Source organism: Haematobia irritans, chromosome 3 (genome assembly GCF_050003625.1).
Source record: "Haematobia irritans isolate KBUSLIRL chromosome 3, ASM5000362v1, whole genome shotgun sequence".
Classification (NCBI taxonomy): Eukaryota; Metazoa; Arthropoda; class Insecta; order Diptera; family Muscidae; genus Haematobia; species Haematobia irritans.
Genome location: NC_134399.1, coordinates 211,649,554 through 211,764,954, shown reverse-complemented (window position 1 = coordinate 211,764,954; position 115,401 = coordinate 211,649,554). Strand labels below are relative to the sequence as shown.

Genomic DNA, 115,401 nt, shown 5'->3' with positions numbered 1-115,401 from the left:
AGCAAATTTTGTCAAAATTTCTTTTCTATAGAAAATTCTGTCAAAATTTCATTTCTATAAGAAATTTTGTCAAAATTTCATTTCTATAGCAAAATTTGTCTAAATTTCATTTATGTAGCAAATTTTGTCAAAATTTCATTTATATAGCAAATTTTGTCAAAATTTAAGTTCTATAGGAAATTTTCTCAAATGTTCCTTTCTACAGAAATTTTGTCAAAATTTAATTTCTATAGAAAATTTTGTCAAAATTTCATTTCTATAGAAAATTTTGACAAAATTTCATTTCTATTAGGAAATTTTATCAAAATTTAATTTCTATAGAAAATTTTCTCAAAATTTTGTTATTACGGAAAACTTTATCAAAATTAAATTTCTATAGGGAATTTTGTCAAAATTTCATTTCCATAGGAAATTTTGTCAAAATTTCATTTCTATAGGAAATTTTGTCAAAATTTCATTTCTATAGGAAATTTTGTCAAAATTTCATTTCTATAGGAAATTTTGCAAAATTTCATTTCTATAGGAAATTTTGTCAAAATTTCATTTCCATAGGAAATTTTGTCAGAATTTCATTTCCATAGGAAATTTTGTCAGAATTTCATTTCTAAGGAAATTTTGTCAAAATTTAATTTCTATAGGAAATTTTTTCAAAATTTTTTTTCTTTAGGAAATTTTGTCCAAATATCATTTTATAGAAAATTTTGTCCAAATTTCATTTCTATGGGATACTTTTTTGGAAATGTTGTTAAAAATTGCATTTCTATAGAAAACTTTCACTTCTGTCAAAAAATTTAATTTCTATCGGAAATTTTGTTAAAAATTTAGTTTCTATATATTATTACTGTCAAAAATTTCATTTCTATAAGAAATTTTGTCAAAATTTAATTTCTATAGGAAATTTTGTAAAAATTTCATTTCTATAGGAAATTTTGTCAAAATTTTATTTTTATAGAAAATTTTGTCAAAATTTCATTGCTAAAGGAAATTTTGTCAAAATTTCATTGCTAAAGGAAATTTTGTCAAAATTTTATTGCTAAAGGAAATTTTGTCAAAATTGCATTTCTATAGGAAATTTTGTCAAAATTTCATTTCTATAGGAAATTTTGTCAAAATTTCATTTCTATAGGAAATTTTGTCAAAATTTCATATCTATAGCAAATTTTGTCAAAATTTAAGTTCTATAGGAAATTTTCTCAAATGTTCCTTTCTACAGAAATTTTGTCAAAATGTAATTTCTATAGAAAATTTTGTCAAAATTTAATTTCTATAGAAAATTTTGACAAAATTTCATTTCTATTAGGAAATTTTATCAAAATTTAATTTCTATAGGAAATTTTCTCAAAATTTTGTTACTACAGAAAACTTTATCAAAATTAAATTTCTATAGGAAATTTTGTCAAAATTTCATTTCCATAGGAAATTTTGTCAAAATTTCATTTCTATAGGAAATTTTGTCAAAATTTCACTTCTATAGGAAATTTTGTCAAAATTTCATTTCTATAGGAAATTTTATCAAAATTTCATTTCTATAGGAAATTTTGTCAAAATTTCATTTCTATAGGAAATTTTGTCAAAATTTCATTTCTATAGGAAATTTTGTCAAAATTTCATTTCTATAGGAAATTTTGTCAAAATTTCATTTCTATAGGAAATTTTGTCAAAATTTCATTTCTATAGGAAATTTTGTCAAAATTTCATTTCTATAGGAAATTTTATCAAAATTTCATTTCTATAGGAAATTTTGTCAAAATTTCATTTCTATAGAAAATTTTGTCAAAATTTCATTTCTATAGGAAATGTTTTCAAAATTTCATTTTAATCGTTTTGTTTGTTATTGTTGGCTTCTCTTCAATCGTTATTGTTGTTTTTGATCTCAGCTTAAAGCCATGCATTGACTAAACTACAAGTGTAGCTTAACCAACAGAGGAAAAGTATGCTTGTCAAATTTATTTGGGCAAAGCCCTATAGACTGCAAAATGGTTGGATGTACAGCTGTTTCGGAATTACCACATTCCTCATCAGCATCCTCTACTTGCAGCAAAACTATCAACCAATTATCAGAATAAATTCGGGTAATTCACTCAACCCAAAGTGAACTACACTTGAACCTCCCGAAAAAGGGTTTGATAGTCGGCTACTGCCTAAACAAATTTGCCAGCATATCTCTTTTTCTTTGTCAAACTCAAATCATCGATTTGAATGTATTTGGCTGGGTTTGTTTTTGAACGTGCTTCCTTCAATCGTTGTTTTCTCTTCAATCGTTGGTTTCTCTTCAATCGTTATTGTTGTTTTTGATCTCAGCTTAAAGCCATGCATTGACTAAACTACAAGTGTAGCTTAACCAACATTTCATTTCATTTTATAGGAAATTTTGTCCAAATTTCATTTCTATAGATTTCTTTTTTTTTGTGGAAATTTCATATCTATAGGAAAATTTTTTCAAGTGCAGCTCTAACATCAAGGCTAGTTTGGGCTGTATTGCTATTCGAAATAAAATCCATAGTAAATAAAACTGTAGTAATAAACTTTAATTATTTTATATTCGTTTATTTAAGTATTTTAATTGCTCATTGACTTGTTTTCACTTATTTGTATGAATGTTATTCATATAATCGATTATATAATAGTTGCATATATATCTATAATGTCTGTTTTTGCTATTAGATTTCTCTCAAACATATGCATTTGCATTTTATAACAATTATATCCCAATCAAAAACTAATTTGTAGCTCAATATTAATTAAATCATTTCAAAGTGTATATGTATATTCACTCAAGTGCTGTTTTGGTGAGAATACGATGGTGTTGTAACAAGTATAGATGTAATAATTATTCTTTTTATTTTTAACATTGATTGAGTAATTTAATATATTAACTTTTTTCTGCATTATAATTTTAACAATTTTTCAATTTAACTAAGAGCCTTAGAAATAAAATTTTTCTAATTTTTTTGTTTTGTTATTTTGGATAGGGATTAGTAGTTACATTGATTAGATTTGCATTGAATATTTATATTTTTGTTATGAAATAAAAATAAATAAGAAAATATAATTGAAAGAAAGCCAAAATCAAATTAAACCTTAGAACCTCTGATTACGAAGAATTGAGAGATGAATCTATTAAGGCGAATGCCTTATGAAGCATTTGTAATCGCTAGATTTCCAGTATGTATTTATATAAAAAATGGCGCGAATTCTGTGAAGTTCAAATCCATTAGCCGTTTTTTTTTCTTTCACAATACGTGTATTACATAACAAATATCAGTCTTTTGAAAATAGCTTTTTTAGTAAACTTCTGAAATCGTCAGCAGTATGCATTTGTCATTTGAAAGATATTTGCCCATGTTCGCAAATCCACTTCCAGGTGAATGTGAATCAATTCCACGATTTTGGTGTCCTACATCCACTTTCACCGGAAGTTTCGTGAAATCCATTCACTTGAAATCCATTCACTTGCCTTGGTGAAAGTTGAATTATGTCGAAGATGGATGTTTTCCGGTAAAAAAAGCACTCGCGTAAAAAATTTTAAATATTTTATATTTAATAAAATGTGTCATTTTTAATAAAAAAAAATAGTAAATTAAAATAAGTCTATTCCACTTATTTTGATTTCCGCCTTAGTGAATTTTTGGGTGATTTGTGTAATCCAGCTGGTTACAGTTAAAAAAGAACGTGGAATAAAGACACCAAATTTTCACGTTCGTAGATTTGACGTGAATAGTTGAAGTGGATATCCGAACATGGGTGATTATGCAGTAATACTTTGTGACTGATTGCAAGAATATTTCTGACTAAGGGCGAATTCGTTTGCGAAAAATATGTTTCGGTTTTACACTCACGGTTGCCACAGTTGCTAGAATCGTACCAGAAATGGTAGATTTTTTACTGTGTGATAGATTGGTAGAATTCTTGAAGTTTTGGTAGATTTTGCAAATTACACCTCTCCAACTAAGAGGAACATCAATTTTCTAAAGAAATAAAATTTTGACAAAATTTTTTATAGAAAGAAAATTTTGACAATATTTTCTATAGAAGTAAAATTTTGACAAAATTTTCTATAGAAATTAAATTTTGACAAAATTTTCTATAGAAATAAAGTTTTGACTAAATTTTCTATAGAAATTAAATTTTGATAAAATTTTTTATAGAAATAACATTTTGACAATATTTTCTATAGAAATAACATTTTGACAAAAATTTCTATAGAAATAAAATTTTGACAAAATTGTCTATAGAAATAAAATGTTGACAAAATTTTTTATAAAAATAAAATTTTAAAAAAATTTTCTATAGAAATAAAATTTTGACATTTTCTATATAAATTAAATTTTGACAATATTTTCTATAGAAATAAAATTTTGTCAAAATTTCTAATAGAAATGAAATTTTGAAAAAATGTTCTATAGAAATACAATTTTGACTAAATTTTCCATAGGAATAAAATTTTGACAAAATTTTCCATGGGAATAAAATTTTAACAAAATTTTCCATAGAAATAAAATTTTGACAAAATTTTCTATAGAAATAAAATTTTGTCAAAATTTTCTATAGAAATAAAATTTTGTCAAAATTTTCTATAGAATAAAATTTTGACAAAATTTTCTATAGAAATAAAATTTTGGCAACATTTTCTATAGAAATAAAATTTTGAAAAAAATTTCTATAATTTCTTGGCCAACTCGTAATGCCGCGACCTTCAACAGAAAAGTAGCTATGCGATAGTCCACTTTCGAGTCGTTATTATTCGATTTTTTATTCAAAAGTTACTGACCAAAAAAAAAAAAACTAAATCCAGGAAAGATTCTGTAATTGATTGTATTAGCGATGAATATATAGTCCACATGGGTTCGGTTCGATTAAAAGAATGAATTTCCAACAAATTTTCTTTACAGTATTTTTTCATAAACTTTTTTTAAAAATCACTGAAAATTTGTTAATGTTAATTCGCTAGCTGCGTGACTCAAAATAATTTTCTGTCACTTTCACCCTCTGCCATCAACTTAAAATATTTTGACACTATCGGGTATGTTCTGGGGTTCACATGAAAAACTTGTGAGGAATTTCTCCCATAGGGATTGTTCTGCAAGCCACTTTTGTCCTCACAGACGGGAATTTTTTCACGGATTTTTTTAGTGGAATCTTTCTTGAATTCCAAAAAGAAGGATTTGAAATATTGAATATTGTCGACCAGCGATTCTCATCACAAAAAAAAACAAAGTCTGGATTTTTTTTAATTTAGTGAAAAGTCTAAATATCTACATATTTTATTATACACTTTCGAATTTTTTAAAGGTTTTGTTTTTTTTTTTTTTAAATTGATTTTATTAAATTAGTATTATGTTGAATATAGACTCTTCATGGGCAAAATTACATTTTTTAGTGAGAGATAGTTTCGTAATACAGTGAATCTCTCCGAAGTGGACGGTCGTCCAAAACGTTGCCCACATTTGGGATGTGTTCAGTTATGAGAAGTTCATCCAATGTGGAATAAGCCATTTGAAAACTTTTAGCGTATGAATGTTTATAAAATCAGACAAAGTTTCTACCATTAGATTCTTTAAACATGAACTTTATACGCACGCAACACAAAACATTAATTTTCTTTTTACATATATTGAACGAAAAAAAATATGAGAAAATAATATACATATTTTAAGAAAACAAAAAAAAACTGTATTTAAACCTTTCCATGGAATGTCTTAATATTTTAACAAAAAACAAAAACTAAATACTATTTTCAATCAATTTCTTTATATGTATATAGGACAATTTTAATAAGCTTACATTAGGAATTAGTAATAGTAGCATATCGATGATATAAACTGGACAATTAAAATATAATATAATTTTTTTCTACGTAGAATTCCAACAACCAGAGTTATTCTAATAATTAAGTTAAGTATGTGTGTATGTGTGTTTTTATGTAAAATAGTAGTATGGCATAAATATTGGAAACACATTTTTTTCTCATGTCAAAACTTAGTACTGTTACATTGTCGTTATTAAGTTGATTGATTTTACTATAACTATAGTATAACGAAAACATTTAGAGATCTAATAAAATAATTATAGAATTTATTATTAATGAAATGGTAGTGAGATAACAGAACGCAGACAAACAGACATATATAGATAGGACAATAATAAGTTTAACATCTCCAGCAGCAACATATACAATGCATAAGTTTTGTTCTTAATATTTTAGCAATTACTGTTTTGGCTCAACTCATTCTCCAAGTTTTAGCTTATATATGTGGAGTATGTATCTTTTGGTTTTTAGATTAAATGAAAGTTTTGAATATATTATGTATATACGTTTGTTTTCTTTTGTTATTTTATCATAACCGAATAATTATTAAATAGATTTTTTTCTATCATTAGGGTTTTCCAAGCACTTTTTACCTAATGAATTTGTATTTAAATATAATCATTATACTTTAGAAAACATCGTTGAGCTCCACCAGGGACATATTGAAACTTGTACGTTGTTGTAGTTAGTGTCTCGCCATATCCAAACCACCCTCTTCTTCCATTTTCGATAGGAATTTAATTGCTCTATGTTGAGGTTCAGTTTGCCTTATCATATCAATGAGGGCTAATAGTTTCTTAACGCCAATAAAAACTCTGCAAATAAAACAATTATAAAAATAATTAGATATATTTGTTTTACATAAAACAGAATAAACATTTTTCCACAATAATTTTTTTGGAGTGCATTCCCATACGCATGTAAAGCGGAGGTTACTGTACTGCTCTGATTTCCTAACACGGTTATGCCAAAAAAAAATCTACCAAAATTTGAAGAAAATTTTACCAAAAATCTACCAACCCGTGTAAAAATTGGAGGATCCAATCCTATCTAATAATATCAAATTGGATCTAATTGGATCTGTTCAGATATTGGTTCAGACATAATTAGATATGCACAGATATGCTATATATGGTGCTAGATCTGGTTAGATATAATTGCAGATCTCATCATATATAGTATAATATCTAATTATATCTGGCATATCTAATAATATATGCTTGGATAGGACCATATATAGCACTATATCTAATAATATATGGTAGATATAACATCATATCTGACTATATATGGGGTTAAATACGATCCAAAATATAATATAAAAGAATCATGCACAAGTTAAAAAGATTTTTGAAATACACGTCTAAACCTCAATGTCATTATGTCAAATGTCAACGCCGTCAGGGGCATCACTTCTAAACAAATTTAACGCCAGACTAGCTGAGAAAATTAAGAAATTTAATATAATTGTTTTAAATGTGTTCCTTTGATAAAGTGTATATCGTTTCCTTTATTGCGGAGATTATGTAGGTAAGTAGATTGTATTTGTTATTTCCTTAGTAGTCATTTTCATATTGTTTTACTATTTTCTAGATTTGGAAAAAAGGAAACCTCAGTGGTGTACTGGTTAACATGCCCGCCTTGCATTCAAAAGGTCACGGGTTCAATCCCAGTTCCGACCAACACCAAAAATTATTTCGGCGGTGGATTATCTCCTCGCAGTAATGTTGGTGACATTTCTGCTTCAAAGATTCTCTAAGTTGTTTCAGCGCAACGTGAAATGCCGATAGGACTCGATTATAACAAGGAGGTCCCATGTTATTGAGCTAATTATTGAATCGAGCAGCAGTCAGTGATAAGTGAGATGTTGATCACTGTGATGTCATGATGGTCTGAATAAAATAACAACATACCTAACCTAATCCCGAATACACTTTAAATGTGAGTATTAAAAGCAACATAAAATTATATGGCAATTTTTATTGCAACTTAAAGAAGAATGATCCAAAACAATACTAATACTTGCATACATAGTTCAATATATTCCCATATTTGTTTATTCCTATATTTGTTTAATAATTGTTTTTTTACTTAATTTCATTGCAGATTGCCTTAACGCTGTAATACTTTAGTCGTGTGTCTAAGTCCAAAGCAGAAGAAACAAACGAAAAAACCCTTGGACAACACTCTAACTCAACTATCAATACTCTTAAATAGCTTTGATGGATCAATTTATATTAAACATATTTATTATGCACATACTTTTTGTCTGTATTATTAATTAAACCAATTGATCTCATTTTATATACAAATTATGGGCTTTTATGTGTTGAAAGATCTCGAAAGATACGATTGTATCAAATAATATACAATTATATCAAATTAGATCTGATTAGATGTGTCGCATTTTTGAGATCTGATCAGATCCAATTTCATAGTATTTAGATCTGACCAGATATAACCATTTTTCGGATCTGCTCAGATCTGACCATATCTTGGCTCAGATCTAACCATATCAAATCAGATCCCCCAATTTTTACACGGGAACTTTAAAAAAAAAATTATTTTGAAGTTTTTGATCAAATTGTTGTGGTTAGTAAAAAAACAATTGTTTTTTTTTTCTTCGATTCTTTATTATTTTATTTTAGAATTTTATTTATTATATATTTTGATCTCTCCTACTAGCGACAATTTTTTTTTTTTGGTATAAACATTCCTTGAATTGTAAATGTGTCGAATTTTAAATGTTATAAGGATTTCAGCTTGCACCATCCCAGGAAAATTACTTACTAGTTACTTCTACCAAAAAGGAGAACTTACAATGGATTTTGATAGTATGATCTAACACGAAAATTAAAATTTGTATTTCTATAGAATTTGTCAAAATTTTATTTCTATAGCAAATTTTGTCAATCTTTTATTTCTATAGATTTTTTTTTTTAAATATTTATTTCTATAGAAAATTTTGTCAAAAATTTATTTCCATAGAAAATTTTGTCAAAATTTTATTTCCATAGAAAATTTTGTTAAAATTTTATTTCTATAGAGAATTTTGTCAAAATTTTACTTCTATAGAAAATTTTGTCAAAATTTTATTTCTATAGAAAATTTTGTCAAAATTTTATTTCTAGAGAAAATTTTGTCAAAATTTTATTTCTATAGAAAATTTTGTCAAAATTTTATTTCTAGAGAAAATTTTGTCAAAATTTTATTTCTAGAGAAAATTTTGTCAAAATTTTATTTCTAGAGAAAATTTTGCTAGAATTTTACTTCTATAGGAAATTTTATTTCAATAGAAAATTTTGTCAAAATTTTATTTTTAGAGTTTGTAAGGTTTGAGGTCATAAAATTTTAGTTTTTTGTGGTGTTTTATTTTTAATTATTTCCAATCTATCGAACACCATCGTTATCCGTTCTCAGGGAAAATTATTGTTTTTTTGTTTTTTTAATAAGACAAAGTGACTTGCTCGCCACTGCGTTTGAGTTTACACTATAATTATACTAAAAGATCAACTATACAACAACTACAAACAAAATTTTATTTCTACAGAAAATTTTGTAAAATTGTATTTCTATAGAAAATTTTGTTTTTATAGAAAATTTTGTCAAAATTTTGTTTCTATAGAAAATGTCAAAATTTTGTTTCTATGAAAATGTTGTCAACATTTTGTGTCTATAGAAAATTTTGTCAAAATTTTATTTCTACAAGAATTTTGTCAAAATTTTATTTCTAGAAAATTTTGGCAAAAATTTATTTATTGTTGCTTACAAGCTTAAAGAACTCTTAAAGAACAAAACCAACAATAACAAAACAAAACGAATGAAAAAAAAAATATTTCTATAGAAAATTTTCTCAAAATTTTGTATTTATAAAACATTTTGTTTCTATAGAAAATTTTATCAAAATTTTATTTCTATAGAAAATTTTCTCAAAATTGTATTTCTATAGACAATTTTGTTAAAAATTTATTTCTATAGAAAATTTTGTCAAAATTTTACTTCTATAGAAAATTTTGTCCACATATTATTTCTATAGAAAATTTTCTCAAAATTTAGTATTTATAGAAAATTTTATCAACATTTTATTTCTATAGAAAATTTTCTCAAAATTTTGTATTTATAGAAAATTTTTTTCAAAATTTTGTTTCTATAGAAAATGTTGTCAAAATTTTGTTTCTATAGAAAATTTTCTCAAAATTTTATTTCGATAGAAAATTTTGTTAAAAATTTATTTCTATAGAAAATTTTGTCAAAATTTTATTTCTATAGAAAATTGCAAAAACTACAAAAACTTCAAGTATCCTACAAATCTACCAAACAGTAAAAAATCTACCATTTTTGGGAGAATTCTACTAACTGTGGCAACCGTGTTTCCTAATCGTAAACTTGAGCATATTAATCCATACACGATTGTGGCTCCTATCAAAATTTCAGACAGATCGCGAAGCGAGTTTGTCTGGGTAAGGTAAAAATCCTTCCGACCACCCACGTAAGACACTTTGAAAGAGCACTTAGATTAGTTACTTCTACTATACAAACATTTCTTATAACTTGAAGACGAGTAGCAAAACACTTCACTAATTGGATCGCGAGATCAATTTAGCTTCTCAACCAGACAGCATAGTAGACTGGTCTGAATATGATTTATATGGATTCAAATATTCATCACGGTATGCCTGGGCAGTAATGATTCAATTAAGTGCAACCGCCTCAAGCCCCACTTATATGAAATTGATGACAGCATATCCGAGGTGTGTCCTATTTATAACCTAGAGTTTTGCGACAACTAAATAGACGACAATACCAGATAATTTCAATGATGTCGGGAAGTTTGAAACAGAATATTGATATGTCTTGCGTACAACAACAAATCACTTTGAATACGAAGATATCAAAACTCATTCCTAACTTAAAAATAATGTCATTGGAGAACTTTTCCCAAGCGGTGGAATAAACATCTTAACTCGGGTCTGAGGATGCCACTCTTTGCGCTGAGTCGATTGATGATGTATCAGCACAAATAACATCATATTTCCTCCTTAATTTTCATTAGTGGATTTTGGTCACTATCAAATGTCGATTAATCGAATTCGAAGACAGTCGATTTGAACTTCGAATTTTTCGCAAAAAGCCGCAGTGAGATATGAACAATCTGGTATAAAAAAACACGGTCCATGGAAATGGACCAGTATTTATTCTAAAGTTTATTTTTCGGTTCTTTTATAACCAATACCGAAAAGACAATCGAAACCATTCTTTCCGCTGAAAATGTTGTTTCTTCGTAATTTGAATTAGCCCACATTGTTATGAACTAGCAACTACAATGAATGATTGATTATGTAATTTATATACACATCGATATATAATTTATGAATCATGTGTGAAAAGAAAATGTAATATGCAAAATAATATAGATATGTTCTTACCTCTTGCCAGCCATCTTTTTACCAATAGCCTGTAATTCGCCTTTGCTAAATATATCGCATTGCTCCAATACAGCTAATACATGTTCTGGAAGTGATATGTTAGGTACATGAAGCACAGATGTGAAAGCGGTCAACATTTCCATTTCCTCCAAAACTTCACTGTATAGTAGTAAAAAAAAAACCAGAAAATTTTGAAATTTTTAATAAATTTGGAACTAAAACAGAATAAAATATTTTTTGCTTCGCATACCGTCTGCTGGAGGTAACCAAAATCAATAGTTTACGCCCTTTGGGTGGTTGTTTCTTAAGTAAGACCAATAATGCTTGTAATGTCAAATTAGAATATCGTGGTCCAATTGGACCATAATCCAAGAGACGTTCAACATTGTCAACAACAATACAGCTTAGCATAGACCGATAAGCATCATCAAAAATCTATAAACAGTTGGGAATAAATATAAATTCGATTTAAAATAACTGTCGCTGTGCCTATAAATACCTTTCGAATGTGTAAACATTTGGCTGACTCTGTATAACCCACCATATCTTCTGGTGAGCATACTTTAACAAATGGAAAATCAGACATTTGAGCCAGTTTAGCTGCTAATGCCGTTTTACCCGAATTGGGAGGACCCTCAATCAATACTGAGACCAGACCGGAGCTTTCAGTTGCTCTAGCTTGTTGGACATATAACATACCATCTTCCAAGATGTGAGACACCGGTTGACCCCAGTTAATAATACCTCGTGTAAGCATAGTTTCCAAAACCTCCATAGCAGTGCCAAAGGCTGGTTTGATATCATTCTCCAAAGCATGGAAGAAATCAGCACGTGTAACTTTCAACTTTTCCATGGCTTCTGGATCGACAGTTACTTTGGCATCGGCTTTAATTAGACGATTCATAGCGGTGGATTGGGCAGCACGTACCAAACCTTCTAACTCGGCTCCACTAAAATTTTTAGTAGAGGCAGCAAGTTCTTTGCAATCCACATCGGGGGCTATCTTATTGAAATCGCGCATACGTTTGGTATGGATATTCAAAATTTGGCAACGACCCTGCTCATTGGGTAAACTGATTTCCATTTGAACTTCTAAACGACCGGGACGAAGTAAGGCTTCGTCAATCATATCACGACGATTGGTCATACCAATGACGAGAATATTATTTAATTGTTCCACACCATCAATTTTGGCCAACAACTGATTTACCACAGTATCATGAACACCACTGTTGCCAGCTACAGAACCACGTTGTTTGCATATAGCATCGATTTCGTCAAAGATGATTATGTGTAGGCCACTGTTGGGACCAAGCTGTAGGCAACACAATAATAAAAACTCGCATCATATAATATGGATATGCCCATTCAACTTACCCTCTTCTCCTCTTCTTCGGCTTCGGCAAACAAACGACGAATATTGGCTTCTGACTCACCAACATATTTGTCCAAAATTTGTGGACCATTAACAATTTTCGGTTCTCTGGCATTCAACATAGTACCAATTTGACGGGCCATCAATGTTTTACCCGTACCAGGTGGACCATACAATAAAATACCTTTAACGTGTTTGCATCCCAATTGCTCAATAATTTCTGGAGGAATAACACGAGAAGCAAATGCTCGACGAAAGATGGCATTGAATTCTTTATCCAAACCACCAATTCCCATTTTGCCAAAGTCCCAGTCGGGATTTATAATGGATTGTCGAACAATTTTTCCTTTGGATTTTCCTTGGAGATTCAACGAAGAATTTTCGGCTTTCTCAAATTGAACAATAGTATTCCCAGTAATGCGACCAAATCGTACTGATCTTGTAGCTGCATCTTTACCTTCTCCCAAAGCCTTGGTGTCAATAGCTATAAATTGTATACCAATTTAGTATTCAGTTTTTCATTCCAATGATTCTTGTAGCTTACCTTCTAGAGTTTTTACGGCCAATCCCAAAAGTTTTTTATCTTGGAAGCTGAAAACTAGAGTTTGGCCAACAGTCAAAGCCATTCCTCCGAATTGCATCAAGAAATCCTTAGCCATTAAATCGGAATCATAAGGTTCTTGGGAAGTTCTTTGGAAAAATAAATGAAAAGTGGGTGGTAATCAATATATGTTAGACAAAAAGTCGTCATCTCTCTACTGTGATGATTAATCAATAGTTTTTTTAAGCATACGATATTAGAAACAACAAACAAATAATACGTCCACCCTTAAGCAGACATGACCTAATTTTACCCATAAATATCACTTAAAATACATTTCTAATAATATACTCATACATCACTTACGTCTTCTTTTGCAAGAAATCTGTCTCAAACGAGACCATGGTAATAACATCAGAATGGGCATCGAAACGATATGGACGTATGTCTATATCTTGATTAATGGAAAGTGTGGCCCATTTGCGTTGAACCAATGAAAATCCGATATGGCCGCGTGGCACTTCGGAGGTGCGTTCCAATGCAAAAATATAATGCTGACCTGGTCCGGGTGAAATATCTGCATACCTAGTATCGAAAAGAATTGCGATTTAGCAAAGTCCATTCTTGTCTTAACATAGAAACAAAGACACATACTTAACGTCTTCCGGAAAGTCATTTACGTTGACAATGGCCTTATTGGTCAACGAAAGCTCGTCTGTGGGACATTTTGTTGCTTTCATACGCTACAGCAGAAGAATAAAAACATACCGTTTAGATTATAGATTAATGGCATGGCCAAGATTTTATCACACTTTGAATTGCTTACATAGGACATTACGCTGCTTTAAGTTCTTCCAAACCACTGACTCAAGAAATTTTCTACTAGCGAAATAAACAAAAATAAGTAATCAGCTGTTTGCCTTTTTCTCTCCCGCAGATTTTTCTCTTGTCTTCCACGTATTTGTGCTCTCTGTTTACTATTCAGTGGTTGTTGTTTATTCGCCACCCTTGGTAGCAAAGAAAGGGGTGTTTTCCTTCTTCCTTTATGGGTTTGGGGTTGGTGGAGCTAAAATGGGGGAAATATCGATCCAATACTTAATTTTCCAAATTTTCTCACTCATGTATCTGTTACATGACATCTCATTTTCATCTTTTTGTATGATTTCCATACGTGTGTAAAAACCATATTTACACTTATTAGTTGTTAGTGTTTACCATTAACTCACCTTATTAGCAGTTTTTTGGAAGATTACAATTTTTTACTAATTATTTTTCAATGTTTTTCCACGTATTAAACCAACGAATGAATCCTTGAAGTGCTAACTTTCCAATTAAACTTTTATGACTGAACTTGTGAGTAGTGCAACGACAAAAGTTACAATCGATAATCGATGTAAAATGTGTTTTCTAATCGATTTTTGTAATTTTGCCGTTCAGAAAATGATTGGCATCACTGATTTGTGAATCATTTAAATACAGGTAGAATCACTAGGTCAAAAACAGCAATTGCTACTTTTAATAGGTCTGTTGGCGTCCTTTTCCAGCAAATATTAGCAACCCTGCAATATTTTTTGAATTTGACGGCGCTTCTGAGAATCCCCACCACGTCGAAAACAGACGTATACGGTATCCAAAACTCGTCACAAAAGCGCCGTCACTATAGAGAAGTTGTAACACGCCAAGTTTCTACAAAAAAGTATCGCATGAGTGCAATTATTAGGTGTATTTTTAGATAAATTTAGAACGACTCCAATTAGAGCCCCTTCAAATTATCAGAAAAAGAGCATTTTAAGATAGTTGTAAAAGGATCATTGTGGTCAAGTAAAACACAGAGGTTTATTAAATTGATTATACATTTATAAAATATAAAATGGATCTTGTAACAATAGTGATGGCAAAATTCTTTCATATTCATTTCGTACTTTTTGATACGTTTCCCCCGTCACAGCTGGCAATTGTTGTAGTGTCACTTACGAGTCGTAGCGATGAGCATGAAATAGAACTTTGAAATGCTGGCAGGGTAGCACATGTTTACTGTAAACAAAAATCATTAGCAAAAACTTATAAACAATAGTGACGGCGCTTTTCCGAGTAGTTTTGGATATCGTATACGACTGTTTTCGTCGTAGTGGGGATTCTCAGAAGCCCCCCTCCCATGTAACTTGTAACTCAACATCAATCTTTTATTAATGCATAAAAATATGTTAAACGTGATGTGATTGTCGTATAATTGTTATATTTATGAGAATTTATAAATGTTTAATAAAATTAATAAACATCTAAACAATCGCGTTTTACTTGACCACAATTCTTTTACACTATCTTAAAATGCACTTTGTCTGATTGTTTGAAGGGGCTCTGATTGGCGTACTTCTAAATGTAACCAGAAGGGCACCTAATAATTGCACTCATGCTATACTTTTTTGTAGTAACTTGGCGTGGTACAACTTCTCAATAGTGACGGCGCTTTTCCGAGGAGTTTTGGATATCGTATACGACTGTTTTCGACGTAGTGGGGATTCTCAGAAGCGCCCCAAATTCAAAAAATGTTGGCAGGGGATACAGTATACATAGTAGAGCAAATAAGTGAAACCTATCAGTTAAGTAAATAAATTTTAGATTGTCGTTATTTGAAAAGAACTGTGTTTTTATTAACGGGTTATTAAACACACCTCAATATAATAACGTAACAATATCTATCGACATTGGTCAATTGTATATTAAATATCAAACTGAAAGTTTCGGAACCGCTATGAGAGAAATCGTCCAACCAATCTTGAAACATTTTGCTCAGAGAATGAAGCCGCCGAGTCGCGCCGCCGATTTTAGCCGCCGCCGACTAGTTTTTACCAGTCGAAGCCGTCGCCGAATTTGTCGACTCATCTCGACTCAAAGTTAGCCGCCAATTAATCAAAAATATTGATTTGAATCAGAAAAAATTATTAATAATGGTTGCATTTTTTGTCAAAATGTTTAATTTTCCACCCAAAATCCGTCAGTATCAAGTTGCTATAATAATTTTGCAAAAATTTGGCTCAGAACATTTGAATTATGTTTAAATGTGATTGTAAGATAAGTTGTACAACTAATCTCATTACCATTCGGATAACATCAAATTGATTTTATTATGGATAATTGACCGCCGACGATAAGACAAATTTATATCGGCTTAGCCATCAAGCCGCCGCCGCCGGAGGCAAAAAATTAGTATTAGCCGCCGCCGACAAAAATGGGTCGGCTTCATTCTCTGATTTTGCTTCTATCTTCTCTGGTCAACGCGTGGGATTGGTTTCGAAAAAAAAAAATAAACAGCAAATTTATTGCACAATTAAAAATATAGAGCGAGCGGCGAACCGCCATACGTACGGCACGCACATACGGTACAATTTAGGCTGCCGTCAAGATACGTTTACGCTACGTTTTTGGAATTATATCGAGGCCTTTATGTATAACTACTTACAATCTCATCTCGCATCATAGTTGATTGGGGTCTGTGAAAATTTATGAGTTTTTCCACGTAAAAAGTGTTTAAAACAAAATAAAGTACATATAATTGTTATTTCTAACATACTGTACGGTAAGTAATTGAAGTTTATGAGATATTATATTAGTTTAATATCAATTTGGAAAAATTCTGTCGTCTTATTAAACAACTAAAAGAAGGGGTGGGGTAAATTGTTATGGATTGCTTGTATGTATTTGGTGTTTGTTTATTGGATATTTGTCCCCCCGATTCACGGAAACTCGTAAATATATAATTAAAATCAATGTTTTTTCAAATAATTGAATTAAAAAAAGTTTGTTGAAACCCCACTTGATATTTTATTCTGTGAAAATTCTGGTACACATACAGTGTGATGAAACGGAACAACGGTATTAATGCAAGACAGTGTTGGAGATATCGATATTCGAGTATTCGACTTTGAGTACTAAATGCAATGTGTGTTACATTAAATGGGGTACAGAAATTGTTATTTCTTTCACACTGTCGAGAGTTCATTCGGATGGATGTCGATTGAACTTCAGAGTGAATTGATGGATCGATGTTGTATCCATTACCAAAGACAATAAACTTGAGGAAGATGGGAAATTGGGAAATTGGCTACTGAGGAGATCAAACCATTTACCGTGTTAGTTTCATACTCGAACCAAACGCGTATACGACAAGTATTGACATAGCATTAAAATGCAAATAAAAAGAAATTAAGTGCACGAAATAAATTTCAATAGAGGGGAAAATGTAATTTTTTTGTTGTTGCCTAAAATTTAACATTGTTTCATTAAGAAAATTAAGTTTTTCATTTAAAAAATAAAAACGAAAAACAAATAAAAAATTACAAACATGTATGGAACTAACATGGTAAATGCAACATTTGGTATGACGCAAGCCAATTTCCTATCTTCCTCAGGTTTATTGTCTTTGTCCATTACCACACGGATATATTACACTTGATTGTTATTATTGAATAAAATGATGTGCACGTTTAGTTGTTGTGTGCTGCAATTTCCTGAAATTCTTAAAGTTTTTCATTCAACAGTATTTTTACTTTTTTTCAAAATAAAAATTGGGACACTCAAAATCAAATTAATATATGCATAATTTTAAGGTTATATCAAAAGACTTATATATTTCAGTTTTTTGACTATGTACGTTTGATTAGTACGTTATTTAAGATCGTGAAGAACACCTCATCGGTGGACAATAACGGAAATATAGTAATCACTCAAAATATCCAAATTGTTGTGTAATTATTCGAGTGAGGAGTTTAGTCATATTCGCTTAACTACCTTAAAGATTTAAAAAGAAACAAGTAAGGAAAGTCTAAAATCGGGCGGGGCCGACTATATTATACCCTGCACCACTTTGTAGATCTAAATTTTCGATACCATATCACATACGTCAAATGTGTTGGGTGCTATATATAAAGGTTTGTCCCAAATTTACTTGACATTTAAATATCACTCGATTTGGACAGAATTTGATAGACTTTTACAAAATTTATAGACTCAAAATTTAAGTTGGCTAATGCACTAGTGTGGAACACAATTTTAGTAAAAAAAAAATATGGGAAACATTTTAATCTGAAGCAATTTTAAGGAAACTTCGCAAAGTTTATTTATGATTTATCGCTCGATATATATGTATTAGAAGTTTAGGAAAATTAGAGTCATTTTTACAACTTTTCGACTAAGCAGTTGCGATTTAACAAGGAAAATGTTGGTATTTTGACCATTTTTGTCGAAATCAGAAAAACATATATATGGGAGCTATATCTAAATCCGATTTGGCACACATGACTATATTACTAATTGTACTCCTAGTGCAAAATTTCAACCAAATTCGGCCAAAAATCTGGCTTCTGGGGCCATATAAGTCCATATCGGGCGAAAGATATATATGGGAGCTATATCTAAATCTGAACCGATTTCAATCAAATTTTGCACACTTGACTATACGATTAAGCGTTTTGTTTGTACAAAATTTCAAGCAAATCGGTAGAAAACTCTGGCTGCTGGGTCCATATTAGTGCATATTGGTCGAAAGATATATATGGGAGCTATATCTAAATCTGAACCGATTTCGTCCAAAATCAATAGGGTTCTATTCTGACCCAAATTAGGAACATGTGCCAAATTTGAAGGCGATTGGGCTTAAATTGCGACCTAGACTTTGATCACAAAAATGTGTTCACAGACAGACGGACATGGTTATGTCGACTCGTGGACCCACCGTGAGCATTATTGCCAAAGACACTATGTGTCTATCTCGTCTCCTTCTGGGTGTTACAAACATATGCACTAACTTATAATACCCTGTTCCACAGTGTGGCGCAGGGTATAAAAATACGTTTAAATGGGTTAGTAGGCGAATTCTCAACTGGGTAAATATCTTATTATTTCCCAGCAAAAAAATTTGGAAGTTCTTCCAAAGGCACAACTTTAAAAGCACTTCCAGAAGATGCACTCCCAATGATGTTCTTTATTTTAACTACCCAGGAAGTTCTTTTAATACAATTTTTTATAACTCGTTTTTTTCATACTTTTAATGGGTAATTTTAACTTTTTTTGTTTCAAATAGGTTAAAAACAGAATAAGAATTCATAAAACGGTACAAATCGTTTAAATTTTGTCGAAAAATATGCTAAATCCAATCTGAAAAAATGGTGAATTTTTGAAAATATTTGAGGTCAAACATTTCTGATAAGCTTTAGAATCCATTAAAAATTAAAAAAAAATTAAAAATTATTTACTTGACAATTTGTATTGTTTTATCAAATTTAATGATACAAAACATGTTAAAAAAAAATGACACTACGCCTCCCCCTGGAACCACGTGATGCCCTCCTAGGGGGAGGGCAAAACGAATGTTTCTTTCAAGTTCGAGTTTAGCCGCTAAAATTGCCATTTTTCATTTTTTCACTTTTTAAATTTTTACTTTGGATGATTCCCCATTAGGTTATAAATAAATTTGCGCAAAAAAGATATAATTTTTTCTGCTTTTACAGATTTATTTTTGATTTTAGCGGCTAAACTCGAACTTAATACCCGCCTTTATTGGTAAAATTGTCACTTTAAGTTGGGTACTATGTCCGGATTTCGAGTTGAAACCCCTTTTATTTTCTCAAGTACTTTCCTTAAATAATCAAAATTATAAATGAAAACAAACATATTCCTTTAAAGTCTTGCCGAAGCCTAGAGGAACAAAACACTACGAATCAATTTAGTTAATTTGTCTGCTTTATATTGAACTGTTTTAATAAAGTTACTGCGAAAATTTCAACGCGAAATCCGAACATAGTACCTACCTTTAAATGCAAATAAATCTTTGCTATAACTTTTGCCCGCATCGAATTATGTTTAGCCTGTAAGGAAAAAACTTTAGTAACAAAATAATTCTTTGAACTAGAAATTTTGTTTCCCGGGAAAGAAATTATTTTTGTGCTATCGTTTAGCACATACAATAACATATTTGCACACAGAAAAAAATTCACGAAAAATTTTCCAATTAACATCTTAATTGAGTTTTAAAAATTATTCAATTAAAAATTTAATTCATTCAACACAATTTTTAATTGACATTAACCAATTAACATCTTAATTGAGTTTTAAAAATTATTCAATTAAAAATTTAATTGATTCAACAAAATTTTTAATTGAAACAAAAATCAATCACAAAATTTAATAGAATCAATTATTATTTAATTGATTTTCAATTAATTTTTAATTGATACTATCATTTCTGTGATTGAAGACATTTCAATTAAGAAATTGAATGGATCAATTAATTTTGTGTTTGAATCAGAAAAACATTTTTTTGTGTGTATAGAAAAAAATATCTCCAAAATATATTTTCAATTAAAAAGTTGAAAACTTTTTGAATTAAAAAATTACTTGATACAATTAACTCGGAAGACTAAGCCAGTTAAGAATGTGTGGATTTTTTTTTCATTTTTAATGAAAAATTTATTTGAAATAATCAACTTTTTAATCAAACTAAAAAGTGATGAAAAATAGTTATAGAAAGTTATATAAATACAGTATATTGATTAAAAATATACTGTATTTGTTAAATTAAATTAAAAAATAATTGAATTTTACAATCAACATCAATTAAAATTTTAATTGAATCAATTAAAATATTAATTGAAATTTGCTAATGAAATCAATTAATTGTTTAATTAATTATTTTTTGATGACCAATTAAAACTGTGATTGATACTATCATTTTCGTGATTGAAGACATTTCAATTGAAAAATTATTCATATATGGTGCAATTATTATATATTATATATTATTATATATGGTGCAATTAATTTTGTGATTGAATCAGAAATCTGTGTGGGTAAATATTAAGGTGGGTACTATGTTCGGTTTAAACTCATTTCATAAGACAAAATCTTATGCCATCAATGCTTTAAATCTTTTCCATCCATGTTTTCACAATACATAGTTGATACAAATAAAAAATGTATGTAAAACCCGAACATAGCACTCCCCTTAAACTGGTAAATTATACGAAGGGAAATCCAATGATTTTTCATTTTAGTGTTAACATCCTTTGGGCAATTAACAGAGATTGGTATGTGAGGTAGTTTTATAACCGTGAATTTTTGCATTTAAAATATGGAAAATAGAGGACATTCAGAAATTAGGCATGCAAGTTATTTAACAGTAGGGGTAAATAGGCGGGATAAGTAAAATAGGTAGATAGATAAACAAAATGTGCACTTGTACCTTTTGAATTTACACCAAAAACATTCGTTTAGTTGATATCTAAAGGTGAGTATTAAGTTCGAGTTTAGCCGCTAAAATCGCAATTTTTTCACGATTACTTTTCTTTAATAATACTTTTTAAGGAATACAAACTTTGTGAAAACTTGCTTTGAGCTATTCCCCATCAAGTTATAATAAAATCTGCCACAAATATGTATAATTTTATGCCTTTTTTACTGATTTAGTTTTCACTTTAGTGAAAAAACTCGAATTTAATACCCACCTTAAGGGAAAATTTACTTTTTTCACTCAGTGATTTTAAAATATGTAATATGTAGTTAGTTTTATCATTTCAAGAAAAATTTTGTAATCTATCAACATATAGTCAACATGGGCTTGGTTTGATTAAATAAATATAAAATAAATAAATAAAATTGATTGAACCACTCATTATGATTTCACTCACTCTGCATCCTCTAATCATCACTCAATCATCATTATGATTCACTTTAAAATATCATAGCTCAATGCCCCAATCTAAATCAAATTCTCTTACGAACCTAACCTTAGTACTTGCCATGTACCATATTTAATCCACACGCTTGGATTAACAAGGTATAGAATGATATTGTTGGTACCACCAACGCCATAGTAAAGCTTGTGTATGTGATGTCTGGGTTAACAAGCCCAAAAACAACAATAGTAAGATATAACGAGGAAGGCCGTTCAATTGGCGGCCTTCTATTAACCGAAACAAGGACTAAAATGAAGTTTTGCAAATATGAAACACCAGAAGAAATTAGTATGAGTAAAGGTAGAACTTTCATACCATGCGCTCAATGCGTCCGATGATTGAAGTGTGGAAATTTCTCTTTGAAATCAAAAGCTCGAATAGAAAAAATCAACCCTTCCATCAACGCACGGATTGAAGCATGGCGTGTAATTAATTAAGGGAAGAGGGATAAGACATGACATCCTCAAGCAAGATACTCGCATGTTATAAATTTTATTATTTAAATAAGTGAACTACTATGTTCATTTTTGAACTACTAGATTACATTATATGTAGTAGATGTTTAGTTACTGAAGAGAATCTTATTGAATATTAATTGGCTTAAATCTACTTTAGTCCATGTGGTCCAATTGGTCAAATTTTTTGTCAGCTTGTAGACTTTTCGATTCTAAACACAAAATGTGATATACCACCTTTTGTCGGAAAGACCTATTTTCGGAGTTACGGCCCCCTAAAGTTTTCATTATCACGTATATTGGATTTAGTAGCCATCGCACATAATCATCCTAAAAGTAATATATTTAGAATAACATGGACCCGGAGAGGTCCTGTGTTCGCGTTAGCCCACTTTGGACTCTGTCCATAGGAGAAAGTCTCAAACCCCGGCCGAAGACCGGCAACCTATCCACTTTGAGATCGCGTTAGCCTACTTTGGACCCTGTCCATAGGAGAAAGTCTCAAACCCCGGCCGAAACCGGCCAGCTATAGGCCAATTTTCAGAGGTTGGTATCTCGAAAACTACGCTCTTCCGACAAAATTTTCAATTTCCATTTATTTCGTAATACAAATGCAATGAGGCCAAATAATAAATGTGTAATACATGACTAAAGCCTACGTAAAGATACATAAAATAACAAGTATGTAAATTTAAAATTGTAAAGGGTGATTCTTTTGAGGTTAGGATTTTCATGCATTAGTATTTGACAGATCACGTGGGATTTCAGACATGGTGTCAAAGAGAAAGATGCTCAGTATGCTTTGACATTTCATCATGAATAGACTTACGATCTGCCACAACGTCGAATTTTCAGTGAATGGGCCCTAGAAAAGTTGGCAGAAAATCCGCTTTTTTATCGACAAATTTTGTTCAGCGATGAGGCTCATTTCTGGTTGAATGGCTACGTAAATAAGCAAAATTGCCGCATTTGGAGTGAAGAGCAACCAGAAGCCGTTCAAGAACTGCCCATGCATCCCGAAAAATGCACTGTTTGGTGTGGTTTGTACGCTGGTGGAATCATTGGACCGTATTTTTTCAAAGATGCTGTTGGACGCAACGTTACGGTGAATGGCGATCGCTATCGTTCGATGCTAACAAACTTTTTGTTGCCAAAAATGGAAGAACTGAACTTGGTTGACATGTGGTTTCAACAAGATGGCGCTACATGCCACACAGCTCGCGATTCTATGGCCATTTTGAGGGAAAACTTCGGAGAACAATTCATCTCAAGAAATGGACCGGTAAGTTGGCCACCAAGATCATGCGATTTGACGCCTTTAGACTATTTTTTGTGGGGCTACGTCAAGTCTAAAGTCTACAGAAATAAGCCAGCAACTATTCCAGCTTTGGAAGACAACATTTCCGAAGAAATTCGGGCTATTCCGGCCGAAATGCTCGAAAAAGTTGCCCAAAATTGGACTTTCCGAATGGACCACCTAAGACGCAGCCGCGGTCAACATTTAAATGAAATTATCTTCAAAAAGTAAATGTCATGGACCAATCTAACGTTTCAAATAAAGAACCGATGAGATTTTGCAAATTTTATGCGTTTTTTTTTTTAAAAAAGTTATCAAGCTCTTAACAAATCACCCTTTATAACAATTTTTTACATGAGTAACTCATAAAGGGCTCCCCCAGCCAAGTAAGTATAATGTACAGACTAACAGACAGGGTCCAGCTATTAGCACCAAAAATATAGAGCATTATAAAATAGCAATATCAACTTCAATTTGATGCTCCCGAGAAAAAAACGAAACATTTTTAAACGAAAAGCATTATTAGAATGAGAGAAAATTCTCAAATCAAATTCCAGATTTGACATGAAACGACTTTTCATATAATGAACAAGAGATACAAAGAATCACAATCTGAGGATTTCTCGTCGAGCGAGAAAATCGGAAAAGAGTCACATAGAGTGCCCGGTACCCCACTACGAATAACTTTATATAAGAATAGCAGACAGGTACACTTGACATAATGAGAAAACGATACACCAAGAAACCTCACCACAAATTCTGAAACTCTCTTCTTCTGACAATAGTATTCATTGCTCCACACCGTATCGTATGGCAGGCAACAATAACGCATGTGCAAGTCTCTATCTAATCCAAGGTGGAAAGACTAAATTGCATGAAAAAATTCGAAGCAAGGAAGAATAATTTTTACTTAATATTTTCTTTTTAAAATGTACTATTTTTACACAAAACGCAAAAAAGCCCAACTTCATTCATTTCATGAAAAATTGCTGTCAGAATTAACAAAAATATAAAGGAAAATACCGAATTTCAGATGTCGATATCTCGAAAACAAGGATTTTCCGAAAAATTTTTTACTTACATTTTCGCTTTAAAATCCCTTCTCCTACACTCAAAAAAAAAATTGTGTGTTTTTAACGATGTTTGCTAAAGTAGGTGTGTTCCAGAAATAAATATGAATAATAATGGTCATTGTCATAAAGCAAATCACTTGCCAATAAAGGCCTTCTCTAATTCTTGCCTGTCTCTCTTATTTTTGACTCTGCGCACAAAACGAATCAGCATTGCACACACACACATTACAAACAAAAATATTTCAGCATAAAAAACAGCAACAACAACATAGCGGACTGGTTGGATTTTCTTCTGGTAATGTGCTTCAACTTACTTCGGTTCATTCGATGTCTGCTGTGTTCATGGCTCGGAGCGCGGGTCCGTACCATTTCATTTCTCTATACCACTCACTGTTACGTTTCGGCTTTCATCGTGTAATGGCTGCGTTTTCTTGTGTTGTCCGCTAAATAGAAAACATATTTTTCTCATATTCTAAATGAAATAAATAAAACAAAAAAAAAACAAAGAAAAACGAGTGTAACACAAAAACTCAAAGTAATTATTGGAAATTTTTTGAAAAGTATAAAAGGTGATAAAAGAATTTTATATCTACCAATTTAAAAAAAAATAATGCAAAATATTTTAATTAAATTTATAAGAAATCTTAAATTTTTACCTAAAAAACTATATGTTTAATTTCACATATTGTGTGTGAGTGTTTGTATTTTTGGTTAAGCTGAGAGTGGACGTTCGTTTGGCAGTGTTCTTTCCTTTGTGTCTGTTTCTCAATTTTCTCATTTGTTGTTAAAAAACCTGCTAGTTTTCATAAGTTATGTTGTTTTCTACATAAATATATACACATACATATGTATGCAATACTAATCCAACGTAAACGGAAATGTTTAGAGAATGACTAATGATTTGTTTGTTTGTTTGTTATTTATCTGTCTATCTTCCCCTCTATTTTTACCATTTATTTATTCTCATTTGAGTAATTGTATGTTTGTTTTGATGGTGTTGGATTTATGTTTGCTGTTTACGAAGCCAGTCAAAAAGTGAGGGACAATTTGGTGATCTTTCGATAATAATTTCCCTGCAACTCACTATTTTTTTTATAAACAAGGAATTTTATTTATAAACAAAAGATCGTAAACAATTGAAATAATCCGGTTTTGTATTAAATGGGTCATTTACCTAATTCTATGAGTAAAGAACATTGTTTATAACTAATTTATTAAACGATTTAATACACATCTTTGTTTCCCATGAAATTACTACTTAACATAATTTTTCTTTAAATATACCACTTCTCTGAGATACATATACCCACAGGGATAGACTGTGATGACATTTTGGTTGGTTATTAACAAGACATTTCTTTGCAATGAACTGCTAAGAATCGGTGTTGCAATCACGGTTGCAACTCGATACAAAAGTAGTCTACCAAAATTTGTGTTTTTCATACGGTCTTTTTCAAATAAGTATCAATAGTCTTTTTCAAATAAGTATCAATAGTTTGTTAAGCTTGAGATCCAATATTTATTCTTAATTTATCCTTCCTGATATTTCGCAATTTCACTGAATTGCTTCATCAGAGGCATTCAATCCTTAAGAGTTTTGTAATTACAGTGCACTCGCGGTAACGTGAACTAATTAAAACCAAGAGTGTTGACGTTAACGAAAATATTCACGTTAGCGAACTTCAGCTAATTTCTGAACAAAACATAGCCATATTCGGTAGGTTTACACGTTCTAGTGCGATAGTATTTTGTTATTCGTAATATTAAAAACTTAATTTAATTTTATGAAAAAATAAAAAAAAAAAGATTTCGAGAAATATCAGTAGGTATGGAATTATAAAGCAATTTAAATTAATAATTAAAATTCACGAAAAGTGCCGATCTGAATCACTAAAAATTTGTGTATTTGAAATTGTACTTGGCAATGTGAATCTGCCTTTAACGTAAAATTGCATGTTTTTCAGCGTTACGGAGTAGTTAGTGTATGAAAAGCGTCTTCACGTTATGCGGTGTTCACGTTACCGCGAGTGCACTGTAATTACAAAAAAACATTTCTTACGCACATATAACATTTCCAAAAAAAATTTTTGGAACAAATCTACCTTACCAAAAGTTGTTAAAAACAAACTAAAAATTTATTTTTGAGCGTTAGGAGAAGGGATTTTAAAGCGAAAATGTAATATAAAAAATTTTTCGGAAAAGCCTAGTTTTCGAGATATCGACATCAGAAAATCGTTTTCCTTTACATTTTTGTTAATTCTAACTGCACCTTTTCATGAATTGAATGAAATTGCGTTTGTTTTTGCCTTTTTGGTAAAAATAGTACATTTTAAAGAGAAAATATTAAGTAAACATTTTATCGGAAGAGCGTAGTTTTCGAGATACCGTCCCTTGAACATTGGCGTATAGGTTGACGGCCTTCGGCCTAGGCTTGCCAGATGGCCGGGATTCGCCTGGATTGTCCCGGAATTTCGTCTCCAGGAAGTGTCCCGAATCGTTTACAAAAAAAAATCAAAAACAACGCGTTTGAGACGAAATTTCTAGCATAGAATTATTGTCGCATTGTGGTTATGCAAAAACGATAAGTTGTTTATCCATATTACTCGTCTTTCTTCTCTCCCTGCAGGAGTATTTACTCCAAAGTATTAAAATATTTAATGAAATAAATAAAAATAAATGTAATTAGGTTAGCAATTTGCTTTGAATTGTATAAAATCTATCAACATTTAGTCTATAGAGGCGTTGGTTTATTAAATGAATAAATAAATAAATAAATAACCAATTAGGTTAGATTAGTGACAGACTCCCGCCCTCGTTGCAGTCGGGTCTACGGCCCGGGGCGGATACAGGGTTTAAAATAGAGGTGTGCATGTGAAACGAAATTGTCGTAACTCACGAAAATTCTCGTGACTCACGGGGACGGCAACGGCGTGAGTGTGCATGAGCGTGATTAGCCAACTAAATTGCGTGCGTGAGTCACGAAAATAATATCTTCGTGAGTGTGCTTGAGTAACGAATTTCGGAAAAACACGCTCACGAAAATAAACCCGCTTACGAGCTGAATTCATTTATAATTTTAGTAACATCCTAGATGGTAAGAGTTTTATAATGCACTCGAGGTTTTTCGTGAGTCACGACGTTTAAAAGATTTTCGTGCGTGAGTACAAATTTTCTTTTCGTGAGGGTGAGTCCTACCAAAAAATATAGTGCGTGAGTATGCGTGAATAAAATTTCTCCGTCGTGAGTGTGAGCAAAGTATTACTCACGGGCACACCTCGAGTTTACAACCCTGTCCAAGGACCGCAAACCCCCATTTGAGTATGCCTATTTCCCAAATAACTCGAAAATACCAACTCCAAAGGGCTATAACAACAAGTGGCAGACTCACTTTTAGACCAATCAGTCAACAAATATTAAATAAATGATTTTACATAAATTTCGATGAAAATGGTAATGAATTGTTGTTGTAGAAGCAATTACCAGTTTAGCGAGGCAGACTGCTTTTGGAGAATTTATATTGAAGGATTCTGACAATATTCTTCACAACGATAGAAACAAAACAACACGGTGCCACTTTGACAACAGGGTTAATCTACATTAATATGACCCTTAAAATATACCTATAATTTTTGGCATTTTACTTATTTCTATTTATTTTAAAATTTTATTGACGACATCAGTTTCGACACAAATGTGTGATTTTGTTGTTGTTGTAATTTTGTGTTTGTCATCCGGTCCGTTAATCCCTAAAGTACCTGTACTTTGAGTGTGTATGCTCGCTCTTTACAAGTAGCAGCGTAAACATAATCTTAGGGGGTGTGATTGTGTAGTGATTTCTAAGAATATTCTCACTCATTCTTTTCCTTTTGAAATAGTTCTATTTAGTTTCTTTTTTATAATTTCAACACGGTTGTACAACTCACTACGACGGAAAAGAGGAACGAAAAATTACTCACTTAAAGATTGCCATAAATAAAAGTGACTCGTCTTTTTGAAAAAATATATTTTTTTTTGCAAAAACAAAGTCTTGCGATAATTTACCAAAAGTTAGTAAAAACAAGTATATACAGCACTAAGTTCGGCCGGGCCGAATCTTAAATACCCACCACCATGAACCAAATATTAGGGTTTCCTTTGAAATTTCAGGAGGGATTGAGGACTTGAGGACACTTCCCGAAGATAAATTTAAAGATTTCACCTATGAGGACTATATCAGATTCTGGATTAATAAGAACCATTTTTGTTTGAGTTTTGGAGGAATCATTAACATCTCTTGTAAGTGTGCAAGAAAATTGTAAAATAACGTCTTGCTTTGAAATCTTAAATCTGTAGATTTTCACCCGAGAAGTATCTGAAATCTGAAAATTTTACATTGAGCTTCAAGCAATTTTCATGATCAGTGCGCCTTCTATACCCTCAAGAAATGAAGTCGGTCTATATGGAGGCATTACCAAAAGGACCGATAAAAACTTAATCCGATACACGTTTTTGGGAGCCTAAAATAATATTTACAATTTCAGGCAAATCGCATAAAAACTACGGATTCTAGAAACCCAAGAAGTAAAATCGGGATATCGGTCTATATGAGGGCTATACCAAAACATGGACCGATACTCACCATTTGTGGCACACCTCTTTATGGTCCTCAAATACCTATAAATTTCCAATTTCAGACAAATTGTATTTAAACTACGGATTCTATAAGCCGAAGACCCCAAATCGGGAGGTCGTTTTATATGGGGACCATACCAAAACATGGACCGATACTCACAATTTTTGGCACACGTATTGGTGGTCCTACAATACCTCTAGATTTCCAATTTCAGGTAAATTGAATAAAAACTGCGGTTTCTATAAGCCCAAGAAGTAAAATCGGGAGATCGGTCTAAATGGGGGCTATACCAAAATATGGACCGATACTCACCATTTTCGGCACACCTCTTTATGGTCCTAAAATACCACTAGATTTCCAATTTCAGGCAAATAGGATAAAAACTTCGGATTCTAGAAGCCCAAGAATTAAAATCGGGAAATCGGTCTATATGGGGGCTATACCAAATATGGACCGATACTTACCATTTTCGGCACACCTCTTTATGATCCTAAAATACCACTAGATTTCCAATTTCAGACAAATTGGATAAAAACTACGGTTTCTATAAGCCCAAGACCCCAAATCGGGAGGTCCTTTTATATGGGGACCATACCAAAACATGGACCGATACTCACAATTTTTGGCATACGTATTTGTGGTCCTACAATACTTCAAGATTTCCAATATCAGGTAAATTGAATAAAAACTGCGGTTTCTATAAGCCCAAGAAGTAAAATCGGGAGATCGGTCTATATGGGGGCTATACCAAAATATTGTCCGATACTCACAATTTTTGGCACACGTATTTGTGGTCTTACAGTACCTCTAGATTTCCAATTTCAGGTAAATTGAATAAAAACTGCGGTTTCTATAAGCCCAAGAAGTAAAATCGGGAGATCGGTCTATATGGGGGCTATACCAAAACATGGGCCGATACTCACCATTTTTGGCACACCCCTTTATGGTCATAAAATACCTCTACATTTCTAATTTCAGGCAAATTGGATAAAAACTACGATTTCTATAAGCCCAAGATCCCAAATCGGGAGGTCGGTTTATATGGGGACTATATCAAAACCTGGACCGATATAGCCCATCTTCGAACTTGACCTGCCTGCAGACAAAAGACGAGTTTGTGCAAAATTTCAGCGCGATTGCTTCATTATTGAAGACTGTAGCGTGATTACAACAGACAGACAGACAGACAGACAGACAGACAGACAGGCAGACGGACAGACGGACATCGTTATATCGTCTTAGAATTTCTCCCTGATCAAGAATATATATACTTTATATAGTCGGAAATAGATATTTCGATGCGTTACAAACGGAATGACAAACTTATTATACCCCCGTCACCATTCTATGGTGGTGGGTATAATAATCACTTTTTTATGATAGCGAAAAAAATACGTATATTAAATCTGAATCATATTGTTTTGGGATACCTAGGTACCTAATTTTATTCCAATATAATTCAAAAGATATAAAATAATTTGTGGTTTTAGACGCGGCTTTAGCACTACTACTCATCTGTTGCATCTCACAGATCTAATTAGGGAAACGTTTAATAGCTCTGATGTCGGTGTTCTTGTTGGTATTGATTTATCAAGAGCATTTGATACCATTCGCCATGCGACTCTGGTTGATAAATTGTGCAACAAGTTTAGGTTTTCTCTGACTGCGGCTAAATTAATATCATCTTATTTGCATGGTCGATCACAGTTTGTTGCGATTGGGTCCAGGGAGTCGTCGGTCCGACATGTTTATGGGGGGGTTCCGCAAGGGTCTGTCCTAGGACCGTTATTATTTATTATGTATATGAACGATGTAACTGATTCGATTGTATCATCTGAATGCAACTTTTTTGCTTATGCTGATGACATTCATGTATTTTTTAGGAGTAGCGATATGTCACGGCTAGAGGCTAGTGTTAACGTGACTCTGGGGGATCTTGCGGCCTGGCTGAGTAGAAATGGACTTAATATTAATGTTAGTAAGTCTAATGCCATTCTATTTAATGATCATGGACGAGGCAATATTAGGATATGTATTGGTACAACTCCTGTCAATTTTGTTAATGAGATGAGGTGCTTGGGTGTTGTCATTGACCACAGGTTGGAGTTTGGCACTCACATAGGTGGGATCATCTCCAGGGTTATGTTTAAATTGCGTAGACTATATTGCGTAGATGCGTATTTGCCTCGATATATTCGCCAGAGAGTTGCAATGGCTCTTCTTATGCCCCATGTTAATTACTGCATTGAGATTATATCTGCAACATCTGGCCTCCAGCTTTCAAGGATAGAAAATGCAGTTAAATCAATAGTTCGATATGTTCATGGTCTCAGGAAATATGATCATGTATCAGTTTATGTTAGTAGCTTTCTTGGTCTTCCATTTGCGCGCTATGTTGATCTCCGGTTGCTTCAATGTTTTTATAGAGTTATGACATCACATGGTTCTCCTCTTCTCCGCTCCATGTTCAATTTCTGTAGATCGTCGAGGAATCCACAACTTCTCATTCCACGTATTTCATCCATGCATTATGAAAGGTCATTTGTTGTAAGAGTTTCTAGACTTTGGAATCATCTTCCGTTGTCCCTTAGAAATTTTTCTTTTACTAATAATGTTTTTAATGTCAGATGTATTGAATTTCTATTGCAGTAACCGATAATGTTTTCTTTAATATATCACTTATAACTTGTCTATTGCAATTTTTGTTGTTGTTCATGTGCCCTTCATGTGCATTAAGCTTTGAAAATTTCAGTAGTATATTCTAAGTAGAGTGAATAATTTTATATTTTTCTCTAGCCGTATGCATACGTTTTTTTTTTTTCTCCTTTTATTCAGTATTATGAGATGTAATATAGTTTTATTTGGCCTGTTTCGGCTTTTTATATTACGTTGTTGAATAAATAAATAAAAAAAAAATATAATAATGGCTAAATTGAAATTTAGAATATAGAACGTTGGGATATTTGTTGTGTAAGGTACTTTGCCCATAAAAAGCCCACACATTTAGAAAAAATCGGGATTTCTATGTCCTTTTTCAACATTATACTCTTGGGCCAGATTTTCTCGATATCAGTTGTGGACGATCCGCTTGTATTTGTGCCCAGTGAGTGGAATATTTCAGGGCAATTGGTTGCCCAGTTCTGTTGATTTGACTGTTGCGAAGTTCGAACCGGTCCTCTATGATAGTAAACAAATTCTACATTCCATAATTTGGCATCACTGTTTTTACCCTTTTACAGGTATACCATGTGTATCATACATTGAGAAACACAAAACGTTGCCATGGCCGTATTAGTTTTCTTTGAATCACGTTCGACAGGTAAAATCTACGGCTTAAGGCCGACAGCCTAAATAGTAGAATGGCACTATATATAGATTGATAGGACAAAATGCCATCATGGGTCTCCTAGTGTAACTTGTAAATGCAGAACATTTAAATATACTGATTAATTATGACTTTTTATTTACACATTAACAGATTCTGTACGATGTTTTTGAATATTATTTAGTATACATTTTGGAGGGATATCATTTAATAGAAATTATTTTAATAATTATAAGGTCTGAAGAAAAATATCTGTGGTATGGGTTGTAAAAATTGCTTTGGGCCCTATACCACTTGGCCATTAATGTCGTACAAAACTGATAATTAAAGGGGTTCTGCAGTGTAAACAGAATTACTTTAATTAACATATACTCCTTTTTTAAGAATATTGGGCATTAATTAGATGTTTAGAAACCATTTATCGCTCAACCTTAATAATATATTTTATTGTTGTTTTTATTTTTTATTTGTTTCTTTATTTTCAGGTGTGGTGTACAACGCCTAAATCACCAAAATGAGTTTCATGCAAACACAAAATCGTACAAGTAAGTAAATACACCATCTTTACATCGCTACTGGAAATTTAAATTATTCACGATTTTCGATTAATCGCTATTAGAATTTTCAAGTTCAACAATTAATCGTTAGTTAGGTTATTCGATCAAATATTTCAATGGATTCTAGTACATAGTACTTGTAGCAATTTATAGTAGGATAATAAAGGGTGATTCTTTTGAGGTTAGGATTTTCATGCATTAGTATTTGACAGATCACGTGGGATTTCAGACATGGTGTCAAAGAGAAAGATGCTCAGTATGCTTTGACATTTCATCATGAATAGACTTACTAACGAGCAACGCTTGCAAATCATTGAATTTTATTACCAAAATCAGTGGCAGAAAATCCGCTTTTTTATCGACAAATTTTGTTCAGCGATGAGGCTCATTTCTGGTTGAATGGCTACGTAAATAAGCAAAATTGCCGCATTTGGAGTGAAGAGCAACCAGAAGCCGTTCAAAAACTGCCCATGCATCCCGAAAAATGCACTGTTTGGTGTGGTTTGTACGCTGGTGGAATCATTGGACCGTATTTTTTCAAAGATGCTGTTGGACGCAACGTTACGGTGAATGGCGATCGCTATCGTTCGATGCTAACAAACTTTTTGTTGCCAAAAATGGAAGAACTGAACTTGGTTGACATGTGGTTTCAACAAGATGGCGCTACATGCCACACAGCTCGCGATTCTATGGCCATTTTGAGGGAAAACTTCGGAGAACAATTCATCTCAAGAAATGGACCGGTAAGTTGGCCACCAAGATCATGCGATTTGACGCCTTTAGACTATTTTTTGTGGGGCTACGTCAAGTCTAAAGTCTACAGAAATAAGCCAGCAACTATTCCAGCTTTGGAAGACAACATTTCCGAAGAAATTCGGGCTATTCCGGCCGAAATGCTCGACAAAGTTGCCCAAAATTGGACTTTCCGAATGGACCACCTAAGACGCAGCCGCGGTCAACATTTAAATGAAATTATCTTCAAAAAGTAAATGTCATGGACCAATCTAACGTTTCAAATAAAGAACCGATGAGATTTTGCAAATTTTATGCGTTTTTTTTTTTTTAAGTTATCAAGCTCTTAACAAATCACCCTTTACAATGCAATTTTGGAAAACAAAACAGCCATGAATTGGAAATAAAACAGACATCTATAAAATTTATATTTGTATTAAAAATAAAAAATCATATATCGGAATCATAGAATCCGAAAAACGAACAGTATCATAAAAGGGAAGCTGCGGAAGTTAAAGTAAGCCGAGCGTCTTGTTAATTCCTTTGCTGGTCTCAACTGTAAAAAACTGTGCCAGTTGAAAGGGCTTGGAACTCTAGCCTAACAAATTGCAAGCATATTCAAAATATCGATAGTGCTGGAATTGGCTCTCAAAAAGTAGTATAACATAATCGGATATTAAATTACGAGCTTATTCATCAGCAAATTTTTATTTATTTATTTGCTCGATTTTGTAATTTGAAGCCATTGGGCGATATAGGTTAAATTACAATAAAAACTACTCGAAAATATAGAATACAAAATTATATAAACATTATGACTTAAGGCTAAAAATAAATAAAAAAAATATTTAAATAGGAAACAATAAATAAATATAAATTTATATTTAAAAATAGAAAAAACTGCAAAGTAAAAAAATAATAATAATTAAATCAAAAAATTTGTCATTCAGTTAACCCCAGTAGCGTACTCAGAGCTTCTCCCACCCTGTTTGTCCCTTCGATCGTAGAAACGCCCAGTCGATATACACAAAATACATAATATTTTTTTTTGTTTTCAATCACGAAATTAATTGATGCAATTAATTTTTAATTGAAATGTCTTCAATCACAGAAATGATAGTATCAATTAAAAAATTAATTGAAAGTCAATTAGAAAATTAAATGATCCAATTGAAAAAATTATTTGATACTACCCGAGTAAAAATTGAGAGATCTAATTTGATACAATTAGATATGAGTAGATCCGAAAAATGGTAAGATCTAATCATATCTAATTACTATGGAATTAGATCTGATCAGATCTCAAAATTGGCCTAGATCTAATGTCTTAGATATGATTATATCTATCCCTATATACAGTTGGATCTAATATTTGATCTCGTCATATGTGGAATTATATATAATAATATCTAATAGTGTCTCATCATATCTACGTAAGTCTGCTTGGATCCAAGGCGGCCAATTTTGAGATCTAATCATATCTACTTAGATCCCCCAATTTTTACACGGGTATACATTTTTGTGATTGATTTTTGTTCAATTAAAAAATGTGTTGAATAAGTTAAATTTTTGATTGATTTTACTCAATTAAGATTTTAATTTGGAAAAATTATCGTGAACATTTTTTTCTGTGTAGTCTGCAAAAATTATGAGAGCGATTTTTTTAGCAATGGTAACCATTGCACCACGGCAGCCACCGTGGTGCAATGGTGAGCATGCCCGCCTTGCATACACAAGTTAGTGGGTTTGATTCCTGCTTCGACCGAACACCAAAAAGTTTTTCAGCGGTGGATTATCCCACCTCAGTAATGCTGGTGACATTTCTGAGGGTTTCAAAGCTTCTCTAAGTGGTTTCACTGCAATGTGGAACTCGGCTATAAAAAGGAGGTCCCTTGTCATTGAGTTTAACATGGAATCGGGCTGCACTCAGTGATAAGAGAGAAGTTCACCAATGTGGTATCACAATGGACTGAATAGTCTAAGTGAGCCTGATACATCGGGCTGCCACCTAACCTAACCTATCCTAACCTAGCTCTATGCTAATGGTAAGAAATTTATTAGTAAAAATATATATATCCTATGTCCAATATATGGCGTTATTTCACATCTAGAGTTGTATAAGTCCGATCGGGTTTAGGCAATACGGCAATTTGTACTAAAAAGCAGTTCGTAGTAAACAGATTGAGTCATGGCAATTTGTACTAAACACAAGTATATACAGCTGTAAGTCCGGCCACCATGAATCGCCTAGAAAGTTCTACTAAAAAGTGTAAAAACAACTGTCATCCTAGGTGAATTTGGTAAAATGGAAAAATAAGCTATTGAAAATGTCAATCAAAGGTCTATGTGATCTACAGAAGTTTTTATGACCACTTAAAGGTGTATTTTCGCTCTCCTGTACAATAGAGTTTTACGAACACCATATGCCAAATGGGATGAAATTTGGTCCACCAAGAGCTCGGCAAGCCAAATCTGGGAGTCGGTTAATATGGGGTCTGTATACCATTCGATCTGAAATTGGAAATCTAGAGGTATTTTATGACCATAAATAAGAGTGCCAAAAATAATGCCTATCGGTCCATGTTTTGGTATAACCCCTATATAGACCGATTTCCCAATTTTACTTCTTGGGTTTCTAGAAATCGTATTTTCAATCCAATTTTCTTGAAATTGGAAATCTACAGGTATTTTAGGACCAAAAATAGGTGTGTCGAAAATGAGGTGTATCGGACCATGTTTTGGTATAGCCCCCATGTAAACCGACCCCCCGATTTGGGATCTTGGGCTTCTAGAAACCTTATTTTCTATCCGATTCGCCTTAAATTCGATATCTAGAGGTATGATGCCGATTGGTTAGACCGATCTCCCAATTTTTCTTCTTGGGTTTCTAGAAACCGTATTTTAAATTCAATTTTCTTGAAATTGGAAATCTACAGGTATTTTAGTACCAAAAATAGGTGTATCGGTCCATGTTTTGGTATATCCCCGATTTGGGTTCTTTGGCTTCTAGAAATCTTATTTTCTATCCGATTTGCCTGAAATTCGAAATCTCGACCGCAAATATTTGTGTTGTGAATGGGGTTCATGTTTTGGTATAGCCCCCATATAGACCGATATCCTGAGTTTACTTCTTGGACTTCTAGAAACCGTATTTTAAATCCGATTTTCTGAAATTGGAAATCTAAAGGTATGTTAGGACCACAAACAGGTGTGTCGAATATGGTGTGTATCGGTCTATGGTTTGCTATAGCCCCCATATAGCCCGATCTCCCGATTTTTCTTCTTGAGCTTCTAGAAACCACAATTTGCTGGAAATTTGAAATCTAGGGGTTTTTGAGGACCATAGATAGGTGTTCCATATAAATTGTGTATCGGTATAGATTTTGATATATCCACCTTATAAACCCGCCCTCCGATTTGGTGTCTAAATTCTGTAGGTTTTTCAGAACCACAACTAGGTGTGCTGAATTTTGTGTATCGGTGCGTATTTTTGGGATAGCACCCATACAGACCCTTGGGCTTATATAAACCGCAGTTTTTATCCGATTTGCCTGAAATTGCAACGGATTTAGTTTTTATCGCTCCCTTTGGTAAGGCCTCCATATATAGACCGATTTCAAATCAAATCTATAGATTTTAAATTTCAATTCAAGGCTTTATTTAATCATTTCTATATATTATCATTCTATACATTATCAATTTTTTTGCTGGAGTGTAACTTAAGTTACACTCCAGCAAAAAAAATCGTCGCCAAAAAAGTAATGAAAATGTTCTTTTTGGATCCGGAAGTGTTGCAAAATTGATGCAGAAGCGATGGATTTAACATGTGCTTGTCATAGGACGGATGTCCTCCATTTCAACAGCCGGTGCACTGAATTTGCATCACTTTAGGTGTGTTCCGAATTCAATGTTTTGGAAATAAATTTAAAAATTTTGCGATATTTTGTTAAATAATTTTTATAATTTTTTATAACTTTTAATGGATTCTAACGCTTGTCTGAAGCGTTTGATCTCAAATATTTTCAAAAATTCACAATTTTTTCAGATTGGATTTAGCATTTTTTTCGACAAAGTTTCAATAATTTGTACCATTGTATGAATTCTTAGACTGTTTTTAACCAATTTGAAACCAAAAATTAAAATTACATATTAAAAATATGAAAAATTCATGTTATAAAAAATTGAATGAAAAGAACTTCCTGTGTAGTTGGTATGCTTGCGAAGAAGTACTTATTTTTCGACAGCTGGTATGCTTGCACGGAAGTACTTTCCTCCAATGTCATGCCCGTGAAAAAGTATTACTACTGATATATGTACGAGGAAGTTGTTACCAATTTGGCGCAGGCATACTTGTACTCATACCCGGTAATAGGAGTTTTTGCTGGGAAGTTACACTCCAGCAAAAAAAATCGTCGCCAAAAAAGTAATGAAAATGTTCTTTTTGGATCCGGAAGTGTTGCAAAATTGATGCAGAAGCGATGGATTTAACATGTGCTTGTCATAGGACGGAAGTCCTCCATTTCAACAGCCGGTGCACTGAATTTGCATCACTTCTTTAGGTGTGTTCCGAATTCAATGTTTTGGATATAAATAAAAAATTTTGCGATATTTTGTTAAATAATTTTTATAATTTTTTATAACTTTTAATGGATTCTAACGCTTGTCTGAAGCGTTTGACCTCAAATATTTTCAAAAATTCACAATTTTTTCAGATTGGATTTAGCATTTTTTTCGACAAAGTTTCAATAATTTGTACCATTGTATGAATTCTTAAACTGTTTTTAACCAATTTGAAACAAAAAAGTTAAAATTACCTATTAAAAATATGAAAAATTCATGTTATAAAAAATTGAATGAAAAGAACTTCCTGTGTAGTTGAAATAAAGAACATGATTGGGAGTACATCTTCTGGAAGTGCTTTTAAAGTTAAGCCTTTGGAAGAACTTCCATTTTTTTTTTGCTGGGACGCTACGACGAAGAGTTTTCAAAGGTAACTGTTATATTTGATTCATGGTGATGGGTATTTAACCCTCTAATGCCCCTATTTTTTGCCAACTGATTAAATTGTCAATGTTAACGATTCAAAAGCAAGAGAACTAAGCAAGAAAAATGTATACGGTAAAATTCAGCATATGCTGCAAATCCTCTTGAATAGTTTCAAATAAGTTTTCTTTTTATTTTGTCCATTTTTGTTGTCTTAAAGCTTCCTTATTAAATGAAGCCCGCCTAAAGGCGGGCTTGGGTATTAGAGGGTTAAGATTCGACCTGGGGGCTAATCACGGCATTCGATATCGAATTCATAATCGTATCGAAAAAATTGTCGATACGATTAAAAGTTTGGATCACGGCATTCGATCGAAATTTGATGCAATTTCTCAAGCGTTGCCAACAGCAAAAAACGAAGCAGAGCAAAATGAAATGACAAAACTAAGTTAGCGTCACAAAATAGAATGTAGAAAAAAACATGTTTTTGGAGGTTTCAAAGTAAAAAGTAAATTGTATTGCATATCTCTTTTTACATTCCTCCAAATTCCTTCCTAATTGGAGGATGAGATGAATATAAAATAATTCGGCGACAAATAAGGAATAAAAGTGCACATTGTTATTGGTGTAAGTACATCGGTTTGAAATGGTGTGCACTGTTAGAAAGTCACCTTTTGTAGGCTCAATGGACGATTTCGGCTGACGAAGGAGGCGTTCAAATGGAAGATAATTTTTGGTGGCATGTCAACGTCAATTTTATCACTTTACAATTGTCTGCCGTCTTAAAACTTTTTGCGAGTGGGAGACTTCATAATTCACTATTCTTACAAGGTGGTCCAGAAGCGTTATGTTGTCACGGAATGGTACGGTATTTGGTCGATCACAATCTCTTGAATATCGATCTAGCATGTGCGCTTTATATATGGTTCTTTGCCAAGCTAGAATGCTCGCTGCGAACACTATGACCAATTTTTGTTTAACTTTTATTGGAATTGCATTGGTCCTAAATATTAAAAATATGTTCATTATATGTAAATTTACTACAAACTAGCAACAATTCGAACTAAAACTAATATATTTACTATTCCTATATGGCGAAAACAATGTAAAAAACATGTGAAAAATGTTTTACGATTGCAATTTACCAATCGAAAAAATTGTCGATCAAAAAAACTCGATATCGACTCCCGTGATCCGAAAAATTTAGATTTCGATCAAAAGTTCTCGATATCGAATGCCGTGATTAGCCCCCTGGCTGAACTTACTGCTGTATACACTTGTTTCCTCATTGTATTTTCACCCAACTGATAGCGGAATTCGATCTGGAATATAAAGACCTATTGGGAAAATAATGGACGGATATGAATTGTTTTTTACCACACCTAATATTTTCAGTTATCCCCCAATTTTAACAAAGTACTTATAACCAAGGAATTTGCAAATTATAGTGTAAAGAAAAAAATCAAATAATTGAGCAAAGGATTTACTTTCATTCATGAAGGAGAGATGTAATTGGGTGATTATGAATACATAAGGAAAACTTGATAATTGAATGTAACACCCAACGATGTATTATTATACATCAAGAGAAAATCCACTCCCAAGGGAATAATTTCTAGCAAAATAATATTTCTCATAGTTTTTTTATCTATGTAGTAATAAGAGGGTAAGTCATATATGCCCGTACTTAACAGAAAAATTGTTAGCTGAAGAACTGTTCCTTGAAATTATTTTAAATAAAAAAGTACAACGTTAACGCTTGATTGGATATAACACACCAATTTCTTTTTGTCAACAAAAAGTCCCCTTTTTTTTGTAATAACAAAAATGTTTGAACTGCTTAAAAATACCACATACACAAAAGTTCAGATATCTAGAAAAGAGCACCACTTCTTCCATATCTGTTTTTTTGCGACAGTATGAATGTGTGTTGGTAGATTGCACTGGTCGGTAGTATGTTGCTTCAAGTGTACTTGAAGTGAAATGGTGGAGTACATGGAACATTAGGGCAAACATATGCCCATAAACGAAGAAAAAATGCATATTTGAATATTGTGCAAACGGCGGGGGGAAAATGGCAAACATCAACTATGCTACAATGCAACCGCATTAATTCCTCCGTATGTATGATATTCCCAGCGTATGCTGAAGACTTAGCACGCGCCGCCATATGGTGACAACTCCCACCATCTATGAGCATTATAACCACCGATATATTCTTTAGTCATCAAATCAAGTATTACTATCGATGGCAAATACAAACACAAGTACTCCTTTGAGAGCGCAGTTGATCCAAGTACATTACCATCTACCAATTGCTACCAATGATGGGAATATTCATTTCATTAAAAACTGGTTTTAAATTAGAGTTTTCAATGTGTGTAGCAGTAATAGGTTTTTATTTAATTAATTTAATGTGCCGGAAAAATTTTGTTTATCTGATATCTGATCGGAAATGCGTATAAACATTTTGAAATGTGCATTACTGTTTCCTATGAGAGCTTTTAGCCTTGCGATTCGGTCTACATTAAGGACCTTATTATTAAATTAAATTTTTCATTTCTGAGAGAATGTGCTACATTTCGAAGTGAAACCAATATTCAAGTTTTTGGATGGAAAATCATTAAATAAAATGTATAAAAAGTGTGTCTCCATAAGTGAAAATTTTTACATGATTTAAAACCAAACATCTCCCTTTATTTTTTTTTAGCTGACGATGTACTTTTTCAGCATCCTTTTTTTGTATGGTCATACTCTATATGCCAATACGACAAAATGTGTTCAAAAGCACACACGCACATACATATTCTGCCTGTCGGTGGTGGTTCTTATTGCCGTTGATATATACGAATTTTTCATCAAATTTTGTTGTAAGATTTTTTTATGTGTTAAGAAGAAGGATCTATTGACGTCGCTTGGTTCTTAACAAGTTTCCGGGCGTGAGATGATGTGTGTATGTTATTACGTTCTTATATATAATTGCAGCATGGATTCAATTGAGTGGATTTCTTTTGGCATCAAAAAGGGATATTTAATATTGCTGGTTTAGCATTTATTGCTGTTTTTTTCGCCACTTCAATTAAAATTAATGCATACACATAAAGCTTAACAAAGATTGAATATTCAAAAGCCGAAGGAATGGTATTATCGAATGTGGAAAATTAAGGGAGTATTCTGGAGTTGAAAATGTAAGAGAGATTTTGAGAAATTATATATTTTTTTTTTGTAATATTTTAGAGCATAATTTTAATCATTCGATTTAAAAAAAATCCCCTATTTGATGGGTTGGTCACAAAGACTAGAAACTACATTTCCAAGTTTTCTATAACAAGGTTAATTTACGTTTCACGCAACAAAATCTCTGTAAAACGCATCAACGAACTGATAACGACACATAACCCTTAATGAGATTTGTGGAACACCTTAAAAAACGCTTCCAGGTATAGAGACAAATTGCTATCATTCAGATAACAAGGACACGACGAATATTCAAGGGCCATATCAGATAAATGAATCTGAGCAGCAGCTTATAAATTAGTTTTGAAAGCCACAAACCAATAGTTTCCCCTATTGTAAGGGTTGCGAAGAAAGAAGAAAATATCGGTTTTAGTCACTAGAATAATTGATCATATGATTTTTTAATTCAATTAGTTTCAAGGAAATCGTCCAAGGAGATATTCCGCCTCCCATTGTACAACATTGTACAACAATGGACAATATCTCTTATTCCATTTTCGAAAACCTTTTAAAACGAATGCAAAATACCATAGGATTCAAACTTAAACGGGGGATTTTTTTCACAATACTTAGCATAAAATTTATAGATTTTTTTGTGTTTAGTACCAATTGGTGGTAGTATAATAATTTAAAACAAAATAAAATTTTGTCAAACCAGCTTGTAAACTGCAATAAGATCAATATTTGAACCACAACACCAAGAGACCGGTGATCGTCTTCCAAGATATGAAAATGGGAATTCGGTCACCTTGTATTTTGTGAACGAAAATTTACTTCTAAATATTCAAGTAAAATTGAATGATAGACACGGTTGCCACAGTTGGTAGAATTCTACCAGAAATGGTAGATTTTTTATTGTTTGGTAGAATTTTTGATGTTTTGGTAGATTTTACAAAAAAAAATCTATAAAATAAAGTTTTTGGATTTTTTTTTTATAGAAATACAATTTTGACAAAATTTTCTACATACAAAACATGTTTGACATTTTCTGTAAAGGAGTAACATTTTGACAAAATTTTCTATAAAGAAATAAAATTTTGACAAAATTTTCTATATAGAAAAAACATTTTGACAAAATTTTCTATAAAGAAATAAAATTTTGACAAAATTTTCTATATAGAAATAAAATTTTGACTAGAGGTGTTCGCGTGACTGAAATTTCACTCACGCACAGTGGTAGCTAATCCCACTCACGCACATTCACGAAATGAAACCAGCACTCACGCATGCTCACTCACGAATTACTTTTAAAGACTCACGTTCACGCACTATTCACGACAATTCACGTGATTCACGACAAATTCACGAGACTCACGATATTTTCCAAACGGAAATCAGCAAAGGTAACAAAATTCAAAAATAGAATATAGTTCGAGAGCCTAATTAATTTCACATACGAGTGTGAATTAAATCTTGATTATTTTCGTGAGCGTGATTTTGCAGAAATTTTATTCACGCCCATTCACGAACCGATTTTATTTCTCACGCACGAAATATTTATTTTAGTCCCATTCACGCACATTCACGAGAGTTGCTTTGGATTTTGTTCACGACTCGAGTGAATCACGAGAATTTCGTGTCACGCGCACACATCTAATTTTGACAAAATTTTCTATATAGAAATAATATTTTGACAAAATTTTCTTTATAGAAATAAAAATTTTCAAAAAAAAAAAAAACATTTTACAAAAATGATTTTATACGGATAAAATTTTGATTTTGCTATAGATCTATAAAAAGTTTTATAAAAATTTTATTTCGAAAAAAAAAAAAATTTTTTTTGAGAAAATTTGCTAAAGAAATTTTGAGACAATTTTTTATAAAATAAAATTTTGAAAAATTTTATATAATTCAATATCGTTAAAATTTTTAATTTTTAAATGCTATCAAAGTCCACTGTAAGTTCAACCTTTTTCTAGAACTTCAAAAGCGATCTTGCTTTGCCGAGTTTTTGCTTCCTTTCAAAATTCAATTCCATAAAAGATGACTGAAAGGTGTATAAAGGTGGCCCACTGTATTTATTTAATTTGAATTGAATTTTACCACAATGGGACTATCAATTTTCCCATAAATTGAACCAATTTTTATTTAAAATTTCTGGCTTCAAAATATAAGAAATTTTTTTAAAGTTTTATATACTTATACTTTCAGCATTTAAATTCCTTGTAATGTTGAGTAGTAATATTAGTACAATTCTTTTGAATTTCATTGCGAAACTCCCACCTTTAAATAATATTCCCTATGAACTATTCTCATGAATGAAAACTCCACCATTTCTTTCTTTATTATTTCATCGATATCTTATTGTTATTCAATGGGTTTTTGATAGCCCCCAATTGTATTTCTTCTATTCCTATTTGGTTTATTCTCTGATGAATTCCCAGCAGGATATCTTCTTTGCAAACATGCCCGAATCAGCTTAAATTTTAAATAACTTAGAATTTTCTTTTTCGCTCAAACTCAAAACCCAGTTGGGGTTTGGAATGTAGTACTTGTATTTGCCATTTTACATAAATGATTATGTTCACTTGAAATATACATGGGAGATGGTGGAAGGTTGGTTGTCTGTAATGTTGTTGTTTTTTCTTTTTTCTACGTTTTTGTTGTTCTTCTTGTCTTTGCTGTTATTTTATGTTTGTATGGACATGCTCTGTTGATGATTTGTTGACATTTAATATTGTTGTAATCACCATCGTTGTCGGTATGGCACGACATCATCATCATCACCATCACCATAATGGTGCTGCAAATTGAGCTGTTGCCTGCCTGAGTTGTATCAATGAATGAAATGAAATGATGAACTCTACACTCAACCTAAATATCTCCTTACAATTTGTGCAGAGGTTTCAGTCCATAAGGTATTGAGGGGTAAGTTGTGCGTTTTGGTCACAAAGAGGGGATGATTCGTTGTTTTTTTTTTTTTTGTTTTGTTGTTTTACAAATTAAAGGGAGGTTTGTTATCGTCAAATAAACAATATTCTTCTTTATTCAAATAATTGTACTTCAATATCTTACTAATATTGATGGAGAACATTTTGAGATATGTACAAGTAGAAGGGGAAGATTGACGGAAGAAGACGTAGCTGTAAAATTTCCTAAAAAGCAGCCCCTTTTTGCTAAAATAAAAATCTTCGTTATTTTGAATCTTGTCTTACATTATTTATATTGGGCGAAACAAAAACAGTCTAGCAACTAATGTAGAATAGTAAAAGCAACACAATAATTTCATGTAGGTGATTTTTTTTTCAAATTATGGCATAACAGCAAATAAGGTTGAGGTTAAGTTAAGGTCGACTTCTTAATATTTTTTCCATAATTGATATTGTAGGGATTTTCGAGGGCAATTATTGAAAAATCAACATTGTGAAAAAAGAGTCAAATCAACTTTTTATGTTGATAAAAATCGACTTTTATAATGAAAAAAAATCAAAAAAATATTTTTGAAAAGTAGTATTTCATTTGAAAGGATACGTGATTTGTTCGAATTTTCAATATCATTCGTAAAAGTCAAAAGTTGACTTATGAAAATTTAGAAAGTCGAACAGTAGGATATCGACATATTAAAATTCTAAAAATCGATTTTCCAAAATTATCAAAAAGTAGACTAAAAATAAATAAATTAATAAAATGTCGACGCTTTGCTTCTGTTTACAATCCCTCAAACATTTAATTTTCAGTTGCAAGGGCCACTTTTCGATTATTCGAATAGTCCATTTTGGCTAGTTGGCGAAAAATAATTTTCCTAATTTTTTTTACTCATAAATTGTTCACATAGTAACAAGTAAGTATTGGTGACACTTTACAAAAATCCATTTTGGCAACACTGGCGATATTGGCATTGATGAGATGTTCTGGATATACCATCAGCATTGTGACCAGATCTCAAAATATGTTGCTGCAAAATCAGCATTGAAATAATGCAAAAAAAAAAATGCTAAACTCAATATTAAATTGCCAAAAAATAGTGTTAAATTGAAAAAGTTTTTATTAGCGAAATTATCACTAAAAATGACGTATTTTGAGCGATTAATAAATACGCCAAGTGTTTGGCAGATTTAAGTAAGAAATTTTGTCAAATCCGAGGACGATTGGACTTGAATTACTTTCAACACAAGAATACCTGGGCAGATATACGGACATCGCTATTTTTGCTTCCGAGTTGATTGATATACTAAATTATCGATGTCAAGACGTTCCTCTCTGAATCTTATATAAATCTTATATAAAAATGCTAAATTTATAATTGAAAAAGGCTAAAAAAATTGCTAGATTCCAAATGAAAATTTTACGGCTAAATACAAAAAGTTAATGTTCACAGTTTTAATTGGACATTAAAAAATACTTGATTAAAAAATCAATTGATTTCATTAGCAAATTTGAAATAATTTTTTCATTAAAAACGTAACTATTTCCAATTAGTTTTTTTAATTTAATTTAAAAAATTGATTGTTTGATATAAATTTTTAGTAAGGAATTTAAAAAATTTTCCATCACATGTTTTAGTTGATATGATAATATTGGGTTAGTCTTTTGAGTTTGATTAAAAAGTTAATTGTATCACTTAATTTATTAATTGAAAAAAAAAAAATCAACTTTAATTGGGAATATTTTGGTGATATTTTTTTCTGTGTAGTTATTGTGACAGCCGGTTATTTTAGACTCAATTAGACTATTCAGTGATATCACAGGTGGCGAACTTCTCTCTTATCAATGAGTGCCGCTCGGTTCTATGTTTAGCTCAATGACAAGGGCGTGCGTCTATTGGTATGAAACCACTTCGAGAAGCTTTGGAACTCGTAGAAATGTCACCAGCATTATTGAGAGGGGAAATTGAAATTGGTTGAAATTGAGATTGAACTCATGAGCCTTTGTAGGCAAGGCTACATATGCTAACCATTGCATCATTGAAATATGGCGAAATATGGAACGCTCGCTGGGAAGAAATTTACGTGAAATAAAGACGTGGTCACTTTATAAATAGTTTTTCGAAGTTAGGGCCAGTGTTGCCAGTATTGGGGGTTTCTCCCCAAATTAGGGATATTTTTTCACGATTGGGGATGAAATTTTTTAGTTGGGGATTTGATGGGGAATTTCCATAAATTTGGGGATTTTTTCTAGGGAAACCCGTTCAGTATCATAAATCGGGTTTACATTAAATTCGTTTTATTTCTACATTTTCAGAATAGGCATACATTGCTTCTCTTTATTCCACGGCATACAATAGAACACAAATGGAGGTTTGGGACTAGAAATGGGCACAGAATTTTATTGTGGGTGCCCAAGGGTTAATTTATAATTTTACTCAGCTCTATTAAGACATAGTTTTACAATTGCGAAATTATGTCGTGAGGGCTTGGGGCTAAATTTTGCCCCTCATCAGTGTTCATCACTGATATGGAATGTCAAACATATTTTGTTTTCAATTTATAAATTATTATTGATTTTCTACAGCAAAGCCCTTTCTACTATTTTTTATTTGTCATAAAAACTTGTCAACTTGTTTATTGGGGATTTTTGTGGAGAATTACAATTTAAATTTGGGATTTTTGGGGATAAACGTGTACCAATTTAGCGACAAAAACCAGAAAAATACTGGCAACTCTGGTTAGGGCTAAATAAAAACAATTGTAGAATTCCTAAACCTGTCTTATCAATGTGATGCGGCAATTAATTTCAGATTGCAAAACTTCAATAAACTTATTTTAGTAATTTTTTGTGGGAGATGAAACGTTTGATCATATTCGGACTGTAGTATAATTGCACATTCCGTTCACTGTCAAATTTATTTTCGTAGACCGAGTACTCGTATGAAAGTTCATGATGTGTATACACTCCACTTTGAGTAATTTTTAATTCTCCTTATTCTATACCACCATGCAATTAGTTTTCCTGCTTTTTTGTTGCTATTGTTGTTACCGATGACAACGGCGATGATGGTTATGACGGTATTTTTCTCATTTGCTTTCTCGGATGTAGACTTATTTCGTTCGTCGTAACGCTGAATGACGGCTGTTTTTATGTGAGGAGGAAAAAAATTGAATGTCCGGCCTCCCATACCAACTCCCTTTAGTTGTGCTGCAATGAAGCTAAAAACACACACACAGTATGTTGCAAAAAAAAAATTGCATGAAAATTTTGCTTGCTGGCTGGCCTATGGCTGCAAAAATTTTAATCTATCTAGGCTGTCTTCGTTCTGTTTATATTTGTAATATTTTCTTCCTAGTCGCGCTGGCTTTGCATCTAAAAATTTACATTTCTTTTTTTTTAATATTTGAAATATGCTGCCATGTTATACCGCTAGTTTATGAATATTTCAATCTCAATTTTGTATTGATTTTTTTTTTGCACAGCCCTCTTTAATAACAGATTCATAGCGGCGGCTTTGAACAATCGACAAGGTTTTTCTCGCAATTTTATTTTACATTGTATTTGTTGTTTTTTAGTATCTCTTCTAATCCACTAGATAGAGAAATAACTCACGAGTTTGTGATAAATATCTATGTGGTTGTGTTTTTATACCTTCAGAACTCCCCATTTTCCTCAGTTAATTTTTTTTCAATAACTTTAATGCATTCTCCATTCATTTTCCTTTACACATTTTCTATAGTCCTTTGTGGTGGAATTGTTTATGCTGAATACAGCCATTTTTTTCCTAACTGAATATACAATATGAATGTCTGTTCCCATATCAAGCTCCCAGACTGTTTTTAATCACATTTAATATAAATAATTTAATCGTGGTATGGGATTTTAATGCTTTCATAATCGAAAGAACATTAAATAATGAAAATATAAAAATTCCCATAACATTGTTGGGAATTTAATTTTTTTCGACCATTTTTAAAAATTAAAAAACTTTTGCGCCAATTTTAGTACAATCGGACTAAAATGGCAGCGTTGGTTAACAGTAAAGGCGGATTCATCAATAGAAAATAAGGGTTAAGTAAAGCCAAATGGATACTTTATTGGGCTGGGAACCTATTGAATGAACTCTAGATTCAGTAGGTTCCAAGCATGGTTGCTACATTTGGTAAAATTCTACCAAAAATGGTAAATTGTTTACTGTTTGGTAGATTGGAAGAAAACTTAATTTTTTGGTAAAAATTCCAAAGCATTATTCTTCAATTAAAAGGTATCTCAATTTTCTATAGAAATAAAATTTTGGCAAAATTTTCTATAGAAATAAAATTTTGACAAAATATTCTATAGAAATAAAATTTTGACAAAATATTCTATAGAAATAAAATTTTGACAAAATTTTCTATAGAAATAAAATTTTGACAAAATTTTATATAGGAATAAAATGTTGACAAAATTTTATATAGGAATCAAATGTTGACAAAATTGTCTATAGAAATAAAATTTTGACAAAATTTTATATAGAACTAAAATTTTGATAAAATTTTATATAGAAATAAAATTTTGACAAAATTTTATATAGGAATCAAATGTTGACAAAATTTTATATAGAAATAAAATTTTGATAAAATTTTATATAGAAATAAAATTTTGATAAAATTTTATATAGAAATAAAATTTTGACAAAATTTTCTATAGAAATAAAATGTTGACAAAATTTTCTATAGAAAGAAAATTTGACAAATTTTCTATACACTGAAAAAACAGTGAACCCTCTTCCATTGCAAAATGAACTAAACTGTAGTAATATTGACCATGATTTAGCCCTTAAGATTTTTTTCAACTTGTCTAGTTTATAATTCTCTTAAATTTTAGTTCATCTATAACATTGTATTTTAGTTCATTTTTACAACGCCATAAGATTTATATACCACTACCAAGTTAAAAAGTCAGTATTATTTTGTTTTACTTGCTTATTTTTTGGGAAACCCGATAATAAAAATTGGTTAACAGTCTCTTTAAAATGTCGACGACTAAACTATTTTTAAATCAATCATTCCACAGTACAGAGAAATTAAATAATTAAAGGAACAACAAACTGTTTTACTATTATGAAAATTTTCATACATTAAAATTAAACTTTCTTTAAGCAAAAGTACTTTATTATAAAAACTTATGATGAAAGTTCTTAATACAATGTTTTTTGTGAATAAAAATTATGACCACGTGGAACAGAGAGTAGTTCATTTGAACTCGCTGTTTGAACATTTTGACTTATCCTTGTTTTATTCATCGTAGGTAATTTTTTCACATATCTTGCTGGAAAAAAATGGAAGCAATGATGAAAATTGTTAAAAATTAACACCATGTAATGAAATATAATTTTTTAAATCTTTATTTTAGCTTGTAACACCATATTTGGGGGCATTTTATCAAATGGTGTAAGGAATTCAACTTTTCTTTGGAAAACGTATCTCATAAAATTTGTACCTGAAACAATTAGAGAAATAATGAAGTATTCTATATAAACTCATAAAACTGTGTTTTTATCGATGTGAAGGATATAATAAAATAAATATTCTAGTTGAAAGAAAGCCAAAGTTTTAATATAAAACTTACCAATTAAATTGTACGCTGAGGGGAAATATAAAAAGTTGTCCAAATTTATTTGGGTTACTCTGAAATTAAATATTAAATAAAATTATTAAAAAGGTTTTCAAAAAATCTAATGAAAAAAATAATAATATGCATAAAAAACCAAATATTCTTGATAACCCTAGACAGTCATCATTCGTCAAAATGACGACACGTAATTTCATTTTCGATTTAAAATGCATTTTAGTCTATTGGGAAATGGTAAATTTAAGTTATACTAATTCGACCGTTTTATTAATTTTTGTTTTTTACTACTTAAAACCAAATTGAATAAGAAAATAAACTCAAGTTTGGTTCACTTTTTCGCTCACGATGAAAATTATAGCGTCTTGAAATCAGCCGTAGTCAAAATGACGAAGGATGACGTTAAGTACAAAAAATAAGGATGACTGTCCAGGGCTAAAAGAAAGTTAAAGAATCCTTACCAATTCACTATTAAATTACAGGCAAAGGAGTACTAAAAATTTGTCCAAATTTTTAAGGGGTTATTCTGAAATTAAATATTTGTTTTTACATTAAAAATATTACATTGGTTTCCAAAAAATTTGATTAAAAAATACTAAAATAAGGCATTAAAAACCTGTAATTTTGATGATAAAAGGTCACAAAAACGTAAATATTCTAGGTGAAATAAAGCCAATTTTTAAAAGAAAACTTACCAATTCTCTATTTTTTAAATTTGTCCGAATCCATCTGGAGTTGCTCTGAAATTAAATATTGTTTTTACAACAAAGAAAAACATTAAACTGGTTTCCAAAAAAAAATAATTAACAAATAATAATATACATAAAAAATAGTCTTTTTAAAAGAAAGTCATGTTAAAAAAATACTTACCAATTTATGAATAAACTATACGCTGAGATATAATAAAAATTTTCCAAATTCATCTGGAATTGAATATTAATTAATAGAATACTAAAAATTTCAATACACTTTCAACATATTTTCCTAAATATTCGTAATAACTTTTTTCTAAACTACCGATAAAGTATTAATAACTTTCATTTAAAAGGTTTAATAAACAAACACCAATAAAGGGTGATTCTTTTGAGGTTAGGATTTTCATGCATTAGTATTTGACAGATCACGTGGGATTTCAGACATGGTGTCAAAGAGAAAGATGCTCAGTATGCTTTGACATTTCATCATGAATAGACTTACTAACGAGCCACAACGTCGAATTTTCAGTGAATGGGCCCTAGAAAAGTTGGCAGAAAATCCGCTTTTTTATCGACAAATTTTGTTCAGCGATGAGGCTCATTTCTGGTTGAATGGCTACGTAAATAAGCAAAATTGCCGCATTTGGAGTGAAGAGCAACCAGAAGCCGTTCAAGAACTGCCCATGCATCCCGAAAAATGCACTGTTTGGTGTGGTTTGTACGCTGGTGGAATCATTGGACCGTATTTTTTCAAAGATGCTGTTGGACGCAACGTTACGGTGAATGGCGATCGCTATCGTTCGATGCTAACAAACTTTTTGTTGCCAAAAATGGAAGAACTGAACTTGGTTGACATGTGGTTTCAACAAGATGGCGCTACATGCCACACAGCTCGCGATTCTATGGCCATTTTGAGGGAAAACTTCGGAGAACAATTCATCTCAAGAAATGGACCGGTAAGTTGGCCACCAAGATCATGCGATTTGACGCCTTTAGACTATTTTTTGTGGGGCTACGTCAAGTCTAAAGTCTACAGAAATAAGCCAGCAACTATTCCAGCTTTGGAAGACAACATTTCCGAAGAAATTCGGGCTATTCCGGCCGAAATGCTCGAAAAAGTTGCCCAAAATTGGACTTTCCGAATGGACCACCTAAGACGCAGCCGCGGTCAACATTTAAATGAAATTATCTTCAAAAAGTAAATGTCATGGACCAATCTAACGTTTCAAATAAAGAACCGATGAGATTTTATGCGTTTTTTTTTTAAAAAAAGTTATCAAGCTCTTAACAAATCACCCTTTATATGTCTCAAAAATCCAAAATATTCCATGCCTTTATATTCCCTTGTTGCATACCTACTTAAAAGATGCAACAGTCCACGCCAACGCCAAATATACAACTGAAGCATGACAAACAAAACCAAGCAAAGCCAAAACATTCCTACAACAACAAAAACACATGTGCCTTTATTGAAAACAACACCTCATCCAGCCAAATAAACCATCCACACAATAAACACACACACACACAAACCACTAAATGAACAAAAATAAAAACAACCCACGCTCATGTATACACAACAAAACTCAAGTAACATCATCTTTACATTAATCACATTCCAATATGCCGATAAAAATCTCTGTACTATTCATTAGTTCATCGCATCTGCTGAAAATTTACTCTAAGAATAATATTCGTAAAGGCACACCAGTTTATGAACGATGAAACGTTTAACTTAAAATTTGCAAAATTTTCAAGAAATGTTATCTACCATTTTTGACGAAAATGTCTATAAATTTAATTACATGTGAACTAAAAATATTTCATTGGGTAATTTTTTACCAACAATTATTAACTATAAGAATTGTCAGTAAGAAATTGCTATCCACTTTCAAGTTCATTTTTCGTAAAAAAATATTTTCTCATACAAAAAAATCTTATAGTAAATTGCACTTATTATTTAGAAAGTACTTTACATTTCACAAGTAGATTTATAGCATGACAAACGAATTTTCAACTACCAGTTAAGAAATTTTTTAAGGAAATTTCCATCGTATTTTGTAGGCCATGAACTAAACGATTGCTACTTAGAATTTGTAAAATTTCCTTTCGAGTAGTTAATTTTCGTTGAAGATACGAAAAATGAACTAAAATTCTGGAAAATTCTTGTAATAAATTATTGTAAAAATCTTCTTAAATTTACGAGACACTTTTTTTTCTGTGTAGAAATAATATTTTGACAACATTTTCTACACAAATAAAGTTTTACAAAATTTTCTATAGAAATAAAATGTTAACAAAATTTTCTATAGAAATAAAATTTTCTATAGAAATAAAATTTTGACAACACTTTCTATAGAAATAAAATTTTGACAAAATTTTTATAGAAATAAAATTTTGATAAAATTTCCTATAGAAATAAAATTTTGACAAAATTTTCTATAGAAATAAAATTTTACAAAATTTTCTATAGAAATAAAATTTTACAAAATTTTCTATAGAAATAAAATTTTGACATTTCTATAGAAAAATTATATTAAATCTATCAGCATTTAGTCCATAGAGGCGTTGACAAAATTTTGTATAGAAATAAAATTTCCTATCGAAATAAAATGTTGACAAAATTTTCTATAGAAATAAAATTTTGACAAAATTTTCTATAGAAATAAAATTTTGACAAAATTTTCTATAGAAATAAAATTTAGACAAAATTTTCTATAGAAATAAAATGTTGACAAAATTTTCTATGGAAATAAAATTTTGACAAAATTTTCTATAGAAGTAAAATGTTGACAACATTTTCTATAGAAATAAAATGTTGACAAAAATTTCTATAGAAATAAAATTTTGACAAAATTTTGTATAGAAATAAAATGTTACAAAATTGTCTATAGAAATAAAATTTTGACAAAATTTTATATAGAAATAAAATTTTGATAAAATTTTATATAGAAATAAAATTTTGACAAAATTTTATATAGGAATCAAATGTTGACAAAATTTTATATAGAAATAAAATTTTGATAAAATTTTATATAGAAATAAAATGTTGATAAAATTTTATATAGAGATAAAATTTTGACAAAATTTTCTATAGAAATAAAATGTTGACAAAATTTTCTATAGAAAGAAAATTTGACAAATTTTCTATAGAAATAATATTTTGACAACATTTTCTACACAAATAAAGTTTTACAAAATTTTCTATAGAAATAAAATGTTAACAAAATTTTCTATAGAAATAAAATTTTAACAAAATTTTCTATAGAAATAAAATTTTGACAACATTTTCTATAGAAATAAAATTTTGACAAAATTTTTATAGAAATAAAATTTTGATAAAATTTCCTATAGAAATAAAATTTTGACAAAATTTTCTATAGAAATAAAATTTTACAAAATTTTCTATAGAAATAAAATTTTACAAAATTTTCTATAGAAATAAAATTTTGACATTTCTATAGAAAAATTATATTAAATCTATCAGCATTTAGTCCATAGAGGCGTTGACAAAATTTTGTATAGAAATAAAATTTCCTATCGAAATAAAATGTTGACAAAATTTTCTATAGAAATAAAATTTTGACAAAATTTTCTATAGAAATAAAATTTTGACAAAATTTTCTATAGAAATAAAATTTAGACAAAATTTTCTATAGAAATAAAATGTTGACAAAATTTTCTATGGAAATAAAATTTTGACAAAATTTTCTATAGAAGTAAAATGTTGACAAAATTTTCTATAGAAATAAAATTTGGACAAAATTTTGTATAGAAATAAAATTTTGACAAAATTTTGTATAGAAATAAAATGTTGACAAAATTGTCTATAGAAATAAAATTTTGACAAAATTTTATATAGAAATAAAATTTTGATAAAATTTTATATAGAAATAAAATTTTGACAAAATTTTATATAGGAATCAAATGTTGACAAAATTTTATATAGAAATAAAATTTTGATAACATTTTATATAGAAATAAAATTTTGATAAAATTTTATATAGAAATAAAATTTTGACAAAATTTTCTATAGAAATAAAATTTTGACAAAATTTTCTATGGAAATAAAATGTTGACAAAATTTTCTATAGAAATAAAATGTTGACAAAATTTTCTATAGAAAGAAAATTTGACAAATTTTCTATAGAAATAATATTTTGACAACATTTTCTACACAAATAAAGTTTTGCAAAATTTTCTATAGAAATAAAATGTTAACAAAATTTTCTATAGAAATAAAATTTTAACAAAATTTTCTATAGAAATAAAATTTTGACAACATTTTCTATAGAAATAAAATTTTGACAAAATTTTGACAAAATTTTTATAGAAATAAAATTTTGATAAAATTTCCTATAGAAATAAAATTTTACAAAATTTTCTATAGAAATAAAATTTTGACATTTCTATAGAAAAATTATATTAAATCTATCAGCATTTAGTCCATAGAGGCGTTGACAAAATTTTGTATAGAAATAAAATTTCCTATCGAAATAAAATGTTGACAAAATTTTCTATAGAAATAAAATGTTGACAAAATTTTCTATAGAAATAAAATTTTGACAAAATTTTCTATAGAAATAAAATTTAGACAAAATTTTCTATAGAAATAAAATGTTGACAACATTTTCTATGGAAATAAAATTTTGACAAAATTTTCTATAGAAGTAAAATGTTGACAACATTTTCTATAGAAATAAAATGTTGACAAAATTTTCTATAGAAATAAAATTTGGACAAAATTTTGTATAGAAATAAAATTTTGACAAAATGTTGTATAGAAATAAAATGTTCATAAAATGTTCTATAGAAATAAAATTTTGACAAAATTTTCTATAGAAATATAATTTTGATAAAATTTTCTATAGAAATAAAATTTTACAAAATTTTTTAAGAAATAAAATTTAGACAAAATTTTCTATGCAAAAAAAAAATGACAAAATTTTCTATAGAAATAAAATTTGTCCAATTAATAAATTATTGATAAAAACGTAACCACGATTTCGTTTTTATTAATATTTTATTTTGGCAAAATGAAATTTCTTTAAAAAAAATTAATTTTCGTGTTATTTCAATTCATTTAAGTAAGGTCTTTATTTTTGTAGTCCTAACTAAATCTTTAAAACATTAAAAATTCGGCTCATTTACAATTAAGATATATTTATACACCAAAAAAATTTTTGCTAATAGAAGGGATTCATTCGAAAAACATTTTTTTTTATCTAACCACAAAATTTGGAACAAAAACTTCAACATAAGATTTTTCTAAATTTGGTAGATTTGTGGTAAAATTTTTTCAAATTTTGGTAGATTATTTTTGGCACGATAATCTACCAAAATATTTTGCATCTATCAATTAGCCATTTCCAAGATTTTATCTAATTTGTTCTCTTTTTATTTTCTTTCCTTTTAGTGTCTCACAACAACCAGTACAATCCGCCGGAATTGCCTCCGATGGTTTCTTCAAAGGAACAAACCTTAATGTGGCAACAAAATTCGTATCTTGTGGATTCTGGTATACACTCGGGTGCCGTAACTCAAGCACCTTCACTATCAGGCAAAGAAGATGAAGAAATGGAGGGAGATCCATTAATGTTCGATTTGGATACGGGATTTCCACAGAATTTCACCCAGGATCAGGTGGATGATATGAATCAGCAATTGAGCCAAACACGTTCTCAACGTGTCCGTGCCGCCATGTTTCCCGAGACATTGGAAGAGGGCATAGAAATACCATCGACACAATTCGATCCACAACAACCGACAGCTGTACAACGTTTGGCTGAACCATCACAAATGTTAAAACATGCAGTTGTCAATTTAATCAATTACCAAGACGATGCCGAGTTGGCCACTCGAGCAATACCCGAATTGATAAAATTGCTTAACGATGAAGATCAAGTAGTTGTCTCCCAAGCAGCCATGATGGTACACCAATTGTCGAAGAAGGAAGCTTCTCGTCATGCCATTATGAACAGTCCCCAGATGGTGGCAGCTCTTGTGCGTGCCATTTCGAATAGTAACGATTTGGAAAGTACTAAAGCTGCCGTTGGTACTCTTCATAATTTGTCACATCATCGACAAGGTCTCTTGGCTATTTTCAAGAGCGGTGGTATACCAGCTTTGGTGAAACTGTTGTCTTCTCCTGTTGAGAGTGTTCTCTTCTATGCTATAACGACTTTGCATAACTTGTTATTACATCAAGATGGTTCAAAAATGGCCGTACGTTTAGCTGGTGGACTTCAGAAAATGGTCACATTATTACAACGTAACAATGTCAAATTTCTAGCCATTGTCACAGATTGTCTACAAATTTTGGCCTATGGTAACCAAGAGAGCAAATTGATAATTTTGGCTTCCGGTGGCCCAAATGAATTGGTACGCATTATGCGTTCCTACGATTACGAGAAGTTGTTGTGGACTACTTCGCGTGTCTTGAAAGTGTTGTCGGTTTGTTCCAGTAACAAGCCTGCTATTGTTGATGCCGGTGGTATGCAGGCCTTAGCCATGCATTTATCCAATCCATCACCGCGTTTAGTGCAAAATTGCTTATGGACTCTACGTAACTTATCTGATGCTGCCACTAAGGTTGATGGTCTCGAAGCACTATTGCAATCATTAGTCCAAGTTTTGGCTTCTACAGATGTTAATGTAGTTACTTGTGCCGCTGGCATTCTCTCGAATTTGACTTGCAATAATCAACGCAATAAGGCTACAGTCTGCCAGGTGGGAGGTGTTGATGCTCTTGTGCGTACTATTATTAATGCCGGTGATCGTGAAGAGATTACCGAGCCTGCAGTTTGCGCTCTTCGTCATTTAACCACACGTCATGCCGATTCGGAAATGGCCCAAAATGCAGTTCGTTTGAACTATGGTCTATCGGTGATCGTAAAACTTTTGCATCCACCATCCCGTTGGCCCTTGATCAAAGCAGCCATAGGTCTTGTCCGTAATCTGGCCTTGTGCCCGGCCAATGCAGCACCATTAAGGGAACATGGTGCTATACACCATTTAGTACGCCTCTTGATGCGTGCCTTCCAAGACACAGAACGTGTAAGTGGCCAATGTTATATAATATGGACTTTTATTTTATTTCTTTTAATTTTTGTTTTAAATTTTAGCAACGTTCATCTGTTGCCACTACAGGCTCTCAACAGCCCTCGGCTTATGCTGATGGAGTGCGTATGGAGGAAATTGTTGAAGGGACAGTTGGTGCTTTGCACATTCTGGCCAGAGAGTCACATAATCGTGCTCTAATACGTCAACAATCGGTTATACCGATCTTTGTTCGTTTACTTTTCAATGAGATTGAAAATATACAGGTAAGTTTGTATTTGTAAACGGATCATAACGGAGCAGTATGGTTTGGGGTAACAGAAAATTTCAATGTATCTGAATTTGTCAAGAAAATCTTTCACGTTCCACAACTTCAATATTCTCACAACAACTTCATGTTTCTACATTACACACTTAATCCCCATGATGATACCATTAGGGTTGATTTTCCGGCCACGATTTTTTATTGTAAGTTTGCTTCAAAAATATTTTCAATACAAATAATACCGCTCAAAATGCTACGATTCAGATCGGCTGTTAAGTTCAGCAGTAACCACGCCGTTGCTTCGTTCCTTCGGTAGCACAGTGGAAGTGAGTTAGTCTTGCATGACGAAGGTTCGACACAAAAAAAATTGTCTGGTTCAAACACGAAATTAATTGATCCAATTAATTTTTTAATTAAAATGTCTTCAATCACGAAAACGATAGTATCAATCACAATTTAAAATACGTGATTAAAATATTAATTGATTTAATTAGCCAATTTCAATAAATTTTTTAATTGACTCAATTAAAAATTTAAGAGATATTGATTGCAAATCTCAATTTTTTCATTAAAAACTTCACTATTTTCAATTACTTCCTTAACTGACTTTTCTTAAAAAAAAATCCATCATTTGTTTTTAAGTGACTTACACACAAACATTTTTTTTTCTGATTCAATGACGAAATTAATTGACCCAGTTATTTTTTAATTGAAATGTCTTCAATCACAGAAATGATAGTATCAATTAAAAAATTAATTGAAAGTCAACAAAAAATTAATTGATACTATTATTTTTGTGATTGATTTTTGTTTCCATTAACAAATTTGTTGAGTCATTTAAATTGTTAATTGCATATTTTTTAAAATTTTTTAATTGAAATGTCTTCAATCACAGAAATGTATCAATTAAAAATTAATTGAAAGTCAATTAAAAAATTAATTGATACTATTAATTTTTGTTATTGTTTTTTGTTTCAATTAAAAAATTTGTGGAATCAATTAAATTTTTAATTGAAGACTTTCATTGGAAAAATGTTCGTAAATTTTTTTTTTTTTTTGTGTACAGGGCTGTTCTGGCTTTCACAAATTGTCACGTAATTGAAGCGATTGAAATCGTGCTCATTAGATTATGGTCCACACCAAGTGATGGGGTTATTTTGTACACACAGTAGTTTCTGGGATTGCCAAACGTTTCATTAAAAAAAATTATTAATTTTACCAAACATGAATCATTTTCAAATACACGGAGGGGAACACGCCAAAAAAACCAATTCGCAAAGAGTTTTTGGAATATGTTTCTTTTTTAACACTCATGGCGTTTATTTTCTTTTAAAATATGTGCACTTTGTTGTATTTTGCCCGGAATATGACTTTTTTAGATACTTTTGTAAAAAATAAGGCAGCATCTGGAAAAAGTTTAAAATTTTGTTGTGAAAATTATGCCACGCATACGGGCTAATTGAGGGCATTTTCAGCACTACCAACAAATGAGAGTGCTGCGATTGCCCTAAAAAGCAAATTTGTATATATTGTCGATGGTGGCTTGAATTAATGAAAATGGAATAATTTCAATGTTTTTATCCCTAGTTTATTATTATTATTTTTATTTTTTTTTATACCCTCCACCATAGGATGGGGTATATTAACTTTGTCATTCCGTTTGTAACACATCGAAATATTGCTCTAAGACCCCATAAAGTATATATATTCTGGGTCGTGGTGAAATTCTGAGTCGATCTGCGCATATCCGTCCGTCCGTCTGTTGAAATCACGCTAACTTCCGAACGACACAAGCTATCGACTAGAAACTTGGCACAAGTAGTTGTTATTGATGTAGGTTGGATGGTATTGCAAATGGGCCATATCGGTCCACTTTTACGTATAGGCCCCATATAAACGGACCCCCAAATTTGGCTTGCGATTGCTCTAAGAGAAGCAAATTTCATCCGATCCGGCTGAAATTTGGTACATGGTGTTAGTATATAGTCTCTAACAATCATGCAAAAATTGGTCCATATCGGTCCACTTTTACGTATAGCCCCCATATAAACGGACCCCCAAATTTGGCTTGCGATTGCTCTAAAAGAAGCAAATTTCATCCGATCAGGCTGAAATATTGTACATGGTGTTGGTATATGGTCTCTAACAACCACGCAAAATTGGTCCATATCGGTCCATAATTATATATAGCCCCCATATAAACCGATGCCCCGATTTGGCTTGCGGAGCCTCTAAGAGAAGCAAATTTCATCCGATCCGGCTGAAATTTGGTACATGGTGTTGGTATATGTTCTCTAATGACCATGCAAAAATTGGTCCACATCGACCCATAATTATATATAGCCAATCCCCAATCACACAAAAATTGGTCCATATCGGTTCATAATCATGGTGGCCACTCGAGCCAAAAATAATGTACCAAAATTTTATTTTTATAGAAAACATTGTCCACGTATGGACTATGTGGTATATATTACGGTGTTAGGAAGTTTTAAGATACGTTGCCATTGGCTTCAGTAGAAGTTTCTACGCAATCCATGGTGGAGGGTGCATAAGCTTCGGCCTGGCCGAACTTACGGCCGTATATACTTGTTTTTTTTTTTTTTCATTTTACGTTGTTAGCTCCTTTGAATTATTTTCTTCCAGTTAAGTTGGTAGCATTTTTAAGTTGCTGGCAGCACTTTTAAAAATGTACACTCTGTACAGACAAAATGAAGGCAAATCATTTTTGTTAAAAAAAAAATAGAACATTTTTTAAGAGAGACTGAAAGTAGTTTTTAGTTTTTTTTTCGTCGGCTCTATACTTACCACACATGTTTCACGGGCTAATTGAGGGCATTTTCAGCACTACCAACAAATGAGAGTGCTGCGATTGCCCTAACAAGCAAATTTGTATATATATATTGTCGATGGTGGCTTGAATTAAAGAAAATTGAATAATTTCAATGTTTTTATCCCTAGTTTATTATTATTATTATTTTTGTATACCCTCCACCATAGGATGGGGGTATATTAACTCTGTCATTCCGTTTGTAACACATCGAAATATTGCTCTAAGACCCCATAAAGTATATATATTCTCAGTAGAAGTTTCTACGCAAGTTGGTAGCATTTTTAAGTTGCTGGTAGCTCTTTTAAAAATGTACACTCTGTACAGACAAAATGGAGGCAAATTACAAAAATGATTTGCCTTCATTTTGTCTGTACAATAGAACATTTTTTAAGAGAGAGACTGAAAGTAGTTTTTAGTTTTTTTTTTCGTCGGCTCTATACTTACCACTCATGTTTCGTTTTTTTTTCTGAAATTAAGAAGAATTTTATGCCAATACTAATTTTAATTTATTTTTTATTGTTTTAGCGTGTTGCTGCTGGCGTTCTTTGTGAACTGGCAGCTGACAAAGAAGGCGCTGAAATAATCGAACAAGAAGGCGCCACAGGTCCCTTAACCGATTTATTACACTCCCGTAATGAGGGAGTTGCGCATATCCGTCGCATCCGTTGAGTCGATCTGCGCATATCCGTCCGTCCGTCTGTTGAAATCACGCTAACTTCCGAACGACACAAGCTATCGACTAGAAACTTGGCACAAGTAGTTGTTATTGATGTAGGTTGGATGGTATTGCAAATGGGCCATATCGGTCCACTTTTACATATAGGCCCCATATAAACGGACCCCCAAATTTGGCTTGCGATTGCTCTAAGAGAAGCAAATTTCATCCGATCCGGCTGAAATTTGGTACATGGTGTTAGTATATAGTCTCTAACAACCATGCAAAAATTGGTCCATATCGGTCCACTTTTACGTATAGCCCCCATATAAACGGACCCCCAAATTTGGCTTGCGATTGCTCTAAAAGAAGCAAATTTCATCCGATCAGGCTGAAATATTGTACATGGTGTTGGTATATGGTCTCTAACAACCACGCAAAATTGGTCCATATCGGTCCATAATTATATATAGCCCCCATATAAACCGATGCCCCGATTTGGCTTGCGGAGCCTCTAAGAGAAGCAAATTTCATCCGATCCGGCTGAAATTTGGTACATGGTGTTGGTATATGTTCTCTAATGACCATGCAAAAATTGGTCCACATCGACCCATAATTATATATAGCCAATCCCCAATCACACAAAAATTGGTCCATATCGGTTCATAATCATGGTGGCCACTCGAGCCAAAAATAATGTACCAAAATTTTATTTTTATAGAAAACATTGTCCACGTATGGACTATGTGGTATATATTACGGTGTTAGGAAGTTTTAAGATACGTTGCCATTGGCTTCAGTAGAAGTTTCTACGCAATCCATGGTGGAGGGTGCATAAGCTTCGGCCTGGCCGAACTTACGGCCGTATATACTTGTTTTTTTTTTTTTTTTTTTTTTTCATTTTACGTTGTTAGCTCCTTTGAATTATTTTCTTCCAGTTAAGTTGGTAGCATTTTTAAGTTGCTGGCAGCACTTTTAAAAATGTACACTCTGTACAGACAAAATGAAGGCAAATCATTTTTGTTAAAAAAAAAATAGAACATTTTTTAAGAGAGACTGAAAGTAGTTTTTAGTTTTTTTTTCGTCGGCTCTATACTTACCACACATGTTTCACGGGCTAATTGAGGGCATTTTCAGCACTACCAACAAATGAGAGTGCTGCGATTGCCCTAACAAGCAAATTTGTATATATATTATCGATGGTGGCTTGAATTAAAGAAAATTGAATAATTTCAATGTTTTTATCCCTAGTTTATTATTATTATTATTTTTGTATACCCTCCACCATAGGATGGGGGTATATTAACTCTGTCATTCCGTTTGTAACACATCGAAATATTGCTCTAAGACCCCATAAAGTATATATATTCTCAGTAGAAGTTTCTACGCAAGTTGGTAGCATTTTTAAGTTGCTGGTAGCTCTTTTAAAAATGTACACTCTGTACAGACAAAATGAAGGCAAATCACAAAAATGATTTGCCTTCATTTTGTCTGTACAATAGAACATTTTTTAAGAGAGAGACTGAAAGTAGTTTTTAGTTTTTTTTTTCGTCGGCTCTATACTTACCACTCATGTTTCGTTTTTTTTTTCTGAAATTAAGAAGAATTTTATGCCAATACTAATTTTAATTTATTTTTTATTGTTTTAGCGTGTTGCTGCTGGCGTTCTTTGTGAACTGGCAGCTGACAAAGAAGGCGCTGAAATAATCGAACAAGAAGGCGCCACAGGTCCCTTAACCGATTTATTACACTCCCGTAATGAGGGAGTTGCAACATACGCTGCAGCTGTATTATTCCGTATGAGCGAAGATAAACCACAAGATTACAAGAAGCGTCTATCCATAGAGTTAACAAATTCACTATTACGTGAAGATAATAACATATGGGGCAATGCCGATTTAGGCTTGGGTCCAGATTTACAGGTTCGTTATGTTTAATGATTTATTATGAATAAATAAAAACAATAATATAAGATTATTAGTATCAGTAAATCATTTAAGAATCATTAATTACACTTGTAAAGAAAATTTAACTTATACAATATAATAGATCGAAATTGGATTGAAAACTCTAGCTATTTATGTAAATGTTTTTTGTTTGAAGAGAGTACACATATCAAATTTCATGCGAATACATTTTATATAATTTTTATTTTGTTTATTGTTTATTGCAACTAAGTTTTTTTTATTATTGCTAAATGAGCTTTAGGCGAAAAGATTTTTTTGGTTTTAATTTGTATTTTTGTAGAGTGCAACAAAATTCGTTTTATGATTTCAATTAATATGTGGTTTCAATGTGAAATTTTTGAAAAATAGTTTGTTTTACAGCTGTTATGCTTAGCAATTCGAATTTAATTGTAATAATATACTACTGATTCTGATTTCGTCTCTTATAGCTTATAATCATTTAGAATTTCGTAAATTTTAGTAATTGTTATATTTATTATTTATTTTGTAAATTTAAAATTATATGTATTTAATTTAGTTTTGATTTTTTACTTTATAATTTGGACTATTATTTATTTACTTGTGTTTTTTGTTTTTGTTTCTTTTTATTTCTATGTATTTAACGTTGCAATTGCAAAATATCACTTCCAACACCACTATCAACCAACCAATCAATCATCACCTTCACCACCAAATGTTTTAACCAACAACGTTTGTTTTGAATCCACGTAAAAATTTAAAAAAAAAAAAACATCCTCCCCTGCACTATTAATTAAAAACAAATTCGTGAAACTATTTTGGCTACTCATAATACTGTGTTTTTGGACCTGCCCGTATTTGAAACTACATACCAAACCAAAAAACAAAAACTACCCTCAATTGTTTTCCCCTCAACAATTTTTATGGTTATTGCGTTGAATAAAATAACAACATACGTATTTAATTGTAACATTATTTTGTTACCATTTTTAAAAAACAAAACTCCATGCCAAAAAAATGTGCCAATAATCAATTTGAATACAAAAACATAACGTTGAAATAACTAAATAACATATTTCAACGATGTTATAACAATTCAATAAAAAACCAACCCATTTATGCAAAATCAACCAACAATGCACAGGATATGCTTGGCCCAGAGCAAGCATATGAAGGTCTCTATGGTCAGGGACCACCTAGCGTTCATAGCTCCCATGGCGGTCGTGCATTCCAACAAGGTACGTATATATAGACCAGTAATATGTTTTGCTTTACAACAACCAAAACAACTACTACTATTTGTTCTTTCCTCCCCCCTTATACCCCCGCCCCATTATGAGAAACCACATTTTTTATCAGACAAAATAACGAAGCATGTAGAAAATCTTATTCAGAAACAACAACATTACAAAAAAAAAAGTAAAAGTGATTAATACATAAATATGATTTTCCGTCTCAAAATCCATATCATTGAAAAAAAAAATTTTAAATAGTTACAAAATAAACAAAAAAATAGTAATACATTGTTTAATTTCGTCCAAAAAGAAAAGTTCTTGTTCAAATGTTTGTTCGTTCTCTTCTCAATATTTAAAAGTCAAATATACATTCCCGTCGTTTGTTTGTGCAGTGATATCCTATTTGTTCTTATCCCCCCAAACCGTTCACCACCACCAAACCGCCACCATCACAACCCCACAGCATCACACATAATATTTCGTCCTAAAAGCAAATCTAATACTCCCATCATAAAATGTTTGTTAACCATCCTTGCTCCCCCTTTTGCAATATTGTTACAATTTGTTTTCATCGAATTATTGTTTTGAAGCTGATTGATTTTTGAAAATATTAATAAAAGTCCTTGCTTTTTATCATCATGATTTAGATTAATTTATGTAACAAAAACAAAAAAATACCAATCTACATATGTTTAGGGAAGATTTTCCATTTCTATTTATTTCATCTAATACTTTATTTTCGATATTTCTTTACAAAATAAAACATCTATACAAATTTGACTTACACATACAGTACCGTATTAGGGAAATATTTATTACATAAATTATATGCATATATTTTTGATGGCTTGTAAACATACAGTGTACATTTTTAATTTAAAAAAATTGGGAGACATTAATTTGTGCACAACTTACAAATTACTTACGACAATTTGGCGTTTTGGTCGATTTTGTAACAATTAAAATGCAAGTATTACTTAATTTTTTCATCATGACATTTCGTTGGTTTGTTTCCAACTTTCTTCTCAATGGATATTTTTATTTGAAGACATAATTTTTTCTTTGTTGGAAAGTTGATATGTTTTCCTCTAAGCTTGCAATTGTGTGGGTTCCTTGTGACGGTTGCCACTCGTGCCAAAAATAGTCTACCAAAATTTGAAGAAAATTTTACCAAAAATCTACCAAAAATCTACCAAATTTTAAAACTCGTATTGTTTTTTTTTTTTTGTTAGTATGGAAAAAAAATGTTTTTTTTTTTTAACTTAATTTTTTCATCCTGACATTTCGTTGGTTTGTTTCCAACTTTCTTCTCAGTGGATATTTTTATTTGAAGACATAATTTTTTCTTTGTGTGGAAACTGATATGTTTTCATCTAAGCTTGCCATTGTTTGGGTTCCTTGTGACGGTTGCCACTCGTGCCAAAAATAGTCTACCAAAATTTGAAGAAAAGTTTACCAAAAATCTACCAAATTTTAAAACTCGTATTTTTTTAAAATTTATAAAAAATTTATTTCTTTAAAAATTTTTGTCAAAATTTTATTTCTATAGAAAATTTTGTCAAATTTTTTTTCCTATAGAAAATTTTGTCAACATTTTTTTCCTATAGAAAATTTTTTTAAAAATTTATTTCTATAGAAAATTTTATAAAAATTAAATTTCCAAAGAAAATTTTGTGAAATATTTTTCTTTAGTTGGAGAGGAATATTTTCCAATATATTCCCACCAGTCTACCAAACAATAAAAAATCTACCATTTTTGGTAGAATTCTACCAACTATGGCAACCGTGTTCCTAGTGGGCTGGCCTATAAGCATTGAAAGAAAGTTGGTCACTTCGGGTGGAGAGAATGAAGCAGACCCATGTTTGTCGGCGGCTGACACTTTTCTATAGAAACAATTTTTTCTATAGAAAATTTTGTCCACATTTTTTTCCAATAGAAAATTTTGTCAACATTTTTTCCTATAGAAAATTTTATAAAAATTAAATTTCCAAAGAAAATTTTGTGAAATCTTTTTCTTTAGTTGGAGAGGAATATTTTCCAATATATTCCTACCAGTCTACCAAACAATAAAAAATCTACTATTTTTGGTAGAATTCTACCAACTATGGCAACCGTGTCTCTAGTGGGCTAGCCTATAGGCATTGAAAGAAAGTTGGTCATTTCGGGTGCAGAGAATGAAGCCGACTAGTCTTGTGTCGTTCCGGAACGAACTAGTTACAATGAACGGTTCACTAAAAGGAACGACTGTCACTAGTTCCATCTCTTTCGTTCTCATCGCTCCTTTTGTCATATAGTTTTATTTTCAATTTACGCTCCATCGTTCCGCGGATCGCAGTTTTATTTTTTTACTTCTGTTTGAGCTATTCATTCATTTTGGCGCGTATGTATTTAAATCATTGATTGATATGCTGCTATTTAATAGAATCATTAATTCCATCTCAGGCTCTTCACAAAAGACAAAAAAATCGTAATTTGTTGCAATGAATAATTTTGCACAGAGTATAGAATTATTAAATCCAAAAATCTATCCGAAGAGTTTGGCTTCCTGGGTTTAGTTACTTCCTTAAATTTTCCATTCCTTTCATTATTTTTTCTTACTATATTACTATAAACTATTTGAAGTAATTTTGTATCTTTCAATTGACCACGAACTTCGTTACACAAAGTAAACAAGCAATGTCATGTCTGTTTTAGTAGATGACAGTGATGACAAATATAAAAATCAGGAACGATGGAACGATTTGAAGAAATTAGCTCCTTTGTACAAAAGGAACGATGAGTCCGAATCACTACGGTGAACGATTTTGTCCAAGACTAAAGCCTTCCCATGTTTGTCGGCGGAGGCTGACATTAAGTTTTTGCCGCCCTCGTTGCAGTCGGGTCTACGGCCCGGGGCGGACACAGGGTTTTCAACCCTGTCCATGGACTGCAAACGCCCATTTGGAGTATACTTATTTCCCGAAAAACTCGAAAATACCAACTCCAAAGGGCTACAACAACTAAGTTTTTGGCTCCGGTGGCGGCTAAGTTGATATAAATTTGTCCATTTGTCCAAGTGCTTAAGCCGTACCCAGCAAAAGGCACAACTTTAAATGCACTTCCAAAAATGTCCTCCCAAAGATTTTATTTATTTTAACTACACAGGAAGTTATTTTAATTCAATTGTTTATAACTCGTTGTTTTCATATTTTCAATGAGTAATTTCTGTTTTTTTTTTGTTTCAAATAGATTAAAAATATTATAAGTATTAATAAAATTGAACAAATTATTAAAATTTTGTCGATAAAAATGCTAAATCCATTCTAGAAAAAATGCGATTTTTTTGGGAATATTTGAGGTCAAACTACTCGGACAAAGGATAGAATGCATTAAAAATCATAAAAAATATGAAAAATTATTTGTTTGGCAAAATATAACAAATTTTTTTTAATTTACATCCTAAACACTGAATTCGGATCTCACCTTAAGAAGTGAAGCAAATTCAGTGCAACGGCTGTGGAAATGGTGGACATCCGCCCTATGTTAAATTCATCGCTTCTGCGCCAATTTTGCACCACTTCCGCATTCAAAAAAGCACATTTTCACTACTTTTTTGGCGAGGCTTTTTTTGCTGGGTATACATTTAACTGCGGTCGAAAATAAGAAATATGTATTATTTCTTAAGAATTTGTATATGTAAAATAGGAGGTACCATATATATCGACCTAAATTGTGGCACATATGCCAAATATGGATTGACATATGTTGATATATAGCCCAGATGCGTGATGTTTCCAAAAGTATATCTAATTCACAAGTATTATTTTAGTGAGGTACTGCACATATTATAACTTAATTTTGAGTTCATGTTTTTTTTTTTTTTTTTTTTTTTTGAAACTTCATTTTGTCATATTTTTATAATTTTGTTATTATGAATCTTAAAAAAAAAACAAAAGGTCTTCAAAAACGCATTATATAAATCAACCCAAAAATACCCCTTAAGATAATAGATATTCATGAATACCCAATTGACCAATAGTTTTTACCACCACCCACCACACTAGTCTCTTCACTTAGCCTATCATCAATATGAGCATTGAAGGAGTTTTTCTCTTAAACTAATAAAAAAATGTATTTTTTTTGTCTCTTTTTTTATTTATTTGATAAATGCTAACGCATATCATTTCGTGCTATCGACATTTTGGGAATATATTGAAATTGAAAAAAATGTTAACAAATTCTCTAATATAAACACCACCACAACCACTAATCGACTCACATAATTCACGTGAACAGTTAAGCCCGCCTAACATGTATCACCATTGAATTCGAACTGCGAACAAAGCTGTTGAAATATGATCAATATAGAAATAACTATGAAAAAAAACAACCAAAATTCGAACGTAGAAAAAATCTAAATATAGTAGTTAATAGAGAGCAGTGTTCACCCATACAAAAACAACTACTGGAAAAACCACACAATATAAAAAAGAATATAGAAATCAAATCAATTTTATCTACTATCAAATATGTTCGAAAATACTCCTACAATTAGTCGTCCTCTCTCTCCCCAAAAATAAATATCAAAGCCTGAATTAATAAATCAATATATTTGTAGGTGATTGTCTTACAAAAATATCTACATATTATACCAAAAAAAAAAAAACATTGCATTCTCAATTCATTTGGAAAAAAGTCCTTATTTGCCTGCCATATCTTAGTATGGCTGTTCATAAAAAACTATGTTAATGATTTGATTTTAAACATTTTGTTTTTTTTACTTTATATTTTTTTGTTTGGTTTCAAGTTTTCCTTTGGGATACAATAATATTCACTCAATCTACACCATTCATCTATTTAAGTTTCTTTTTGTTATTAAAAATCTAAAGAATTTTTATCGTATAGTAACATGCTTATCATTTCGTTGTATGCATGATCAATATCAATCGACCCTATATTCATTATTTGGTGGCATGTTAAAATAGTATCATCATATAGAATCAGCGATATCAATAAGCTTTTTTTTTTTTTTTTTGAAAATAACTGACATTTGAACTGCATAAAATTGGTGGTCCAAAATTATATATGCAAATAATAAATTTTAAATCGAATATATTATTCTTCCACAACTTGTCATTCACATCATATTCGAAGTTGATTGCACTATATTTTTATGTTTTCGTACAAAGTTAATTTTTTGTTTTTTCTTTTTTTCATTATTATCAATTTGTGGATGTTCAAGAGTTATCGACTGATGCCGAATATACATGTTTTTTATTATTATTTTCTTTTTAAGAAGAGAAAATCTATAATAGATTGCCTTCAACTTGGAAAAAGAGTCGAGGAAATCCATTTTTTTCGGGTTAAATACTACATACATCAAATGTTTTTTTACAAGTTTTAATTTCTTAATGCTATTTTTATTGGATCCGCTTATGTCTTCATTATCATTTATTTTCGGCGATTTTATATCGCATGTGATATAAATTTATTTAAAAAAGTAAATGCAATTTATTGAATAGGAAATAGGGTGTCCAAAACCGATACCGGTTAACCGGATTCAGTTACACAAGCCGGAACCGGATAATGAAAAAATTGGCATTTTCGATTAACCGCGAAAACCGGGTTTTGACCAACGGTTAACCGGTTTTCTGTATTTCAACGAAATTTCTATTTTTCATATATTTCTTCCAAAAGTGGAACTTTTTGCTGAGATATACTAAAGGTGAGAAACAAATGACTACCCTACGGAAAATTAGTGCAAATTTCCAGTTTATCAACATTTTTAATTGTCTTATAATTTCTTGATTTTTATACTCACTTGATATTAAAATCTTTTTGAATCCACACTTTTACTACAATACAACTATCAGAATTATTTATTGTTCAATATATTCCTTTCTGGTTCGATGCGGATGGAAACAGTGTCCTAAAAGTTTGTTCCGCACTGTTTCATGAGCAGTTGTCTATGGGGTAGTCCTACAAAGTTGTTCCAAGACCTGTCCTTAGGGATGAGTCCAAGTCGTATCCTAAAGTGTAAATTTTCCCAGCCAATGACAAACCCATGTTAAAGTGACCGGTCCATTCCATACGCTTGGACCACAACTGTGACTGGTTCTTGGGGTTGATCCATTTCCCGTAGGGTACTTACAACACAGTTTCACTAAGTAAATGAAGAGATTTTAGTCAAACGACATTCCACTTAGTTGTAAAGTCCTTTCTTTGAGCGCAAATAAACCCGAAGCGTTGTGACATTGTCTCAAATCTTTTTTTATTTGCTTGTAAAGACAATGTTGTTTGCCTAAAATGTCGGTCCTCAAAAGAGAAAAAAATCTTTTAGAAAACTTATTATCGGATATCTACAATCAGTCAACGAGTATTTTCAGCGCAAAAGGAGCACCTTAACGGTATTCAATTTTTCTGTCAATATTCTATAAATTGTTAAATTTAATATAATGAATTTATATTTATTTTTTTTAACTAAAATTAGTATTGAAAACTCATTTTCGTTAATTTTTATAATTTCGGTGTTAACCGGTTAACCGGTTTTGAGCAAAATAAAAAACCGAAAACCGGTTTTTAAAACATTGAGATTTTCGGAAAAACCGAAAGCCGTCTTTTTCAAAAAAAATCGGTTATTTGGACACCCTAATAGGAAATATGGTCGCTTTCCTTAAAGAAAGCAAATCTTCGGCAGCAGCTCAGGATCTCGTATTGACATCCTCCTGACACAATACGAGAGTGGTGCATTATTCAAAGTTATCGTCAAAACTACTTTCCTATAAATGCTTTTTTTATCTCGTTTAAGCGATAGGTTTAAAGGATTCTAGAAAAATGGGAAAAACAGGAATATCGATCGGTGATTTGATTCTTATTTTTGACTGTAATTAGTGCAACGAAATGGAAGAGTGTTTTATACCGAGTACGATGGGTGTATTTCTTTCAATGGCTACCCCTTAAAGAGTTTCAATGTCAGTTCCGACCAAATATAAAAAAAAAATAGTGGTGGTTTATCTCCGTGGTGCAATGGTTAGCATGCCCGCCTTGCATACACAAGTTCGTGGGTTCGATTCCTGCTCAGTAATGTTGGTGACATTTCTCAGTATTTCAAAGCTTATCTAAGTGGTTTCACTGCAATGTGGAACGCCGTTCGGACTCGGTTATAAAAAGAAGGTCCCTTGTCATTGAGCTTAACATGGAATCGGGGAGCACTCAGTGATAAGAGAGAAGTTCACCACTGTGGTATCACAATGGACTGAAGTGAGTCTGATATATTGGGCTGCCACCTAACCTACTACTGAAGACACAACTGGGGTTTTATGTGGTTTCACTTTAATGTGAAACGCTGTTCGGACATGACTATAAAACGGGGTCCTTTGTCATCGAGCGGAACATAATAACGGCAACATTAATTGACAAGAGAGAACTTTACTATGTATGGTATCACAATGGGCTTAAAAGCTCAAGTAAACCTAAAATATCGGACTGCAACTATTCCAAGCCTAAGGTCCACACACCATCTATGATAAGAAGATAAATTGTACAAAAATCCACAATATCTACTGGCACACGACCGCAGGTACTCTGAAGATGGCAAACAATATACCATCACAATATGTGATGCACATCGGGTGCAGATCGATAAAAAAGGCCGTACTAAACGATTTATTGTCGTTGAAAAGTCTGCCAATTGGCAGACTTTTGAATATCTCTTATCTATGTGAATCAAGTTAAAAGGTGGCTGTCATCCATTTTCAACTTTTGGGTTTGCAAAATTTTCGTTTGACGATATTTTCTTAACCCCAAAACCTTAATTTTGAGACTATTGAAGTGTCACAGTGAAAGTGGAAAGTTCATTTTTCGGTTGGAAAGTTCATTTTTCATTTTGGAAAGTTCATTTTTCGGTTGGTCACAATCAAATCAAGGCACCTATGCGACAATGGATACGGTCTGTTTACCAGGTATACGGCCATCAAGATACAAATGTCTCGATAGGGAACATTTGTTGTGAAGGAGCCCATTTTTATTTGTTTGCTATGACATCTGTGAAAAATATTTAGTGTACATCTTGTCTAGTCATATGGTGATTATGATCTATCAGAACATGCAAAATATGGTTTCAACGGTTCAGATAATGATTTTGATGAAGAACGTGGAAGACCACAAAAAAAGTTTGAAGACGCCGAATTGCAAACGAGATTGCATGGAGATGACACTTTGAGTCAAAAGCAAATGGCAGCAATGTTTAATGTTGAACAACAAACAATTTCTAGCCTTTTAAAAGCTATGGGAAAGATCCATAAGTGTGGAAAATGGGTTCATACTGGCATACTTGGTAGATGAAGATTTTGGTCGACGGCATTCTGAGACTTAATTTCTCTAAGGATCTCTATAGCATCGGCATTCTCTAAGGATCTCTATAGCATCGGCATAGCTGCACGCAACACAGAGGTAATTCTCTGTACCAAGAACATCGAAGTATTTAAGATTTTACAAAGATTTCTCTCCGGAGCATTTAGATTCCAGATGATACTTTCCGAATGAAACTTTTGTCTTTACTCCTCGTACCAAACGAGCTGAGACATTTATGTTAGATACAACACGAAAAAGTAAACGTAAATATTGGAAGAAACACACAAACATTTTTTTCTGATTCAATCACGAAATTAATTGTTCCAATTAATTTTTTAATTGAAATGTCTTCAATCACAGAAATGATAGTATCATTTAAAAAATTAATTGGCAGTCAATTAAAAAATTAATTGATCCAAATAAAAAATTAATTGATACTATTAATTTGTGTGATCGATATTTAGTTCAATTAAAAAAATTTTTGATTCAATTAAATTTTTAATTGAATATTTTTTAAAACTCAAGATTTTAATTAGAAAAGTTTTCGTGAATTTTTTTCTTTGAACAGAACAAGACAAGAATGGAAACATAGTGTCTCATGCCACCCTTTAAATTAAATTTTTTTACAAAAAAATTTTTTTTTTGACAAAAGACAAGATCGACTTTCAACTTTTCTATCTCCAGATGTAAAAATCGAACCGATAGGTTTAACTCAATATTATTTCGTGAATATCGAAAAAAAACTATTTGTAGTGTTCAAATTATGTTTGGATATATACATTTTTTGATAAACATTTTTGTTTGCTTTTCGTAATGATTTCGAAATATCTCAGTCAAAATGGACAAATATTTTCTTTAATTAAAAATTTCAGGAAAATAGTCGGCTTCAGTCGTTTATTCCTTTTTTGCCCCACATCGGATTTGGCATAAAAAAACTACTTCGTCAAGCTCTAATTATTGTATAATTATTGTATTTTATGAAAAAATAATTCTTCGATTCTTTACAAATACAAGAGTTTTATTTTTCAACAGCATTAGAACTGTGATTCTAACATCAAGCGGATCGATATAATAAAATAATCTCAATGATTTAATTTAATTTTTATTGGCTTTTCAATGGATGCAAATTATATTATTTGCATGTTATTAATTTATGATATTTAAACTATCTTTTTTGGTTTTCAATTGCATGCATTCAACCATCTGTCACATACAAATTTTATAACTAATAATTTTTCTTCATCAATTATTTCACATAATGTCAATAGTAGTTTTAGTTAATCGTTTTCTCTAGCTTATTATTATTCTCCAAAAAAAAGAAAAATTATTAATTATTAACGTTTTTTTTTGCATTTTCTACCCCAAGCAGGATATGATACTTTACCAATAGACTCAATGCAGGGTCTTGAAATCAGCAGTCCCGTAGGAGGCGGGGGCGGTGGTGGTGCCCCACCCAGCGCTGCACCAACTTCTCCATACTCCATGGATATGGATGTTGGTGAAATTGATGCTGGCGCTTTGAATTTCGACTTAGATGCTATGCCTACTCCACCCAATGACAACAACAACTTAGCTGCTTGGTATGATACTGATTGTTAAGAAAACCTTAATGACGACGAATATACAGTGGATATTTGTAAAAGCAGAAAAAAAAACGAAAGCAGTTTAAGAAGAATAACGAGGATGGATGGAAATAATTATAAAGGATATGCATTTTTGTCTTAATAGTTTTATAAATAAAAACAAATCAAAATGTGTATGCAGGTGTACATTCGAAAACAAACAAATGTATGCAAGCATTCACCACCAAAATTCACCACGCCACTCTACACCACACCATACAGAAAAAAATATGATAACAACAACAACAACAAAAAATGATTTTTATATGAAAAACAAAATATGTCTTCTAAGGGCTGTTGCAGCTGCTGATTTTTGATTTAAGAAAACATTTTTAATAATGCTAAACTACACTTACACATACGTACATAAACGATAAAAACGATCATCAAGAAAAGAACATTTTAAAGAAAAAATATTACGAATTATATTCTAATTACAAAAAGTAATAAAATTTTTATTACGTATCTTTTTTTATAGTTTTCATGTTTCCCCCCATTTTATTGTTTTGTTTTAATTCATTGCAAAAAGTACGATTTCGATTTTTTTTCACATATAAGAATAATCACATACTCTATATGTACCCCCTTTTATTTGCTAGTATTAAAAATATATATATAAATATAAGATTCCGTATAATTTTTTGTACGGAAGCAATAAAATTTTCTCATGAATCTTTTTTTATTTTTTTTTTTTGTTTTTTCGTCGATGGAACTGATGTCGAAAAATGAATTTTCGACAAATCAAGTCGACTTTAGGTAATGTTCAATGTTCGACTAATTTCAACTTTTGAGCTTATTTTGGAAATTATCTTTGTAGTCGATTTTTCGATTTACCAAAATTGACTATCAAAGTAGGCGAATGACCTCCAGATGTGATCTCCTTTTCTAAAATTTTAAAAAGTCGGAATGTTTAACTTACCAGCAAAATAAATTGGAAGTTCTTCTAAAGGCAAAACTCTAAAAGCACTTACAAAAATGTCCACTCAAAGATGTTCTTTATTTTAACTGCACAAGGAGTTCATTTGAGTTAATTTTTTTATAACTCGCTTTTTTTCATATTTTCCATGGAAAATTTAAAATTTTTTTGTTTCAAATGGGATAAAAACAGATTAAGCATTAATAAAATGGTACAAATTATTTAAATTTTTGTCGATAAAAATGCTAAATCCTTTCTAGACAAATTGCGAATTTTTGAAAATATTTGATGTCAAACATTCCAGACGCGTTATAATGCATTAAAAATTATAAAAAATTAAAAATTTTTAATTTTTTTGTCAAAATATTGCAAAATTTCTTAATTCGCATACAAAACACTGAGTTAGCATCACACCTTAAGAAGTGATGGAAATTCAGTGCAACGGCTGTTGAAATGGTGGACATCCGTCCTATGACAAACCCATGTTAAATTCATCGCTTCTGCGTCAATTGGCACCACTTCCGGATCTAAAAAGAACATTTTCACTACTTTTTTGGCGACGGTTTTTTTTCTGGGTTGTTATTCCGATTACAATTCTTATACAACTTTCTTACGCTATGCTCGAAATATGCGCTTTTTCAAGATTTGGAAATCGATTTCTCAAACAAAAGCAAGATATCAAATGTCAGAAAAAGAGATTGGCATTTAAAAGAAATTTTAAATAAATAAAGATTACTACCGAGACGGTGATCAATTGTTGAACATCGCCTTTATACTGGTATTCTGATTAATAATTCGCTTTTGAAAATTCTTCCAATAAGTTGAAAACTCCTTCCGTTTTATGTAAAAGTATCACTACACAAAAAAAATCTGATTCAATCACGTAATTTATTGATCCAATTAATTTTTAATTGAAATGTCTTCAATCACAGAAATGATAGTATCAATTAAAAAAAATTAATTGAAGTACTATTAAAAAATTAATTGATCCAATTAAAAAATTAATAGGTACTATTAATTTTTCTGATTGATTTTTGTTTCAATTAAAAAATTTGTTGAATCAATTAAATTTTTAATTGAATATTTTTTAAACTCAATTAAAATTTTAATTGGAAAAATTTTTGTGATTTTTTTTTTTGTGTACGAAAAAGTATACAAAGGAATGGTGTTTATGAATTGCGAGGGCAATGTGATCTATTAGTGCTGACAATTTTAGATCCCTAAAACTACCAACTAAAAGAGATTTTTCAAACAATCCCAGATATTAATTTTTGGTCTCTTAAATGTTTAAATCGGTTTTTATAAAAACAATTAATTCAATATTTTCCTTCAACAGCGGCTTGGAAATATGATATTACATGATGCAGTTTAGCAGCAATCATAAAAATGTTTTAAAGGATGGTCAAGGATGGTTTCAAGAGAACATCACTTACATATCGTACCCTCCATTATATTGTTGAATGTCAATTTGGTTATGTTTTGTTCTTGCTATATATATATATTTTTTAACGAAAAACCCCCCTTTGATTCAGTTTTTATAATATTTTATTTGTAATTAATTAAAAAGGACTAAAAATATATGATATATATTCTCTGCACACACTCATATTGATTGATTGGATTCATATCTTTACATTACGCAAATGTAGAAATTCATTTATCTTCGGCAACTGGAATAGATGTGAGAAAAAAAAACATTTTTTTGTAGAATTATGACATGTTAGTAATAATGATTTTTTATTTGCATAGCCTAATTGATAATTAAATTAGTCGCACAGTGATATATAAGGATTGTTCTTGTTCTCATATATGAAACGTAAAAGTGGAATGTCTTTTTTTATAAATCTATTGAAAACTTTGTAACGGAATGATGAAAGACAATTTCACACGTGACGACACTGAAAATAGCCCTGAGTCAGGCAGTCATATTAGTTTTATAAATTGTCGTTTTTTTTTCTCTCTTTATGTTTGAGGCTTCTATCATATAGCATCACCTCCTCTACAAATTCTCTAAATATAGAAGAAATTTTGTATAATAATATAATGATGATATTTTAGACAACAATGGGATGGTACGTTTGAATATGGGCAACATCCATGTAACACCGGTGACAGAATAATATATATGTATATTAGCAACTATCATGGAAACTACAAAAACATCACTGTGCAGCGAAGGCCAAAAACGAAGTCAACTTTTCTTTTAAACTACAACAGCAATCACAAAATATTTTTAAGGAAACAAATATATAAACAGCACGTCTTCTAAATGTAATCTTAAGTTAAATATATCATTCGATAATTTGGTGATGATAAGGGAATTGACCAGACATCATCGATTATGGATAGGAAACATAAAAACAAACAAAATTATAAAACTAATTGGAAACCCAAGACGACAACATTTTATCGAATTTATAAAAAGAAAACACTTTAATGGTTTAATATATTAAAGGAAACATAGAAATGAAAAAGAAGGAAAAAATATAAAATAAATTCATACCAGAAATTAAGTGAATCAAGTTTTTAAATGTTACTTAAAATATACGGACTATACATGGTAAATAAAACAAAAGAAAAATTAAAAGTATATACACATAAATGATATATAATTATTAATATATATGTTTTAAATACATCATAAAAGTCCCCATTCTCGATGCAATTGCAATAAATGAAAAGAAGAACAAAGAATCTGATTTATCACCAGATAATATAACATCAAATACATAAGAAATCTAAGATAAAATATTGCATAAATATGAATAAAACTTGTATTAACTGAAAATATCAATAAAATGAGATTAAATAAAAATAGGTATTTTTATTATTATTACTATCCCTGATGAACGGCATTTTCACTAGCAATGCTGAGCGAGCATAAACAACCGCCGAAAAATGTTTGGTGTTCGAGCAAAACTGGTTAGCATGTACAACGGTGATCTTCGCGCGATGATATTCCAACAGCTTCTCATACTATCACCCATCTTCGGATGTCCACTGCAATTCCATTTCCATCATTGACGAAAAAAATCACAAACGAGAGAATTTGTAGTCAGCTGGGTTGCAGAAATTACGAACAAATTCGCTAGAGTGGAAACCGAAATAAGTGGAATCAAATCTACTTTAGTACAAGTTTTCCGATTGGTCCAATTTAATGTATTTTCTTTAGATTTTGCAAAATATTCCTCTCTAATCAAGAGGCATTTTTTTTTTAATTTAAGCTATAAAATTTTGGCAAAATTTCTATAGAAATAAAATTTTGACAAAATTTTCTATAGAAATAAAGTTTTGACAAAATTTTCTATAGAAACAAAATTTTGACAAAATTATCTATAGAAATGAAATTTTGACAAAATTTTCAATAGAAATAAAATTTTGACAAAATTTTCTATAGAAATAAAATTTTGACAAAATTTTCTATAGAAATAAAATGTTGAAAAAAAATTCAATAAAAATAAAATGTTGACAAAATTTTCTATAGAAACAAAATTTTGACAAAATTATCTATAGAAATGAAATTTTGACAAAATTTTCAATAGAAATAAAATTTTGACAAAATTTTCTATAGAAACAAAATTTTGACAAAATTTTCTATAGAAATAAAATTTTGACAACATTTTCTATAGAAATAAAATTTTGACAAAATTTTCTATAGAAATAAAATTTTGACAAAATTTTCTATAGAAATAAAATTTTGACAAAATTTTATATAGAAATAAAATTTTGACAAAATATTCTATAGAAATAAAATTTTGACAAAATTTTCTATAGAAATAAAATTTTGACAAAAATTTTCTATAGAAATAAAATTTTGACAAAAATTTTCTATAGAAATAAAATTTTGACAAAATTTTCTATAGAAATAAAATTTTTACAAATATGTATATAGAAATAAAATGTTGACAAAATTTTCTATAGGCTTTTGGTGAAATTTTTCTCCAATATAAGTACTACATATGGTATCCAAGTAATAAAGTACATATTTAGATTTCATATAAAATACTTCATAACCAAGGACCTGGAGAGGTCCCAGGACCTTCAAAATTGTGAGCCTTTCTCATATAAGCAATGTGGTACCCTTATTAAAGATAATTTTGATTACATTGGGAATTCGTTGAAGAGAATTTTATGCAGAAAGTCATTAAAGAGAAGAAAACACAATAAAATGAAAAAGTATTTAAAAATCCAACTTTCCAATTTGACAAAATTTCCTATAGAAATAAAATTTTGACAAAAATTTTCCATAGAAATAAAATTTTGACAAAGCTTTCTTTAGAAGTAGAATTTTGACAAAATTTTCTATTGAAATAAAATTTTGACAAAATTTTCTATAGAAATAAAATTTTGACAAAATTTTCTATTGAAATAAAATTTTGACAAAATTACTATTGAAATAAAATTTTGACAAAATTTTCTATAGAAATAAAATTTTGACAAAATATTCTATAGAAATAAAATTTTGAAAAAATTTCTATAGAAATAAAATGTTGACAAAATTTTCTATAGAAATAAAGTTTTGACAAAATTTTCTATAGAAACAAAATTTTGACAAAATTATCTATAGAAATGAAATTTTGACAAAATTTTCAATAAAAATCAAATTTTGACGAAATTTTCAATAGAAATCAAATTTTGACAAAATTTTCTATAGAAATAAAATTTTGACAAAAATTTCAATAAAAATAAAATGTTGCCAAAATTTTCTATAGAAATAAAATTTTGACAAAAATTTCTATAAAAATAAAATGTTGACAAAATTTTCAATAGTTTTTTGGTGAGAAATTTCTCAAATACAAGTACTACATATGGTATCCAAGCGACGGCGAGGGCGACTTCAGGAATAAGGGTGAATATGTAATAAAGTGTATATTTAGATTTCATATAAAATACTTCATAACCAAGGACCTGGAGAGGTCCCAGGACCTTCAAAATTGTGACCCTTTCTCATATAAGCAATATCTTATTAAAGATAATTTTGATTACATTGGGAATTCATTGAATAGATTTTTATGCAGAAAGTCATTAAAGAGAAGAAAACACAATAAAATGAAAAAGTATTTAAAAATCCAACTTTCCACTCTCGGCAATTCGCGAAAACGAAAATTATTTTTTTCCAAAAACATAAAACACCACTTAAAAAAACCATTTTTAACGCGCTTTTCTTTCAAAAGCCAACCATATTTTACCACTCACTTCCATTCGCAAAAGAAAAATGAGAACCTTTAAAAAACGGCGATTTAAAAAAAAATCTATTATTTAGATATTTACATGGCCAATATCTCGAAAACTTAGGCCAAAAAAGCTAATTTTTGTCATAATATATTTCGATTATACACCAGCATACTTTTATAATACTCAATTTTTTTTTAATTTACATATAAAAAATTATTGCCATAGCTTCCAAAAAAGGTCAGGAGTCGATATATCGAAAACTATATATTTGACCATTTAACCTAACCTAACCTACTGTGTGGTGATTAATAGAATTCTCAATATTTTGGTACATTTTACAAAATATTCCTCTCCAATCAAGAGGCATTTCACATTTTTTTTTTTAATTTTAGAAATAAAATTTTGACAAAATTTTTTATGGAAATAAAATTTTAATAAAATTTTCTATAGAAATAGAATAGAAATAAAATTTTGACAAAATTTCCAATAGAAATAAAATTTTGACAAAACTTTCTTTAGAAGTAGAATTTCACAAAATTTTCTATAGAAATAAAATGTTGACAAAATTTTCTATAGAAATGAAATTTTAACAAAATTTTCTATTTTTTTGTCAAAATTTTCTATAGAAATAAAATTTCGACAAAATTTTCTATAGAAATAAAATTTTGACAAAACTATCTTTAAGAATTTTTTTATTTGATAGTATTTTGGTAGAATTTTCTCAAAATTTTGGTAGATTATTCTTGGCTCGTGTGGAAAATGTGACTCTCATACTCTTAACTACTTGTGGTAAACTAGATATAGAATTATCTACCAACACTTTAAAAGAATGCCACCAGAAATCTAAAAGTGTACTTTGAATTGAAATGGGAATATGATATCGAGTATTTTATTATGCTGACCCCAAGAGTATGTGTGGAGGATAAATTAAAAAAAATCTCAACCATATTAGCCTGTAAAAAGAATTTTGGAAGAGATTCCTGTTTTAAGAGATTTCTTTATCTTATATGAAACGTTTTCCCTAAACCTCAGTGGTAGCGATAACCTTCTTAACTTGTTATTTGTTTCCAGCCAGTCACCCAAACGACCCAAGAGGCCAAATTAAGTCGTAACCCAAATTGACTGGGGAAGTTACTGTCGCAAAACAATTCTCCGAAATGATCTGGAATGGTTGCGCTTCGCTGATAGCCGATACCTATGTATAGATTACGTACAAACGTCTATAAAAGAACAAGTGATGGACACCTGCAGCGTTGGTTGGCATACTTCGATTCTTTATCTAAGAGCTTAAATATTATATATTGAAGTCTATAAATGTAAATTTAAATATACCCAGTGGGACATAAAACAACTATTTCAATTACATACATATTGTTATATTTATTTGGACAACAATACTCACAAATATATACAAACTTATATCATTCACTTTACTGGGTCCTTGGGCTATTTCGATTTCTAAACTCTTGGTTTGATGTTTGACTTTCTTTCTGTAAAAAACGGGTTAAAGCTAATTTATATGTGTTAACGTTTCCAGACAAATCGTAAATTTGTGCAAAACCGAAGTATGCTGCCACAGCTAAAATCGAGAAAAATAACATTACAATAATCAAAGCTCCCAAGAGACCAAATAATAACATGGATAAAATTGTCAGCAACGTTCCTGTGAAAAGTGTATAGTATTACGAATTTAGAAATACAAACATTATAAACTCAGTTTTTCCATACCTTCCATAACTAAAATTCCAGTCAATGTCATAGCGATACTTGAGAAAGCAACTCCAATAACTAGCAGGATTGGTAACAATGAAATCATGCCGAACGCAAGAAGACATAAGGACATTTGCGGATGTTGGACAGACCATTGAACTGCGCGATCAAGAATTTGGTATCCTCCCAAATCCACCATTAAAATATTTATAGCAGCTTTTATTTGCAGCCCTAAAGAAAAAAGTATTACACATTAAAAACACTAATACCTTCGGTTTTATCTGAAATCACAGGAACAAGAGGTGCTTACATATTTGCTTTAATGCTTCCATAATTATTTGCAAAATTTCAACTATATTTTCCGGGTGGTCATTGTTATTATTGCCTTGTTCCTCTTGTGGTCCATTTGGAAAAGTCTCCTCCTCAGTCTCACTCCAGTTAACATTTGCATCGTCTAGTACCACCTTGAATATAAGTGTTTAGAAAGGATACAATCATATAATAAATATCACTATACCATGTATTTTTCTTAATTCCTCCAAAATAATATATTCGCCGACAGTAATAAGGACAACAAAAATCAAAACTCTGATAACGCAGTCATGAAATATTTAAACAGCGGTTTATTCATGGCTCAATTCTAAAGGCACGGATTAATGAGGTGTTCGCACATTACTTTTATTCTTACAAAATGTGTGCATCTTATATACCGTTCAGATTATAAGTTTATCCGGACGGAATGTCTGTGTTTGAAAAGAATCTTACAGTGTGGCCAATCGATACGAATTTTCGGCAATGACTAAATATTCGATAAATGTGTTATCGATCCCATTAACAACTTGTAGTGTGACCAACATGTTCGACACGACCGCTGTCGTCCGGATAAACTTATAGTCATATATAAATATTGGCCACACTATAAGTTATGTCGGCCTAATCGATACTGCTGCTTGTTAATGTGATCGATAACACATTTTTCGGTTATTTAGTAATCGCCGACAATTCATGTCGATTGGCTACACTGTAAGATTCTTTACAAACACAAATTCCGTTCGGAATAACTTATAGTCTGGCCAGCATACGGCAAATTTCAAAAAGCGAGGTTTCAAGCATAGTGTGAACGTAGTGTTAAAACAGAAACGTGATTTTGTTAATTTTAAAACTCCACCAAAAATATTCAAAATAATTACTTAAAATTTATTTATTTATTAAATGGCATCTCTATGCGTGAGAAACGAACTTCATTGCCAGATAATGCTATATAACGCCGTCCGTTAGACTTTTGTAAAGACTGTGTATTGTAGCCGGCTCGTTTCATATATACCGTGAATTAATCAAGAGGTATGCTCAATTTAATTATTTAGTGAATTAAAATTAAACAATTAAACATTTATGTTTGAATTGAAAAATATTTCATTTTTCATATTGGCTTATATAAATAGCTAGCGCATTTTTTCAGTTAAAAAGTAAAGGGAGTGGCTAAATAACGGTGACCGAAAGTTTTCTGTTTTGATAGATAAGGACTTATCTTTAAAACGAATGTTTATTAAATAATCACCTTATACATTATCTCTGTTTCATTTCAGTTTTAAATTAACAACGCACAAGTAACATCAAGTTTCCCGCACAATGGCCAGTCAAGAGGTAATTTTTTTTTTTTAATATTCACATAGATACATTTTTTTTATAATTGCAATCTATATCTATATTGTTGTACATACACGTGCAATATTTCAGGAATTCGATAAAGCCGCTGAAGATGTGAAGAATTTGAATTCTACTCCATCGGATAACGACCTTTTGGAATTATATGGTCTTTATAAACAAGCAACAGTCGGCGACTGCAATACAGGTGAGAATGACCTCATTGACCCCACACCCCACCCCACCCGAACATAGATTTTCAACCCCAGACTGTAGTTAATATTTACCTACAATTGATTACATGTATACTATATTACTCATTAAATCGATGATAACGAGACTTTCGATTCCATGATGTAACATATTAATGATTGCGGGAAAGATTATACCAGTCCGATAAAATCAAAATTTCAAAACCAATGATTGTGAAATTAGTACTGGTTTTCTTTTTTAGGCAAAAAATCTAAAGTCTGAATTTGCGTCTATATCTTTAATTGCAGCTAAGCCTGGATTTTTGGACTTTAAAGGAAAAGCGAAATGGGAAGCATGGAATTCCCGCAAGGGCATGAGCAATGATGATGCTCGTAATGCCTACGTTCAAAAAGTGAAAGGTCTCATTGAATCTGTTGGACTTAAGGCTTAAAGGGAAGCTAACAATCGAATATGCAATATATACAAAACTTTTTTATTTAAATATTAATTTAAAGTGAATACTGACATTTATTGTGAAAGAAAAAATGTAATGCACAATTTTTTACATTAGGCTTCTATTTGTAGTGTAATAAAAAAGTCACATTCTTTTGAATGTCATGCACATTGACTAAAGCGTGTTTATTTTAAATATATGCTAGCTTAACATTACCAACAATCCGAACCACTTGCGATTAGAACAAATAAAAGAAAAATTTGATTTCCCAAGCGGCTAGGTTTTTGCTATAGCTGTGTGTAGTACAAAATGTTCATTTGCACACAAGATTATTTTATATTTACAGTAGATATATAACCAGATGTATAAATATTTAAATGGGGAATGTTGAAATTATTGATTAGATGAGTCGTCTTTTTGATTCGGAGAATCCCCATTGGGTGTGGTCCCAGTTCGACTTAACGATCTTTGTCGTTCATAAAATTCCTTTTGCAGTTCTCGCAAATTAATCTCTAATGTTTCAACAACATCGAAATTTAAATCTTTCCTGGCCTGTTTAATATAACTTTTGATAATGTTGATTTGTTCCACTAGAGGATCATCGCTTTGTACTAATTCGTCATTACGAATTTGATGTGCAGTCCAATTGTCAATTGAATGTACGTCCATCTATATAAAGAATAAGACAAAAATACATATTTTATTCTGTTGCAAGTTTCAATAAACATTTACCCCTTGGGAATAATCGTTGCTTCGTATACTGTGATCTCCACTCGCAGAAGCTGTTTCTAGACCATATCTTTCATACGCTTCCATTGCTTGTCTTCTTTCCGTAGCAATGCGCATTTCAGTTTCCATTCTTTTACGTTCTTGTATCTGGCGAATTTCCTCTTCTTTTGGCAATGCAGGCAATGAAAGCATATTCTCCTTAATCAATTGTATACATGACAACCGTATGGACTTTTTAAGACTTTCCTCTCGAGTACCTGGCTCACAGGGTATGGCCAATATACGTTTACTTAATATGTCTATGGCTTCGGCTACTTGACCAATCTTTCCACGTAAAACACTGGCATCGTTGAGTGTGAATATGGACTCGCCTTCATACAGGCTATTAATAATTTTTAAATACATATCAATATCGGGTTTGACATTCTTCCGTAATTGTTGAACATCACTGTAGATTTGAACAATTAATGGGCGAGATGTTCGACTTTCGTGCATTTCTTGACGTGTCTCCAGTAGCCACAAACAGTGATCACAAGTTCGTATGGCGTTTTGTTGGTGAGTTGTTGAAGAAGTCGACTTTTCATTATCAGATTTCAGAGAGTCATTATGTGCCATTGTAAGACTGGACAATTCTACTAAAATGGTAATATTTTTAATAAATCATGGGTATTTTCACACAAAATGCTTTAGAATGCAACTTTTAAAAACTGACTTCCAAAGGAAAATTATTCTTGTTTTCATAGAAGCTAAGAAGTTTTTGATAACGAGTTTATCTATTTAACATTTTTTAGCCAGATGAGGTTTTTCTTACGATTCTTCCTAGAAGCCTTTTCAGTGGATTAATCCTTTAAATATATTTAAGTTTAGAGCTTCATTTCGAATGTAATTTCTATTTCTCCAAGAACATGGAACATTTTTGTAACTATCAAAATGTTTTTCAAGACTTATTAGTTGTACTTACATGCTACTTCAATTGCTAAAAATTTCGAACAATCATGGCACATAATACTACCACATAAACGGCAATGATGTTTTCGTCGAGTAATGTTAAAACTTTTGGCACAGTTAGGACATAATTTCACCGAACTACCATCCAGCCAGGGAACAATCTACATAATGACATTTACGTACATATTTATTTAGTTTTGCAACATTGTTCTATTCTATACATACATTTTGTTCATGTTGTTTTCTTAGGACAGCATCAGTGGGCATATCTTTTAGTAACTTATGAAGTCTTATTATCAGCTTATTGGTTTCACTTGCATAACGTTCCAGTCTAGGATTTCTCATAGACTGGAAATAATCCATGTGAGCATGCTCCTGGCCCACTTCCTGATAGTCCATAAAGTTGAAGCAATTCATCCGTGATCGTGCATTACTTGTCTCTTTCGTAGCAGAATTGGACGAGGCTCCACTGCTACGGGAGGTTATTGAAGCATTTCTTTCCAGATTACGTGATAAATCGAAAGTCTCTTCAAAATTGGATCTGAGTTTCTTCTTAGCTTTGCTAAAAATTTCACGGAAAGTTTTTTTCAAATCATCCTCTTCCGGATGTTGTCTTTCAAAGTGAGAAATTAGGAACTCCAAGGATTTAAGATCCTCGCGACAAATAGGACATATGAAACCCTCCAGAATTTCGCCATCATCATCGAAATCACCAAAAGGATTTGACATAGTATTTATATTTGCAATCACCAATTAAAAAATTTACACCCACAATAGCAAAATGAAACCAAATCAGCTGTTTACACTATGTAGGGTTCACTATGTGCTAAGGGGTTATGATGGTCATTGCACATTATAGGCTGCTCACATTGAACGAATATTTGTGCGATAAGCCTAGTACTAACAGCCTGTTTCTGTATGTCGAACGAGCTCAATCGATCGACTGAAATCGACACAAACAGATGAATTTATAACCAGAAATCAGCTGTTTCTATGCATTCCAGTCGATCGATAGATCTCGATCGACATACAGAAACAGGCTGTAAGATCTCGTTTTCGCACGAAAAACTGTTATACTCCATATAAAAAAGTTAGCGCGGAATAAATGCGATATCCTTGTTTTGAGTATTTTCAGACATATATTTATACAACCCTGGATTTTTCGCACGAAAAATGGGCAGGCATATTATTTCGCATAAAAAAGTTAACATCCCTGGGTTTGAGACCCTATTTACAGAGATAGATGAAGATATTCGTTTTTCGCAGAAACGAACTTAGTACTAAGCATTAGCGCGGAATAAATGCGAAATCTTTGTTTTGAGGATTTTCAAATACATATTTATACAATCCTGGATTTTTCGCACGAAAAAATAGGCAGGTATATGTTTTTCGCATAAATAAATTAACATCCCTGGGAGCCACCGTGGTGCAATGGTTAGCATGCCCGCCTTGCATACACAAGGTTGTGGGTTCGATTCCTGCTTCGACCGAACACCAAAAAGTTTTTCAGCGATGACATTTCTGAGGGTTTCAAAGCTTCTCTAAGTGGTTTAACTGCAATGTGGAACGCCGTTCGGACTCGGCTATAAATAGGAGGTCCCTTGTCATTGAGCTTAACATAGAATCGGGTATGAGCTTAACATAGAATCGGGTATCACAATGAACTGAATAGTCTAAGTGAGCCTGAAACATCGGGCTTCCGCCTAACCTAACCTAACCTAAGTTAACATCCCTGGGTTTGAGACCCTATTTGCGGAGATAGATGAATATATTCGTTTTTCGCAGAAACGAACTTAGTACTAAGCAATAGCGTCGGTACCCAATAAAGGTTGAATTATGCGCTTTGCAGACAATCAGTTATTCCGGACGGAAAGTCTGTATTTGAAAGGAATCTTACAATGTGGTTAATCGATACGAATTGTCGGCGATTGATACGAGCACTGTCGTCCGGATAAACTTGTATCTGGATGGTACATTATATTCTGGACGGCGCATAAACTAATGCGCTTTACAGACTATCACTTATTCCGGACGACAGTGCTCGTGTCGAACATATCCCATATATTGTGCACATTATAAATTAAGTCCGAAGGCATAATCGATACTGCTGCATGTTTATAGGATCGATAACACATTTACCGATTATTTAGTCATCGCCGACAGTCGTATCGATCCGACACACTGTAAGATTCTTTACAAACACCGACATTCCGTCCGGAATAACTGATAGTCTGTAAAGCGCATAAAAGAGTAGTTTAACCAACAGAGGGCAAAGCTTTATAGACTGGAAGGTGGTTGGATGGGCAGCCGTTTCGGAAATACCACATTCCTCACAGGCATAATATACTTGCAGTAAAACTATCAACAAATTATCAGAATAAATTCGGGTAGTTCACTAAACCCAAAATGAATTAAACTTGAACCCCCCGGTTTTTGTTAGTCGATTTGCCTAAACAAACAAAATTTGTTTCAAAGCTGTCCCCACTTCTAGCTAGAAGTCAATATACCAATATACAGGAGGGGCGGTTTTCATAAGCAACACTTTTCCAGTTTGAGGATAAACATCATTTTCAACATAAATTCAATTTGACTTGAAACAGTTCACCTACAATACAAATTCAAATTGTTTGCGAACACAAAATATACTGCATTATCGGCATACACAACATGAGTTATAACGCTCACATTACCCTACGACTTTCAATAATGTCAAGTTTTGTAGTAACACTGGTCGTCGCGTACTTTACGTCGTTTCACTGATTAATGTATATTTACTTTCTTTTCACTGTTGTGTGTCTCTGCGATTTTTTAGCAAAATAATTAAATTAAATATGTAAAATCTCCCAAATTGTGTTAAGAGATGTCGAGAAAAGTGTTTGTGATAAAAATGTATGATTGATATATAACATTTTTTGAAGGAAACCTGAAACCTTTATTATTTTCCCTACGGAAGTTGGTTACAACAACAACGTAAAAATGATTGTTGTGTTGTGTGTGGTATTGTTCATAAAAAGTTGAAAATTTCAATTCACGATAAAGCAAACGCACCAAACAAACACACAAACACTTATTGTTTAAACAACAACAAAAACTTATATCTAATTGAGTCAACGCAATTTTTAAAACCAGTAAGTACATAAGTTTCGTTGATTTTAAGTTTTGCGATACATTTTTAATTATTTAATGTGCAAGTGTCGATCATTTTGAAGGAATGAATATGTATTAGTGTTATTTCTTTAAGATATACAAATACAAGGCTAAAGTGTAAATTTTAGTATCATCTATCGTAACCATTTAAAACTTTTCATCAATAGTTGTTGTAATTTCCCAACGTTGTTGTTATGTGTTTGGCTATGAAGTTTTCTCCTAGCATAGTGTTTTGTATTAGTGTGAGTATTTTGCATTTTTCAGGTGCGTTGTTTGTGGCTTTTCATCTAAGAGTTTCAGCATCCATGTCGGTCGATTTCGACATACGACATCATTAATGATTTGATGTAATAGCAAGCAAACGGATTTTTAATATTTTTAATTCTTGACTAGTTTGGTAAGACTAGTTTGGAAAAAATGTTGGCCGGAAGAATTGATAATTGTCTGAAAGATCAAAAGAAATGATGAATGATTTAAAAAAGCGCAATTTTTTGTAGCACTTGATTTTTGAGGTCCATTTTTATTACATGCTAATGGCAACGGCGTGAGTGTACGTGAGCGTGATTAACAAACCAAATATCGTGCTTGAGTGTGAGTCAGTCAATAATTATGTGTGCGTTATTAACGAATTTCGGAAAAATAAACTCACTAAAATAATCCTCACGTACATAAAACACGATACGAGGATGTTAAGAGTTTAAAAAAGCTCTCGATTTTTATCACGCCCATGTTTTCAGGCACGTAAATGTCTCCTAAAGTAAATGTCTCATAAAATTATTAGTAAGTCACTACATTTTTCGTGTGTCACGGTATTTTTCATGAGTAACGGTATTTTTAGTGAGTCACGACATTTTCGTGCGTGAGTAAAAATTTTCTTTTCGCGAGTGTGCATGAACGTGACTCCTACCAAACAATATCGTGCGTTAGTTTGCGTGAGTAAGATTTTTCCTTCGTGAGTGTACGTGAGCGTGAATAAAATATTACTCACGTGCACACCTCTAACTCACGCACTAAAATGTCGTGAGACACGTAATGTTTCGTAAAAAATAGAAAAATGTCGTGACTAACGAATAATTTTATGAGACATTTACTTTAAGGACGTGCCTGAAAACATGAACATGATTAAAATCGAGAGAGTTTTTAAACTCTTAACATCCTAGGTGTCAATAAACTTTTAAATGAATTCAACTCGTAAACGTTTTATTTTCGTGAGTGTATTTTCCCGAAATTCGTTACCCACGCACACTTACCAAATAATTATTTTCGTGACTCACGCACGTTATTTGAAACATTTTCGTAAGTCACACCAATTTCGTGTCACGTGCACACGTCTAGCGTGAGTAGATTTTTCCGCCGTGAGCGTGAATAAAATATTACTAACGTACACACATCTAATCCAGGCTGTAACGTTTACAGGATTTAAATGAAAATGTGGCCACCAGAAAATTGTGATTAGTCAAGCTAGTGGTTTTGACCTAGAGCCAAGAATGGAAATAAACTGAGATTCAGTTTGAAAGATTCCCTGAAAATATGTGACGCTGGAAAAAATGAAAAAAATTTAACTCGAACTAAGGGAGCTTGAATGAGATTAGGATTAAATGTCGCTTTCAGGGACTTCTTACTATAACAATATCAAATTTCGAGAACCATATTAAAAAACTTAAAATATTAATGGATGAAAAGATTTTTTTTTAAACAAAAACAGATATGTATTTTTATTTATAATTATAGAAATAATCTACAAATTGTTTTGGAATAGATTCAGTTATCAATATCAAATTTCGAGAACCATATTAAAAAACGTAAAATATCAATGGATGAAAAGATTTTTTTTAAACAAAAACAGATATGTATTTTTATTTATAATTATAGAAATAATCTACAAATTGTTTTGGAATAGATTCAGTTAGAATAACCAAGATTTTTTTATTTAAAATTGAAAATTTTTGAAATCATGTCTTTTTTGTTTGTCGTCACTTAAATTAACATTATCTTTTTCAGATAAGGTTCAATTTAAAATTGCACCGCGTCATCACAAACATTGGAACAGCAAAGGAATACATGTAAACTAAGCAAAGAGTCTTAAAGAAAGACAACAGAAAATACTAAAAGAACCCCACATACAATAAAATTTTCCACCTCCCAACCATAGCGACGTCATTTCGTACTCATTGATGGTAAAACAAAATAAACACCTTCATTCGTATTTCTATGTCAGTCCAATGTTGTCCGAATACACACACCACCGTTTGGAAAAAGACAAATTTTGTATTTGCACACATTACTTTATCTATTTGTGGATTTAACATAAATTGTTTTTGGTATTGCTGCTAGTCGCTGGCAAAATCGAAGCACAAATAAAACAATTAAAAAGTAGTAACACACGCACGATATGAGTTGGTTACGTACAAGCCCTTTGCGGCAAAGCCTTACACGTAATGGATCTGGTTCGGGAAACTCCATTGCTTCTGGACAAAGTAGTACGGCGCTACGCCAGAGACCTATTGATACAGCCACTGACTGTGATCCCAGAGCTTGCTATGATAGTTTCTGTAAACATTGGCAACAAGCTTATGATATTATACAAAAGTCCGATGGTCCAAATAAACCACCCACACATGATGATGTCCTGGCAGTTGTCTCACATTTAGACTTTATGGTTACTTTGCTATTGGTCGAATTACATCATTGCAACAAAATCACTTTACCCGATGTCTCAAATGCACCTGCAGCCCCTTGTTTAGAATATTTGCTAAGTGAGAATCTACTGGACAAATTGTACGAATGGGGATGTGCAACAGGTCGTTATGCAAATGCTGTACGTTTGGAACAATTAAAACTCTATGAACTTTTGGTTAGTCATTCGAGACATCAGCTATTGTGTCACGAACCATTTTTAAGGCCATTGCTTAAAATACTAGCCTCAAGTCAAGGTGAAATATTTCCACCCGATTTGGAAAAACGTTTGGTTATCCTACTCAATCAGCTATGTGTGGTTCTGATGCAGAATGTACATTTGTTGGATTTATTTTTCTTTTCGTCAGCACAGGAAACCCAAAGCAAAAATAAGTAAGTATGTGTCTGGTTTTGCAAAAAAATCAATTATTTATTATACGTCTCAGAAATGAAAGAATGTGAAATTGTTTGCTTATGCATTATCTGCAATATTTATTGACATAAACTCTCTTTTCTAGTTTCATAATATTCTCCCTTCTCATACCTTATGTACATCGAGAAGGTAGCTTGGGTCATCAAGCAAGAGATGCTCTTCTACTATGTATGGCTTTGTCACAGAAAAACTCAAATATTGGCACATACATAGCACAATATTCATCTATGTGTCCATTATTAGTAACAGGACTTGGCGGATTATATTCGCGCTTACCTAATTCAATAGAAATCAATTGTATTGATTGGCATCGCATAACACCCGATGATGTAACAGAAATTCCAGAATTGACACTATTTATGAATGCCTTAGAGTTTTGTAATGCCGTTGTCCAGGTGGCCCATGAAATGATAAAAACTCAATTGCTTGATTTTATGTATCAAGGCTTCATTGTGCCCGTTTTAGGGCCAGCGTTACTACAGGTATGTTTTCTATAAACCTATGCAACAGTTGCACATAACACTGTTGAAATGCACGATATTCTAGAATAATTTTTATCGTGTGCGCTTTATTGTCCTCTACCATATGTATATGTCTTTGCAATAAAATTGTCTTCGATTTTTATGTGGTGTTGGTTATATGCATAATTTAATGTAAGCTAAATTTATACGTCTATATGTTTCTTTCGTTAAATAAATCAATTCGATAATATGCTATATGAACGAGTATAAAAAAATTATGATTTGTCTGGAGAATAAAATGATGAAATATTAAATTTGCAAAATGGGCAAAAAGAATTTAAATAGAGTACATTTTATCCATACGGTTAGCCAAATAGCAAGTTTTTGTTATTTCGAGTGTGTCTATTTTACTCGGTTGAATATAGTATTATCTTTTTCGTTTTTTTATATCTACACATTGGATTATCATGTATTTTTTCTAACTAGTTATTTTTTTAATTCTCGATTTTCTTGACAAATCATAAAGTTTTTACCATATAGGCCTTAACCGATCATACCTTTTTTTCTACTCTTGTCTCTCAAAACTTTATTCTAAATTTTTATAACATATACCACACCGATTAGTACAAGAAAAATCGAAACAATTTTTATTTTTAAATACATTTTTCACAGACACTAAAAGGCAAACATTTCCAGACGAACGTCGAATCTCAAATATCTGCGATGTCATATCTGGACTTAATATTGCGTTCTGTTACCGAACCTGCCCTTATGAAGTTGTTTGTGAAATTTCTATTGGATATTGAGAAATTCGATGGTGAACGCATATTGGACACATTAGTGGAACGTTTAAAATCTTCAGATCCCAATTTATGTATGGTCACAATGGCCTTATTCGACACAATATTGGGTTTACATTGTGAAGATTTAATGTTGGAATTACTATTGAAATTTTTACTGCCGGGCAAACATGTACCCATATCGTATCGTCACAAAATCAATAGAATTGATCCTTACACCAATGGCGCTGATTTCTTTTTGGAGTTAACGCCAGACGTCATGAAAAGAGTAAGGGATTTAACTAAACACAAACATTTGGGTGACACAGCCAATCACACACATCCAACAATGCCTTCTCCCACGTCAACGTTAAGTAAAACAATTGGAGCCAATTGGAATTATTATGGCCTGCATACGGGCGATAGTTTATATGCTAATTATCATGCTTATTTATTTGAGGCTCATTTTCGTATAGTACAATGTTTGCAAGCATGTTCGGTATGGTCTCACGATTACCGATATCAAAAATGGCCCCGCAAATCAACAAAAGCAACAAATCAAACTTTGGAAATGGTCAAACAATTCCTTAATGAATTTGACAATAACACTACATTGGAACAAACATCAAATACAAATGCCCATTTAATGATATACGATGATAAGAAACAATTGGATAGTTTACAATCAATTGGAGAATCGAGCGGCTATGAGTCATTTAAATGGAGACCGGCGGACGAAGAAGCTCCCATCGATGATAATCAAAATTCAAGTGCAATTCAACATTCAAGTGGCCTACCATTTGGAATGGCAGGTGGTGATATTGATCTAGATATCAGCAATTGCAGTAGTAAGGGACTATCATCTGGTGGTGCAACGAAAAGGGATTTTTGGCGAATATCGAAAAATCGTAATGATTTAAATTTAACCGATTTGGATTTTTCAGAAGATTTATTTGCCCAGGGGACAGTATCATTGGGTAAGTTTTAGCTGTACATCAACCACAATAGTGGGACTTCGCAAATTATTATTACCAATTCACAAATGCGCTTTTCCTTCCTTCGAAAGGTTTCACCCATAATGTTATCGTTTTTTCTATATGTAATTTTATTTAAAAGTTTGCTTTTTATTTCTTTTAGGTCCCTTTTTGAACGCTATATGGGCAAAATTACAAACTTTTACCAGCAATACCCTTTATGTCAATCTTCATTTGACTGGCCTTATAACACGATTGGCCTGCTATCCTTTGCCGTTGATTCACTCGATCCTTTTACGGCCTGATATTGTTATCACTTCAGATACACCATCATTTCATCAAGTCCTACGTATACTCAAACAACAAATAGATGCAGAACTACCAGTCGTAGAAGATTCCTTGGAAATCATTGATATTGCCCGTTCCAATCTAATAGATCGTGAATTTCGTCTTATGAACACACGTAAAGTATCGGAAAATTCTCCCATACATGTGGCCAAAACATTACCAACCGCACATTCGACCTATGCACACTTATCGGCCAGTTCACCGGTTCAAGTTACGCCTTCTTCATCATATGACCCATTTAAACGTAATGATAATAAGAGGAAAAGTATTAGTAAATCTTTTACAAGTATGTTTAGCCGTAAAACAAATGGTAAGTTGAAGCTCTTAGAGCAAATCTATTATTTGGCATTTTGTTCGTGCGAAACTCATAATTTTGTTTTGGGGATTTAAGGTGACTATTTTTTGTTTAGTTAACAAAGGGTTTGTTTTACACTTTTTTTTTGAACAAGGCTTCCAAGTAATATATAACATTCATATCATTTTGTCCACAAACACACACATCACATTATCCAATATACTAATTCATTTGCTCCGAAACATTCCAAAAGACCACAAAGCAATACAATAAAAAAAAGAACAGTGTTATGAAAAAACTGAATTATAATTTAATGGCATTATTCATGTTGTTTAATATTTTTGTTTTTCTTTTCATTTATTTTTTTTCTTTATCAAATATTCTTAGCTACATCTGGCTTATCACAAATTTATGCATTCTTCACCGGTAAATATTTCACTTTACTTGGTATCATTTTGTTTTCGCTCGTATAGTTAATTGTCCATTTTTGTAGTGCTTTGCATATTCTTAGTGTACTTGTAGATTATTAGTTTTATTAATACGTTTCCCTATTAGTTGTATTGTATATTATTGATAATTATATATGACACCATTATTACAAAATTTTTAGATGGTTTTTAAAATTATATATACCTATAACTTTTATAGGTTTTATTTTTTACTTCAGAAGTTACGATTTATGGCACGGATTATCCTTTGCAATATCTCTTATATGGCTATTGAAATATAGCTCACATTTTTATAAAAATATCATATTGCCCTCATTTATTACAAAATCTTAACCCTTAAATGTACAAGATCACCGATTCCTCCTAAAAAATGTACACACAAAAAATTTTCTCATTCAATTATCAAATTAATTGATCCAAATAATTTTTTAATTGAAATGTCTTCAATCACAGAAATGATAGTATCAATTAAAAAAATAATTGAAAGTCAATTAAAAAAATAATTGATACTGTTAATTTTTGTTTCAATTAAAACATTTTTTAAATCAATTAAAATTTTTAATTGAATATTTTTTAATATTCAATTAAGACTTTAATTGGAAAAATTTTCGTGAAATTTTTTTCTGTGTATAAAAAATAATAATATACTAATTTAAGGCGAAAGAATTTTTTTCTGATTGTAACTCGAAAGAAACAGTGCGCATTTAAGGGTTAATCAAATTTAGTACTACTCTTTCGTTTTTATACTTTATTGTTCAAATTTTGAATAGATCCCCGATTTGCACAAAAAACTAATTTTACACAAAAATTTCACCTAAATTATTCATTATGTGTATGTCCCATACATTTCATTCCCATCTTTAACTACTGGTTTCAATTAACCCTCTAATGCCCCAATTTTTTTGCCAGCTGATTAAATATTCAATGTTAACAACACAAAAGCAAGAAAAATTAATACGGTTAAATTCAGTATATGCTGCAAAGCCTCTTGAATAGTTTTAACTAAGTTTTCTTTTTATTTTACCCATTTTTGTTGTCTTAAGGTGTGTTTTACTAAAAGCTTCACGATTTAGCGAAGCCCGTCTAAAGGCGGGATTGGGCATTAGAGGGTTAAATTTTATACGAATTTGCAAAATGCAAAATACTTTAACTATTCTATGCTAATGCATATAAACTTCAAATTAGCAGATATTATTCCATTTTCTCTATGAGATCACATACAGTTGTGTGAAAAAATAATAAGGACAGTTGCATTCACCGTCTTTTGTGTTTACGAATTCATATAAATTTAAAGAATTTTTGAAAAAAAGAATGTTGGTGTGCAATGCTTGTAGACTACATTGAGAAATACTGTTAGAATTTGCGTTACTCTTTTTTACGTTTTCATAGCAAAACATTTTTTTTTTGGCAAAATGAGTGATTTCTGCTGTGAAAAATAATGACATTTTTGCTTTTTTGTAAAAAAACGATATTAAAAATTAAAACCGCTTTTCTTTTTGTAAGTAAATGCATAAAACATATCGATAACTTCATATTAATTGGGAAATTAGTTGCACTACTGTAAACTTTTTGTGAAATTTTGGGTGGAAATCAGCGCTACGACCGACGCTATCCAAAATATTATTAAAATATTAATTAATTCGTCCAGAAACGTTACAGAAATGCTCGGTATATCTAAACCAATGGCGAAAATGCAAATAAGTAGATTCCCAAGGGTCAAACCCGTGGCAGAAAACCTAAAATTACACCTACTATAAAAAGAAGTATCAATCTATGAGTAAAAGAGATCCGTTTATCGGATCTAAATAAATAAGAAATGATCTATATATTGACGCCACCGTGGTGCAGTGGGAGCCACCGTGGTGTAATGGTTAGCATGCCCGCCTTGCATACACAAGGTTGTGGGTTCGATTCCTGCTTCGACCGAACACCAAAAAGTTTTTCAGTGGTGGATTATCCCACCTCAGTAATGCTGGTGACATTTCTGAGGGTTTCAAAGCTTCTCTAAGTGGTTTCACTGTAATGTGGAACGCCGTTCGGAATCGGCTATAAAAAGGAAGTCACTTGTCATTGAGCTTAACATGGAATCGGGCAGCACTCAGTGATAAGAGAGAAGTTCACCAATGTGGTATCACAATTGACTGAATAGTCTAAATGAGTCTGATACATCGGGCTGCCACCTCACCTAACCTAACCTATTGACCTTGAGCATCAATTATTTGAAAAGCACACATTGGAGTAAATCCATCTCCGTAAATCCATCATAGTCCGTAGTGCAAGAAAAGTGTCATTATTATCAAAAAAAGAATATTAAACAAATATTAAAGTTTGCTAAAAATCAAATCGATTGGCCTAAGCAAAAATGGCGAAATATTTTGGGGCCCGTTGAAACAAAAGTAAACTTGTTTTCTTCTGATAGAGGTGTGCACCATATAAGAAGACCTATTCATCAAGAATTCAATCCCAAATATAATTTAAAGACGGTCCAAAACGGTGGTGACAGCATCGTGGTATGGAGGCCATTCTCGGATTATATTGTGGGACCCTCTATATCGTATACAGAATATAATGAAATCAGCTGATTACAAAGATAACTTGCAAAAAAACAATGCTGCCTTATGCCGAAGAAAATATGCCACTTCAAGCAGTCTTCCAGCAGGTTAATAACCCAAAGCACACGGTAAGGTACACAAAGAAGAGGTCCTAGAACAATAAAATCGATGTATTAGAATGGCGGTACACTCCCCAGAATTGAACCCAGAGAAAATTTGTGAAACAAAGTTAAAAGGGCAATCAGGGGAATGAGCTTGCGATGAGCTTTGGAATCTAATGCAGGATGCGTGGAACGAAATACTGCTAAAATTTGGTCGGTTCAATGCGTAGAAGAAGTTCTGGATAACAAAAGATCCGCAATTAAGTACTAATGTAACACCTAGGCTTTATGGAACAATATTCAGTATAAATATCTAATTTATTAAAGTTAGTAATAGATTTAAACTTTCATTAAGATTGTCCTAATTTTTTTCACACGTAAATCTTGTCGATTTGTTTGTTTGTTTGTTTATTCATTCAATATAACAAAAAGGCCTAGTGGCCCATATATTCCCAGCAAAAACTCTCATTACCTGGTAATCTTGTAGGTAAGCCTATTTAAAAATTAATAACCACTTATTAATTGGCATCGCTTCAGATTACATTTACATACGCATGTCCTAGAAGGAAAGTACTTCTCCCCAGGCATACTTTAGGCCATAAAATAAGTAGTGCATTTAAAGCATATAATCACCTAATATGTAATGACTTATTCGTAGATACACCAAAGCTAGCAAAATAGCCACTTATTGTCTCAGGCAACCAAATCTCGAAAATATTGATTTCTATCGCCGATTACAATGGATCAAAATATGGCGAGTGATGCTGTAATAGAAGAACTACTTGACTAGAAACGAATATTGTATAAACAAAAAATCTAATAAATAATCTAAATAAGATGCAAATTAATTTCACACTTAAAATAGAAATAAATGTAGGTTGTTTAAGGGAGTTGGATTCGTGAATTACGTTATAATATATGCAATAGCCAATTCACATAAGGTTCGAAATCTACTAAAAGTGGATTTTAAGTCTCTTTTTCATTTGAAATTCAGTTTAAGCGCATTTTGGAAGTGTAATGTGAATGAGGTATAAAAAAGCATTTATTTAAAACATAATATGATAATGTCATTAAACACAATTATTATGAAATATTTGTGACAAAAATTTTTTAAGGGAAAATTTTTCAGAATTACCGTTACATTACATATTCTTTTTTATGTAAGTGCTCGATTATGTGAATAATTATACCTAATGGTACCATCATTTATTCTATTTTATTAATTCGTTAACTACAACTGCCTAAAAATTTGAGAATAACAATTCGAAAATTACCGAGAAGTATTTATTTTTGTCATTACAAGTTAGTCATTATAACTCGCCGCAATGTAATGCAACGTGTAATGACAGCTTTACTCCTGGTAATGTCAATTGTAATGAGATGTGGTTACCTAGTTTTTGCTGGGTTGTATTACACAGTAATAGATCATAACCATAGGCTACAGAAAAAAAAACTTTAAAATATATTTATAACAAATCACAAAAATATCGAAATACTCGTACAATAGTAACAACAATTTTGTTACTAATATTGTCTCAACCTTTTAAGAATAAATAAATCGTTTAATTTTCGATTTTTTGTTCGCTTGTTAATATTATCTAAAGGTGCGTAGGCATTGTCCCTATTATTTTTCACATAACTGTACGATTTTCACCAGTCTACAGTTACATTACAAACCACCATTACGGACGCTCTATACAGGGGCTGAAATTTTCAGAAGACTTTATTGAAGACTACATCTTTATTGTAATACACATCCACCAAGAATTGTGACTTCCTATTAGGTTATACCATTCGTAATTTTCTGGAATTGATATTTTATAGAAATCTTCAATTTCGATTTGTGATCGAGGTATTGACGTTTCAACTACTACTAAACTAATTTAAAAAAATTACATCAATTGACATATTATTAAAATTTTATTTTTATTTTAAAATAATATTTAAAAAAATTTTTTTGGAACAGATATATACTAATTTTAGCATGTTCTTTCAAATAATTAATCAAATAAGTCTTTCAGATTTTGTAGTTAAATTCTAATCATTTTACCCGGAAAGCATGAATTTACTAAAAACATTTACTATTAATATTTATAGAATACTCTTGATTTTAGCTGCTATATATTAATATAAATATAAATTGCTTCACTATTTAATGTTGTAAACAGTTGTTATAAGAAATCCATACATCACGGAGAATTACACCTTTCAATTTTGCAATTCGCAGGTGGACTTTCGGGACCTAACAACTCAACATCTACAAATGGCAATCAAGCACATAATCAATCAACAATTGCAACAAACAATACAGCCTCTACACGTGAGACTAGTTTATCAACTTTACCACCGCCCACAGTAAGAGTCACTGCGAGTGGATCCACATCAAATACGGCCTCATCATCGTCAAGAGAACGATCAATTGAACGTGGTGGTAGTGTAAGCAGTACGAGCACATTACAATCTAATAGTTCAACCATACAATATAATCAAAATATGCCTATGCAAAGTGGTGGAGTTGGATTATTGACTACTAGTAGTGTAGGTGGAGGTCAAAGTTCGGGACCAGCTTCTTTAGATTCATTAGGTGGTATGGGTGGTGGAACAGAACGTACCCGTGATTTGGCTTCATGTGCTGTTCTATTGGATGAATGGCTAAAAGAATTGGCTGCTATTGCTCAAGAACAAAGTGTAATTATGATCAATATAGGTTACTGACGACGAAGGGAAAGTCGTCGTCATAGACGTCAGTACCATCGTTATCATATGTCAATTAATTGTTTTCGTTGTTGATATCATAGTTCAAACAATATGTTCATAATATGTCGAAACTCGTCGACAATGTTTCGTTAATGTTTCGAAATATATCAATTATGTGTATATTTGGAGATTCTTATTAATTCAACCAGTTTTGATAATGTGTGGTATGGTTGGCCTCTATTTCTACGTATACCAACCACATTTTGAAACTGTATGGTAAATTTTAGAAAAATCAATATTTTATATTTCATATACTTTTTTATTTACCCAAATATGAATGCTTTTCATCAATATCGTAAATGAGAGCTAAACTTATTCAAAACGATTTCTAATCCTGTAAATATGGATTAAAATTAGCGTATTGTTAAATTTCTATTTTATCGTTGTAACAATGCACAGTTATCCCATATAGATCTTTTGAAATATGATATATCAATTCGAGCATAGCAAACTTCCTCTTTCAAATCTGTCTGATATACATATTGTATATTTATCCAAATTAGTATGGATGGTATTTTTTTAAGGAATGTTATGTTTTTATTTTTTAAATTTAAACTATATAAAAACTACATAAATAACACCAATATCTTAAAAAATATTTATTACGTTATTTTTGTGAAAAGTTGCAGATTTTTTGAAGCACTTTTGTATTTCAATATATATGTTCTCTGTCCTAATGTTATATTATGTCAATTGTTGATTTATTAATGCATTCTTTATAATTTGATAATAAAGAAATATAATATTCAAATATTTAAAAATATTAAAAAATATTAAAACAATCGCGATCAAATCTAAAGTAGATATTTAATAATATTTGTTTTTGTCCTTACTTCATTTGAGCAATATTTATTAATAAAAATCAACATGTGTTTTATTTTTCGCCTTTGAAAATTTATAAAAGGAAATTTTTGAGCAATTATACATATGTAAATACAAAATAATTTATATATACAAATATATATTATATTAAGATTTTTAAAGATGATGTAATTAACTTTTGTTTTTCAAAATGCATGTAGTTACGCAAACAAGTGATAAATATATACATGTATTTGGCCGAATGAAAAATCGAAAATAAAGCCTTATGGAATTCCAAAATCAATGCCGTCTTGAAATAAAGAATATATATTAGACGCTAAATTTTTTTCTCTTTGGGCAGGTACAAGTATAATGGGGAAATTAGAAACTTTTTGGAGTCTATTATCTATCAACATAAAATAATATAAATAAAATAAAATTTTCTAAAGAAAAAAAATTTCCATCGAAATCTTAAAAAAATCGAATTTTTATATGAAAAACTTTTTTGCTAATATCTCCTAAACTAAGCGTCCTAGAGCCAAAGGGGTTTAATTCGTGACCATCCCCAAAAAATTAAAATTTCCACCCAAATCCTAAAAATAATGAAATTTTTATATGAAAAACTTCTTTTGCTCATATCTCCTAAACTAAGCGTCCTAGAGCCAAAACGAGGTTAATTCGTGACCATCCCCAAAAAATCAAAAAATTCATTGAAATCTTAAAAAAATTCAAATTTTCATATCAAAAACTTTTTTTGCTCATATCTCCTAAACTAAGCGACCTAGAGCCACAAGGAGGTTAATTCGTGACTACCCCCAAAAAATCGAAAATTCCATCCAAATCCTAAAAAATTAACTTTTTATATGAAAAACTTCTTTTGCTCATATTTCCTAAACTAAGCGACCTAGAGCCAAAAGGAGGTTAATTCGTGACCATCCCCAAAAAATCAAAAAATTCATCGAAATCTTAAAAAAATTCCAATTTTCATATCAAAAACTTTTTTGCTCATATCTCCTAAACTAAGCGACCTAGAGCCAAAAGGAGGTTAATTCGTGACCACCCCAAAAAATCAAAAATTCCATCGAAATCTTAAAACAAATCAAATTTTTATATGAACCTTTCCACAGCCTTTAGTATAGATCTGGCTGGGAGAGATAACTCAATTTTGGGCCCTTTATGTTAACTCATTATGGAGAAAACATTTGGGAAATTTCCTCTTACAAATTGAATCATATTTTCTCCCACTATACATCATCTTTTCATATAACTTACAAGTCCCTTAATCTTATTTTTATTTCGTTTTGTTACATAGTAAAGCAACAACACGAAATTTATTTTTAGAAAGCTAATTTGTTAGAATTCACCTAAGTGGTGAACAGTCGAACAATGCTTATTGTTTCTACAGTCAACTACAACATGTGACAATTTACAGAAACTGGTTTCCAGGATACAACAACAATTCTAACGCGTACATTAGTCGTGTTTTTCCTCGTTTTACGACGGGCTCACCGTTGCTTATTATATTTCATGTTAGCCTGATACCGAAACAGGCAGGCTCTCTTTTTCTTCTCTCAAGTTTGAGTGTGTGTTTCGTCATCCATCTTTCATATATAATGAGTTTGTCTTGTGGATTGACTTCATTCATTGTCTTTATTTCAAGCTGTGCAGTATTTAAATTTTATTCTAGCGTTATGTCTACTGATGAAAAACGTATGCGTATGTATCGTGGTAGAGTGAAGGAGGGTGATCGTGAGTATGTTGTTTCTTTGGTTTTCCAAATCCGTGATTTTGTGTTACATGGTGTGGAGTGGTCTGAGTGTAAACTCGTGGACGTTGTTGTTATTATCCTTATGCGTGGTCAGTTGTCTCAACGCTTCGTTTGATTTCTGATGGATCATGGCGTAATGATGTTTGTTATGTTTTACCCGTTCAACTTTCCGGTGGCAGTGACGTGAATTTTGCTCGTCGATTTGCTCGTTGTACAAAAAACCTTCTGGCGTGGTGGAGTGTTAACTCTGAGTGATGTGTCTTATGCCTGTTCCAGCAATGTTCCCGGTTCTCCTTCTGATTATTTTCTTAAATCGTAGTTCATGTATGTCGTGTCGTCCTGTTCCTAGTATTCAACCGAAAAAACCCTTCGTGTGCGTACCAAACCTTTTGATGATTTGTTGGTGGACATAATTCTGTCCTTAGGGCCAGAAGGTTTATCCTATATCAGTGAATTGAAGATGTTTCTCGTTGATCATCCTCATAAACCTATAATGCGTTGGCGCGTGTGTAGAGGTGGCGGTTTCCAGCCAATAGGTCGGCTTCTACGTAATTGTCTGGACTTCTACCCTCAAGCAGACTTCACGTTTATGCCCTTCCCGCGTGAGCCTTCCGAACATGGTCCACCTCGTGAATACGGTCCGGTTTACCTAAATGGAATTGTCCCATCCAACATGAGTTTGTCCAGTTTCGGTTTGGAGGCTTGCTTCCAGGTCCCCGAATTGCGTCTATAATCGTCTCATCTCCAATATCTGCCGTCCGTCTGTTTACTTTTCTTTTTATTTATTCATCCAATCAGTAAGTTTGATCTTTCGGTTATTAGTATCCCAGTTCAAATTCGTAGCCTCTTTTTTCAGATTAACCTATCTCCGATGTCATTGGTCTAATTACGGTCAATATCTTTGTTTGAGATTCTTTTCATTTCGTTTTGTTTCTGTCCTTCCGTTGGACAGTCCTGCCACTCCACGTCATTGTCCGGATTATTTGCATTTGTATGGTTAAATTCGTAGCCTCTTTTTTCAGATTAACCTATCTCCGATGTCATTGGTCTAATTACGGTCAATATCTTTGTTTGAGATTCTTTTCATTTCCTTTTGTTTCTGTCCTTCCGTTGGACAGTCCAGCCACTCCACGTCATTGTCCGGATTATTTGCATTTGTATGGTTAGTTGTTCCTTTCCTTGTCTTCATCGTGATGTTTCTTCCTCTTATCTCTTAATATCTTATAGGTCTATCCCCTGAGCAAGTGGGCATATCTACCCCCGTTGCCCATGAGTCTACTACAACCGTGTTATCATCACCTGCTGCGTCTTCCCCGTCTATGTCTGATTTTCCCGATGATGGCATCTCTGACTTGGTCTGGTTGGAGGCCGCCTCTCTACTAGATAGCTCTACGTCGCCTGTTGATTCATGTCCATTGACCGATGAGCAACTTTCTCTGATTGATGAGAAAGACTAGCTAAAGTCTTATTTCTGGTGAGTTCCCTAGTGACGATCGGGATGAATCTTTGTCGTGTGTTGCCTCTCATGGTGATTTTTCCCCTGTTCCGGCCGTGGAGTCCACTGTTCTTCCCGCATTGGACGGTGGTCCCTCCGTTCCCTCTGTTGTTCCAGGTGAGTTCTTCCTGCTGCGGTTATTATTCATTTCTATCATTTACTCATGTTTATTATAGACGGTCCTCTCGGTATATATACCGAGAGGTCCGTTTGGCAAGAAATTCGTGCCTCCTCAAATGCCTACATTGACTAGTTACCTAGAAACACTCTATTATGTGGGTACACATGATCTTCGCGACGGAAAAGATCCTAATCTTCATCTACGTGATTACCTTCAAACATGTTACGAGAAGATGTTAGTTGAGATCTCCGTTGAGGTCTCTTCTGTCGCCCGTGAATTGACATTGATGCTTAGGGAAACCTTACGCTTCTTTCGTAATCATACTGATCTATGTATTGTCCCAAGTGACAAATCAAAAAGTTTGGTGCTCATTAGTTTATAGAGACAAAATGTCCGAATGGATTAGCAAATGTGTTTCCCGTGGAGTTTACTCAAAAGTGTCCAGTATGGAGGAGGTCCGCGTCTTAAAGGACAAAAGTTTCACGGAATTCCATTTCCTGAGCGGTCATATCTCCTAAACTAAGCGTCCTAGAGCCAAAAGGAGATTAATTCGTGACCAACCCCAAAAAATCAAAAATTCCATCGAAATCTTAAAAAAAATAAATTTTTTATATGAAAAACTTCTTTTGGTCATATCTCCTAAACTAAAGCTATGGTCACACTAGGCAAATATTTTACCAAAATGAGTGTCAAACATTTTTCCAGAACAATTATCCAAACATCTGGATACGGTTATATATCTAAAATGTTATATATCTAAAATGAGCTAAAAATGTTTGCTGGTTTGGCTATGGCAACAGATTCTTTTTCGATTTCTGTCAAATATTTGCTCAGTGTGACCCTGGCATAAGCGTCCTACAGCCAAAAGGAGGTTAATTCGTGACCATACCCCAAAAATCAAAAAATCCATCGAAATATTAAAAAATTAAAATTTTTATATGAAAAATTTCTTTTGCTCATATCTCCTAAACTAAGCGACCTAGAGCCAAAAGGAAGTTAATTCGTGACTATACCCTAAAAATCAAAAAATCCATCGAAATCTTAAAAAATTTAAATTTTTATATGAAAAACTTCTTTTGCTCATATCTCCTAAACTAAGCGACCTAGAGCCAAAAGGAGGTTAATTCGTGGCCATCCCCAAAAAATTAAAAATTTCATCGAAATCTTAAAAAAAAATCAAATTTTTATATGAAAAACTTCTTTTGCTCATATCTCCTAAACTAAGCGTCCTAGAGCCAAAAAGAGGTTAATTCGTGACCACCCCCAAAAAATCAAAAATTTTATCGAAATCTTAAAAAAATTCAAATTTTTATATGAAAAACTTCTTTTGCTCATATCTCCTAAACTAAGCGTCCTAGATCCAAAAGGAGGTTAAACTAAGCGCCCTAAACCCAAAGGAGGTTAATTCGTGACTACCCCCAAAAAATCACAAACTCCATCAAAAAAATTCAAATTTTTATATGAACAACTTATTTTGCTCATATCTCCTAAACTAAGCGTTCTAGAGCCAAAAGCAGGTTAATTCGTGATCACTCCCAAAAAATCAAAAAATTCATCGAAATCTTAAAAAAAATTCAAATTTTTATATGAAAAACTTCTTTTGCTCATATCTCCTAAAATAAGCGTCCTAGAGCCAAAAGGAGGTTAATTCGTGAACACCCCCAAAAAAATCAAAAATTCCACCCAAATTTTTCCACCCATGCTGTCATGTGTGTGGCTCTCTTTTTCTTCTCTCAATTTTGAGTGTGTGTTTCGTCATCCATCTTTCATATATAATGAGTTTGTCTTGTGGATTGACTTCATTCATTGTCTTTATTTCAAGCTGTGCAGTATTTAAATTTTATTCTAGCGTTATGTCTACTGATGAAAAACGAATGCGTATGTATCGTAGTAGAGTGAAGGAGGGTGATCGTGAATATCTTGTTTCATTGGTTTTCCAAATCCGTGATTTTGTGTTACATGGTGTGGAGTGGTCTGAGTGTAAACTCGTGGACGTTGTTGTTATTATCCTTATGCAAGGTCAGTTGTCTCGACGGCTTCGTTTGATTTCTGATGGATCATGGCGTAATGATGTTTGTTATGTTTTACCCGTTCAACTTTCCGGTGGCAGTGACGTGAATTGGGCGTGTGCTAGTTTGGCCGATTTGCTCGTTGTACAAAATAACCTCTGGCGTGGTGGAGTGTTAACTCTGAGTGATGTGTCTTATGCCTGTTCCAGCAATGTTCCCGGTTCTCCTTCTGATTATTTTTTCGTAGTTCATGTATGTCGTGTCGTCCTGTTCCTAGTATTCAACCGAAAAAAACCCTTCGTGTGCGTGCCAAACCTTTTGATGATTTGTTGGTGGACATAATTGTGTCCTTAGGGCCAGAAGGTTTATCCTATATCAGTGAATTGAAGATGTTTCTCGTTGATCATCCTCATAAGCCTATAATGCGTTGGCGCGTGTGTAGAGGTGGCGGTTTCCAGCCAATAGGTCGGCTTCTACGTAATTGTCTGGATTTCTACCCTCAAGCAGACTTCACGTTTATGCCCTTCCCGCGTGAGCCTTCCGAACATGGTCCACCTCGTGAATCCGGTCCGGTTTACCTAAATGGAATTGTCCCATCCAACATGAGTTTGTCCAGTTTCGGTTTGGAGGCTTGCTTCCAGGTCCCCGAATTGCGTATATAATCGTCTCATCTCCAATATCTGCCGTCCGTCTGTTTACTTTTCTTTTTATTTATTCATCCAATCAGTAAGTTTGATCTTTCGGTTATTAGTATCCCAGTTCAAATTCGTCGCCTCTTTTTTCAGATTAACCTATCTCCGATGTCATTGGTCTAATTACGGTCAATATCTTTGTTTGAGATTCTTTTCATTTCCTTTTGTTTCTGTCCTTCCGTTGGACAGTCCAGCCACTCCACGTCATTATCCGGATTTTTTGCATTTGTATGGTTAGTTGTTCCTTTCCTTGTCTTCATCGTGATGTTTCTTCCATTCTCTTAATATCTTATAGGTCTATCCCCTGAGCAAGTGGGCATATCTACCCCCGTTGCCCATGAGTCTACTACAACCGTGTTATTATCACCTGCTGCGTCTTCCCCGTCTATGTCTGATTTTCCCGATGATGGCATCTCTGACTTGGTGTGGTTGGAGGCCGCCTCTCTACTAGATAGCTCTACGTCGCCTGTTGATTCATGTCCATTGACCGATGAGCAACTTTCTCTGATTGATGAGAAAGACTATTTCTTATTTCTGGTGAGTTCCCTAGTGACGATCGGGATGAATCTTTGTCGTGTGTTGCCTCTCATGGTGATTTTTCCCCTGTTCCGGCCGTGGAGTCCACTGTTCTTCCCGCATTGGACGGTGGTCCCTCCGTTCCCTCTGTTGTTCCAGGTGAGTTCTTCCTGCTGCGGTTATTATTCATTTCTATCATTTACTCATGTTTATTATAGACGGTCCTCTCGGTATATATACCGAGAGGTCCGTTTGGCAAGAAATTCGTGCCTCCTCAAATGCCTACATTGACTAGTTACCTAGAAACACTCTATTATGTGGGTACACATGATCTTCGCGACGGAAAAGATCCTCATCTTCATCTACGTGATTACCTTCAAACATGTTACGAGAAGATGTTAGATAAGATCTCCGTTGAGGTCTCTTCTGTCGGCCGTGAATTGACATTGATGCTTAGGGAAACCTTACGCTTCTTTCGTAATCATCCTGATCTATGTATTGTCCCAAGTGACAAATCAAAAAGTTTGGTGCTCATTAGTAAGGACGTTTATAGAGACAAAATGTTCGAATGGATTAGCAAATGTGTTTCCCGTGGACTTTACTCAAAAGTGTCCAGTATGAAGGAGGTCCGCGCCTTAAAGGACAAAAGTTTCACGGAATTCCATTCCGAGCGGTCAACTTCGATCGTTGGTGTCGTCCAAGAAACTCTCACTACCTAATGGATTGATTCGGCTTCTCCGGAATCTGGACAAGCCAAATTTAAATATGGCCTATCTATACGGCGTGTTGAAAACATACAAGGACGGTTATCCATGTCGTTCCATCTGTAGCACCCGTGGTTGGTACACACAGAAAACAAATTTGTTGGGACAACCAATTCTTTTGCCAACCGAATTATTTGGTTGCATCTACTATCATAATAAAACCGACATAATTGGTTGTGATAACCAATTGACAATTATATTGGTAATCACAACCAATAGAATTTCATTCGCTAGTTGGCGTAACTACCTGATAATTTAACGGAACAACCAATATTTTGCTATCGTTACCATTTGTGAAATAAGAATAACGAGCAAATTTCAGTTTAGTTTATTTTTATTTGAATAAAGATATACGTGTAACCATTGGAAATATTAAATATACGACAAATTAATAGTACATGGTACTATACCACAGAAAGGCAGCCACTCAGGAATGTCAATGCCATGGACGTGCAAAGCTGCAAAAAATAGCAAATAATTATTGCAAATATTCACTTTATTTTTAGTTGTACCTATCTCAAAAGTTGCGTTCACGCAGCATACCATGTCAGGTTTTCATCATATTTGAGTAGATATCTCTTGATATATAGCATCTATATAAAATTGGAGAAAAATTAAAAAACTGTCGTGAGAAGTAAAAATGTAATTTCATATTTATACTTACTTGTCTCTTGAGAATGCAACTGCAGAATTAGAAACAAGCTTATAATTCACATCGCACATCATCACTTGAGTTAAATTAAACATTGGCTTAAATAAACTTTATTCTATAAAAATTCTCAATAACGAAACAAAAAAAAAACTTATTTGTTGTCTAAATATTAGTAGTCCATAGCAACCATTTTACTTTATAACTTTCAAATCGGTAAGCCCAACCAATTATTTGCTAGACTGACTTTCAATCAGGTTTGGTGATAGATTGGAAAAATAAATCAGTTACCACAACAGGGAGGAATAAATAGAAATGGTTGCTTACTTCAATTTATAAATAACGACCAATATTTGATCGTGTGTACCAACTTTTGGTCACACTGCTATTTTATTGGTTATATAAAGCATCAAATAATAGAAATGACTAACAATTATTCCACACAATTAAAAATTGTGGGTCTCCACTATCAAATTGTTGTCGTACTCGAATTCCAACCAATCATTTCTATGGGTGTATACATATGCGATTTCGAAGATAATCACCTGGGTTCTCACGAGGCTCACCCGTGATTACACTGGCCACCACAATGTACGTGACATCTCACATGTCGACATAGTCCACAAGGACTATGTGGACTCATAGCATAAAGGTTTGTCGTCCTGCACCGGTGTAGAATTCACAATGGAGTCCATGCTGCCTCTGGAGGATCAGTTCACTGAAGTGGGTCCCTTATCCTGCCATATCACCTTTTTAGACATCGACGCCTATCTTTGCGGCTCCCAGTTCCTTGTTCGGGTCTATACGAAGGAAATGGTAAGATCTTGTATATGTCACTATCTCAGCAACTGCAAGTACATCTGGAAGGAAAACACTGTCAAGGGCTATACTATCCCGTACATCCAATTTTTTCCTGGTCGACGATCTCATCGGAGTCTGTAACGTGCTACATATCAACATGTATCCTTTGGTTATGGTGTCCAGTCTTGTCCGGAAAATGGTCTCTGATCATCAACGCGTCTGCTCCTTGGCTCTTGGTGGTCGTCTGGACCGTGACCAATTTCATGTCATTTCCAGTCTGGGTGATCTCTCCCGTCGCAGGCGTATTTTAACTGAGATCATTGTTCTTGTGTTAGTTTTTATGGTTAAAATGTTATGGTGTTTTCTTTTCTGAAAAAAGTGCTTTACCGTCATTTTGTCTGTACAGAATGCACATTTTTAAAATGTTACCAGCAACCTAAAAAAATGCTATCATTTCAGCGGGAAGAAAAGAATTCAAAGAAGGAAACAGGGCAATCGCAGCACTCTCGTTTGTTGGCAGTGCTGAAAATGTCCGTAATTTGCCTCTATGCGTGGCACTATTTTCACAACAGAATTCGAAGCCTTTTCGCACTTTTGCCTGTTTTTTTAGAAAAGAACCTAAAAAGTAAATTTTCCGGCCAAAATGCAAAAAAAGTGTATTGTCATTTTTTCTGTTAGTAAGGTGTTATTTTATTAGTGGGTTCTATTTTATATTCTTAAGCTTTTTGTTACTTATTTTAGCTTTTTCTCTCCTTTTCATTTTCTTTTTGGGCCTATTATCTTCGTTTCCCCCCGATGTATCTGGTTGGTTCTGTTGTTCTTGTTTGGTTCTGCTGTTTATTGTGTTGTGTAAGTGTGTTCCTTTCGGTTGTCCTCTTCCCTTACTTTGTCATTTGTTATCCTGTTTTCTCTCTTAACTGTTACTCCTCTGGTTACCGTTGAGGGGTCCTTTGCCTTTATGTCCAGAGCGAGCATGTTGCTTCGCCTGTCCTCTCTTTAATTCGTCTTACCCATGGGTTTTTATATTTCTAAACCCAGGGGTGTGGTGGTCGTCCTTCTCCGGGTTGGATGGGTATGTTTTCCACCAGCCACTTTGTTCGTAACAAGTGTTTTAATGTCCAATTGAGTGTCTTTCTCAATTTAGCTTCTATCTATATTTCATAATTGTTTCATTTCAATAGTTATGTTTTCGCGTGTTTCCCTTCTCATCTTACATGGGTGAGTTGGGTCGTCATTTCATGTGTAGGTCTTCAAATTTCCCGTCATATTGCTTTCTCTCATTTGCAATGTATTCTAAGTTCCTTTCACCATCATTATGTGGTTAGTTAGGTTTTCTATGCCTTGTCATGTATTGTTCATGCCTGTCTAATTGTCTCATCTCTCTTGTAAAGGGTGATTCTTTTGAGGTTAGGATTTTCATGCATTAGTATTTGACAGATCACGTGGGATTTCAGACATGGTGTCAAAGAGAAAGATGCTCAGTATGCTTTGACATTTCATCATGAATAGACTTACTAACGAGCCACAACGTCGAATTTTCAGTGAATGGGCCCTAGAAAAGTTGGCAGAAAATCCGCTTTTTTATCGACAAATTTTGTTCAGCGATGAGGCTCATTTCTGGTTGAATGGCTACGTAAATAAGCAAAATTGCCGCATTTGGAGTGAAGAGCAACCAGAAGCCGTTCAAGAACTGCCCATGCATCCCGAAAAATGCACTGTTTGGTGTGGTTTGTACGCTGGTGGAATCATTGGACCGTATTTTTTCAAAGATGCTGTTGGACGCAACGTTACGGTGAATGGCGATCGCTATCGTTCGATGCTAACAAACTTTTTGTTGCCAAAAATGGAAGAACTGAACTTGGTTGACATGTGGTTTCAACAAGATGGCGCTACATGCCACACAGCTCGCGATTCTATGGCCATTTTGAGGGAAAACTTCGGAGAACAATTCATCTCAAGAAATGGACCGGTAAGTTGGCCACCAAGATCATGCGATTTGACGCCTTTAGACTATTTTTTGTGGGGCTACGTCAAGTCTAAAGTCTACAGAAATAAGCCAGCAACTATTCCAGCTTTGGAAGACAACATTTCCGAAGAAATTCGGGCTATTCCGGCCGAAATGCTCGAAAAAGTTGCCCAAAATTGGACTTTCCGAATGGACCACCTAAGACGCAGCCGCGGTCAACATTTAAATGAAATTATCTTCAAAAAGTAAATGTCATGGACCAATCTAACGTTTCAAATAAAGAACCGATGAGATTTTGCAAATTTTATGCGTTTTTTTTAAAAAAAAAGTTATCAAGCTCTTAACAAATCACCCTTTATATAGTCTTCCTTGTCTTTTTTCGTGGTGTATGTGTGTAGGTGTTTTGTGGGTTTAAGTCGTGTTTGTATATTCTCGTTTTGTAGGTGTGGGTTCTACTGTCTCAATTTGTTATTATTTTCTATTTATGTGCTATTATCATCATTTCCTTTCAAATCATTGCTCCTCTCCGCAGGTTACATCTGTGAGTTGCGGGTCCATGTCCGGTCTTCAGTTCTGTCATCTGTCATGTTATTTGTGTCGTCGTTCTTGTCGCCGGAAGACTTTCTCTTCTATCAACGACCCCTGGTTTCTCGTGGTGTGTCTGGTTGCTCTCCCGAGTTCATTCCATGTCGTGTGTGGTTCTTGGGTTGTTTCCTTCGATTCTCACATTTCCATGGTGTATTTGTTTCATGTGAGTGTATGTCTGTGTGTTCGGTCGGTATTTCTTATTTGAGTGATGTGTAACTCCTTTCCTTCTCCTTTCAGGTGTTAGTTCTTTTCACCATTTTGAGGTCTGGTCATATTGTCTTTCCTTGGTTGTTATGGTGTGTTTATGTCCCTCAATCATAATTGGAATTCTCTCCGGTTTCCAATCTTCGTGGGTATAGTTCATGGTTTCTTTGTTTAAGTGAGTATGGTTCTCTTATGTTCGTCCCAAAATGGGTTATCGGTAAAGCTCCCTTAGTCTCCTCTTTGCCTTAGATAGGTTTCATACCGATTTCCATTTGGCCGAGAGTCCTTTCTAAGGCTAATCCTCAGATCTCTCTGTACAGGCTTCATCTATATGAAGATCCCAGTTCACGTTTCATTTCCATAAAATATTTCTATTAGTTATAATACCATTTCCTGAGGAACTTCACTAATTCACATTAAGAGAGGCCCTTTCAAGTTCTTATGTCCTCAGAAAATTCTCAGATTATCTAGAAAATATTCCCCTGGGCGTATTCCATTCCTGTATACAGATCCTTCTTCCTTATTAAATTCTGTTATATTCTATATCAATGTCGAATCCTTTGCCTATTTCATGTCTAGCGGATTCCATGTCCATAAGTTACCCGTGTATCTGTATTTCATTTCTTTGTCTTTTCTTAATCCGGAATATATAGAAAACGTCCTAAGGAGTCATATCCCTTATCAACTCATATTCATGCCGGCTCAATACCGCACATTTCCCATAGTATCTCAGTGTGTATTCTCGTGGGCATAAGACCCATGTGGGGTATTGAGGGATCTTAGTCGATCCATTGATCGGTGTATCAAACCTTCTTGGCCCATGCCGTTCCTTGTTCTATGTTCAGAAAAGGTCCTACAAAATGATCCAAGTGTCATTACTGTGTTATGTCTACAATTTGCATAATTAAATGGATTATTAGACCCTCCCATTAATATATCCCAAGAAACCATTTCTGTGTTATTATGTTAGTATTCAAATTATGGCGGTTAGTGAGAAAAGATTATATTAAAGATTGTGTAAGTAATATGTGAAAATT

At 32.1% G+C, this 115,401-nt stretch overlaps 7 protein-coding genes and 1 long non-coding RNA gene across 11 annotated transcripts; 4 read left to right on the top strand and 4 right to left on the bottom strand.

The window, feature by feature from the left end:
* Positions 1-2,521: 2,521 nt before the first annotated feature.
* On the bottom strand, positions 2,522-14,531 carry comt (comatose). Its single transcript, XM_075302644.1, has 10 exons — positions 14,378-14,531; positions 13,978-14,217; positions 13,806-13,894; positions 13,518-13,736; positions 13,155-13,300; positions 12,613-13,094; positions 11,735-12,550; positions 11,486-11,670; positions 11,236-11,394; positions 2,522-6,624 (listed from the first exon to the last, which is right to left on the bottom strand). Exons 2-10 carry the CDS (start codon positions 13,984-13,986, stop codon positions 6,495-6,497), a joined length of 2,235 nt encoding a protein of 744 aa, XP_075158759.1. The 5' UTR covers positions 13,987-14,217; positions 14,378-14,531; the 3' UTR covers positions 2,522-6,494.
* Positions 14,532-16,570: 2,039 nt separating this feature from the next.
* arm (armadillo) lies at positions 16,571-75,910 on the top strand. Its single transcript, XM_075302645.1, has 7 exons — positions 16,571-16,728; positions 33,128-33,187; positions 56,741-58,380; positions 58,449-58,649; positions 63,786-64,058; positions 65,206-65,299; positions 74,998-75,910. The coding sequence occupies exons 2-7, from the start codon at positions 33,157-33,159 to the stop codon at positions 75,225-75,227; spliced, it is 2,469 nt and encodes an 822-aa protein (XP_075158760.1). The 5' UTR covers positions 16,571-16,728; positions 33,128-33,156; the 3' UTR covers positions 75,228-75,910.
* A 6,785-nt stretch (positions 75,911-82,695) lies between these two features.
* Ldaf1 (Lipid droplet assembly factor 1) lies at positions 82,696-83,719 on the bottom strand. Its single transcript, XM_075302642.1, has 4 exons — positions 83,569-83,719; positions 83,362-83,515; positions 83,070-83,282; positions 82,696-83,004 (listed from the first exon to the last, which is right to left on the bottom strand). The coding sequence occupies exons 1-4, from the start codon at positions 83,569-83,571 to the stop codon at positions 82,772-82,774; spliced, it is 603 nt and encodes a 200-aa protein (XP_075158757.1). The 5' UTR covers positions 83,572-83,719; the 3' UTR covers positions 82,696-82,771.
* Positions 83,720-84,305: 586 nt separating this feature from the next.
* Positions 84,306-85,520, top strand: Acbp1 (Acyl-CoA binding protein 1). Of its 2 annotated transcripts, none has more exons than XM_075302640.1 (4): positions 84,306-84,392; positions 84,638-84,695; positions 84,789-84,903; positions 85,196-85,520. In XM_075302640.1, the coding sequence occupies exons 2-4, from the start codon at positions 84,681-84,683 to the stop codon at positions 85,336-85,338; spliced, it is 273 nt and encodes a 90-aa protein (XP_075158755.1). In that variant the 5' UTR covers positions 84,306-84,392; positions 84,638-84,680; the 3' UTR covers positions 85,339-85,520. The 2 variants fall into 2 exon arrangements, with proteins under 2 accessions (XP_075158755.1, XP_075158756.1); XM_075302641.1 differs by lacking the exon at positions 84,306-84,392 and adding an exon at positions 84,519-84,540.
* Positions 85,491-87,816, bottom strand: LOC142231962 (rabenosyn-5-like). Its single transcript, XM_075302639.1, has 4 exons — positions 87,244-87,816; positions 87,032-87,179; positions 86,074-86,705; positions 85,491-86,010 (listed from the first exon to the last, which is right to left on the bottom strand). Exons 1-4 carry the CDS (start codon positions 87,745-87,747, stop codon positions 85,735-85,737), a joined length of 1,560 nt encoding a protein of 519 aa, XP_075158754.1. The 5' UTR covers positions 87,748-87,816; the 3' UTR covers positions 85,491-85,734.
* A 1,975-nt stretch (positions 87,817-89,791) lies between these two features.
* LOC142231961 (FHIP family protein GG24907) lies at positions 89,792-103,133 on the top strand. 3 transcript variants are annotated; one of them, XM_075302637.1, is made up of 7 exons: positions 89,792-90,146; positions 92,167-93,234; positions 93,360-93,756; positions 94,432-95,491; positions 95,652-96,146; positions 96,519-96,557; positions 101,461-103,133. In XM_075302637.1, exons 2-7 carry the CDS (start codon positions 92,558-92,560, stop codon positions 101,946-101,948), a joined length of 3,156 nt encoding a protein of 1,051 aa, XP_075158752.1. In that variant the 5' UTR covers positions 89,792-90,146; positions 92,167-92,557; the 3' UTR covers positions 101,949-103,133. The 3 variants fall into 3 exon arrangements, with proteins under 3 accessions (XP_075158752.1, XP_075158751.1, XP_075158753.1); XM_075302636.1 differs by having other exon boundaries at positions 94,408-95,491; XM_075302638.1 differs by lacking the exon at positions 96,519-96,557 and having other exon boundaries at positions 94,408-95,491.
* A 2,419-nt stretch (positions 103,134-105,552) lies between these two features.
* On the top strand, positions 105,553-106,165 carry LOC142231413 (uncharacterized). The gene is made up of 2 exons (XM_075302021.1): positions 105,553-105,721; positions 105,787-106,165. Exons 1-2 carry the CDS (start codon positions 105,553-105,555, stop codon positions 106,014-106,016), a joined length of 399 nt encoding a protein of 132 aa, XP_075158136.1. The 3' UTR covers positions 106,017-106,165.
* Positions 106,166-110,472: 4,307 nt separating this feature from the next.
* Positions 110,473-110,911, bottom strand: LOC142228302 (uncharacterized). Its single transcript, XR_012720127.1, has 3 exons — positions 110,821-110,911; positions 110,669-110,749; positions 110,473-110,614 (listed from the first exon to the last, which is right to left on the bottom strand). It is a non-coding gene; the product is annotated as an uncharacterized LOC142228302 (long non-coding RNA).
* Positions 110,912-115,401: the final 4,490 nt, after the last annotated feature.

Excerpts from the sequence above, each read along its gene's own strand:
- comt (XM_075302644.1), bottom strand. Across the intron at positions 13,095-13,154 it reads GGCCGTAAAAACTCTAGAAG|CTATTGACACCAAGGCTTTG; the intron begins GTAAGCTACAAG and ends TACAATTTATAG. Across the intron at positions 6,625-11,235 it reads AAAAAGATGGCTGGCAAGAG|AGTTTTTATTGGCGTTAAGA; the intron begins GTAAGAACATAT and ends TTTTATTTGCAG.
- arm (XM_075302645.1), top strand. The coding sequence starts at position 33,157 with ATGAGTTTCATGCAAACACAAAATCGTACAA. Across the intron at positions 58,381-58,448 it reads CCTTCCAAGACACAGAACGT|CAACGTTCATCTGTTGCCAC; the intron begins GTAAGTGGCCAA and ends TTTAAATTTTAG. Across the intron at positions 58,650-63,785 it reads ATGAGATTGAAAATATACAG|CGTGTTGCTGCTGGCGTTCT; the intron begins GTAAGTTTGTAT and ends TTATTGTTTTAG.
- Ldaf1 (XM_075302642.1), bottom strand. Across the intron at positions 83,283-83,361 it reads GGAAGCATTAAAGCAAATAT|GGCTGCAAATAAAAGCTGCT; the intron begins GTAAGCACCTCT and ends TTTTTTCTTTAG. Across the intron at positions 83,005-83,069 it reads TGGAATTTTAGTTATGGAAG|GAACGTTGCTGACAATTTTA; the intron begins GTATGGAAAAAC and ends CACTTTTCACAG.
- Acbp1 (XM_075302640.1), top strand. Across the intron at positions 84,904-85,195 it reads AGTCGGCGACTGCAATACAG|CTAAGCCTGGATTTTTGGAC; the intron begins GTGAGAATGACC and ends CTTTAATTGCAG.
- LOC142231962 (XM_075302639.1), bottom strand. The coding sequence starts at position 87,747 with ATGTCAAATCCTTTTGGTGATTTCGATGATGATGGCGAAATTCTGGAG. Across the intron at positions 87,180-87,243 it reads GAAAACAACATGAACAAAAT|ATTGTTCCCTGGCTGGATGG; the intron begins GTATGTATAGAA and ends GTCATTATGTAG. Across the intron at positions 86,706-87,031 it reads TTTAGCAATTGAAGTAGCAT|TAGAATTGTCCAGTCTTACA; the intron begins GTAAGTACAACT and ends TTACCATTTTAG.
- LOC142231961 (XM_075302636.1), top strand. The coding sequence starts at position 92,558 with ATGAGTTGGTTACGTACAAGCCCTTTGCGGCAAAGCCTTACACGTAAT. Across the intron at positions 93,235-93,359 it reads GAAACCCAAAGCAAAAATAA|TTTCATAATATTCTCCCTTC; the intron begins GTAAGTATGTGT and ends TCTCTTTTCTAG. Across the intron at positions 96,558-101,460 it reads AATTTATGCATTCTTCACCG|GTGGACTTTCGGGACCTAAC; the intron begins GTAAATATTTCA and ends TGCAATTCGCAG.
- LOC142231413 (XM_075302021.1), top strand. The coding sequence starts at position 105,553 with ATGGTTAAATTCGTAGCCTCTTTTTTCAGATTAACCTATCTCCGATGT. Across the intron at positions 105,722-105,786 it reads GGATTATTTGCATTTGTATG|GTCTATCCCCTGAGCAAGTG; the intron begins GTTAGTTGTTCC and ends AATATCTTATAG.